Raw genomic sequence first — 144,179 nt, 5'->3', positions numbered from 1 at the left:
AAGGTGAAAAACATATCGGCATATGAGACCTCGTCCCATTTTCCTTCCCTTCTCAAAAACAGCATTAGCTGTAACAGAGTGTCGTAGTCCAGGGTCCCATTCTCAGGCCACTTTTCCTCATCCTCCAACTTGTACAGCGGCCACCACTGATTACAATACTTCACTAGCGTCCTTTTATTCACGCTGCCTCCTGGGGGTCCCCCAATTTCTTTCCAATGGTACAAAATACAGCCCAAAGGGCTCTTCTTCAGTATCTCTCTGCTCTGTGAAGTCCCCATCGTTTACCACATCCACCTCCCTTGGCCCTCAGCCAACGTGCAACAAACCAACCCTGCACTTAAACAAATCCTTAGAACGCCGGCAGCACCAGCTCTTACCCTGCTTACTTCTACTAAATTAAATCTAACTGAACTTCTGTACTTTAAGCACTGAGAAATAGTTATCGGACCGCAATTTTACAGCTTCACAAGGGAGTATATGCTGTCACCCTTAAACCATCCCATATATTATAACTCTTCCCCAATTAGATTATATAATCTGGAACATTTTACAACACGTAACAAATACAACGTACTATTGTGATTATCACCAGTAGTGTTCCGCCAATAGCAACAATTACATTCACTCCTTTCTTATGCTTTGTTCGTCTCTGGCCGCTTCCCTCGCGGGAGAGCAGAACCGCGGATCAGAACTCCACACTCACTTCGTATTTATTCATACGTCTCACTCACACAGAGGCCTCACACACCGTCATACAACATTAACTTGGAGTTATCACAATCCGAATCATTTACCAGAATCATGGTCAGTTTCCAGAATAATGGTCCATATATCAGCCAAGACCGCGTCCAGTGGGGACTCGAACCCCGTGTATACCTTTAAGGCGCTAGCAGCCCCGTATACTCTCCCTGTGTAATCAGATTACAATCTGTGGGATTCCCTGGTGGGGATTCGAACCCCGTTGGTAGTAAAAAGTAGTAAAAGAATACCTTTACTCACAGATGGTCCTTGTCTGTTCCCGCAGTGATCCAGATAAGGCGAGGAGCCCCTTCGGGAGAAGCTCCTGAGGGCAGCCAGGGGGGTCCTGTTCTTACTGGGTCCCGCAGCCGAACAGAGAGGGTCCCATCCAGGGTGCCAATTGATTCGAAGATCCGGTAATAACCTAACAGTACAATGTATACTGTTAAGCAGGTATCCTTTATTACGGCGCCAGGCACACGGGGGATCTCTCCTCCAAACGTGCGCGCCAAACACCCTGTCATTTCAGGTTAAATACAATCACAATATACATATTCATTCTATTTCTGAGAAATGCTTAGCATATTAATGGATTTTTCAGGAAGCAATTAGCATATGCTAATATCTTTCACGCATGTCTGTTAGCTTCCTTGGGTGGTCTTTGGGGGTTGTAAGATGAAGGCTTATACTCCTCATCACAGTGTCCTCTGGTTGACCTTTGTTTCTGCTCAAACTCAGTTTTAACATCACGTACATCGTGTCCTTCCATGTTGTTTTGCTCTGGTCTTGTTGCCCTCTTGGTGCCTCTTTATCTCTGTAGCTTGGTGCATCTGCCCTCCCAAGGCCGAGCTGCCTGGAGCAGAATTATTTAGGAGTCTCTTTTATCCCACAGTTATGCCAATTATTCGCTGAGGACCAAGACTGCTTTTGTTTGGATTATTTTGTCTAACAACTTAAAGTGATAACTTGTGTCTACATTCTTACACTATGTTTCTTAACAGAGACAGGGATTAGTGTAACAGTTAGATCATTAGATGACTATGTATGCAGGAATACAAACTGTAACAATAAAAACTACTAACAACTAGAAAATACTAAAACTTCTTTGTTATAGTTTCATGTTTTTTGTGATCCCTTCTATCAGTGGTTTCCCTGGTAGGTTCAGTTTCCTGCCTTCAGAGGAGCTCAGCTGGGCTGGAAGGCTGAGCAGCATGCCTGAGTGCCCCAACCTATTTCAGAAGCCAGTCTAATGCACTCCACACGCAGCTCACCAGGACTAACTGGGGTGAGGTATGTCTCCAGCCTGAGGACACCCGGCAGGTGACGGGAGTGGTTTTGCACCCTGTTGTTCAGCTGCTCTTGTATTGCCTGGCTCCGATAAACCATCACGGTGTTGTGGAAGTAACAAACACTGCCCTTGCAGGTGCTTTCTCATCACGGTGTTGTGGAAATAACAGACACTGCCATTTGCAGGTGCTTTCTCATTTTGCCACCCCCAAGCTACGCGGCATTTTAATCTGACTGTGTGGTTCCCAGTTAGGATTGTGGAAGGCAATGCAGAGCTCTGGATGCTTGAGTTTCCCTGATCTGTCTGCACCTCTGTCGTCCTAACTGTGAGCTACAGTGGGGTGAAGGAAAAGATCCAGAGAATGGTTGGCTTTGGATATTTAGAAATTTAGGGGTTTTGGTGGCGCTGAAGGGAACAAGTTTAGTGGCTGTCCCCAGGATGCCCACAGTCCTGCACGTACAGACCTGGGAGTGTGCTCTTGATTTTTGTAGCAGCACCTAAAGCTGTCTGCCCCACCCTGATCTAGATGGTGACGTTTCTGTAGGTAATAAATACAGTCACCAGGATCCCAGTAAGCTTTTTCTCTCCTTCTCCAAACAAATCTAAATTTCCGTGTAATGCTGAATCCATCACGGTAATTACAGCTGTGGGGAAAGGTTAGGCTGCTCTGCCAGCAACTCATCTGCATTGCTGAGGCACAGGTCAGACCCAGGAAGAACTTCTTTCTGCTGCAGTTCTGTATCTAATCACGGTACCAGTTCTAGGCTTAATATTAAAACAGCAGAGACACCCTCTGTTAATTCATGTTGTATTGCTCTATGTCACATGTGGGCTTGAGGCTTCAGTGCTCAGCGGCTTCTCAGGCCGCGTGAGGCTGCTTGTGGGTGGGTGGTTTGGGGAGCGGGCGCAGGGCAGAGGGAAGAAAAGAATGCTTAAACCAAATGAAAAAGAATGAAGGTCTTCTGAGGTTTGGGGCATCTTATTAATACTTAAAAATAGAGCTCCTAGCTCCAAAAATTACAGGATCATGCTGTGTATGAAGTCATTTTGCTGCAGGCTTATCTTTGCCCTAAGTGGGACAGAAGAGAATGATTGGGGCTGCATTGTGTCATTTCATTTGTAAATAAAAATAGGTAGACTAGCAGGCACTTCGCTATAAGCAGTATAATAAAATATTTAACAATAATAATAAAAAGATACTTCACCCCTGAGGGCTGCATTTCTAAGAAATTAGGGCAAGGTCAGAAAGGTCTTGCAGCTCGCACTGTGATGTTTGTGCGATAGCTGCAGAACACTGTGTCGATGCTCTAGAGGTGATGGAGACACTTCCCTTCATCTTACCCCTTCCCTGGCTTACTGCCAGGGCTCTTGCAGGGCTTGAGTTATCAGAAGGTCAAATGTGGGTGGATGGAGGGAGGGAGATGCCCCAGGAGAGGTTCCAGCTCTGCGCTGCCTCTGTACTGGGCTGTGTCTAAAAAGCACCGAACCCTGAACGAATGAATTTACCATAGATCTGCAAACTTGACTGAACTTACAACTTTAATTGCCCAGAAAGCTACTGGAAGGTTGTTCTGCATCCTGCATAGCAGGGATGGCCTCATCTTTGCTGTGAAGAGCTCTATGCAACGTTGCCTGCTGCTGCGGAGACCTGGGAGTCTGACGGGTAATTTTGCATGAAGCTGGTAAGGCAGTGGCATACGGATCTGTGAAAAGCACATATATAATGCCACTTACATGTTCTTTTTTTCTATACCCTCTTTCCTGGCTCCGACATGTGTCCCCTGTCAAACGCCTCTGGTGGACATGCTCTCAGACTGGTGAGTCTCCACGTGTGAAACACAGAAAAGCCTCCTACCTTATCACCCTGTCAGAGACCCACGTCGGGGGATCCACATCATCCGTTTCTATCGGGTACTTTTAAGAGCCAGAACTTAAATACATAAATTCATAGCAAAAACTCATCTTTGTCCCACTGATAAGTTCATTAAAACTCCTATAGTGAAATACTAAAGAACAAAGAAGAAACCGGAGGTGTTCATGAATAGCTTGGAGCTAATTAAAATTAAATCTGGTACTCATGTGAAAAGAGCTTAACGTTCTGTGCTAGGTGCTGCCTTATTTCAAGGCAGATGATACCCAATTCTCATGAAGAGACTAAAATGGGCCAAAGCAGTCATTGTTCCATGTGCTGCTGGAGATTCAGCATTCAAGTGTCCAACCAGCGTGAGTCTTCACAACCTAAAAAAACCTGCAGAGGTCCTTTCCAACCCCTGCTATTCTGTGACTCTGTAATATGGGACTGAGGATGCCAGATTCATGAACTGTGTTTTGTCATTGTAATTTGAAAGTTTGCTATAGTCTCTTCAGACTTCAGCTGAGCTTCATGGCATTTTGCTGTTATACTTAATACTTGAGAGTTTTTTTACTGTAGATATTTAACTTCCCAGTGTCATTTTGTGAACTGTCTGCCCTGGACTCAAGTTGATATTTTAATCAGAAAATTCTGATGGCAAACTAATGGGAATTAAAACCCAAAACAAATATAAGGTGCGTTGTCATGCTATATAATTTATACTTTTAAAACCTATTAGGCTGTTGTAGACAGAGGGTTTTAGTATGGTTTTTATGTTGATTTTATGCACAGGAACATTAACTGGTACTGTCTGTGTTAGCAGCTTCTGGATGGACTTGCACTTCTGAGAATGGGAACAATCATGCAGAAAGGATTGGAGGGTTTAGTATTTGCCTGCAAAAAGAGTAATATTTAAGTGACTGCCTTCCCCATGGTGTTTAATCCCTGCGTAACCCCTGGTGTCCATAAAGCTTTGGCTCTGGTGCTGGTGCCATAGTTCTCTACAAAGTATTCGAGAGCTGTACAGGGTGCTGGTGTTTCTGTAAATGGATTTTAGTTATCTGCTCAGAAGAGATTGAAAAGTCACTGAATTAGACTCTGGAAGAGCTGCTTCTAGTTTTACAGATCATTTGAGCGTGACACTAGCTTTTTTCCAAAAAGACAACAACCTGAAATGAAAATTTTAAGAATAACACGGTTTTTGTATTTTGAACAACAACAACAAAACCCCCAAATAATGGTTTAATTTAGACACAAGACTTTTCAGCTTTTAGAGACTTACTGAGTTGCAGTTACAAATAGAGCTGGCAGCTGTCCTATGTAGTTGAAGAAGATAATCAGCCCTGAAAACATGGAAATGTGTTTGGGAACCCGAGTTACAGTCGAAGGTCTGTTGGCAATAGTGATACTCTTATATTTGCTCCCACTGAGCGCTGAGGTGGGAAAGGCTGTTTCCAGCACAGAGGTTTTCCGAAGTGTATTTACCTACCGGAATGTCACGTCTCGAGTGATGATACGGGAAAGAAAAGCCGGTGTGACAGCTGTGTTTGTTAGACCCTGCTCACAGCGTGGGCTGAGCTCCGGCAGTGCTGGGCTCTCGCCCACTGGGACGTCAGTCCTGGGAAATGGTGATTAAAACACCCCCACGCAGATCTGTCTGTCTAATGTAGGATATTTTGGGTCCAGCGTTTTCATGGACGGAGAAGAAAGCACACAGCCCTGTTGGCGTCCTGGATTTCACATGCAGGCAGAAGAGAGGTGTGGGGGTTGGCGGGGCATCTGGCAGGGGATGGAGACGGCAGCTGGCAGGGCTTCTAGCAGGGAAGGGACTGTTCTTTCACTTGCCCAGTACAGGCAAGGACTGAGATTGCTCCTCTGTAAGAAATAATATTCTGTGTTTTGTATTCCTGCCATTCGGATGTTGTGTGCTGTTCCCCGACTCTCACTTTGAGCACAATTCCAGCCTGCGTGCACTGCAAACCGCAGCGTAATCTGCAGTGAGCCTGGGCTGCTGCCTCCCTTGGGCAAAACCGAGGAGAAACCAACTGTTCTGGTGGGTTTTGGAGCAAAACACACTGAAGTTGTATTGGCCAAGACGTGCATGGCCTCTTGCTGGTGTTACATGTTAGACACCCTTTGTGTGTTTTTAGTGTCCTCATGTGAGAAAGAAGCCGTGGATGAGACAGCATCATGTACGTGAATTTTCTAGTCTGTGTTTTAATTCTGCTTCTTCCCTTCACAATTCCTTGCTATGGGAATTATGGCTGAAAAGTCATTGTAGGAGAAATGCGGTCGAGACGGTTTGTGCCTAGGAGTGTCAGATGTTTCATTTCAGGGTGCCATGAGCCCTTCTTCAGAAACAAAAATCATTTGAAGCTCGTCCTTTGATCATATTTTATTTATCCTGAAATAGGCAGAATTTCTCTCCCGCAGCCTGTCATCTCAAACTCTGAAAAATGGAATAGTTTTTACATCTGCGTGGCTGGCTACAGAGGAGGAGATTCAGTTGCCGTGCCCTGCACGTCTTCTGCTGCGCCGCGTACCTCTCCAGGTGTGCTCCACGGGCTCTACTTTTGTCAGCTCTTCCTTGGGATGAACGCTGACAGCAGAAAAAATGAATTGTCTGTGCTCTGCTGCTCAGATTTATCTAGAGATTTCACCCTCACTTGATTAAAGAATTTGCAAACCAATCTGCAGTCCTGTGCAAGGAGTAGGATGGAAAAAAGATTCATGCCTGCACCAAGCTCTGATTTGTTTTTATCACTCACTTCAAAGTATACAGATAAGTGGTATTTTCTAGAGAAATGGAGTTAATCTTTTTCAACCGAAGGCATAAAACAAAATTAAAACAGAAAATTGTTGAGGCAATTTTATCTAAGAAAGGAAAAAAAGTGCTCAGACTAATAGCAAAGTGCTTACAGAGGTATGTTATGGTTTACGATTGTACCTGAAAGAATCATCATCATATTTTTTGAAAACGCAGGCTGAAACATCACCCAGCAGAGTGCTAAAGTGAGATTGTAACCATCTATGTCAATTGCTTTTTCTGTTGGAGAGATGTAAAGGGCGAAAAGGTTTTAACTCTAGGTAATCACTCTGTTTTCTTGACTTGCTGAGCAGTAGTGCTGCATCTAGGTATCATCTGGCTGACAGCTGGAACAATGATACTTTGGAATAAGGAGTAAAGACTCGGATGAAAATAGAAGGACAGAAGCGAAGGGACTTCCTAATTACAGTGGTCCCTCTCAGCCTCTTAGGACTGACTCATTCATCACATCAGTTTCATATATAGCATTGTGGTGGCCAAATAATTCCCTTTGTTTTAGTGGAAGCAGACATCCAGATCATCCCACTGAAATTGTGCTGAACGCAAGATTGCAGAAACGCTCCAAAGCCAGTATGGCAACCGCAATAGAGAGTTCACCAGGAGCAACCCAGGTAAAGTGATCTGTAACAATAAAAGAGGAAAAACATGTTTCAATGCACCAGGTTAGTTCCCAAAATAGCTTGTAAATTCCTGTGTCTGGTAGTTTCAAACGCAGCTGTGTTTGCATAGCTTGAAAAGGTTCTTTGGCAGAGGGTAAGTGTGTTTCTAAACAGACACACAAAATGCACTGTGGCCTGCCTTTCTGGCAAATATTTGGTTAAATGGATGTTGTGGGAGTGTGCCCTGCTCTGCTGTTGTCCACACTAAGGATTTGGCATTGGAAGTCAGAGGACAAAATGCTTTGATGTTTCCAAAGATGGAGGGGGGGACACATGGACGGACGGAATTCCACAGGTTTCCCTGAATGCTGGTTGCAGGAGAGTTTTATCCCACTGTCAGCCACAATGGGGATTTTATTCCTGCTGTATACTCAAATCAGGTTGAAAAGACCGCGAGCGTTATTTAACTCGATGCTGCAGTCACTGCAGTATAATGGGGCAGAGAGCAAATACAAGGGTTGGCTTCAGCTGCTCTGACCTCTGTCTACAAGGACCCTTGCAGGCCTGAGTTATTCAGGCAGCTGCTGGCAAGATTCAAGGCTGAATCTACCTCAATAACAAAAAGCCACCGGAGCTTTTAAAAACTACAAGAGACATGTCACCTCTGCTCTGCCAAGGAGATCGCGAACTGGTCTTTCTGTTTATGGAAGTAGGGAGGCTGCAGTCATTCTGGAAAGAGAGATGTGGGCAGGCAAAGGTTCAAGGTTTCCAAAGCCATGGATTTGCTTTACAGGAACAGCCTGCAGTTAAATAAATCTGGAGAATTGTGCTGGTGAAGGTGCGCTTAACCAGCCCAAGAGGGAATGAAGTGCAATGGGAAAGCTCCAGCACCCTGGGAATTGCCATGAGGAAAAATAAAGATGATTGACTCTTTCTTGCAGGAAAACTGGTTTTGGAAGTAGCTGACCTAGAAATAAAATAGAAAACACTGACACCACCCCTCAAAGTCTTCCCGGGTGCATTTGCTCTGCATTCAGCACCTGACTGCCTTCCTGGGTGATCCGTGCCATGGCAACCTAGCACCCGAGGGACTGGGCTGGAAGAGACCCAGGATCTTTTTCTTTTTTATTTTGTTCTATTTGGAGAACGTGTTTGTCTGCCGGCTCCGACACCCAGCCCGGAGTCAGCCCAGCCGAGAGCAGCGAGCCTGCGGCTGTTGGACCTCAGGCTGTACAGTGCGTGGGCTGGTTCAGGGACCCCCTCCCTGGCTGCCCCGTGAATATGCTGTTATTTAGACAAAGCAGAAGAACAAGTTCAGGAGAGACCAAGATTCATGTTTTCTTTCTCTTTTCTTTTTCCCTAAATTCATAGCGTCATGATCAGCGCATCCAGGCAGGCTGCAGAAGGGTCACCTCCCTGTCGGGTTTCTGTCAGACAACAACTTGACCTGGCATTTCCCACATTTTTAGAAAAACAACTTAGCAGGAGTTGAGTGTCGAGACGCTATCATGGAAAGCTTCAATTGCTCTACAGGGACTTTAGGGGAATTGCCTAGATTTTTTTTTTAAATAAATGTCATTTTAGATTAGTAACTGGCTTTATCGAGCCTCTGATAAGCAGATATCGGGCTCCTGAATATGTATATTATTCTCCAAAAGACAGCATTATTTGCAGCATGTGGTCAGAGCCGGTGTGCGTTCCTGATGCTGCTGCGGAGTTTCCGTAGCTGTGGTGGAAATGGATCTCTAGGAAGTGGGACAGGGGCTCTGCTGCTGCGGCTCTTGGGGGGAAAGGGAAAGAGCGGGTGGTCTCTGGGCTCTGCTTGAAAATCCTTTTTACTCAGAATGAAAGCAGTTAAGTGACAAAAGATTTTGGCTGTCCTTCACGAAAAAGCATTAAGCTTTCCTCCCTCCGATTCTGTTCTGTGTTTTTGTGAAAACATAACGATAGTTAAATGAGCTTTGTTAAATCTTTGATAAAACACGTTAGCTGTGGAGAAGGCAGAGGAGTTAAAACAAAGTCTAGCATTTCCCCTGCAGCCTTTCTTGCAGACACTCCTACAAATACCAAGGTCTGCAAATCTGTGATTCCTACATGCAGTTGCTCATTTTTGCACACAGAAACGAGTGGCTGTTTTGAGAGATAAATCTCACAGATCCTGAATTTTCTTCTATTCCATCTGAAGTAATTTTGCTCCCATTTCCAAACGGGAGAAAAATTTTGTGTAAATGTGACAGTGTTTTTAAGTCCACTGCTTTTTCTCGAAGGATCAGCTAATTATTTTTAAAGGATCTACGCAGGGAAGAGAAGAAGCAGGATTTTGGGGACAGCTCTAAATTTCTTCGATCATCCCATTTCCTGGATATAAGTGGTTTGATAAACTACCCCTGTCTGCATTTTACAGATATTTTGGAAAAAGCAAAGGCTGTACGTGCTCCAATGCTGATATAAGTTATATCACAGTTGACTGACAGCTGCATTTCCAATTTCAATGATTATCACAGTGCTGCTTAGGTTTGTTTTGTACTAAGTTTTAGAACATCTCAAATTTGTGTTAGTAACTAAATTCAAATTGAAAGCATGACTAGCAGCCTACACAGTACCTTTCACAGAACTAATCTAAATATCTTGAGAGAAAGATTTTAATTCACATCTATTGAGATAACTGACACAAAAATTCTGTCCTCTTTCTCTTTTTTTCTGATTTATATTCCTAGATGCCTATTTTATCTGGCTTGCAAGTCCCCAGTGGAGTGGATTTTTGCTGCTTAAAATAAAGTAATTCCTTTGCAGGCCAACAAATGTGCTTCTACTTCAGGAAGACAAGTATTTGGCTCCTGTGCTTCACTGACCTGTGCTGATGCTCTGAGGAGGCAGTGGACGACAAGTTGGCCATGAGCCAGCAGTGTGCCCTTGCTGCCAAGAAGGCCAATGGTCTGCTGGGGTGCGTTAAGAGGAGTGTGGCAAGCAGGTCGAGGGATGTTCTTCTCCCCTTCTACTCTGCCCTAGTGAGGCCCCATCTGGAGTACGGTGTCCAGTTCTGGGCTCCCCAGTTCAAGAAAGACAGAGAACCACTGGGGAGAGTCCAGAGCAGGTCTGTGAAGATGATGAGGGGACTGGAGCATCTCTCCAGATGATCCCCAGAGGTCCCTTCCAACCCTTACCAGTCTGTGATTCTGTTGTTTCTGTGTTCATCCTGGCAGAGTTGATGTGTTCAATAACTAGACATCTCCACTGTGACTTATGGCAGTTTGTAATAGCAAATATTACTGCTAACTTCATTTTGTGCAGAATAACTGACAGGAAACAATGGAGATTTTTGTGCACCTCCTTGTTTAACAAGACTATAATTTGTGCAGCATGTGTTTGGTGTGGGAAGACAATTTAATGGAGGCATATTTCCTCCCATTTACAAATCAAACTCTCCTAATAAACAGTGAGTCAAAGCACAGGGAGCTTAGGGAGATGCTTCAGCTCTCATATGCTCCTTTCTTTCCTGGGTGCTGTGAGTTAGCAGCTATATTTTCCTGTCTCTCTGTGACAGTCTGGACAAAGCTCGATGAACTGTTGGCTTTAACATCTCACGGAGTATTAGCAAAGGAGCATAGGAGTGGCTTGTGTAAAAAGAATCATCTCCTCTTCTCTTACCTTTGCCTTTTGTGGTCACTGCATTTTTAGTATAGTTTGAGGCAGTGATCAGAATGCAGATGTCAAACTCACACTGTGAAACCAATTCATCCTGCAACCAGGCTGCATATTTGGTGTTTGGAGAGGGATGGAGTAGTGTATGCCATGTATAAGTTCCTTTTGTCACCGGAAAATCCGGGAATAAAACCTCGTAACACCAATGTAGTGTTAAAAGGCAGGCATTCTTTATTGCAGTGCTGGATGCACGGGGGATAATTCCACCAAACGTGCATACCTCATACTTTTTCCATGCAGTTTATATAGACCAAAAATATACATATTTATTTTATTCATGCATATTCAAAATTATTCTCTTTGGCAATTGGTGTAAACTTTCTTGCTTCCCATGTAAATTATTGCGCAGACTCAACCACCCTCTTCCATTGCTCCTGTTTGAGTAGGTGGTATTACTCAAGTAGGGGGTCAGTGACTCGGTGGTCGCGGTCTCCCCCTGCCGGAATTATCTTTTACCTACTTGGCTCGCAATCCTGGCAATCCTGGTCCGTTTCTTCAGTCCGCTTCACAGAACCACACTCCATCATTTCTCTTGACAAAAACACAATTACCTACTATGGTTAGCATTAATGGTTACCTAGAGACTGGACCTTCTGTTCCCAGACCTAATGTCCAGGTGGGTCGAGCTGTACAAGGGACATAGCAGCATTGTTCATGTTTATGGTTAACTGATTCTATCATCCTGGTTACACTTTCAGCCCTTGGTTTTGGCTTAAAACTCTGGATTAAAGTCCTGGGGCCAAAATGCTCTTGTCCCTTCTTTGAACTCTCAGCAGGGAAAAGATGCTGCCACAGAGAGAGCTCGGACCTGCGTTTCAGCAGCTCTGTGCAGGCTGTTAGATGTCACTACCACCGACTGAGAGAACAAAATCTTGCTGAGTGAGAGTGACCAGGATTCTGGTCATCATAATTATCGCTGTTAAGGGTCAGGGTGTTGGGGGCAGGGTCCCTTGGGGCAGGTTTTGGGTACAGCAAAGCAAAGGGGCACTCTCTGTCCTACCTTTGTCCCGCTGTTTGTGGACGACAGCTTGGGTTGGCTGTTCCTTGCTGGCATCTCCAAGGGCTTCAGCAGTGACCTGCTGTGGGGCCACACTGGTGCTTCTGGTATCTTCATTTTGCACTGCTGTCTTCTATGACCCAGTATGGAACTGAGTTGCCTGGGTTCAATCTGCTTGACCTTACTAAGCTCCTGTTTTCTTGAGCTAATTATTTTAGTAAAATAGAGTTCTATTTTCTACCTTCTCAGTTTGTAAAACAATTTTATACGTGAGTGATATGAAAGTGACATGAAAAGTGAAGCCAATGAAGAGAAGGCCATGCCACAGGGTCTGTTTATAGGGCAGAGCACTTACTGAAGCACACCCTGTTTGCTCAGGCTTTGATGCTTTATGGGCAGGAACGATCCCTCTCCATAGGCCTGAATGAGTCCTAAGAGGGTGGCACCCAATTTTGAGTGGGGCCCTTATGGAGTGATCACTCTTCCCAAAACAGAAACCCTCACAAGCACTTAGCAGTTGCTGAGGCCGTTCAAGGAGATGTAAAATATTTGTGTTTGGGCGAGGGCAGCACCATCTTTGTGAGGAAGAGACTTGAGTGACCGGGGAAAAAGATGTGAAGTGCCAACATGGAGCCAGGAGGTACCCACTGGCACAAGGCTGGTGAGGTCCACAAAGATGACTCTGATGGGTGATGTTTGCCAGCCTCACCGTCTCCTCCGTGCCCTGATAAGGGAAGTGAGTCCACTAAGCTAGAGAAATCACCGTCCTGGCTTTGCGTATTCTGATCTGAAGTTGCACCTGAAATCATGACTGTGTCAATAAACATTTGCCAAAAGTACAAGGAAAATTCTCACTGCTGCGCACTGAAATAACAAGATACTTCCTCAAAATTAACTGCATGTTTGATATCGACTCAAACTGGTGTGAACACATGGTGTACAGAGGTGTTGACACACCAGCCTTCTTGGCAGAAACTCCATGTTCTAGTCCAATTTTATATTTGTACCTGGCTTACCATTTGACACGTGTGGTAAAAGCTGCACCACATAACGATCTCAATGGGCTGACAGTCAAAAGGAAGGCAAGAACTGAAAAATAGCCACTGCAAGGGGAAAACCTGAGTCCTGTTGGCAGAACTGTAGACAGGAGTTTGCACTGCATCTCCTTCTCCTTCTCCATACCATGCCTGAATAATCTGCAATAATTATGACAAATGATCTGATCCCTTAGAACTGATTTGTGTGATACTGGGAACATTAAAAACTGCAAACCACCCAGACGTTGAATGGCCCAACAGGTGAGACTCTGAGTTGTTCCTTGATTTCTCAGCCTGTAGATGGTTTTTCTGCATGTGTGGATAGGTTTTTCTCTGCAGCCAAAGCAGAAATGGAGAGGAGTATTTACAGAAAAGCTCAGGTGATATTGTTCCAACAGCTCAGACTATTTAAAAAAAACCACAACAACACACTTATAAGGAGACTATGATATCTTGCAAAAACTCTAATAAAATCAAGATAAACCTGATCATGGAAATACCTGTGAAACATTTCTAACATTGATCCTGTCAGAGTAACGACCTTGTATCCTACCCACTAGGAAAAATCTCTTCGGTATCAGCAAGTGCAACATTAGTCGACCATTTTCTGTAACTGAATTGAGCTACTACTGACTGAGTGGTTTGCAAGAGCTGATGAGAGCTGAACACCATCTGGGATGCCTGAATCTGGGCCAAGTTATCAGATGTTCGAAAGTGCTGGTGTGGCTATTGTTGAAGATGTTTGCCATGCCCAAAAGATAATGTAATCACTTGGAAAGTTTGCTGGGTTAAAAATTCATTCCTGAACCAGCTGAATCAAAGGTTGCCAATTCAGAGGCAGGGCCAGTGTTTTCTAGCCCAGGTCAGCTGCACAGTCAGCGTGTGGAGTAGAGAGCTGCTCACGGGGGAGCCTTTGCCTCCCTGTAAAATCAAGTGAGCGGGAGAGTGGTACCTCGTACTGGTAAGAGGGACCATGCCTGAGAAGTCTCTATCAACCATATTGGAAGTTATTTTAGGGGCTCTGAATTACAGAGTTTGGGGGACTGTGCATGTTAGGGACGGTCATACCTGTGCTGGAGGCTGAAGAGGCTGTGGCACCTGGCCCTCTGCTGTGTTTTGGTTTCTGGAGCTCGTCTGCAGTGATGTCAGGGCATCAGGAAGAGAGACTGCTACCGGTTACTGCTGTAATCTCCTGTTTAAGAGCTGCATGCAGCTTTGAAGCAGAGCCATATGAAGACATCACCATTCTGGTCTCATCCTGGCTTGAAACATCACAGCAGAAAATAAAGTAAGGAGATAATATAAAAACTGCTTTGCAAATTATCCCTCAGGTATTATGTAGGTGAAGCGGTGCAGGTAAAATACAGGACGCGATTCCAAATCCATTAGCAGCGGATGTGCTTAGAAGCCCTGCGTCTGTTACAGAAATTTGTGGGCAGGTATCCATAAATTGATAAAAATGCACACTCCAAGAAATGCTCACGAAGCTGAGGCTGGAACAGCAACAGAGAGGCTGTGCAAGGCACTGACACTAAGTATTGTCCATAACTATACACACAGAGCAACAAAGATGAGGCTGGGAAAATCAGAATTAACGACAATCTAATTTAACAAGAAGTGATTGTTTCACAAGTGCTTATAGAAGGAGTTAAGTCAGTTTAATGCAGAAATTAAGCAAAAGGAGAAAAATGATTTGGTTTAATCAGAGACTCATTCTGACTCACACCAAAATCAAAAGCATTACAAAAGCATAGCTGTCCTTGCCTTGTCAGGCCTATACTATGGAATAAGGTCGAAACAGATGCAGAAGCACGTGGTGTTGTAGATGCAATAACTACCTGGTCATGAAAAGGGGAGAGGATGTACAAATAATTCTATGGGCAATGTTAACTTTAAAGCAACTTGTTTGTAGAAAACTCGGTTCAGGGGCAACAGAGGTGGGTGATGAGTTTTGGGAGGGAGAACGAAAGATTACCGTGGGCAATGTTATGTGGGCTTTTAAAGCACAAAACACTCTCTCATGCATATGACCAAGCAGCTGAGGCTTGGAAGCTTGCTTAGCGGTGGGATTTGTATTATGGACACTGCTGAGAAAATTCTGTATAAACTTGTTTCTGTTGAAGTAAAAAAAGCAAAATAGGCATCTGCTGACATATGAGCATAAAAATGTCACCCACAGGATTTCAGATTCAATTTAAGTGAATAAACTTGTTGTGGATTAAATAAACCAACAGAGCATATCTATATGGGATACCAAGAAGTGCAGCTACTTAAAAAAATTCTCTTACCCTTTTCTAATGCGACACAGCTGAGGAAGAAAGCAAACGAACTTTATCATGTTTTTAACTACAGTTTGTGCAGACACAACTGTTTGAATGGTTTATACAGAATTTTATCACAGAGGGAAACTAAAACATCTATATCTGAGCTGCATGATAAGCTGTAAGAATGCAAGTGAGGAGAAGAAGTTTATTTTATTCACATGGGAGAAATGTGGCCGTGTAAATTCCAGTCTCTCTATACTGTGAGTAAAAGTGAGAAAGAGATTCATGTGAAGCAAACATCTCTGTGTGATACCTTCAAACCATTGGGCAGTGCTCATGTAACAGCACTAGGCGATCCATTTACCAGCCTTTGTAAGCTACATTTGCTTTTGTAAGTAAAACTCGGTGAAGGACGTGGTTGAAGCTTTGCCTGTGGAGCAGATAAATAAGGTGACAGTGATCACATTGCAGAGCAGGTCAGTCTGGTGCGTATTCATATGATGTCCTTTCAGCTTGATGCCAAAATCAAATGTTATGGAACTGTTGGCTGGTATCAGCTAATACGTTATGGGAAGACTGAATCTGTAGCGAGACTACGGTGCTCTGATGTTTTGAGCTTGATGTGAGTATGTGAACAGGAGGTACTCCCTTCATGCTGTTAGTTATTAGATGTGTCTTCTTGTTACTTCAGTAAGTGTAATCTTACTACCACAAGCCTGGGAAGGACTATTGGACCTTTCATTTCACCCTCTTTCTTGGGCCATGGCTGCAAATGTTAAACCCGACCCTGCTGGATAAGCTCCCCTGGTAGAGGTTCACACCCGCATGAGCTCTCTGGAAGTGTGTTAGGTCAGCCAAGCTCTCAAAATGCTGCTTTACCTCCATTTACCTCCATTAGGCTCCAGATGACTAATTCACATGTGGACACTTAGTCTGCAGACTTCCGGAGTCAGGAGGGGTGAATCTTACCTCTGCCATCCACACTGACTGGATCACAACCTAGCAAATTGTGTGACTTGCAACACAACTCCCTTCTCAGAGGAAAGAGAGGAGAAAATGGCAGAAGAAAAACCGGAAATTTGGCAGCAGGTTCGAGTTCCTCCTTTTATGTCAGAGTTGGCCTATGTGTGGCTGTCTTCATTTTGCACCTTTTTTGTTAGGTTTAAGGGTAAGAGGGGGAATGGATTGTTTTAAGATGGAGGTAAGCTGATAAGTGAAGTAAAATGAAAGAGACCCTCTGTGTCTGCGAAAATGACAGTATTCTGGAGAGTAATACTGTGTGTGCTTTCAGCAGAATTACAAATATTCCTGCTGTAAAGGCAATCGTGTAGTAGGTGGGTTTGAGTGAGAGAGGATGCCAGTGTTGTAGAAATCACAGCATGGGCTACAGAGATAACAGATCTTCGCCTTGTTTTTTTCTTGGTGCTTAAGAAAAGCAAGTCAGTGGGGAAACAACCCAGAGCATTTAAGGCTGTCATGTCAGGGAGTCAGAAATGTGTCCAAAGTAGCATCATGACTACACAGCGCCCATGTCCATGGGTGCTCAGCGTCCAGGACTGCAAGGTGCCGAGCACCCACGGTCCCACTGCAGCCACTGGGAGCAGAATTTGCCAAGCTGTCCCACGTGCTCCAGCCCATAGATTTCGCAGTGGTACAGCCCCTCTCCTTGGCCCTGTTATAACTTGTGCTGGAGTGTGGTGCTCAGAGTTTCCCGGGGTGGACAAGAGGCTTTCATGCTGCTGAGATGGGTAAGGTGCCACAGTGCACATGGGTACATCACTTGCTCTCATAGGTGCCTGTGGATGGAGGCACCAAGCATCCAGATGGCCACGTGGCAGCTGTGGGGCTTGGGACAGCTACTGCTGTGGGTGCTGGAGAGTGGGGCCATACAGGAGGACAGGACTGTGGTGGTGTCTCTGACTACGGTCATCTTCCACACCAGCTGTGACTCACATCCTGCAGTTGTGTGACAGACGCCTGGTTCTCTCTTTGCGGTGCATTTGGAAAGGAGATGTCTTCCCTTGTGGTCAGGCTGTGCTGGTACTAGTGAAGAGGGGTCAAAAGTGGCCCCTCCTAAAACCCTTGTGGTGGTGGAAGCTGAAGTTTTCCCTTTTAGAAAGGCTGTAGGAGAGGCAGGAAGGGTTCAGAGAGAACTGCTTTGGTAATCCAAAGGATAGAAAACAGCTGAGAACAACATAGTTTTGTGGCTTTTTGAAGAGAAAAAGAGATGAGGGAGGGCATGGTAGAAGTCTATAAAAGCCAGAGTGGCCTGGGGAGGGGGTGGACACTCTGCTCATTGCCACTTCCAACACAAGAACTCCAGGCTAATCAATTGCACTAAAAGACAGTGTCAAAACAAAAAATGTTTGATTTAAGCATCAGGTTTAGGCAAGCTGTGGAGCAGGTGGCACTGAGGAGCTGTGGTTGCTAGAGGTGCCGAAGTGCTTTGCTCTTGCTTCACTCCCGTCCCAATTCAGCTGCTACAGACCAAGAAAATCCAACTCTTCTGGGGCCTGGCCCCCTTAGCACAGTTTGTCAGAAGTGTGTGCTGCCAGCTTTTCCCAGCAAGTATTTCTCTTGCCATAACTGCTGCTTTCTCTACTAAGTCAGAGAAAAGAAGCAGGGCGGCTCCTTACCTCCCTTTCTCAGGAAGGTTAGGACCTCCAGGAGAGCTCTTGCCTGAACAACTTCTAGCAGAAGCTTTTCCTGGAGAGGGTGGCCCAGGCTTGCGCTTTGCCCAGGCTGTGGCAGGGCAGAGGTGGGCTGCAGCCTCCCTGCAGTGCTCCAGACTCCACACCAGCTTCAGTCAGGCAGTGTAAGCTGTTATCTGTGTGCCTCAGGGCTTCCTGTTCGGAAAGCAGAGAGAAAGAGGCCATCAAACTTTTATGGCAGGTTGTAGTTAATTTACATGAGAACTCTTCTTCCATTTCAGTGCATGGAAAATATTTTTATAGTAGCTGTGCATGATGTCTATTCCAACCCTTTTATATCAATAACCGTCTTTTCAGGACTCAATTTATTCATGAAAACACAGCGACTTCTTGTATGAAGTCTGAACTGCTAGAGAAGCCAAAGATGATGATCTGTTAATCATGAATTTAAAAAGCCTTTGCTTTAAAAACTTAGTGTATTTGAGAATCTTGTCCTCTGTGCTCTAAACAGAGTAGTTTTACCCTAAATTTGTTCTGATATATCCACATTACATGGTCCTGTGCTAAGTAGCAACAGATGAACTGCTTCATCTGTTCAACACTGTAGTTATGTATTTTATGCAAAATGCTTCTACAGCGACAAGCTGTGAACAAGTGTTTCCTACCCATCTTTGCCATTCCACTAATGGTTTTAGAGACCCTAATGTATCCCATCCATTTGTCTTTTCCAGGTGTCAGTGTCCTAATTTTTGTAGCTTTAACTTGTCTGGAAGCTACTCCATGCCCTTGGTCACCTCGGCTACTCTCCCGTCTCCTGTCAGTTTCTACTGTCTTTTGGGAGGATTGGACAGAATATTAGACTGTACAGAATATTAAAAATAGGCGTATAGAGAGGCATAATCCTTTTTGTCATAAAACGAAGAAATGATGGATGCTTTGTCCACAAAAGGGACTCTTAGACATAACCACTGCATAAATAAGATGTCCTTGTACTGAACTCTCCAAGTGAATTTTGACAATAAACCTCTCCATTTGTCTCTCTTTCTCCTTTCCTTCTGAGGTGTATGAGAACCTCTGCCAGCTTTTCATCTGCCTGGGTGGAGCCCTTTTCCTCATTGTTTGTTTTGCCATTTCTGTCCAGCAATGTGCTTTACCCTGACCGTCCTCCTCAGCATTTCAATGCACTACATTACGTTACTCAGGCCCTCCCTTGCAAGCATAAAGGCACTGTTCAAACTAATAATGATAAGCATATCATGAAAGCTAGCCACACCTTTTGACTACTGTCATCTAAACTGTCTAATCAACTTGCCTTGTCAGGGGTTGAGGAAATATTAGTGGGTAAACATTTATGAGTCACAGCAGTTTCTGGAAGTCCCCAGGCTCACGTAACGCCTCAGCCAGGGAGCTCTCTCCAGTCAGCATTGCATTGCTGGATGTGGGTCCAGACAGACCTGGTTTTGCTTTTTTCCCCTTATTGAAACACAACAGAACTTTCGATGTTTAATCATTGGGTAGCTGTTTTGAAAAAAATGTTCTTGTGTTGTTCCTGAGTTATTAGTGTCAGTTAATACCAACCCAAATCTCACTACCGGAGGACAGCAGAAACCCCATTGTGGATTTCCAATAGGGTCAATCATTATCTCTCTGCAAAGTCTTTTTCTGCTACAAGAATACGCTGGCATTTACAGGAGTACGTACTAAACCTAAGGTATCGGCAGAGTGAAAGCCCAATATCAACACACGTTTCCTCTTCCTTTCCCCCCTACAGACAGCAGACCATCACCACAGTCACTGCTTCTCAGCTCACAGTTAGTATTTTGCAGGCTCCTCTGCCCCCAGGGTGTTCAAGCGGATCAGGCAGACTTGGCTGAACTCCTGGGTGACCTCCTCCAGGGCGCTGAAGTGTCCCGCATTTCACTTTCATTTATTTCACTTCCAAACTTAAGCAAACCAAATCAAATTACAGTCACAGTAATTCTGAGCGTGTGTCTCTACATGGAGATTAATGCAGATGAATCTGTCCACTTTAAAAGTTAATTCAGTTTAACTCCCCTGCATCCTCTGTGCAGCAAAGCCTTCAGTGGTCTCCCACAGAGCCAGGAGACTGGCATCTTCCAGGGAACTAGAGAAATAAAAATACCTAGGGTGAGATTAATGTCACTTAATATCGTAAATCCCCTTTCTAGTCCATGCAGGGCAGTGAGGCACCTCTGGGCAGGTATATTAGGAAGGGCCCTGGAGCAGTGAATCGAGGGCAGCTGGACCCTGATGGATGTCTGGCATCATGTGGGATGATTCTCCCTCATTACAGTGGGTCAGTATCCTAAATGTGAAGGAAACTATATCAGTTCTGTAATGTAATGATCAGTGATGACTATACTATCTACTGAGCTAACTGCACTCCAGATAACACCCCAAATAATTACAAAGTGAAAAAGCTCGGTGCTGTGAAAGGCAAGCTCCCTTGAATGTGGGAACAGGGCTGACTGAGATTCACCCAGAATGGATTGGAATGACTTTCCAAAAACTGAATTTCAATCTTTTGTTTTATTTAAACCAGTTTTCAGAACTCAGCCCTGCAGCATTACCTACTAAAAATCAGTGTGTCGTGCTTAATTCCCCTGATCTGCTGTATCAAGTGCAAAAAGTGGGAGCTGTGTAAACACAGGCATCCAGTGCCATCAGAGATGCCAGGGAGCTCAGCCACCCAAAGGGCTGGCAGGTATAGCACAGCATCCATAGGGCACCCATGCAATTCTGGAGCAGTGAAGAGAGACCAAGCAGAATGTCCTGAGGCATCATAGATGGCACTGTTTGCCCCTGTTGAGGCAGAATTTCTCCCTTTTCATTCTTATTTCTGAACCTAGGTCCTCTCCTGTCTCCAGCTGTCCTGATGAGTATGCACACAGAAGTACCTAGAGACCTACCTCAGACAGCTGCTAGAACTATTTTGTCAGGATAAACTTATCTTTGGGTGAAGGAAGAAATAGCTCTCCATGTACCTTCATGGGCCACACAGGGAACGTGTGAATCTAGGCCAAGTACTCAAGATTGTGGTTTCATCAGCATCTGAGCCAACCTGTTAGCTCTGTCTTCCCTCCTGTCCTTCCTCCTGCTCCCTGCCATGTGATGGCCCTTGCTCCTTTCCTCCTGGCTCCATACTCTCTGATTTCTTCTGCAAGACAGTTCCAAACTGTCCACTTGTTTCTGGTGGATTAGTGAGTTAAACTGTCTCATAGCAGTGTTGCCATAGTTGGTGTCATCATCAGGAACATGGCTGAGAGCAGAAGAAGGATTGACTGGTAAGGGGGATTGATGCCCCCATCCCTTCACAGCAGCAGTGAGCTGTTAATTTGGCTCAGGTTGCTGCATGAAACCCCAACAGTGATAAATGTCTAAACCATGTGGTATGAACGTGTCCCTGTTTTTGTTTTTCTTAGCACCTAGAACATCTGAGCTGACTAGCCAAGTGTTAAAACAGCCATAAACCCTAAAAAATCAAATTGAAAAATCCTAACAAACTTTGATGCCCTTTATTGTGTCCCTCTGACACAATAAACCTGTTTTTAACCAAGTGGGAGAACAGTTTCTTTTTTGGAAAGACCCAAATTAACCTTCATGACGTAAGACATTCCTTTTGTCAAGAGATCAGGCTTTTCTTTTCCTCCCCATTTGCTCCTCAACACAACTCTTCAGCCACACCTGAATGTGAACTGCAAAACTACCGAACTGAGTAGCAAAATGACTGCCTATGCAATGTACTGCACAGTGAGCCAGGTCACCTCTTTTTGTGCTAATTGTATTAATTGCAGCAGTTCATTTATCCTCATGTGAATGGCCATTTTAATGCATGAAACAGGTTTACTTATGCAGAACTGTGCAGCACAGTGAAGGATGTGTGTATTTTTTCTATGAGAGATGAAATGATCAGCTTGTTAACACCCTCTGTATTTGGTCAGTGGGCTGATGTTCAGTCAGTTTAATTAGGTTAAGCAAGACATTGTCTAAAATATGCCTGTGGTTTGTCCTGAAGTTTACATCTGTGTAGCTCCAAGGACTAATGGAAATGTTGCATTTGCTGTATTGCTGTGACACTGTAGATCATCATTTGGTGTATGAATTATTTGAAAATTTTATACTGTGTTTGCAAATGCCCCAGGGAAATAAGGAACTAGAAACATCCCGATATTGCAGCTGTGTAAGCTGTAGTTCAGAGAGGATGTGTGACTTATGCAGTCACAGTAATATCAGCATTGCTATAGGGAGAAGATTTCACCCTCAACCCATGCTGTAAATCCTGATATACCTGCACACACCATGACCAGTATCAGGATACAGGACTGTAGGACAGGATCACAGGAGACATGAGGCTGGAAGGGCCCTCGGGTGGTCTCTGGTCCAACCTCCTGCTCCAAGCAGGGTCAGCCGTGAGCATAGACCAGGTTGCTCAGGGCCTTGTCCACCAAAGTACTGAAAACCTGCAAGGGCAGAGACTGTACAACCTCATTGAGCAGCTTGTTCTAGTGCTGGACTGTCCTCATCATGAAAATGTTTTTTCTTCTATGCAGGACACGTAGGGAGCAGTATCTCTGAACTAAAGTTCTGAGCTTTTTCTTCTGCCTATTTACTCCACCAGTCTCTAATTAATCGTAGCCAAACTTTCATTGACCCCACTGGGATGTGTGTACACTGGGGAGAGTAGCCTGGACTGGCAAGTCTGGAGAAAGGGTCTGGGCATGTGGAGAAAATTGTATTAGTTCAGCAAATACCTGAATAGGATGAAGCCTTATGAAAGCAGATGCATACCCCATTTTGGCATCGTCGCACCCCACAAGATCAGGCTATTGTGCTGCTGGAGCTGTTTTATGAGCCAAAAAGCTGGCTGAGTCGTAAGCTGGTTCCACCTGACCGCAGCAGTGGAGAGAACCCACTCGTGACAGGAGGAGGAAAAAATGTCTCTATAAAGGAGCACTATGAGCCAAAACCACAGAGTTTTGCAAGGCTTCACTAAGCAGGTAACAGCACTCGTACATTTCAGTGCTTTGGGAAACCTTATCTAGATTAAGAGTCAAGAATATGATGAAGTGTTTAAACAGCCTCACCCTACTGTGGCGGATATCTCGGTGGGTTAATCATAAACACAGGCAGAATCCCTATGGCAGGCAAGTGAAGAAGAGTGGTGTGTCTTGCAGGTGCGGGATGAGTTGCTGAAGGCCATTTTGACAGCAGACAATAGGAAAGCGTAGGAGATGGAAGAAAAAAAGCCAAGGTAATGTCTTTTCTATATTTCCATTATTTTTGGCAAAGCAAATGTAGGACATTCTGTAGCAAGAAAAATGAGGTTCATAAATACCTAAAGACTTAGAATTTAAACACTGAGGTGCTCACGTGAAAGTTTCATTTACGTTTTGTATTGGTATAGGTTTATCCTTTATAAGTCTTTAAGGAAAGAGCATTAATTTGAATGGGCTGCAAATGGCAGGAGATGAATGTTATGTCTTTAGGGTTTTCTTTTTCTGTCCACTGTTTTTAAGAAGTGTAGCATCTTCGGGATTACCCTGGTTCACACTTCTGCATCAAACCAGCAGTGCAAGTAGGAGAACAGAAATCACCCAGACCTCCCTGGTCTGGAGCTTTGGGGCTCAAATGTTCGAGAGTGGTTTCTACAGCTGCATCAATAGTTCTAACATAAATGGTGTCTTTCCCTGTATTTTTCTGATTCTGCCTTGAACAAGTATGTACAAACAGCACGCCATGTTTCTTAGGTAGAAGCAGTATGCTTGACTTTACCCAGTGAGAACTTCTCTTGATTTCAATAGGATGCGTCTAAGGGCAAAATTTGACACTTCTAGTCCTTAGGTGCAGCACCTATGAACAATATTAGTTTCCTGAAATCAATCCAGTTCATGAGCTGATGATTAGCTCTAATTTGTGAAGTGCTTGTTTTTCATAAGGAGAGGATACTGCGTTTTTTGCTGAAAGAGAACAGAGGAATGTGTGGATGTATGTGCCTGTGAGTGCATATATATGCATATATCCATGTTTATTTGTATGTTTCTATATTTCTGTTCACAAAAAGGTGATTTAAATAAGATGTACTGCTTATAGTGTATTCTCTCATTTCCACCTCCTTTTGCGGTAGAGCTGAATGTGGTACTAGCGAACAAATTTTACCTGGCTGTAGTCAACCAAACACAGAATGTTTTCATGGATTTTGTAGAGTCTTTACGGACCCAGATATGTGGAACTGAGATCAAATTTTGGCTAAAGTGCTTAGAGAATTTGCCTGAGAACTTACCATAAATTAATTTATATAAGTAGTAAATAAATGGTAGTGGTTAAATAAATTTAAGGTAGTGACAAATTTTAATTTGCGCCTGCCTTAAATTCTAGGACAACTGCACAAGATTTTGTGTGTGATGAGAAAGACATGTTTTGTTTTACTAGTTGCTTCCTTCATTGAAACATTCTAAGAAAATGTACATAAAACTAATCTAGCATTAGCTCTGGCAAGATTTAAATCAACTTTTCTATTTCTTCTGTTGAAATGGACTTATTTTGCTGAGAGCGCTACATGGTTCTAGAGCCTGAGTCATTTACTGTTCTTCACCAAATGCCTGTGGTATTGGATTAGTCTCTGCACTAGAGATTTCCTAGGCTCAGGGTTTAAAAAATTGGTTCTAAACAGCTTATTAACTTTGGAAAGTGGTAATGGTTTGTTTTTCATGGATTAGCTACATCTCAGTTCAGTTTTGTAGTTAATTTTTAAGAAACCATAGTCTCAGCAATGCGAAGCATTGCTAAGGCACTTTGGAATTTGACTTGTTTGAAGGAAAATGTGAAATACCACAGTGATATGAATCCAATCTAAAGAATAGTAATAACAAATTTTCATAGGTCTTTTTCTTAGATTGCTTTTTCTGACATCAATAGATTTTTATTTTGAGAATGCTGAAGTATTTGGTATTTCATTCAGTTCATGTTCTCATTTTCTTGTGTACTGCTATTGTACCTTCAGAAGAGAACCTAGTTTCTATGGGTAGTAGGGAAATATGTTTACTATGAGAGCTGACATTCTACTTACTGATTCTGGTTTTATCTCAGATACAGTTCTGGGATAGCTCTAGAGAAATACGTAATTGTTTTAGAGTTTACATCAGCATACCTGACAGCAGGATTTGATCCACTAAAAATACGTTATGTGACTTCAGCTATTTATTAAGGTGTAAATGTGACTGATTAAAAAAAAAAGTTATTATAAATGAGACCAAAAATCATTTTACAACTGAAAACAAAGCACAGTTGGTCCCACTTGTGTATGTCTCTTTGCCACCCCATAGTCTGAACACATTGAGGCAGCTGGCTTGCAGCTGTGGTGTGCGCAGCACTGGGAAGAATCCCACGTCACAAGGCAGCTTTGGGCTGAGACAGGCACAGCGAGCTTGTCACAAAAATCACACAACAAGCAGCAAGGAAGGAGCTGGGCCACCCCTTGGCAAGTTCTGGGTGGCTGAGAGAAGCAGCTGACTATGCTGACTCTGCTTTGGAGGAGGGTTTGGATTTCTCCGTAAGCACTCAGGGAATTGTAATCCCTCCTTTTTCTGCCCTGTGCTATGGATTTTCATCTGTACAGCTGCTGAGGGAAAGGCAGGGGGAGAATCTCCTCACAAACTCCCTGGGGAGCATTTTGCTCTCTAAGCCCTATGCCTAATGGCACAATCTAGTCCTTGTGTGTGAGCACAAAACAAACATCTTCCAGGGCTCTGGAGCACTGGTTTGTGCAGGTGGGTCATGATGGCATTTGGCATCTTGGGGGTCCGTTCCTCAGTGCCGCAGGTTGACCTCTGCTGACTTGGTTGGCCATGTCTGAGCATGGGATTTGGGTGCACCTTGCCTGGGGTTTGGCCCAAGCCAGCACATCCCCAGCTCATGTGTGGAAGTCCTGTGTGTGTAAAAGTCCTGGCACATGAAAAACTTGAGAGTTCAGAATTAGAGCTCTGAGTATTGGGCCATTGCTCAAGAAGCCCTTAATCCATAGTGAGCCATGAGCTATGGACGCAAGGCTTGCTTGCTAAGAAAGGCAAAATCCAACTTGAGGGTTGTGTGACCTGTCTGTGTAGAAGTAACTCCTGATGTTAAGCCTGTAAACACATCAGGAAACCTCCTGCTACTGGTCTTGTACCTAGGTAAAATATGGTGGCTTTTAAGGCCCAGAAGGTGCTCTCCACTGAGAAACAAACAAAAAAATCAATGGTACATTGAAGTATTTTGAGCAAGTACCTCTAGAGCACTTTTTGGCTCAAGGATGCATAAAATGCAACCTTCTTCGTTTTTCCTCGTTACATGCCTTGAATCCTTTTTCCTGGCATTTTCATGGTCCCGGGTGATGCAGAGGCACTGGAGAGCAAGCCTGTGCCTCCAGCAAGTGACCATGAAATCCAGGCAGCAAGGTCCTGGTTTCACTCTCTGCAGATGAAGAAAGCTGCCCTGGGAGAAGGGGATCTCCTCCAATCCCCTTTTCCCTGGGGAATGTAGGAAAGCACCTGTGATCTGCTGTGACAACCAGCAACTAGCTATGACAATGGAGCACGGGGACATCCCCGGCCAATGGTGAAACCGCTGCTCTTCAAATCAAGTCATTCCTCTTTTCTTGACTCCTTGTTACTTCTTTATTGATATATTTTTTTCATTTTATTGGTTTTTTACTGTTTATTATGAAGCTACTGTAAAAGCTCTGGGAGGCTGGCATTCAGGTCTCACTCATAAAGCAGCTAATGCTATTATCTAGTGACTTCACCTGACTAAAATGAACTGCATAGATAGAAACGGTGACTGAAGGTGAGGTCTTTGTATGGGACTTGGAAAACATGCATTGACTCCCGTGTGTAACACCAGCCTTGGGTCCTGGCTGCAATGCACACACCTCAGGGAAGTTATGCTGAATTTCTTCTGATGAAGCTTTTCCCGGTCGTCCCTTTCGTCCTTCCTTCCTTCCATAAACATATTTTTTGTTACTTGTACCAATGTTTACTTCTGCCTTAAATTCTTTATTACAAGCCCATCAAATAGATACGTTCAATGGGGACCAGACCTGTAGGCAGCTCCATTCCTGCAGAAAGCTTGCTACTCACAGGGCACAACTCATCCCTTTTTATCCGCAAAGGAAGAGGCACCACCAGGTGGCATGTGAGGACCAAAGCACTGGTGGCACAGAGAGGCTTTGCGATGTCACTTACTCCTCCATCAGGACAGGGTGATGGATAATCTCACTTTGGAGTGGGGAGATTTGCTGACTCCAACCACGAGCAGGCAAGAACTTGCACCACTGTGTCCCCTTCACCGACCCAGAGAAATGCTGACATCAAGTTACTTGTGTAGAGCCCTGAGGTAGAGCTGAACTGATCACGTTCATAAAAAGATGAGCTGTTCTCCATATGGAGTTCAGAGATAGGGCAGGGAAACCCTTACATTTCGGCTTCGCAAGTGAAATCCCCCAAATGCCTCAAAGCAGTCTACATGATCTCTGTGTGTTTGAAATATCTGCATCACGTTAAGAAAATTTGATATATAGTTTATTGTTGTTTTCACACCCTCTTGCACAGGCTTGCCACAGCGGGGTGGGATTAATCTGGACAAATGTAGGTGCCTCAAGTGTCTAGACTCCCTTCCCAGTTGATGGGGAGAAATGAACTCTTCTGGTGCCTGATTCGTATGGATGCATTTCTAATGTCTAACTCATACGGATTACCTGGGCTGACTGGCTGGGATGTGGCAGCCTACATTTAGATGACGTCTGAAGTTAGGTAAGATGAATCTGTCACTAGTGTCTAGATGTGTGGCCACAGATCATGCTCAGATAAGCCCCATATTGTGACTTTGATGGGGTACTTACATCTTTTTCCTCTCATGCATTCTGGTGGAAGTGCTGGCCAGGTGGCTGAGCTGGATACAGCTGGTATCAGTGTGGAAACTGTCAGAGTGACAGCCAGCTGAGCATCTGGCCTAAATTTCTTTGTCAATGTTGATCCATATTTCCTAGTTTATTTATGTGTAAATCACTCTGGAGATCTTGTTTCCTGGGATTGTTTTCTTTTTTTAAGCTGTACCTTTGCAAATGTCAAAATCGAAACGAAGTGTATTTTTTCTGCTAGCTCTTTACTCTTGCTGCCTTCCAAGGTGGATTTTCTGGGTGTTTTACAGATTTTCTGAAATACACAATATTTTCAGTGATGATAGATTTCTCAGATTTTTTTTGTTTCTGGCTGGGCATGCTGGAGCCATGCAAAAAGCCTGGAAGAACCATTATCCAACCCACACATGCAGACCAACGCTGAGACATGAATGCTCTGGCTGATCAGCAATAACTCTGGGCTTCCATACTCTCAGAAGATAGGAGAAAATTTGATTTAATTTAGCCTGCAACAACAGACATTTATGTTAAGTGAAATTACTTGGCGTTTCCCTCAGTTAACGGTCTGTAGTGATACAAAGCAAGTCCAATGCGTCTGAACCCTGTTGTCGTCGGCTGAGTCTCTTCCAAGCTGCAGCTCGGGCCTTTGGCTAGCTCTGAAATGAAGGTTTAAGTCAGCACCATCAGAAATGCTGCCCTGGTAGAACTGGCTGAAAAAGGCAACTCCCTTACCATGGACTCCACAGATGGAAAACTGCCAGGCCTTGGTGTGTCGCTGCTGAAGGCAAAGGAGTCAAAAAGTCGGCTGTGCATTGTGGCTTCCTCCAGGATGGAGACGTAGGGTGGGCTCTCCACTGAGAGAAAATGGCTGTGTTGCCTCTTCCAGAGTGTCTCATATCGCTCCAGCCAGCATTTGTTCTTACTGGGGATTTGTCGGTAGCAGGGAGTTGTAGAAGATGAAAAATGAGACTTGCTGTAGTGCGCTGCTTGTGACAAACATAAGCAATCCTTTCCAAAGCCAAAATCAGCTTGCACTTCTCACCTTTTTTTACATGCTTTAACTATGTCGCAAATAATCCTGCCTTTTGGGCAAGCAGATAGGAACTATGAGCTATGACTTATAGGCTGGCCTCTGTAGGACCATTAACTTTTCTGTTCCTTGATTTTGCCATCTTTAAAAATGAGTCTACACTTGCCCTTGCAAAGGTCTCTGAAATCTTCAGAAGAAAGCATTTCTAGTTATTAGCAAATAGATATTTCTGCTGCATTGCTGATGAATAAATTTAAAATAAACAAAAAGAAGTGTCCTCTGAAAAGGGCTTATCACAGTAGAAAGGCAATAGGAGGCTGGGCAGGTTTATTCTGATTTTAGGTATTATATAGGATCCAGGCTGCTTGTTGTCATTGAGGGAAGTATTCCTCCTGAAAACAATTCACATAATACCGGAGAAGTCTTTGCTAAGAAGTGCTGTCTGGAAGAGCCTGTCTGTCTCCACCGGTCAGCTGAGGGTACCCTGCCTGCTAATGTGAAGTGGGACATTCCCTTTCTTGACCCCAGCAATGGTGAACATAGTATGTGACTTTTATTTCAAGTTTGGGGCAATAGTCCTATTCACTACCGCTCAGCAGCTCTGTTAGGGACTGCAGCACAAGGAAAAGCAAATCAATTGTGCCAGGGAAGAAATGTTTTTGAAACAGTGGATATGGAAAATTACCTCAGTGATGTATTGCTTTCCTCCTTCAGTAGTATGAACACCCTCAGCAAGTTTGCAGAAGCATGGAGTGCTGCAGCTGATTCACTTGAGGGAAGGGATACCGTCCAGAGGGACCTTGACAGGCTTGAGGAATGCGTCCATGCAAACCTCATGAAGTTCAACAAGGCCAAATGCAAGGTCCTGCAGGTGGGTCGGGGCAATCCCCAGTATCAGTACAGAAGGGGGAATGAATGGATTGAGAGCAGCCCTACAGAGAAAGACTTAAGGATACTGGGGGATGAAAAGCTGGACATGAGCCAGCAGTGTGCGCTTGCAGCCCAGAAGGCCAACCATATCCTGGGCTGCATCAAGAGAAGAGCGGCCAGCAGGTCGAGGGAGGGGACTCTGACACTCTGCTCCTCTCTGGTGAGACCTCACCTGGAGTCCTGGGTCCAGTTCTGGAGCCCTCAGCACAGGAAAGACATGGACCTGCTGGAGTGGGTCCAAAGGAGGCCACAGAAATGATCAGAGAGGTGGAACACCTCTGCTGTGAGGAAAGGCTGAGCGAGTTGGGGCTGTACAGCCTGGAGAAGAGAAGGCAGCAGAGAGACCTTACTGTGGCCTTTCAATATACAAAGGGCATTTATAAGAAAGATGGAGGCAGACTTTTTACCAGGGCTTGTAGTGACAGGACAAGGGACAGTGGTTTTAAACTAAAAGTGATTGGACGTAAGGAAGAAATTTTTTATGATGAAAATGGTGAGACACTGAAACAGGTTTCCCAGAGAAGTTGTGGAAGTTCTATCATTTGAAGTATTCAAGGTCAGGTTGGATGGGACTTTGAGCAACTTGATCTAGTGAAAGATGTCCGTACAAATGGCAGGAGCTTGGGCTAGTTGATTTTCAAAGGTCCCATCCAACACAAACTAATCTATGATTCTGTGATTCTATGAATAAAAGATTAATTATTTCTCTGTATGTTTATACAGAGGGGGCATATTAGTCATTCCTCCAACAATCTTTCCTCATGTAATAATCTGTTTCTTCTTTCATGTTTACTTTTCTTCTTTATTAAATAATCCTAGTAAAATATGAATGAAATTTGAAGCACAAGGGCTGCAGATCTGATCCTTCACAAGGAGGTACATTCAAAATTTTCATTTGGAGACAGGTTCCTTGCCAGACTATGCAGACAGCTGGTTTTGACCAGCCATTTCCATCTCTGATACTAACAATGCTGGTGGCAGTTGCTGAAGCTTGGCTGCTTCCAAACACCTTGAGAAATACTGCAGTAACTGAAAGTGCTTGGTTCAACCAAATGTGTTTGGTGTTGACAAAGTGTGACTCATGGCTCAGAACAACAAACTCCTTTGAGTTACACCCTGTGGAGGCAGGGTGCTCTCAAGGACGTTAATGGGAAGCAAATATTGAGAGATGAAGATGTTTATTTCAGGCACTAATAGTGCCCTAGTCATTTTACACAGCCTTCGTTTGAACAGCTTCCCTCCAACTCCACTAAAATAAAGAGGCAATATTGACAAATGAGGTTGTATTGATGGCTATGACAAAAGGGCAGAGAGATGTTCGTCTGGAAAACTTTCAGCCTCGCCCATCTGAAAGATACAGCTGACTTTGAGTGAAAGGGTGATTTTATGGAAAGTCTGGGCTGGTTTCACACTTTCTTTTTACAAGTTTGGATTTTCTGGTAGCAAATAGAAACTGCATTGCTGCAGCACCAGTGGAGATCAATTCCCAGTCTGGTTTAGAGACGTTTGGCAGCATCAACATGAAGCACGTGTACTTGCGGCTGGTCATTGCTACCTCCCTGAGCAGCACCTCCAGCAGGTCACCTGGCATGGAGTAGCAGCAGCCTGGTGTCCTGCTGGTAGCCCTTGGAAGGTTGCTGGGATTTGGTTTGGCCAATAACTTAATGCTTTATAAATAATTGTTTAAGGTGATATTATTTTTTTCTCTCTCTCATGACTAGTTCAGGACCAGAGAAGGAAGGAGTTTGTTTGGCCTGGCAGGGTATAGGCTAACCAGAGCGAAAATCAAATCACCCTGCAATGATTGTGTCTGAGCTTGGACACATTTACTGTACCAGCTGTTTCAGAAAATGCTCAGTTTAAACTTGATATCTACAGAAAGAATGAAGGCAGCATCTGCTCTTCTGGTTTTAAAAAGATGTAAGTATGTTATGAAGATAATCCTCTAAAATCATACTGAAGATTAATTTGAAAGTTTTGCAGATCAGGAGGTTATTGTGGAATATATGACTATTAAACTCTAGCATTTCACAGCCCCACTGAGCCAGAAATATATTAATTCTTAGTACTTTAAGAGAAATGGGATATTCATCCTGTTTCAAGAAACATCAGAAACACCTGCTACTAGTCTAGTCTTCTAGGACCATCTTTTACATTGGTCAACGGCTGTCTTGTTTCTTATTCGGACGGGGACTGAAGTAGGCACGATAAGAACAGGTCGATGATGGAAGGATAGATTCAAAAAGGAAAGAGATACAATGTTGATGATGCAGGATCACAGGGACATAGGAAGTGAAAAAGTGTTGTCAGCACACGGGCAACGCAAAAATCATTACTTGAATCTCCTACATAGGCTGCTGTAAATACAGAACTGTATTATGTATTCAAGAACTGGCAGTAGCTTTTGGTAAAACTCTGGGCGTGCCACCTACATCCCTCATCCTCCACATCTACCCATCAGGATCCTTGTGTGTGCCCAACAGGTGCTTGTCTTGGTAAGGTGAGCTACAACCCTTCTGAGGCTGGAATAAAAAAAAGGCGCTTTGCCAGCTGGAGTGACTTCTGAGCTGCTTTGTGCTCAGATATCTTTTTGTTTATGGAAACCAACATGCTTGGCCTCCCGACCAGTGTTTAAACTTCATGTCTACTTGTTGGAGAATCTCACTGTGTGTGTGATGATCTCAGACGCAGAGCACTTCCTGAAGTAAACAGTCTGGGTTTGCTTCTGTGCCAGAAAGGAGTCAATACTTCCCTGCTGGACAGCCAACGGTTATGTTCCAGTGCAAAGAAAGTGCTGATGAAACAGAAGCATCTTTGCAAATGTCACTGCTTAATTGGCATTCACAGAATATTTTACGTCATCACTGGAGAACAGAATCACAGAATCACAGAATGTTAGGGGTAGGAAGGGACCTCTGTGGGTCATCTAGTCCACCCCCCCTACCAAAGCAGGGTCACCTACAGCAGGCTGCACAGGACCGCATCCAGGAGGGTTTTGAATATTTCCAGAGAGGGAGACTTCACAACCTCCCTGGGCAGCCTGTTCCAGTGCTCCATCACCCTCAAAGTGAAGTCCTTCCTCATGTTCAGACGGAACTTCCTCTGCTTCAGTTTGTGCCCATTGCCCCTTGTCCTGTCACTGAGAACCACTGAAAAGAGTCTGGCCCCATCCTCCTGACACCCACCCTTGAGATATTTATAAGCATCTATGAGGTCCCCTCTCAGCCTTCTCTTCTTCAGGCTGAACAAGCCCAGCTCCCTCAGCCTTTCCTCATAGGACAGATGCTCCAGTCCCCTCATCATCCTTGTAGCCCTCCACTGGACTCTCTCCAGTAGCTCCTCAGACCAGAACAATGAACTGGTCAGCAGTTTGGGGGTCATATTGGTGGGCTGTAGTTTTGGGCCGTGAGTCCTGACAGCTGGATGCAGGACCTTGCACTGAGCGGAAGGCAGAGCATCATTTCCCATCAAAGCACAGGAAAGCTCATAGCTCTGCCTTTGGGATCTACAGGGTTCGGTAAAAAAATAGGGCAGCCCTAAGGATGTTTCATATCCACAGCCCAGGCAGGCTTTAATGACTGGGAACAAGTGTATGGAGAAAGGAGGGAGAGGAGTTAAACCCTGTGGCTTGATTCGTACCTTGACAAGAGAGTAACGTCTGGCTCGGGACTGATCCTACAGCCATGTCCAAACCTTACACTTATTGTGCTCTGAGTCCACCCAGATGAGACTTATTATTCCTCTCCCCTTCGAGCTCCACAGTAATTTGCTGACAAATCTTCCCAGCGGTCTTAAGAAAGTCGAAGATTAAGTAAGTATGTTGGGAGTACTGTAAAATAACAAGCCCCTTAGGGAGAAGTGGGATGCACAGCTGAACTGCAAAACACAGGCTTGAATGCTGTGACCCAGCATTGTCTGTGAAGGGTTGAATCACCACCTGTGAGAAATGGCTTGGAAAAGGATCCTTGTCTGCCTGACTTCATGGGAACAAAGCTTGGTCAGTAACAGTTCCTGTCCAGGATGGAGACCCAGGATTATTTTTATGCCCACAGGGCACCGAGTGAGGTATCAGCACTGATTATAGGCTAATTATAGACCCCTCCTGGCTGACCTGGCAATGAGACTTCTCCCTGCCTTGCTGGCTGAGTGGGTTTCTTTGCAGACCAGCAGGGACCCAAGCTTATCATGGATGCTATGTTACTTCTGCAGATGCAGTAGGTGTGTATGATGCTGCAAAAGTAGAACCGAAGGCATCAGCAGGGGTCTGAGCACTTTGTGCTGCCTGAGCCACGCTGCAGCACGTGCAGTACAAGCAGGTAGGTGGAAGGGAAGCAGGGCTCAGAGACCTGCCAGCAGCTCTCGGCTGCCTTAAGGCACAGTTGGGGTTACGATTCAGGGCTCACAGGTACCACCCCCTCTGCACCTCAGTATGTTTTTCTCTTCCTGAGATAAAAATATCTAGTAAAGAAAGTGCAAAAAGATGGAGTTAGAGGTGTTGTCACAAAGCCATGGTCCCCCTCGGTAGGGCACTGAATGTAATGCTTCACTTCCACAAAGCATTTATTTTATTTTTCGAAATCGCAATCTTTTCCTTTGTATCAAAGCATCCATCAGTTCAATATTTGGTAAGAAATGCACTCACTGAGGGTAACCCAACATCACTTCCCTGCACCAGCCAGGACTTGCCGCAGTTGGCAGGTCCTGGCTTTCCATCCCTGGCTGGCAGCCCTGCAACACGCTCACTGAAGCTGCAGGAAGCATCGGGAAACTGCTCCTGCTACGGTCCTGTGAGGATGCTTCCACATCTGCACTCCTCTTGGCTCACAATCAGCTCGCAGCATCACTTACAAAAGTCCAATGCTGCTTTTTATACTAGGGTCCATCCAGTGTCTTTACTTTTTTTTAGCTGTATCATTAGCTGGATGCCTCTGCCTAGTTTTTGACACATGGATTCCTCCCTCAAAAAATTACAGTAATCCCATTTCTAGGACCACCTAGTCACTGAGATGATATGCCAATTTACACCTGCTGAGGAGGTGGCCTATTTCATCTTCTCAGTTTTTCTAAACAAGTATGTTATTCTAACGCTTTGAGGACTCCCCAGCAGCAGACAATTTGTAGTTCAGGTTCTCTGACATACAACAACAAGAATTAACTCTTCCTTGTAGCTGCTTGCATTTGGCAGCAATGTGCCCAGTTTGGGATCATTTGGCTTAGTCCAGATCCCACAGAGCAAAAGGCACTAGCCCCCGTGGGCTTTCTAAGGTGACTGAGAACAATATTCTGCACCCATTAGAGAAACTCAAAACAAAACATGTGCATTGCTAACTGCCTACAGTAGTTGCCAGGAACCATTTTGTTCAAGACAGTCTTTCCTTAGATGCACCAGCCCATCTCTATAAATACTGTGGTTTTGATCAGAGCACTTCTCAAACAGCGCCGAAGTCTCCTGATGCTCTTCCCTTGGGACAGACAAATGTTTTAAACCTGTTAACTGAACAGGCCACCCAAAGCTACGTAACTTTATGGACATGGCAAAAGTAGACCTGGAAATAGACTCCATATCCTGACTTTCTTCTTATCCCTTCCCTTCCACTGGAGACCTGGCTTAGCCCAGAACTGGCCTGCTTTTTTATAAGAAGAGGGGCTGAGTCATTTTTTTAACATATTGACTATTGAAAACCTCCCCTTATGTAAGCTTTCTGTTTCTTTACGCTCCTAAATGTCCTATAACATGGTGCTGGGCACAGCCCGCACCTCGCTTTATCGGGCAGCTCAGAGAAACACACCCTTTGTAAATACAAGGGAGTTTTCTGTTCGGCCTCAGATTCACAAAACGAAACCCTGGCATGCTCTGTTCTGCTGTCCCGGTGGCACTGAGCAGTTCGTCGGGCGGAGGCAGTGCTGCCCTGTGCTGCCTTGCACAGCTGGCACCAAGGCATTGGTGCTTTGCCCGGCGGGTGATGCTCACAGCCCGGCGTGGGGGTGTTTCTGCAAGATGGCAATGGGGGATGCAGAGCACAGCTGGCCTTGGAGCATGGCGGGGAAAAATGTGTTCAACAAATATTACCGGGAATGGATTTACTAGGGGAGGGGAGAAAAGAGGCAAGGCTGAGGGAAAGGCAGCCACCAGGCAGCGCTTTGTGATGTGTTTTGTGATCTGTGATGGATGGTTGGTGAAGGCAGGGTGCCCATGGGGCTGTTTGCTGCCACTTTCCTGTGTTAACACCACAGCTAGAACCAGCCTCCTTTATTTCACGCCAATTTCAATAGGATGCTGTCAACTACCTGCTGAAGAAAGCTGAAGTTTTGGCTACCGCCTCCCTGAAGGCTGTTGTCCTGACCCTGGACACCTTGCCCCTCAGCCAGCATTTACTGTGTGCCACAGCAATAGCCAGAATTATTCTGGTGCATTGTTCACTGCTGTTGATGTGATGGCAGCTAGAGGCCAGGACCCTGCTGTGTTATGGCCAGGGTACGGGCACAGACAGGCAGTCTCTGTCCCAGAGAGATTTCAGTTTCACTAGTAAAGACAGGAAAAAGTGAGGGGAAAGGAATTATCGGTACAATGGTTGTACGGGTAGGAAACATCACATAGCCTGATTTCAGTAATTCAGCACTTATCTTCTATATAGCAGCCATGATTTCTTAGTGATTAATTATAAAAGGAAAGGGTAGTTGCCGGGACAAGAATCTCCATTGCACCAGATTCTCTGCAAACATGGATTGAATGCAGTGTATGTATGGGTACATATATGGAGTCTGCTTCTGCACTGCTTGTTGCACTGCAGCTCTGGAAACATAAACATCGGGAAACATGAGCAGAAGTTGCTGCTGGCAGCATAGCAACGTCGTCCTTCCTGGCAAATGGGAACAGGAGATACCACCCTAGCAGCCTTTCCTTGCTGTTACTACACTAAGTTATAAAACAGTCCGTGGGACTTCTCCTCCATGCCAGCTCTTGCCAACCTGGAAGCACATGGGCTGAGGAGCAGTGGACATGTTTACATCCATGTCTTTCAGCATTAGACTTCCTCTTGTGGGCAGCTCAAGGCAGGTATGCCACGTAGCCTGGGGGCTGATTTACACCTCTTTGTACATCGAACTGTTAAAGTCTGTAAGTCTGAAAACATTTCCTATACAAAATGAAACAGTCAAGCCACATACACTCTCTATTTTCTCCTTCTTCCCAACAAAATGTCTCCTCTTTAGACCCTTCAATCAAGAGCTGTTTTTGTTAGCATCTTGAAAAAAAAAAAGAAAGGAAAAAGAAGAAAAAAGTCCTGATTAGGACAGAGCAGCTGCTAAAATGTTGCCTCAGCTTTTGCTACTCATGTACTAATTGGGTGTTCATTATGGAGCCGCTATTTCCACCTGAGCAAAGGGGATGCTTGCTGGCTGGTTTCAGGTCTTATAGGAAGTTTTGTGCACTTCGGAGAGAAGCTGTTTGGGATCCAGATGGTGTAGGTGGCTCACAGCCTGGCAGGGAGGCTCTCAGTCTTCCCAAGGAGAGTTTGGTTGCCTGCCAGGATGCTGGTGAGCAAAACTGAGCAGCCACTGGTGGGTACTCAGGGTGCTAAGGACTGTCTCCAGCCTTTGTCCTGCAGAGCTGCCATTTCAACTTGTTTACTTTTTTTTTTTTTTGGGTGTTACCAGGCTGTGAACAAGCCTCCACAGAGAGAGCTGATGGGTTGCTCACGGTATTTAGGATTTAATCTGGAAACAGTGCTTTAAAACCTGGCTTTGGTGAATGTGCTTTGAAGTGGCAGTGTTTGTGGCATGTCCCAGAGACCACACTGCTCTGTTGTCAGCCAAGTCTGCCTGGAATAGATGTGCTATTATACATGTTGCTGTACCCTTTCTTAGTATAGTTCCTGCTTTTCACTGAAAAAGTAATTAATCTTTTTAAGGAATTAGAAAGCTAAAGTAACACTAACTGCCTGGCGCATGGGCACATTACCACCCAAATATAAGGCATGTGCTGCTGGTGATTTCTGTTATTGTTATTATTTTTTATGGTGGCTTGCTTGTGGTACAAACAAAAAGATGAGAGAAAGTAAGAAAGGAAATTGAAGAAAAGCAACCCCATAAAAAGCCAGAATAAGAACTTGGGGCTAACTGTAAACTTCAAAAGGTGAATGAGAAAAAAGCAATTCATTTTCTGCTTCACCAGAGACATACAGATTTTGCACAGGCTTTTTAAAGATATAGGATTGTATGAGATCTCTGATTTAATTACCATTTCCCCTCCTAGCAGAGCTTTGCCCAACCGCTCTAGTCAAGCAGAAGTACAGCTGGTGCAGGTGAGGGGCAGGGCATCTTCTGGACAGCTAGCCTGGAAGCTCGTCTCTCGTTAAACCAAGGCAGAGGAAATAGCCCTGACCTGCAGAGGCAGCTGTCTCCCCAAAGTTGCCCAGAAGAAACAAAAGGATGCAGGATTTTGAATCTGGCTGATCAGTTGGGCTAAGCTGCATAATGTTGTTTCATTTTTCTGCTGCACTTCTCACTCCAGTTAAATTACTGCTGCCTCACATGCTATGGATACTTCATCGCAGCAGAGAATTTAGTTGTGTATTGTGGGAAGAATGAATCCCCCCCCCCATGCACCTTTTCCTGCTGGGATTCAAATACTTAATTCCAAAGGTGTCCTCAAAGAGGTGTTCAGCCTCATGACAATAGACTATCCTTTCTATGGGTCAGTTCCCTCTTACTTGCATCAGACATGGTTAAGAACAGTGTGAAAATGGTCTTGTGGGAAGTGTAGAACAGAAGAGGTCTTGTGCCTCTGTAACCTGTTCTCAGCAAGGACTGGAGTCTGCCCAAGAGGAAATGTCAAGGAAGTAGCTGTAGATACAAGACTGGAGGCAAGAGTTGTGAATAATTTGAAAGTTTGCTAAAAATAACATGTATTAAGCCCTTTAACTGGGAGGAGAAGTGGTAACCACAAACCAGAGCCCTGTATGTTGAATTGCAATAGAGAAGAGTCAGACAAGCTATAGGTGGAAAAAGTGAGAAAACAAAGAAAATTAAATTGTGTTCTTATTAGATAATAACTGGTCGTACATACACAAATACCTGAAACAGACTTATTTTTCCAGAGAGTGGTTGTTCAGTCTATCTAAGATCTAAACCCTGCCCAGGTGTCTTTATGGCTGTGAAGATCTGTGTGTCCTTTTAGCTCAGAGCTGTTGCTGGAGGGCAGCGTGTGGCTCTCTGGCTTGCTCCCGCACGTGTCTGCAGAGCAAGAGGAGTTAATGTTTGCACAGGGATAAATCTTTGTTCTCATTCGGTGTTTACCAGCTTGACTAACCAGGCACCATGCTTGCTACCTGCAAGTAGATGAGTCTTGAACGCAAATGTGAGCTTGGAGAGTCTGTTCCCAGTGTAAAAGGTAGCGACTGGAAGAAAAACAACAGGATGGAGCCCTCAGCAGTGGCATCTCAGGCCCACAGGTATGTCTAATACCCTCAGGGAATTCTTCCAAGGTTTGAGTTAAATTCAGCTAAATATATTTAAAGACTTTTTGAAAGAAAAGAAAATAAACAAGTCCTTTAATGCTGGTTTAAATGTTCCTGGAAGAATTGATTATTACTGCTTGTGTTTTTCTATTCCATACTGCCTTGGGCTTTCTTGAATGATTTTTACTTGCCCAAAGTCAAGGTGGGACTCTTTGAGACAAGCAGGTGATGGCTCCAGCTTCCTGTGGAGGCAGTAAAAGACTAAGAGGTTCGGGAACAGGGGAAATGAACTGTCTCTGCATAATAACTGCATTCTTTATTTTGTGAGCATGTATTAGTATGTAGCAGATCTGTTACCCAGCTCTGGCGCATTGACATATGAAAAGTTGCTGAATGTGACAATCTGCACCTGTTCAGGATGTGACTTCTTTGTTGTCATGACTCATGAGGTATAAGGATGTTAAATGTGTCGATAAAAAGTCATTGCTTTTCTGCAGAAGGGATAGGATTTGAAAGAACTAGGGCTGTATGTGCCTGGGTAAATGGCCAGTGTTTGCAGAGGTCCCATGCTGTGGCACTGCTGCCTCTGAAGCCTTCTCAGAGCTTTGAAGTTTAGGATCATTTCTGGCAGAAATGTGCAAAATTCAAAAGTTCCAATTGTAGGTTGTTCAGAGTGTGTTTGAATATAACCGATATTTCTTCTTACAGATTATCTTTTAGTCATTCTGCAAATATTAGGCAAACATTATTTTTTTAAATTATAATGCTAAAAACATGGAAGCAACTGGGTCAAACCATAAGGTCCCTTTCACCCCTGTTTCTGCCTCCCAAGAAGGGCCAATGGTGGATACTCAGGGGAAAAAAAGTCTGTGAAACGGGAATGAGCAAGTGATCCTGTCCTCAGCAGTTTCATGCAGTTAGGAATCTTATGAGCTGGATGGATATCAAACCCTCTGATGTCATACTCCATAAATTTACCTGAAATCTCTTTGAATTCTTTGGTCTCAACAACCTTCCTTGCAACAGATGATTTATCTGTCTCACTGAAGAGCGCTTTTGTTCATTTGTTTTAAACTTTTTCCATGATAATGTCATTGAGTGGTCCTGTTTTGTGGTCCAGGGACTGAAACTGAGAAAATCCTCTCTATTCATCTCTCCATGTCACTCATTATTTTGTAGCTCACACAATACAGTAAATCCGGGTACCTCTCAAGAACATGGTGACCGCATGAGGCTGTGTTAATTGGGGATGAACTCACCTTCCTGTTCCAGTGTGTTCCAAGAACAGATTAGTTTTTTCACTATCAGGCTGTGTGCTGGATTAGGTATAACTCTGATAGAAGCTTGTGTTGTGTGCTTTGATCATTCTGACAGAAATGTGATAAGGAACTTGTACCCGATTCAAATTCAGCATGACTGCCAGGTGACCCAGCCATGCACTGATCTGGTATTTATGATCTGGGAACCTACCTGGACATGAGAAATACCCTATGAGGTCAGACCCAGTATCCCTCTGGCATGGTACTCTATCTCCAGCAGCGGCAAAAGGAGGTTATGTTTAGGGAGAGCATGTGAACCCAGTAACTTTCTGTGGTCCATTCCCCCGGCATCCAGAACATTTTTATCATAGGTGTTAATGAATATGAGCCTGTCTGGTCCTTTTAGTGTTTTCAGACCTGTTTCATCAAGTGCATACTCATTCTGGTTTTGTATGTTCCACTGAGTAACAAGCAGCTCTGCTTTCACCTTTTTCACCAGCTTAACTTTATAAACTTTGATCCTATTCCCATTTAGTCGTCCCTCTCCAAAGGCAGAGTCACAGCTGTTTCAGTCTCTCACAAGGCAGCTTCTCCCAGACTTTTCTTGTGCCTCCTCTAGCCCTGTTACCTTTCTGGAGATGTGGAGACTGGAGGTGCACACAGTATCTGAGATGTCAGCCTGAATTATTCGGTGACCTTGTGTTACAATCCCGTGTGGGTTCACCAATGCTGTAGAGGCAAAATAACACCCTCTGACTTCTTCCCAATATCCATCCTGATGATACCCAGGGCTGCATTGGCGTTTTTGGCCGATGCTGCACACTGAGCTGTTGACTTCAGAGACCACCAGAGACCACCAGTGATCACTCCAGGACCATCTACTTGAGTTTGATTGCCCGTTCCACGTTCAGTGCTTCTCAGGCGTGCTTGATTATTTTTACCTCACTGCACCACCTTAAAAACACAGGCTAGCATCTCTTTTCCAGGCTGAATCGGCTCTGCCAGGAGCCATTAGCCTCCTCTGATCACATTTAACACTGTTTTCTGCCCATTGCTGAGTTTTGTGCTCTTTTCAAGAGGAGGCAATTGGAGCAGCAAGCAGTAGCCGAAACGCAGTAATTTTGCGTCATATGATGTTCCCTATCATGATTTTATCCAATTTCTTACACTTCCTGAAGGCTGATTTCAGTTTTTGACTGCTGCAGTGCAATAAACTGAAGTTTTACAGATAATTAGCCACAAAGACAGAAGAATTTCTTCCCTGAGTTGTAACAGCTAATTTAGAGCCTATTATTGACCATACAGGGTTAGGGTATAACTAACATTGACCCCCATTGCAATTTTATTTTCCTGTTGCTGATGAGATATTAATAGTTGAGACAAGACATATAATGTCACAGTGTCACGTAGATGTGGAGAAAACCAAGCTTCAGAACTGATGGCTGTGTATGTGCCACAGCTGGTTTTTAAATAGAATCTTGTCATACAAGGTTGTGTATTCACCTTCCTGAGGAGCTGGAGCTTTTCCATTGCAAATCCTTGGACCTGTCAAAACAGAGGAACTAGTGGGAAATCAGGAAAAAAGGAAACAAGTTGAGACAGGTAGTGAGAGCTGTGGGCTGTGAAAGAACCACAGCAGAAATAATGGATTTTGGGATAAAGGGAGTTTCATTACTGAATCAGGATGAAGAATCTGACAATATACTGTATGAAGCAACCTTGCACCGGCAAAAGAAATAGATTAAGTGAATAAACAGGCAAAATCTTCCCTTAAATTCTGTAATCCTGTAATGGATGAAATGAGTACACCATTAACCATTCATTAAGATGTTTTTTGCTTTACATAGTTCTAAGTACTTAGAAGCTATTTTAATCACCCCTCTGACAATTAAATGTAATGCAGTAAATTTCTTCCATGGGATGTCATTTATTATCACAAATGACATACTAGCTTAATAAAAAATGTTTCTGAATTAACCAGTTAAGCTTGCGTTGTATTTTTAGATTGATTAGGCTTTTTATTTTGAAGCTCCATCTTCGTATTGTAATTGCTTTACTCTTTGAATTTAGTGGTTTAAATTATGAGATAATTTAAATTTCCTTTCAATTTCCTTGACTAGTACATATTGTGTAAGTGATAAAATGAGCCAAGAGTCTTTCTTAGGTTTTTGCATTTAAAAAGGAAAGAAAAACCATTTTTATAACCTAAAGAATTTGGTTCTTTTTGCTTGTGTTTATTTGGTGAAAACTAGACCTATTCGTGTGGAGATAATAATTCACCTAGTGCAGTACTGTTTGATCTACTGCAAAACTCTTGGGAAAATTAAGTTTTGTTGAAAGAGGCAGAAGTTTAAGGAGCTGCAAAAAAAAATGAACCACTTCACAAAATGCAAATAATAGATGCAAAGATACAGACCCACCTAACAAATTTTACATTCATGTATGAGAAGGCTGAAGGCTGTTTTTCCTCTTTTTTCAGTTTCTAACACTTTCTCAGTCAAGGCAGTCACCGTAGCCATAGCTTTACAGTCCTAAGGCACTGGAGCTGGCTCAGATCTGAGCTAGACAAACCTTTGATCATCCCTATACTAAATTATTTTGACGGTGCCAAAAAGTTTGCTAAGACTGCTGCTTCCAGGGAGGAAGGGACTTGTGAGGAAAAGTGGGGCAGCTGCTCCAGTAAGGATTTTCTGTTGCCAGGAGTGCACTCACCCGACCCCCATGAGGGCTCCTCGATGGTCCTGGGAGACGTACTGGATAAAACACAGTTTATTTCTGTGTCTGCCCTCCATGTTTCCAAGGATGCCCAGCTCTCACCTCCCTGGTTTAATTTCTCTGTGCCCACCATGAGCGGTTCACATCCAGGCACTAGGTAAGGGCATCCCAAGGCTCAAGGCTACAAAATGGGCCTTGACAGGGATCTCAGTCTTGTGCAGGCTAAACAGAAGACTGAGTTTTTCTTGAACAGGAGGTAAAAATCTGCACTGAGAGGAGGCCTTGTGGAAGGGACAGAAGGTCCCTCCTCAAGATACACATCCCTATGTTTAGATGACTCAGGTTCTGACTTTATAACCAATGGAGAAGTGATTTCTGCCATCCTACTGTAAATGTTTAGAGTGAGTCAGATAACCTGCACCCTAGAAGTATCCGTTTGTCTGCGGATGATGAGTGACTATTCCTCAGCAAGAAGATTTTCTCCTCATACCTCAATTCTCTGAGCACACGGACTTCTGGAAGGATTTTGCTGGAAGAAGAAACGAAGATTAAATAATGTGGAAAAACTCCAAGGAGATTCAGTATTTTGTAAGGTCACTTGTACTCTCTTGTTGACAACTCTGAAGTGCTTTTTTTGCCAGCTTTCCTTTAAATTAAACTGCAGGTTGCAGTTATCAGGTATCTTGGAGAACACTCATTGCAAGAAGTGATCATGAAGCCTCTGTGAAGACGGAGCAGCTTAAATGAAAAAGAAAGGGCATGAAAGGATTTTTTTGAGAGCTAACAAAGCTGGAATGCTGGAAGCTGCCATGGATAAATCTTAGTGGGAGTAGAATACAGCTTGTGAATCTTTCTCAAAGAGTGTGAAAATTAATTCAGAGAACCAGTGGACCAGTGGCACAAACAATGGGAAAAGAAGCCTTGTATTTACAGATTTCTGGTGTAAATCTGACACAGTCTGAGTATAATCAAATGCTGTAGTATGGTTGGTGTCCCACTCATTTACTATTTGTATCAGGGAAACCTCTATGAATCATAGTAATAAACTAGGACCCACGTTGTCACTGTACCTATGCAGAAGGAAAAAGGTTGTCCTTACTCCAGATGTTTTTAACAATCTGCATGTGGAAGGAGCTGGGAGATTCAATCCTCTTTGCACTAAGCAATGGTCTTGATTAAATGAGATGGCTGATTTTTAACTGCTTCCAGTCAAGGCATTTACAACGGGAAACCTCCAAGATAAGCAAGTTGGTAGCCTGTAGGAACTCTTTTCTCCACCTTCTCTTTGGACATGAATTTGTTTTGTTGTATCTTAAAATAGCTTTTTGGCTCCAAGAGGGAACAAAATATTTATTTGTTTATGTGTATCAAGTAGCATATGGGGAATAAATCTTCACTGAAGTTTGTTAGGACTACCACAATACTAACAATCTCCAACCTCACCATGGGTCACAGACGAAAGACGTTTTCTCCACCCTAAGTCTCTCCTGATTTCTCAGATTCTTGCAGTGCCGTGTTTGTGCCATGCTGACAGCCAGGAGATTCTGTAAGGAACATGGGAGACACATCCTCACGACATCTTTGGAGTCTATCCAGAGGTCATAAACACAGTTTTATGCCTGGCTCGGGGATAACAGATGGGTGTGAATAACTTAGGGGACAATAAAATTTGGTGAAACTGCATGGAAGTCTGCCTGAAACTCCCTTCTTGGCACCGTATGCCTGTGAACATTTTCGTAGTCTTGGGCAGAGGGAAAGGAGTAATTTTCAGCAGTTTATTGAGTTTGTGTCTTGAAGCTGAGGTAAAAGAAACATTATTTGTGGAAATTTGAAGAAAGCTTACTTATATTTTTTCTTCCCAAGACAACAGTCTTTCTGTCACAAAAAGAGTATCCACAGAACATTTTTAAGAAGGCTAAATGATTTTATTAGGCATTGTGGATGTTATCCATGTGCACAATATTTGGAGCACATCCACTGTCACTGGATGACAAGCAGTTTACACATAAAAGTGATGGAGCCTCTCTGTTGTGAGGGATTGATACCTTCAGTTCTCTGAAAGATTCATTTACCTAGTTTAGACCTTTACAGAGAAGATTCTCTATGGCAAATCCTATGTACAATGAACACTGCCCTGCCATCTTGACAAACAACCTCGTGTTCTTTTTGCTCATAACTGAGCCTTGCAAATGGCTTGTGCTTGTTGCCTCTGGGCTACTTTTGAGGGACACTTCTCCGCGTCCCCGCTGAGGTAACTGGTGGGGCAGCGGTGCAGGAGAACTCAGGTGCAGCCTGATGCCTCTCTGTGCCCGAACCTCCGGCAGACCAAAAAGCTGAGACTGAAATCTAGTTTGCTTCAAAGATGAATTTTGCTATTGGCACCTGTGGAGTGATCTCAAGCTTGGCTGTTTCTCTTTCTGTCACTCCATGGCACTGTCTGCAGTTCTGACTTTAAGCAGTTTTGGTGTTAGGTAAACATAAAAATCGTGGAAGATGTCCCAATTTACACATCAGGCTTTACTAATGGCTATTCCCTCCAGTTACCATCTGACTCTTGCTTTGGTTGAGATATTTTTTTGTGTTGGGACTACATTTCCACTTGTACTGGCCAGGTTTTGGTGTTCTTTGGCACACAGAGTTGTGCACTTTCTGTGACCGCTCCCAGCACTGCCAACATTCCTTTTGCACCTGGCTAGTAAACTTAATTTGCTTGCTCTGAATACAACTTTCAAACATTATCAGCTTCCTTTCCCAGTGTTCAGTAACTTTTCCTCCATAGCTAAATGCACCTTGAGTTTGCAGGTGATTTCGCATGTTTGACCATTGATTGCTATCAGGTTTGCTCAGCTTGTAGGTGCCTGTTTGTTTGGATTTGTTGGACCGTGCATTTCTCCAGGTAAGTTTTAATTCCTACAGCAATTTAGGCAAACAAGTCCTCTGATGATAGGGGAAAAAAATGTGCTGATTGTTGGCCACAAGCATGCAGTGATAAACAGAGAACCTGAAAAATGTTGCCATTATATTAAATCCTTTATGTTTCCACTCTCACCACCTCATTTGTTTGTCAGTAGAGTGAATAGCACAAAATTCACGAGCAGCATAGGTTGTTTCTCCCTCTGAAACATGCTGCATATTTTTTTCCTTGGAAAAACTGTAGTATGAAATCATGCCCACAGAAAGTTCCTCTTGAACTAATGTGACGAATAATTGGGAAAATAGTACAGAGCAATATCCTAATAAAAGTGAAGTTCTAGGTGGATTGAAATCCACCACTGCTCACAAATTTGTGTGGCATTTAGTGAATATTTTAGCTTTCAAAATGAGGTGTAAAGCAGTATCTTTTCAAAATGTAAAAACATATAATTTCAACATTTCAAAATGAAATGTTTCAGATATGTTGAAATGCTTTTCTTGACATTCCAAGTTGAAAAAGACCAAATTTCCTGCAAACAGAACGACATGTTTCACTACTATATAATATGAAATCTGAACAATGTTGATTTTAGCAGGCAGGTAAGATCTGCAACAATGGGATTTATATTTTCACCATCAAATAAAACCAAGTATATCATATGCGATGTCTTTGGGTTCTGAGTGTAAGTCATGTTTGTCTGGTTAATTCAAAATGATGAGTCCACAGGCTTTTTTTAATGCAAATAGCTTCTCAAGCCTGGTTTGCTTCTACTGATTTCTTTTCCTGATTTTTCTTTTTTGTTTTAGTTCAGGCACTCAAAGCCAAGAGCCCATTATTACAGAATCACAGAATCACAGAATAGTAGGGGTTGGAAGGGACCTCTGTGGGTCATCTAGTCCAACCCCCCTGCCGAAGCAGGGTCATCTACAGTAGGCTGCACAGGATCTTGTCCAGGCGGGTCTTGAATATCTCCACAGAAGGAGACTCCACAACCTCCCTGGGCAGCCTGTTCCAGTGCTCCGTCACCCTCAGAGGGAAGAAGTTCTTCCTCATGTTCAGACGGAACTTCCTGTGCCTCAGTTTGTGCCCATTGCCCCTTGTCCTGTCACTGGGCACCACTGAAAAGAGCTTGGCCCCATCCTCCTGACACCCACCCTTCAGATATTTGTAGGCATTTATAAGGTCCCCTCTCAGCCTTCTCTTCTTCAGGCTGAACAAGCCCAGTTCCCTCAACCTCTCCTCGTAGGGGAGATGCTCCAGTCCCCTCACCATCCTTGTAGCCCTCCGCTGGACTCTCTCCAGTAGCTCTTCATCTTTCTTGAACTGGGGAACCCAGGACTGGACACAGTACTCCAGATGAGGCCTCACCAGGGCAGTGTAGAGGGGAAGGAGAACCTCCCTCGTCCTGCTGGCCACACTCTTCTTGATGCACCCCAGGATCCCATTGGCTTTCTTTATTGCCCACTTCTATTCCAAGTCTGCCCAGTTTACCATTAAGGAAGAGCATTTGTGTATGTTTCCTACCCTATTGTGACTGTTTTACCAGACCTTGATTGGCAGTATGAGAAGACAGGTGTAGACTTTAAGGGTCATTATTAAACACTGGTTAAAGCCGCCAGAAACCTTCAGAAACCTGGAAAAATTAAACTGCACGCTCCGGTGCTCAGACATTTGATTTCCACTCCCTAACTCCCTCTTGAATCATGCTGCTTAAAACACACACATTTTAAAAGGAAGAAAAGATAAGAAAACCATCAAGATAAACAAAAATCAGTCAGTCCTTTCCCAAAGTCTAAGAATAGCTGTTCTAAACGCCCCACTTTGATCTCTCAGGGAGGCAACTGCAGGACAGCTGGCTGCTTCCCATTCCTCAAAAACCTTGGTTTGAAAGGGGCTCCCAGAGCACAGCTTTAATGTGGAAAATGGCATTTCTCTTCCACATTGCTGAGAAGGGATGCTGTGCTGAGCCCTGCTCAGGGACAAGGAGAAGTCCCATTTTCTTCCCATAGCTTTCCTTCTCTGCAGTGTATCAGCTCCTGCCTCAGCTCTAGGGTATAGCAGAGAAGAAGCTGGAGCAGTAGGTCAGGTGTGGAGACTGTTGAAGCGATTAGTCTTGTAGTCATACTTTGATCTGCACTTGCAAAATGTCAGAACAGCATCAGTGTCCCATTGCAGGACCAATGCTCCTGGACCACAACATAGGGGAAATAAAGAGTTTGTTGAGATGAGACTGACTGGCAACCAAGAAGGAGGGACTGGTGGCTATGGAAGGAAAAAGGAGACCATTTTTTGAGGAGAAAATAGTGTATGACATTTGTAGAGATATTTCATTTCAACCCCTGCTTTAAAACCAACTCTACAAAACACAGCTGCTCTTTCTCTCTTCTTTTTCTACTTACTGAAGAGCTGAAGGACCAATGGAACAGTAAAATAGTAATAGGAAAAGTGTTTTATCTGTGATGGCAATCAGGACAGGGCCATGCTTCCCTGCCTGAGTCTCACCCCAGGAACACACCTCGTTCCTGAATGACTGTGGTAGGCTCCTGGCAAGCAGTAGTGGCTAAAACTGAGTGGAACACAAGCAACAAGGAAGCCCTAGCAAGACTATAGAGCCACTTTAGTCAGATCTGAAAAATGACCTCACCAAGCTTTAACTGGGTTGGTTAGTTTTAACCTGGATCAATTCCCTAATCCAGTATACGAAGATGTGGGAGGCAGGAAAGCCCCACATAGTAGTAGCTGGGGTTGATGCTGGGCTGGAGCATCTCTGTAACAAAGCTTGAGAACAAACCCTTGTCCAGTCCTGTTCATGTCTTTGCTGCTGGAAGGGAGTGAGAACTATCTAAATAAATTGCAAAAGCTGTTGTGGTGTGTGTGCTGCTGATACAGTGGGTGTCCTCACCAAGGAAATTTACACAAAAGCTTTTATATTTATCTTCATTCACTGGAAAACTGCTTTTGATCTGGAACCTGTAATCTGTGAGAAGCTTTTATTTTGGGTCTTGTCACAGGTATAAGAATTACATACATGGGAAGTCAGTAGATTGGAAACTTATCTTGGATTTCCTTTCTTTGCCTTTTCTTGCAGTCTTCATTTGGAAAGAAGTTTTGGCTCTTCTCTCAGTATGTTTGCCTGTACATGGCCAAATTTAAAAAATAAGCAAAATGAGATGAAGCATAAAACCAGAGTTTTCTCTTGTTTGCTTTCAATAAAAGGAAAATCAAAATGTAATGATCTCACTTGGAATTCAAAACTCCTGCTTAAAAGCTCCTTATTAGAGTCCAGCACAGAAAAGGTCTTGAAGCTACTATACTGATGTCTTTTCTTTACATTTTCAGAAAGGGGCTGTTTGCTGGCATGAAACTGAAGAAGAAGAAGAAAGGAGAGAAAGGGTTGACTATTGCAAACAAAGATGCACTGGGTAAGGCCTCATAAATCAATATTGCAACTGGGAAGAGCAGATGGGGGGTAAAATTATACCTAATTTCATGTGAGCTCATTTGAATTGTGTCTTAGGGCTTAGTATTGATAAAACAAGCAGTAAACTCCTTACCACTCCCAAGTAAACAGAGAGCTTATTCTTTTTGCATTAACTGCTTCGTTAAGTCCACCTTCAGATTCTGTGAGTTCAGACTGCTGTATCCGGTAGAGTAAAACAAAAATGTCAGCCTAATTCTTACCATAGAGAGACAACACATTTTTGAAAGTTTTTTTCTACTGTAGAGATAGATAGTTTATTACAGATGTGTAGTTCCTGCAGAAGTTCTGCTTCTTCTAGAAACTGTAAGAACACAACCGGAGTAGGCTCTGATAGGAGGACAGGCTGGCTAGATAAAGCTGGGAGCTTTGCTTAGTAGTAGTTATCCTCTTACATGCACATTCTTAAATGAACCTGTAGTTCAGCTACAACGGGTTTTTTTTTGCCTCCTTCTAGTTTTATTTTGCAGTCTCATGCCTCAAGTTGCATAGAAACTTTGAAATATGGACTATTATGTGTTTAGTGCAGCCCTTGAATTACAATGCTGTGATAAACCATGTATGTGTGTCTTGACTCACAGAAACAAGAAAACTTATCTTGTACCATAAACATTGTTTAGCTGAAGGGCACTACTTTTGAAAAGGTTCTCCTCAGTCCTTACAGCAAGGGATTTGGACTTTTGGAGCAGAGGAAACCAAACGCCATTAAACTTCTTACTAATGACAGATACGTTAGAGTTTGTTTATCTTTTGCTCCATAAAATATAGCATGCTTTGTAAGATATACTATACTGTAATTTACTTCAGTCTTTCACGTGAGGATCTGAATCTCTGTAACTGTTTGTTTCAAATTATTGTCTTTGAATCATTGGAGAGATTGGAGTCGTTTTGCTGCATCTTCATCTATTTCATTACTGTCTTTGTTGCTGAAGAGTCTGAACTAGCAAAGATACAGCAGTCACTGGTTTTCTCTTTTCTTGAGTGGGATTTAGGCTTGGGAGATCTGTTGGGGAAGTGTGCAGTGGGGGAACATGGTTACCCACTGATCAATTTGCGTTTTCTGTCATTGGATCCATACAGGGGAATAATGCCTGCTGGTTGATTATGTACAACATACATATCGTTACTGAGGGGAAAAAAAGATAATGATTCAGATATTAAAATGTCAGGAAAATGGAGTTGTAAAGGGAAAGACACATTGCAAACAGTTTAAATCTCAATAGAAACAACATGGAACTCACAAAACCTGGTCCAGACAGGGCATCATGCTGCCACACACCTGACCCCAGCTGGGGGAAGGTTCTATCTGCTTTAGCCTCAAAGCAAACAATAAAGAGTACTACAAGCTCATAGTCAAACATCATGCTCCAGAGTAAATAGCACATGGAGGGTAGTCATGGGAACTTGGTGCTACAGATACAAAACTTTGGACAGATACCTTTGCCTCAAGAAGTGAAAATCAGGCTATGCCTACATGAATACAGAGACAAGATGACCTTCCCTGTGTTCTGAGGAGGTTGGACAAGTGGTTGGCTTCAGAGCTGGACACAGTACTCCAGGTGAGGTCTCACCAGAGCCACTCTACTCCGCTCTGTTGAGACCCCACTTGCAGTCCTACGTCCAGCTCTGGAGCCCTCAGCACAGGAAAGACATGGACCTGCTGGAAGGGGTCCAGAGGAGGGCCACAAAAATGATCCGAGGGATGAAACACCTCTCCTGTGAGGAAAAGCTGAGAGAGCTGGGGTTGTTCAGTCTGAAGAAGAGAAGGCTGCGGGGAGACCTTACTGTGGCCTTTCAGTACTTAAAGGAGGCCTATAGGAAAGATGGGGAAAATTTTTTTGGCAAGGCCTGTTGTGACAGGACAAGGAGTAATGTTTTCAAACTAAGAGAGAGTAGATTTAGACCAGATATAAGGAAGAAATTTTTTACAGTGAGGGTGGTGAAACACTGGAATGTGTTGCCCAGGGAGGTAGTGGAGGCCCCATCCCTGGAAACATTCAAGGTCAGGTTGGATGGGGCTCTGAGCAGCCTGGTCTAGTTGAAGATGTCCCTGCTCACTGCAGGGGTGTTGGGCTAGGTGGCCTCTAAAGGTCCCTTCCAACCCAAAGCATTCTATGACTCTAAGAGCCAGAGGGGCAGTCGGGGAGCTTATAGGGTGTGTGAGATTGCTGGTGGAGGAACCTGCATCAGGAGGCTGGGTAGGTCAGCTTGGGCACAGAGCCACACTAATGAGGCAGCAGGGCCACCGGGCTGGAGCTGGCTTGCACCTGGCTGCCTTGCAGCACAAGCAAAAGCTGTGTCTGTCTGTGCCTGTCTGGTGGTTTGCCTCAGAGTAGGAGCTTGTGGAAGCCAGATGAAAAATAAACAGATTCATTCAGATGTGATGACAGCTGTAATTAGAAATCCAAGTGAGATTTACTGTACAATGGATGGTCCTTTGCTACCATCACCAGTTTCCAAGCACCCCTCAAGTGACCATACCTTTGCAAAGAGACAAGGAAACACTATTACAACCCTTTGTCTACTTTTGTAGTGGGAGCACAGTGCCACAGAGTAGTTGCAGAAAATTCCTTTGATTTGATGCAGGGATGTCTCCACGAGGTCACCTAACCCCCTGGGTATTGCTGGGCAAGTCATCTTTACTGCTGCAGGTATGACCTGACAGCTTCCAGACCAGAAATAAGTCACATCGACTGAACATTTCTTGTTTATAAAAGTAATTATTGGAATGAACTACAGACACCCAAATTTTAAACTTTCACCTAGAACACATGGCTCCCTTCCCAAGGCAGGTATTCAACACAGACATGCTCAGCAAGGGTCAGAGATGCTGGCAGGACTTCTGTCAGACCCATGTGGGAAGGGTTTATCTGGCCAAATGTAGATGTGTACCTCTGAGTTAGTTGCTGAGATTCTCTTAATGGTCAGGAAGAAAAATAAGCACTTCTGGAAACAGTTTGTCTCATCTGAGTATAACTCTGTACAAGACTTCTCACGAATCATGCTCTTCAACTATCTTTTTCTGTCTTTGATCTTCCAGTTCATCATCTCTGCAAAGAGGAAAGGTGAGAAATTATTTCTAAGCTAGGCTATGCTTTGGTCCTTTGGAAGGGACTGGAGCATGTCAGACTGTTACGACAAAGCATGGATGGCAGACTCACTGCTGCAAAGTAATATGTGTGAAACCCAAGGATAATCTGTCCCACTGTCCTTCTAGCAGATGAGAGACGGGGCAGTTGGATGCAACCAGTATTCATGTGCCTGCTGTGGGTGCACGTGGGGTGAAGAGCAGCTACAGCCACCATTTCTATGGTATATGATTTTGCACAGGAGACGAGCTTCTGCTGTAGTCAATGCTGCTCCATACAAACCACTGCAGTACCTCTAACTGTGACACACAAATAAATATATTCAGTTCATGCTGATGGATTTGCTGCTCTGCTCCAAGTTAGCTTTGTGCTAGTAGAAATCAGAGGTGGATTTTACTTTCCTGATTGTTTTCTTCATCAGGTGATCATGACGAAAGAGCAAATCTTCACCATGACACTCTCGGAAGACAAGAACAGGAAGAGGAAGACCTAATGAGTACTGATGCACTGTCCAATGTTTTTGGATGCTTAAGCCCAAAGAGCAAAAGGTGCTTCTTGGCATACTTTACCTAACATCCCCCAAAATACCTTTTCCATCATACGTGGGATTAGCATTACCCTAGGACAATACACCTGCTGACAGAAAATCCATTTGCTGACAGCAGTGATCCCTTCACTCCTGCTGCCCCACATGACAGAGTGGGTTGTACTTGTCAGCAAAATATTATCAGCTCAAGACGAATTGTCACCAGATCCTGTCCAGTGAGGGAGAGATTGAAATGGATGCTGAGAGGGCCTCAACTCTGCTGCTAATGAAAAGGAGACAAAGGGGACAGCGATGTCTATAGCCAAGTGTTTGTGTAGTTGTTTTTTTCATACAGGGGAGGAATGGAGCCAGGTTTGATGGGATCAACAAGTGAAATAAGAAAACTGTCCGTGCGGGTGAAATACATTTCCCTGTTACCAAATATATAAAAGAGACAGAGATCTAAGTGGTGTGTCATTAAAATCCAGGTATGAAATCCCGTAGTACCCAAGGAGTGATTATACCAAAATCTTGCATGCAAACTGGAAAGGAACCTCCCGTCCTCTTTTCATGGTCCATGAGAAGAGATAGGAAAAGATAACAGACACCCTGGGCAGTGCTCTCTGTCAAAGCCGAAATTACCCTGTTACATGCTGTGGTGCTGACCAAGTTGGCTGGTACAGTGCTCAGCTGCAGTAAGTGCCCTTGTGTGTGCTCTGAGCTCCTGAGAAATACAAGCAGACCAATGTTTGTCGCTAGCTTCAAATGGAAGAGAAGGGACCTATTTTGGCTTCCATGTGTATGGACCTTGTCCGTGGACAGTTACTGTGGTTTGTCTTGCTACACAGATCTCATCTGATCACAGGTCTGAGCCCTCGGACTATCTGTTGTCCACCACTCATGTCCCTGGTGGCGTTTAAGTGACTACTGGTGAAATCAAGCCTAACAGTTCACAACAAAGCTACCTGTTATAAACAATGCTGTCTTAGTGATAAGAAGTCTTTCCAACATGTGTCCGTGTACCAGCTGTTGTTTAGAGGTGCCTAATGACCTGTTTTGTCATTTAAACAGGGCAAAGCTGGTGAGGAGAATTCACGAAGAGGAGATGAAATCCCAGAACTACCAGGTGAGCAGAGGATGACAGCCCTTACGTGCCTGGTGAATCCCCAGGCAGGACAGACCTGAGCCCAGGAGGGTGCATGGTGTCCTTGTGCTCCACAGATTGCCATCACCATCATCGAGGCCAAGCAGTTGGTGGGTGAGAACATTGACCCTGTGGTGATCATCGAGATAGGTGATGAGAAGAAGCAAACGACAGTAAAGGAAGGCACAAATGCCCCTTTCTATCATGAGGTAGGTGCTTTGTCTTCAAGAATGTGCTTTCTTCCATGGCTCTGGGTGGCCTCCACCACTTAGTAGCTCGAAAAAGGATAAACTAAGTTTGTAGCACCTGCATCTCTGAGCAGGGAGGTCTGTCCAGGAGCTGTTTTGAGTTTCAAGCTTGGCCAATCACCAGCAATAGCTCCCTTGGTTTTAGCTCTGTTTGCTGTTTCTTATCTCAAGCTCCATCCGTCCTGTCCCCCACCCCTTCCACTGCATCCTGCCCCGCTACCACTGCCTCTGCATTTTTTTCAAACAATCGCTTTGGGATCTTTGTCTAAACTGACACCCAACCTGTCTTTTCTACCATTTCACTGCAACAGCCTTTCCTTGACATATGTTTGTTCCAGCTGGTGACAAATGAGACCAAAACAACTCCCCAAACCAACCAGTCCTTTGGGTTACCTTGTGCCTCCTCGTCCCTTTTGACAACACCCTCTGATGTGGAGTGAGTGCCATGGGCATGTGCAAAGGACAGTGCTGTGCAGCCATACAAGGAGGAGAGCAGCAAACCAGCCTGATCCACAAGCCAGGGAACAAGGAAAGGGTTTTGCTGTGTCCACCACCAACTCCCCAGCACCCCCAGCGTCACACCGGAACTCTGTGCAGTAGCTCAAAAAGCTAAACCATGCGCTGGCTATCAGCACAAGGATGATTCTCATCTGCTGTCCCCTTTTCCCACAGTACTTTGTGTTTGATTTCGTTGGACCGCAGGTGTTCCTGTTTGACAAAATAATCAACATCTCTGTAAGTACCTAGGAAAGCTTAGCACAGTAAGTAAAGGTCATTGTTGTTTGTGTAACTCTGGCTCTAAATGATTCTTCTTAATGTAATTTAAAAGAGAAATAATTTTAGTTAACAAGACTGCTATAAAGTCAGCATGAAGTATAAGAAAAAGAAACGATGGGGGGACAAAAAGGAGGAAAGGCAGCTGGCAAAGATTTAGAGGAACGTAACCCTACGGGAAGATGAAGTGTGCATTTTCAGGCACACTCATTGCTGGCTTGGCAACCTGCGAGGCAGAATGATAAAATTCAGCTTAGTTAACTCTTGTCAGAATTGTCTTCATCCCTCTAATAATCAATATGCCACTTGTTTCAATGACTGAGTTGAAACTTCTGGCTTATCTCAGTTCCTCAAACACAACTGTTTCTAACTAAAATACCCAGGTACCTTATCCTTTCAGGCTGTCTGGGAGTGTCAGCATGTAGTTGCTATTCACATGGGAGTGGGCTCCAAGCGTTCAGTGCTGCTCCCACTGTTCGCTGCAAAGAAGTCCTGGTGAAACTATGTGACATCTCAGAACAGCCCTGAGGGAAGACACACATGGTCTCAGACTGGGGGCATTAGGTAATGATTTGCGGTTTGGAAGGCCAAGTCTATGGAGCCATGCTAGTCACCTTACCTGAGTCTCCTGAGGTTCATCACCACATTTAGCAAAGCTGCTAAGGAATTAAGGAAGATCTCATGAAACTGTGGACAGTGCTGTATTTGTATTATTTAGAAATGCCACAAGCTGTGCCCTGCATGAGCTGTTCTTTGCATTTCTACTGCCAAAGGTCCCACCACTGTGTGGAGGAAGCAAGGTGATAAGCAGGATCAAAACCTTGGACCTCAGGAGGGCTAACTTTGGCCTCTTCAAGGAGCTACTGGGAGGAATCCCGTGGGCCAGAGCTCTCGAAGGCAGGGGGGTCCAAGAGTGCTGGTCGCTCTTTAAATGTCACTTCCTCCATGCTCAGGAGCAGTGCATCCCTCTGAGAAAGAAATCGAGCAAAGGAGGCAGGAGACCTGCAGGGTTGAACAAGGAGCTTCTAGCAGAGATCAGGTGGAAGAGAAAGGTCCATGGAATGTGGAAAGAGGGGCAGGCCACTTGGCAAGAGTACAGGAATGTGGTCAGAGCGTGCAGGGATGCGACGAGGAAGGCCAAAGCCCACCTGGAATTGAAGCTGGCAAGGGATGTCAAAAACAACGAGAAGGGCTTCTTCAACTACATCTGCAGCAAAAGGAAGGCTAGGGACAATGTGGGGCTGCTGCTGAATGAGGCGGGTGTCCTGGTGATGGAGGATGCGGAGAAGACAGAACAACTGAATGCCTTCTTTACTTCAGTCTTCAGTGCTAAGACTGGCCCTCAGGAATCCCAGGCCCCGGAGGTAAGAGAAGAAGCCCACAGAGAGGACGACTTCCCTTGGTCAAGGAGGACTCTGTGAGGGATCGCTTAAGTGATCTGGACGTCCACAAATCCATGGGCCCCAATGGGATGCACCCATGAGTGCTGAGGGAGCTGGCGGATGTCATTGCTGAGCCACTCTCCATCATCTTTGAGAGGTCCTGGAGGACAGGAGAGGTGCCCGAGGACTGGAGAAAGGCCAATGTCACTCCAATCTTCAAAAAGGGCAAGAAGGAGGACCCAGGGAGCTACAGGCCGGTCAGCCTCACCTCCGTCCTGGGAAAGGTGATGGAGCAGCTTATCCTGGAGGTCATCATCAAGCAAGTGGAAGAAAAGAAGTTTATCAGGAGTAGTCAGCATGGATTCACCAAGGGGAAATCATGCCTGACCAATCTGATAGCTTTCTACGATGACATGACTGGCTGGGTAGACGAAGGGAGAGCCATGGATGTTGTCTACCTCGACTTCAGCAAGGCTTTCGACACAGTCTCCCATGATATCCTCCTAGGGAAGCTCAGGAAGTATGGGCTAGATGAGTGGTCGGTGAAGTGGATAGAGAACTGGCTGAATGGCAGAACTCAGAGGGTTGTCATCAGCGGCACTGAGTCTTGTTGGAGGCTGGTGACAAGTGGTGTCCCCCAGGGGTCAGTACTGGGCCCAGTCTTTTTTAACTTCATCAACCACCTGGATGAAGAGTTAGAATGTACCCTCAGCAAGTTTGCTGATGACACCAAACTGGGAGGTGTGGTGGATACACCAGAAGGCTGTGCTGCCATTCAGCGTGACCTGGATAGGCTGGAAAGTTGGGCAGAGAGGAACCTGATGAGGTTCAACAAGGGCAAATGCAGGGTCCTGCACCTGGGGAGGAACAACCCCAGGCATCAGTACAGGCTTGGGGTGGACCTGCTGGAGAGCAGCTCTGCGGAGAGGGACCTGGGTGTCCTGGTGGACGACAGGTTGACCATGAGCCAGCAGTGTGCCCTGGCTGCCAAGAAAGCCAATGGGATCCTGGGGTGCATTAAGAAGAGTGTGGCCAGCAGGTCGAGGGAGGTTCTCCTTCCCCTCTACACTGCCCTGGTGAGGCCTCATCTGGAGTACTGTGTCCAGTCCTGGGTTCCCCAGTTCAAGAAAGATGAAGAGCTACTGGAGAGAGTCCAACGGAGGGCTACGAGGATGGTGAAGGGACTGGAGCATCTCTCCTACGAGGAGAGGCTGAGGGAGCTGGGCTTGTTCAGCCTGAAGAAGAGAAGGCTGAGAGGGGATCTTATAAATGCTTACAAATATCTGAAGGGTGGGTGTCAGGAGGATGGGGCCAAGCTCTTTTCAGTGATGTCCAGCGACAGGACAAGGGTCAAAGGGCACAAACTGAAGCACAGGAAGTTCCGTCTGAACATGAGGAAGAACTTCTTCCCTCTGAGGGTGACAGAGCACTGGAACAGGCTGCCCAGGGAGGTTGTGGAGTCTCCTTCTCTGGAGATATTCAAGACCTGCCTGCACAAGGTCCTCTACAGCCTACTGTTGGTGACCCTGCGACGGCAGGGGGGTTGGACTAGATGACCGACAGAGGTCCCTTCCAAACCCTACCATTCTGTGATTCTGTGAATCCTTGAGGGTTGGAAAGTTTCAGAGTACTTGCTTAGCATCACTCTCACTTAAGGACAAACAAAGAATGGCAGCCTCCATTACTAGCACTCATTTGTGCGCTGGATTTTCTTAATCTGTGAAAACAAACTCATCTGTATCTGGAAGCTCAAGTAAAACAGACAGGATCAGTGCCGTTGCTCACCAGTTAGTTCAGCAGTTAGCCTAGCTGCATTCAAACTCTGCGTTTGAGAGGAAAATAAGATTTTCAGTTTCTCAGCATCTGCTAATGAATAGATTTTTTTGTCTTAATATCTTCTCGTGCATTCCAGCAACCTTGTAATAATGCCGTAGTAGAACTGAGATGCTCCTTCCACGCTAAACCTATATCTTCAGTACTGAAATACTCCTCAGTTTAACACTGTTCATGTTTGTCCTCATTTGGGAAATCTGAAGAAAGTCATTCAGTTATCTATAGAGTCATTCAGGTGTGGAAAGACACAAACCTTTAATTAGATATGATGTCAATGTGATGCTTCCTGTCAGAGAAGATAAAAGGTGTTTCCTACAAGCATCATAGTCACCTGCTTTGTTATTTTAGAAAAAATATGCTTGAGAAAAAGTACCAGGAAAAATGCAGGGCATTTAACAGAAGCAGCAAGTTATTTCCTCAGCAGTTAAAAGCACCATGTCTACTACAGGGAGTGGAAACGCCCATCATTTCAGTGGGTACAGGGGGCATTTACCCAAGGGCACCACATTTCACACAGCAAATCTCCTGAAGGACGAAGAAGGGAGTTTTACACATTTAATGCTCTCTGGACAAGCTGTCATGCCCTGGAGAGAAAAATGCAAAGAGCAATGAGACAACACCACCTCGGACTCACCACATATCCTCCTCTTGTTTCTGGTTCTTAAAGAAACTCTTTTTTTTTTTTTTTTTTGCTACAGAAAGGCTACAGCCTTCTTTCCCCTTCAGTCCATCCCGTGTTGCATCGGCTGATTTGGGCAGGCTCCTATTTCCATGTAGTTCCTTCAAAACTGTAGTTTTGCCTGGCTTTGGGACGAAACCCACCAGTTTTCACGAGTTCTTCCCCAACCCTGCGTGCTCTAGTCATAGGAGCAAGGGTCTGGTGCTATGATGGGAACCAGCAGCATCAGGAATTGAGGAAAAACAGTACCGGTGCATGGAGTGTTGGCTTCACACTGGCTCCTCTCCCACATGAAGGTTGCTTAATGTATAAGCTTTAATAGTACAATAAAACTGCTCCTTTGTCTGCTCTTGATTTTTCAGCCCTAGAAACCCCTTCCATGTTGAAGTGAGGAATTACCATGGACAACTGAGTGTGATCCTAAAATCACTGGGGCACAGTGGCCCCAGGCCTTAATGGGGAAGGACGTTATGTTGCAGCTAGCAACCTCCTGGATTTTCTGGTAGATCTTGATGAAAGAGCAGGGATCTTTACTTTGGAATATATTTCTCCTGGTCTTCATTCAAATTGCAAAAAATGAAGTTATGTGACAAATCCAATGCAAAATTGCAGAAGTCTTTTAACCCTGTCTAGAATGTGTAGGTCCACAGCCAGGGTATGATGTCTTCCAGATTTCTAAAATGCTCTCAGAGGCTTGGTTGTTTAGGTCCAACATTTCGATTTAGCTTCTGTGGACTTGAATCCCAGAGGCTTAGTTTTATTTCACAGTTTGGCCAAGGTTTTCTAGACATTTCAACCTGCTTTCTGAAACTTTTCCACAGCCAAAGAGTGGGTTTCAACTTTTTGAGCTATTCTGAAAATAGGTGACATATCTATTTTTTGAAAAATACAGTTCTAGAGCCAGTCTTCCCTTAGAATACATCTCTAGCCTCTGCCTTGTCTGTAAAGTAAAGCACATGCATGTATTTGAAAACCACACACAGAAGTACATAGATTCAGGAATTACGACAAAAGAAAATTATTAATTAAATCAAATTTAAATTAAATTAATTACTTGTCAGGAAGGATAAAGAGATAGACACACTGGGGCCTGCTTGCCATCTCATTTACATCTATATCACTTCTCTAATTTCATTAGTATTGTGGGGAGTAAATCGGAATCAAGCTGCTTGGTTTATGTGCACATTGAAATGTTGCAAAGAAACACTTTATTTTTTTCTCCTCTGGGTGTACTCGGTTCTTATGACAATTCAGCTATTGCACAGAAAGTGATATGATTTCTGCAGCCTACTGTGAAGCAAGTTATGCCCCATGTGTTTATACTCATGGTGATTCATTTAAAACTGCCAGGATAAGTAACATAACTGCATCTGCTCTGAAAACACATCCATCTGATTCCTGCTTTATATAATCCTGGGACCTGGGATGAACCTGTGTGATTCCACTTGGATACAAATGTATTGGTTTCCAAATTGACACAATATTGGTTAAAGAACAGATTTCGAATGCTTGCTGTATCTGCTGAGGCTATGTATACCCAGTTTTGGGTGGTACTGGATGTTGCTGCCTGTTACCTCTGAACCAAATATGATCTTTGTTTGGATTACTCTTTCTTATGTTGACTGGGAAAAGAGATAGTGATATTCTTTAACCGGCCTTTTTCTAACAGGTTATGCACAATAAACTGATTGGGAGTGTGCTGATAGGCTCCTTTAAAGTAGACCTGGGAACGGTGTATGGTCAGCCAGGTAAGTGGTGCATTTTCTGCCCTTTTTGTCTGTTAAATGAGATGTGAGGCAGGGGAGGAAAGGAGAGGGAGGTGTACTGCTTTTCCACTCAGATGCTTGTGGTTTATGCCAAGGGATAAACTTCACAACGTTTTTGGAAGGGTTATTTTCCTATTTGGATACCAGAACACCAGCCAAATCTTTGGAAAAATGTTCAACACTGAAAACACCTTGACAATCTGTTCATTGGTGGGCAGCACTTATCAAGGACAACTTTTCTTTAGGGAGTCAGAGTGGGCAGCTGAATACTCTACAAAACCCAACTCCACTCATCGTTACAGAGCATCCAAAGCTCTGCTGCATGTGTTGAGGTAGAAGGCGTGGAAGGAGTGAGAGCGGGATTTAACATGGAAGGAATGGTGAGAAGAGCACAAGACACGAGGAGGAGCAGACCACAATGGGAGGGAGAAGAGGTGACCATAGGTCTACTTGACCTGCCATCTTCACAGCTGTCCAGTGCTTTCTGAAATTTAAAGCTAAGAAAAGATCACCTACCCTTTTTTTGGCCTGTCTTTACAACCGTCCACAAAATATGTATCTTTTGCTCTTCCATAATTACTTAAGGATCTGATCTTTTATCAGTCTTCAGGAATGAACATATTTAGGCCACTTGCTATAGAAGTCACCCAGTTACGGCAAAAGTGTAGAGTCATTCAGGCCACCCTCTCTTCAGGGCTTCTTCAAAAGCCAGTAGAGAGAAATGGCCTGACTGAACAGTCTGCGTCCATACTCCGACTGCGTTCATCTCTGAATTCTGCCCTGTGTTTCCTGCTCACACCTTTACAGGAGGGTTGTGTCTGAGGGTTGATCTCGAGCTTATATCCCTCATGCACTCTAGTGCCTCCCTCCCACTCCGTTACACACCCAAGGTGATGGCAAAGGACTTAATGTAAAGTTTAAGGACCTTGCTCAAAGAGGGCTTGCAAAGCAGGGCTGCAGCAAGGGCTGTTGTGGGTGAATTGTCTTGTGCATTTTTACCACTGGAAAGATGGAGCTCAACCTGCTTTTGGCTTCTTCTTACTGTGATGGCTCCTTCCTTCCCTTCTCAGCTGGCTGCCAGTGTTACACATGGCCACAGCTCCCAGAGAGGGTTTTGTTGCCAGAGAGTACCGAAATCTTCAAAGAGCTCTCATCAAAACAGGTGGCCTTTCCTCATAAAGCAGCAGCCTGAATTCAGTTGCCGAATCTCACTCGGCTTTCCACTGGTCTTTAGTCATTGACCTCAGTAACCATTGATGAAAATGAGCTTGTACCTGACGAGCTCTAGATCAATCCTCTTGCTTGCCTTTTCAGTCATACAACATTTTGGACCCTCCAAGCGTGTCTGGTAAACAAGTGTGCTTCAGCACGATCCTCCTGAAAGCACGAATGTTGTTAGCAGTGATTTTTTGGGGAGTGAAGAGGAGAAATATATGCATTTTTTGCATACTTGATCTGAGTTTTTAAGTTTGTCTGTCTTACAGGTCACCAGTTTTGTGACAAGTGGGCCCTTCTCACAGACCCTGCTGACATTAGGACAGGAGCCAAGGGATACCTGAAGTGTGACATCAGTGTGACCGGGAAAGGTGACGCAATACAAACCACACAAAAAACAGCTGATACTGAGGAGCAGATTGAGAAGTATTCCAACATTTTCTTTTTTATTGCTTCCTTTTTTACTAAGTACCTCAAAAGTCCTCTGTACTCCTTTCAGTCCTTTCCTTGCTAACTCAGGGTTAATAGCAGGTTAGCATTGTACACTTGGCTGTTCTGTTGTGCTCAAAGAGAGCTTGTACAATCCTCTCAACTAAATTGAAGGGCATGTTAGGGTTACTTCTCTGCAGCTGACAGAATTGGCCATGCCCTGTGGCAAAGAGTCAGATTATTCCTCACTGAAGGTTTATTGGTCTGAAACCAGTTAAGTATTTCTGAAATCAGTGAAGTAAGAAGAAAAATATGAGGAAAAGCTATTCCTTCTCCTCTATCAGATGTGTGAGCATGGATATTTTCCATATCCTTAAATATACTCAAGTGTATTAGCATTCTCCTTGTAAAACACGGAAGTTCAAGATGGTAAAGTGTGCTGCCAGCATGCTTTAAATTTTACAGGAGCGATATTTCTGGTCAGTACTGACATACTGCACCAAGTCCATGGAGAGCCACCGAGATGATGGTGGGCTGGAGCACATGGTCTACAGGGAAAGGTGTGTGTGTTGAGGAGTTGGTTTCTTGGGTGTTAAGAAGACCGGGTTAAGTGGGGATCCTATTGCTATCTTCAACTGCCTAACAGCCTACTGTGCACCTCTAAATAGAGCCAGACTCTTTTCAGAGGTGCACAGCAGAAGGATGAGTGGCTTTGGACACAGGTTAGAACAAGGGAATTTCAGAACAGATACAAGAAATTTTTTACCATGAAAGTGGTCAAATCTAACACAGGCGTAGGGACAGAGGGGAATCTCTATCTTTGGAGATATTCAGAACTTACTGGACAAGGTCCTGAGCAACCTAATGTAACTGGACCTGCTTTGAGCAGGGGGTTGGAGCAGATGACCTCCAGAGGTCACCTCCAACTTAGGTGTTCTGTGCTTTTGTGGTTCTGTATCACATTGACATGTCTGCTGAGTAATGCTATATCACTTTCTCATGGTAACCAGAAAATGTTTTGCTCTAGATGCAGAAGCAAATTCGAACAACTTTTTGTGTCTTCTCAGGACACAAGCTAACTTACCATGACAATTTTGTTGGAAAAAATATCACTTAATTGACTGAGATTTTAATTTTAAGGAAATGGCTTCTATTTTCTTTTAGGAACCTCTTGATCCCCAAAGGCTTTCCATCTGAAAGACCATGGGCCAGATTTTATGTGAGAATTTACAAAGCAGAAGGACTTCCGAAGATGAACTCTAGCATCATGGCCAATGTCACCAAAGCATTCATAGGCGACAGTAAGGACCTTGTGGATCCCTATGTGGTGGTGATGTTTGCAGGCCAAATGGTAATTGAGATCCTTTTGATCACAAATGTAGGCTTTCTTTCCTACTAGCTGTGCTACGGGCAGGTGATTATGCTGATATCCTTATAGTTAAATAAATCAAGTAAAACACATATTTCTTTCATCAGAAAGAAAATGTTCAGTTGCTAAATTATGCAGGAATAAAGTGATGGAAACACTTAATTTCAGCAGATCTAATATCACCCTCACAGCAGTAGGTTAAAGTTAGGCAGCAGGAGGGGAGAGGGAAGTCTGTGTATTTGTTACTAGAACATCAAGTTACAAGACAGTGAATTACTCGGTGTTGTACTAGTTAAGTGCCATGTTCTGGTCTCCCTAGAGTGAAGAAAGGAAGCAGGATTGAAATCAGTAAAGATGGTTCAATCTGGATTTTAGGGCTGTGTATTGACTTCTGAATTACTCTGCTGTAATTCAGGACCCTTGCAGCTTTTCTGTGAGTAGCAGAAGGGGAAGCATTTGAGTAGACCCTACTTCAGTGTTGCCTGGCTTCATTGCTTCCGGAGCTCCTTCAACATCAAACATGGTGCTACAGTGAGCTGCTGAGAGGGACCTTCTGACTTTGGTGGAAGAGAAGTGCAGAGGAGGTCCAGGGGCCTCCTTCCTCTGGGGTACACCCATGGCACGCCATGTCAGGGAGCTTGCCTTGATAATTGGTGTAAATAAGGAAAGAATCAAAGTGGAAATAATTTTAAGTCAGCAATGCTTTCTATGTGCAAATAAGCCTTGGGGACAGCTCCAGTTAGTCCTTTACAGATGTTCCAGGCATGAGAATGAGGCCCTTGGTGCTGATATCATGTTTTGTTGTGAATCCAAGTTGTGAAGTATTACGTCTCAAACTAGTATGGGTTAAAATGGTCAAATGCATGCAGCTACTTCAGGTTTAATAGAAGGCTGAAGAAGACATACAAATGAGTCACTGCCATGAGTTTGCATGCTGGTGTGTAAAATATGGCTTAAAAGGTATTGTTGGAGGGTTTCCTGACTCGGTTCTCCCCATCAAACCTGAAGGTAGAAGGCCTGACACAGCCTGCGGCTGAAGGGACTGTGATACAATCCTGCTGTCTCCTTCAGGCTAGGAGGAATAGCTCCAGTCCCTACATCCCTACCACACAGGCATATGCCCAGAACGCAAGCCACAGTAATCATATTTTATGCTAGATAAATTGCCTCATTTAAGGTAATTCCATTGGTACATACAGCCTGGCAGCTGTAATGAATTTCATCTTCTGTGAGACAAACTGCACTGCATTTCCACTACCCAGGTATTTCAACAGCCACTTGAAGATGTGCAGTTTGTAGCAGAAATGCCAAAGTCTGCCTTCACAGATATGTTTTGTGCATAAGGGCCCTGAAGAATTAAATCTTACTGCAGGCTCTGCTGTGTGCAGGTGAGAATTCTTTAGCTGTAATGGGGTCTTTTATTAGATATGGAGAGGAAAAAAAAAAGCTAATAGAAAAGCCGAAGTACTTTCAAGATAGGAGATTTGTGTTTTAAAAACTACCAGAGAGATGTTGCTAAGTGCAATTTGTGCTTTACTCCTTGCCATTCTCCAGAGTCTGACCTTTCTTGGATTAGATTTGCTGGACTTTCTTTTCAGGGACGGACAACAGTGCAAAAGAACTGTGCAGATCCCATATGGCATGAACAGATTATCTTCAAGGAAATGTTCCCTCCACTCTGCCGAAGAGTCAAAATCCAGGTCTGGGATGAAGGCAGCATGAATGACGTGGCCTTAGCCACCCACTTTATTGACTTGAAGAAAATATCAAATGAACAAGATGGTGACAAAGGTAAAGGGGGGAATGTTTGTTCCAGAATATGCCCCTAAAGTAAAATCTGCTTGCTTGGGACCTGGCCACTGGCTAATCTCATTTTAGGAATGCCCAGAGCTCAGGTGAATAGCCATAATTTTTATTGGTTCCAAGAGAGCTTTCCTTGCTTCAGATGAAGTTATATTACATTGTGCTCGGTGCATGGTGGTCTGCCACTGCCTTTCTTGTTACAGAGATACTACATAATATGGCAACTTCTCTGTGACTTTGGCAATAGTCTGCTCTAGTCCATTACAGATGGCTGATGTAAGTTTATAGTTCGTGTGAGTTTCTGTTGGGCAACAAAAGCACAAAGTGCAAATCACAGACAGAGCAAGCTTGTGCTTTTGATCTGCCCCGTAACAGCAATGTTGTTAGGCTCAGCTGGGTGCTGTCACAGTTATCGTAGCTCAAGCAGGTACCATGGACTAGTGTGCTTGTCCTCATGTATTTATATCTGGAGCCTTTTCACTGATGTTGGAGTCTCCACGTATAGCCTTATTTATGTTGTGTCATCTACATATGGAACACGGTCAGTTATCACAGCTCAGCAAAGGCACAGTAACTCCTTAAACTTGGAAATTCAAACGTGTACCCGAGTCACAGAATCACAGAATGGTAAGGGTTGGAAGGGACTTCTGTGGGTCATCTAGTCCAACCCTCCTGCCGAAGAAGGGTCACCTACAGCAGGCTGTAGAGGGCCTTGTTCAGGCGGGTCTTGAATATCTCCAGGGAAGGAGACTCCACAACCTCCCCGGGCAACCTGTTCCAATGCTCCGTCACCCTCAGAGTGAAGAAGTTCTTCCTCATGTTCAGACGGAACTTCCTGTGCTTCAGTTTGTGCCCATTGCCCCTTGTCCTATCACTGGGCACCACTGAAAGGAGTTTGGCCCCATCTCCTGACACCCACCCTTCAGATATTTGTAAGTATATATTAGGTCCCCTCGCAGCCTTCAGGCTGAACAAGCCCAGCTCCCTCAGCCTCTCCTCGCAGGAGAGATGCTCCAGTCCCTTCACCATCCTCTTAGCCCTCCGCTGGACTCTGTCCAGTAGCTCTCACTAGGGCAGTGTAGAGGGGAAGGAGAACAAGTGGTCGGTGAGGTGGATTGAGAACTGGCTGAATGCCAGAACTCAGAGCAGAGGGTTGTCATCAGCGGCGCTGAGTCTAGTTGGAGGCCGGTAACTAGTGGTGTCACAGGTGTAACAGGGGTCAGTACTGGGCCCAGTCTTTTTTAACTTCATCAACCACCTGGATGAAGAGTTAGAATGTACCCTCAGCAAGTTTGTTGATGACACCAAATTGGGATGAGTGGTAGATACACCAGAAGGCTGTGCTGCCATTCAGCATGACCTGGATAGGCTGGAAAGTTGGGCAGAGAGGAACCTGATGAGGTTCAACAAGGGCAAGTGCAGGGTCCTGCACCTGGGGAGGAACAACCCCAGGCATCAGTACAGGCTTGGGGTGGACCTGCTGGAGAGCAGCTCTGCGGAGAGGGACCTGGGTGTCCTGGTGGACGACAGGTTGACCATGAGCCAGCAGTGTGCCCTGGCTGCCAAGAAAGCCAATGGGATCCTGGGGTGCATCAAGAGGAGTGTGGCCAGCAGGTCGAGGGAGGTTCTCCTTCCCCTCTACGCTGCCCTGGTGAGGCCTCATCTGGAGTACTGTGTCCAGTCCTGGGTTCCCCAGTTCAAGAAAGATGAAGAGCTACTGGAGAGAGTCCAGCGGAGGGCTACGAGGATGGTGAAGGGACTGGAGCATCTCTCCTACGAGGAGAGGCTGCGGGAGCTGGGTTTGTTCAGCCTGAAGAAGAGAAGGCTGAGAGGGGATCTTATAAATGCTTACAAATATCTGAAGGGTGGGTGTCAGGAGGATGGGGCCAAGCTCTTTTCAGTAGTGCCCAGTGGTAGGACAAGGGGCAATGGGCACAAACTGAAGCATAGGAAGTTCCGTCTGAACATGAGGAAGAATTCTTCCCTCTGAGGGTGACGGAGCACTGGAACAGGCTGCCCAGGGAGGTTGTGGAGTCTCCTTCTCTGGAGATATTCAAGACCCGCCTGGACAAGGCCCTCTGCAGCCTGCTGTAGGTGACCCTTCTTCGGCAGGAGGGTTGGACTAGATGACCGACAGAGGTCCCTTCCAACCCCTACCATTCTGTGATTCTGTGACCACTCATCCAGCCCACACTTTCCGAGCTTCCCTAGGAGGATGTTATGGGAGAACGTGTCGAAAGCCTTGCTGAAGTCGAGGTAGAGAACATCCACGGCTCTCCCCTCATCTACCCAGCCAGTCATGCCATCGTAGAAAGCTATCAGATTGGTCAGGCATGATTTCCCCTTGGTGAATCCATGCTGACTACTCCTGATAACCTGCTTTTCCTCCACTGAGTCCTTAATCAGAAAATAAAAGATAAATTGTATAAAGTAGTGACATGGTCTTGGGAACAGTTTGGACAAGGTGAGACAGCCTTCATTCCTCTCCCACTATGTCCCAGTCCTCAGTCTATGGGAGAAAGCTCTTTTTTTCAAGAGGTGCAGTAGGTGTCATGCCCTAGCACTTGTGTTACAAACACCTTCTGAGAAACAGCTCCATACTGGCAGTCCCTGGCTGAGTATTGGTAGAGGCTCCTTGGTGCCTAAGAATTGCCCTGCAAAACAGTGCTTTATATGAGGTGGTCCCCACATGCATAGGAATGGGTCCAGGTTTGGTTTTTGGCGTGCAAGAGGGAAGATTTCTTGGAGCAGACATGAGGAGAGCACTCCAACACCAAAAGGAAATGCCATAAAAGGTGCTTTATCTCCAGGGTTTTTGCCTACATTTGGGCCTGCCTGGATCAATCTCTATGGCTCACCCAGGAACCACAGCCTCATGGATGACTACCAGGAGCTTAATGAAGGTTTTGGCGAAGGGGTTTCCTTCAGAGGACGTCTCTTTATTGAGATTGCTGTGGAGATACTTTCAGGAGGAGCCCGTGAGTCTAAGTTTTCAAGTATTCTCAAGGATATTAAACTGCCATCTAAAGATAAAGACTTCAAAGCATCGAAAGGAAAAGAGAAAACTGAGAAAGCAGGGGAGGATCGAAAGTCAGCTTCTCCTTCAGATAAGATGAACTCAACTGAAGTGGAAGTCGAGCTATTCGATGTGCCTTCAGAGGTCAGTATGATATTAAGAGACTGACTGACAAGTGTCCCTAAACCTCCAAGGACTGCACTGACTTGTGTATTTGGGTTCAGGCCATGTAGGCTGTTTTTATGTGCTCCCTACAGCTTCTTCATGCCTCCATAGTCTTTGGATCTTCCCATAATAATGCAGCACAAATGCAGCATTAATGTGTACTTGTAACTCATAAAAAAGATCTCAAGTAGGACTTGGATTCTGTAAAATTTAGTCTCTTGTCCTTTTGTCACTTGCGCACTAGCTGCATCCGTGTGTTCCTACTAGAAACTTATATGATGCAATATCTGCTAAATGACAGAGAACCGATGGGGGCAGCTGGTAATTTCAAGTCTGATATCCTGCATTCGTTTCAGAAAATCGGTAGTTGTCAACTGAAGTCAGTAGGGAATCACTGACAAAGAATTTGTGCAAATGCAGAGATACAGCCTAGCCTGTTTTACTCTCCTTTTTTAACATTGCATTGTCAACGCAGTTTTAGATTGCTAATCATCTCCTCAGGAGAGAGGCTGCAAATTGTGCTCAGCACGTGGTGTTAATTGATGTTACTTGATGTTACTTTCCTAACTTAATTGTACTGGGTTACATCACGGGAAGACCTGTGCTATGATGCTTTAGGAAGGTTGTGCAGTTGTGGCAGGGCATGTGGGCCCAGGTGCTGAGCCAATACTTCAGCTTTGATCCTCTGCTCCATCACATCACTGCCTGGGAGCAACGGCACATTTGTGCATATGCAAGCTCTACTTTTGTTTTTTTACCTACTAAATAGGAAGAAAAATATTCCCACAACCAATTTTGTTCCCACTTCAGTCTGTGATTGACGAAAATTTTGGATTTTTGTAGTGTGAGTCCCACTTCAGTCCTTAAGGCACTCATGTCCTTTATCAGATCTGATTCCTGGTCTTTTGACTCCTTCTCTACAAGCAATTAGGAGAGGAGGAATTGTTCTTTGGTCTTGAGGCCTAGCCTTGACAAATGCTCTTCCTTGGCCTGTGCCCTGGCACTGCTGGCACGAGAGCTAGCTGGAGCAGACCAGGGAGCGTGTCAGCAGAGAAATGGTATGGGGAATTGCAAGCCAGTGTGCAAATGTGCAAACCTGTGCCCTGGTCTTGCTTTGTATACTCGCATATTTGTAAATTGTCTCTGTCCCTCAGTTATTCTCTGATGATTATAACAGAGGTGACATCAGAAGAAATTTATTTCTGTAAAGATTTTCCTTTGTATGGAAGAAATCCATTATTGTGAAAGGCTCAAAAACTGTGGTCTTAGGTGCTAGCTAAATACTCCAGGTAAAGAAACAAACCCTGCTGTAACATCAATAAATATTAATATTAGTCATAAGGATTTGTTTCTGGCTACTGTGCCTCAGCTGCAAATACAGAATGAGTAAAAGGCAACAACATGTGATGCTTGATATTCTTTTGGTTTTGACATTCAGCAATATTTCATGCTACAGTAGACACAGTAATTGTATTACAACTCTCTGAAAGGACAAGCAGGAACTGAAGACATCACAAATAATGTGAAAAATGTCTCATAGAGCCTCTGAGACAACAGAGGCAAATTACCCAGCCCCACAGCCCAAATATATTGACCTATTCCGACAGCAAGAAGACATCAAACATCTGCAATTTACTTTCTTTGTAATTGAAGGTAGATGTGTGTGTCAGTCTCTGAGCTTCAGCTTTTCTAGGCACCCTATGCTCTGGTTTCATGCTGAAAATAATCAAGACCCAGGGAAGCTAAAGCTACACCAGAGCTGCAGTCTGTGGTGTTAGCTTTGGTATGAGATGCTGCTAATCCCTTCACTGCAGACCTATGCCCTTTTACTGTGTATAGCAGAGGTTTTTCAAAATGAAGAGATCACGGGTTGTGTCGAAAGCTGTTTCTGCTTTGCAAAAGTCAGGGAAAAAATATTCATATACAGCTGATGTTTTATTCATTGTCTCACTCTGTTTCAAAAGAAGCTAATTCTGATCTTGCCTAATGGGCTTCAGCACGCTGGTGTCCATTCTGCGAAATGAGTAGAGATTGCACTGGATAGATTGTGGCAGTCAGGGTCTCAGTTTGGGGAGAACTCAAACCATAAAATATGTCCTCTGAGCTTAGTCTTGGTTTGGGGCTTACAGCTTGTTTTGTTAATGACCCAAGAGTGCTAGAGGTGTTAGCTAGCCTTCACCGAGTGAGAGCGTGTGTCAGGGACAAGCAAATTCTGGGTCTCCAATAGGTTTTAAAAGAGCCAAATAGAGCCTTAAAACTCCACAAAAGATCGCTATACTTTTCAGGGTGTGCTGCTGCACAGAGACCCTTTGGTTCCTGTGCTTCCAAATTATGCGAGAAGATGAAAACAGGGCTCCTGGGTTACTTGTTTCAGTGCTGTGATGCCAGAGAAAGCAAAGAGTGGAGGACTGCAACCCCCACACTGAGACCCCACCTTTGGGCCTGTGGTTTAAAACATAGCAGGATCAAAAAAAAAAAAAAAAAAAAAGGACTGCTTGGTTTTAATAGGCTTTTGCACAGGGCTGCCATCTAATAAAATGTGGATGTCAGAAATCTTTGTGTCTTGCTGTTGTCAGTGGAAGCTGAGTGTCCTTGAGCAAGGTCAAAGCCCTGATAGCACAAACACATGGGCAGTAAGTTAAAGTCATCTTGGGGAAAGCATAGCTGGGCAAGTGCTCCCCTGCCTGGATGTGTTCGGATGGCAGCAGTTACTATCGCAATGTAAAGGAAGACTGCTGCCACACTCACTGCTAAATGACTTATGTCAGGATGGCAATATTTTGTTGCTGTTGCACCAAAAGAGTGCCCTTGAACTGCCATAGGCATATAGTTTGAATTATGGTATAAGAGTGTGTGATGATACTGGAACCATTTAATAGCGACTACTGGTAAAGCAGAGCATAAAGTGAGGGTTAATAATGACTTTTGTGTAACAATTATGATATAATTGGACACTAGTGACAAGACCAAAGTCACACAGGTTTGTCTTTTTTTCCAATCGTATCAATTTCTCAGAGCAGATGTATTACTTCTTCCTACAAATTATGCCTTACCACCTCAGACCAATAGATCTTCAACGCAGTAACGCAGCTGCTGGAGACTTATAAAGATCCCTCTGTGCTGTGAAAAAGAGTAGAAGGTAAAAGTAAATGTTGCTTTTCTGCCTCCTTCTTCTCCACTAGATCTGTGCAGAGAAATTTGAGGAATTCCTCCTCTTTGGGACATTTTTTGAAGCCACAATGATTGATAGGAAAGTTGGAGACAAGCCAATAACATTTGAGGTTTCTGTTGGTAAGTGTGTTAAACTCTTCTCCAAAGCAATGAAGCACTCTCAGGAGCAAGGGGATGCTATGTGCTATTGGCAGATGTGTCTCAGGGCTCAGGAGTCAGATTCAGAGCAGGGTTTACACATCTGAATAAAACCCTGATCATAATTTCTCTGGGTAGCATCATGCTTCCTTCAGTCAAGCTGGACATAACGATGCTTAGCTGTCTCTGCTCCCAGATGCCTTGTATTAATACAAATCCTCTCACCCACTATAAACAGTGACTTACCTAGTATTTAGGCTCCTAATCTCTGGGGAGACCCAATTCAATTATCTCAGGGCATAGCTCATTTCTCTGGTGCTCATTGCGATTAGTCCCTAGCTGTGAGTGAGCCCCTTTGCAGAGGGGATCCATGTGGACCATCTTGGCCAACCCCATTGAGCTACATGTGGGTCTGTGCGAGTGCTGTGGGGGTGATGTATGTACAGCCACACCTCAAAATGCATGCACCAGCTTGTCCTCTAAGATCCTCCTGGTAAGTCTTGTCCTCTTTCTGAGTAAACAGGACTGTACTGTGTCAGGGACCTCTTCCTGGTGGAGCTGAACTGTCCCCAGGAGCACACTAAAGAGAAAATGAAGATATTTTCACGAACATTAAGTGGATATTTTCAAAGATGAAATTTCCCCGAAGAGAGAAGCTTGAATTGGTCTCATTGGCCTTGCAGGGGTTTGCTTAACTCTGTACTATCCCCACTTACAGTCCAAGTACACAGTAGACCCTGACACTTCCCGTCTTTGTGCTTCTATACCTGAGCATGCTCAGCTGTAAGGCTACGTGTGCAGGGAGAGATGTCTATGACAAACAGGGAAATCAATGCGTGATATTGATTCCTGCTGAAACTTGGCAAGAAGCAGAGCTGAGAATGACAAGAAACTCATTTATATAGTAGGGCAAGAAGTTATACTGATTCTTGTCAGAATTAACACTAAAGATGAATCTGGCTCTGAATTCTGGACCTGGGCATTTACCAGCTACATGTGCAGTTGAAATTTGGATCCAAATTTGGCAAATGGCCATCACTTACATGAAAGGCTGACTCAAAAGTCCAGATCAGTATGTTATATGGGGTGATTCAGCACATCCTTCTCCTACAGGGAATGTTTTCTGCCTGTCTCTAATAAAATCTGTAATTACCAGTCTGATGGATGCACCTCTTTCCCAGAGCAGATAATTGCCCTTTAAGGCAAAATCCTATCAAAGAAGATGTCTGTATTATTAGCAGAGCTGTCTGGCATTAGGCTTGAAGCTGGGCCCTCCAAGCATTGTTATTACTAACTCTGCAACCCTACTACGAAAAATTCACTCATCTGAAAATAAGATTTAGCACCTCTGAGATCAGCCTTGGAAATCATAATCCATATGTTGTAAAGAAGACATATATTTGCTGTGTAAATCAGACACACATCAGGGCTTCTGGGTCTAGAAATATCAACAGCAGTATTGGTTTTGATTCTGAATTTATTTAGCAAAAGCAGAAGGTCCTGGGGGCCAGCAGCTGGAGGATCACATCACCTAGTGATGGGGGTGATATACTGGGTGTACATGACATAGGGCAGGTAAGGAAGCACGGCCTTGGAGTCTGAAAAGTCATTGGCTCTGGCATACCCTATCAGGACCTTTACAAACTGTGATATGGCCAGAACAGCTAACGATCAGGAAGGGACAAAGGTTTGCCACTGGTATGACTGGTCTTTCTCTATTTTTTTAAACCTCATTCAGGTTTACCACCTTCAAGCTAGTCATCTCTTCACTTGTAACCTTGTGTTTCTAGGTAACTTCGGAAATATTGCTGATGGGGTGTCAGCAGGAGCTGGAGGGAAGAAGAAGGCACGTGATGGAGAACCTGAAGAAACTCTGCTGGATGAGGGGGAAGACGAATTTTCTCATGACCTTGGAGTACCCCTGATATCCACTACACCCCCCGAGAAGCCAAGGGTCACAGGTGGGAACAGGTGAGGATCTGTGCTTCAAAACCTTATCATGCAGGACCCTGGTTCCTGTTTTATAATTCTGTGGGACTCATTAATGAATCCTGGCTGCATTAAACAGGTTGTGTGGAATTGAGGCTTTCAAATCCTCAATTGCATCTTTCACAACAGTAAATTTTCCAAGCTCCACTGAAGTGAATGGGCTGTGAGCTATTTTATACTCACCTACTGATCTTGGCCTTGTGGGCTCTTGAACTTCTGGTGTTTCTGAAACGGCTGCTTTATACCAGCTGTACATTGGAAAGCTACAGGAAAGCGCAAGTCCTTAAGGTTGGCTTAGGGTCCCACACTCTGATCACAAGTAACGTCCACCGAGTGACCAGCTCCAGAAGCAGAATAACACATCAAAAATATTGAAATGGGCTGTGTCAAAAGCAACATGGCCAGCTGGCCGAGGGAGGGGATTCTGCCCCTCTGTTCTGCTCTGGTGAGACCCCACCTGGAGTCCTGCATCCAACTCTGGAGACCTCAGCACAGGAAAGACATGGACCTGTTGGAGGGGGTCCAGAGGAGGCCACAAAGGTGATCAGAGGGCTGGAGCACCTCTCCTGTGAGCAAAGGCTGAGAGAGTTGGGGCTGTTCAGCCTGGACAACAGAAGGCTGTGGAATGACCTTATTGCAGCCTTCCAATACCTGAAGGGGGCCTGCAAGAAGACTGGAGAGGGACTTTTAATGAGGGCATGTAGTGAAAGGATAGGGGGCAATGGCTTTAAACTAAAAGAAGATAGATTTAGACTGGATATAAGGAAGAAACTTTTTATAGTGACGGTAGTCCTGCTGGCCACACTATTCCTGATACAAGCCAGGATGCCGTTGCCGTTCTTGGCCACCTGGGCACTCTGCTGCCTCATGTTCAGCCAGCTGTTGACCAGCACCCCAACGTCCTTTTCCGCTGGGCAGCTGTCCAGTCACTCTTCCCCAAGCCTGTAGCATTGCAGAAGAGTTGCTGGAGTGTGTCCAGAGAAGAGCAACGAGGCTGGTGAAGGGTTTAGAGCACAAGTCTTATGAGGAGTGGCTGAGGGAACTGGGACTGTTTAGTCTGGAGAGGAGGAGGCTGAGGGGAGACCTTATCACTCTCTATGACTACCTGAAAGGAGATTGCAGGGAGGTGGGTGTTGGTCTCTTCTCCCAGGTAACTAGCGATAGGATGAGAAGAAAGGGCATCAAGCTGCGTCAGGGGAGGTTTATATTGGATATCAGGAAAAGTTTCTCTACTGAAAGAGTAGTCAGGCATTGGAACAGGCTGCCCAGGGAGGTGGTTGAGTCACTATCCCCGGAGGTGTTCAAAAAATGTGTAGTCATGGCACTTCTGGACATGGTTTAGCAGGCATAGTGGTGTCGGGTGGATGGCTGGACTTGATGATCTTAGAGGTCTTTTCAACATTTTCTATGATTCTATGGCTAGATGGTAACTTCTCTTTAGAAGTCCAGGCACAGTCAAGCAGTTTATATAGATAAGAACATTTTATATAGTGGTCAGTGGCTCAATGTCTGGATGGAGACCAGTGACAAGTGGAGGCCCTCAGGGGTCCGTACTGGGACCGGTGCTGTTCAATATATTTATCAATGACATGGACAGTGACATCGAGTGTACCCTCAGCAAGTTTGCAGATGACACCAAGCTGAGTGGTACGGTTGAGACACCAGAAGGATGGGATGCCATCCAGAGGGACCTGGACAAGCTGGAGAGGTGGGCCTGTGTGAACCTCATGAGGTTCAACAAGGCCAAGTGCAAGGTCCTACACCTGGGTCGGGGTAATCCCTGGTATCAATACAGGCTGGGGAATGAAAGGATCGAGAGCAGCCCTGCTGAGAGGGACTTGGGGGTACTGATAGACAAAAGGCTGGACATGAGCCGGCAATGTGCGCTGGCAGCCCAGAGGGCCAACCGTGTCCTGGGCTGTATCAAGAGAAGTGTGGCCAGCAGGTCAAGAGAGGTGATTCTGTCCCTCTACTCTGCTCTGGTGAGACCTCACCTGGAGTACTGCATTCAGCTCTGGAGCCCCCAGCACAATAAGGACATGGAACTGTTGGAGCAGGTCCAAAGGAGGGCTACAAAAATGATCCGAGGGCTGGAGCACCTCTCCTATGAGGACAGGCTGAGACACTTGGGCTTGTTCAGCCTGGAGAAGAGAAGGCTGCGGGGAGACCTGATTGCAGCATTTCAGTACTTAAAGGGAGCCTGTAGGAAAGATGGGGACAATCTTTTTAGTAGAGACAGCAGTGACAGGACGAGGGGTAATGGTTTTAAACTAAAACAGGGTAGGTTTAGGCTAGGTATAAGGAAGAAATTCTTTACAATGAGGGTGGTGAAACACTGGAATGGATTGCCCAGAGAGGTAGTGGAGGCCCCATCCCTGGAAACATTCAAGACCAGGTTGGACAGGGATCTGAGCAACCTGATCTAGGTAGCAGTGTCCCTGCTCGCTGCAGGGGGCTTGGACTAGATGACCTCTAGGGGTCCCTTCCGACCCAAAACTTTCTATGATTCTATAAGGACCAGGTGGGAAATATCAACCTGGATCTATTTGGTTTCTGGACCTCCCTAAAGTTAAAAAAGTACTTTCATCCTTTCTTGCAATCAAGGACTCACTCAGATTAAATAAGAGACAGTGGAAGAAAACAAGAATGAAAATACCATGGTAGAAATTTTTGTTTCTGCAGCAAATAAAGCAACAGAGGAAAAAAATAATGTTTGACAGAAAGATAGTTGCCTTTTCTCATTAACTGGAGTGCAGATTTGGGTACATGCTGGGCTATTATACTCCCTGAGAAACTGTGGAATTTTTAATTTTTCCCTTAACAAGAATTTAGATTTAAAGAACTGTTATAAAAGAATGAATTGTTATTCAAATCTGCTATTTCCTTTTTGGCTCACTCCAATATTAACAAAGTTTTCTCTCATGAAGAATCCCCCTTCCTCAAATTTATGTAAAATACTGCATCTTTTTTTTCCTCCTGTGGTATCTAAAACTGTTTGCCAGCCACAGATACCAACTTTATGACTGTCATCTCATATTCACATCTTACTCATCTCATCACTGGATTTTTTTAGTAATAACCAGTACTGAATGGGATATCCAATAGTTTAGATAAACTCTGCATTTTAAAATCATAACAGAATAATAGAAAACAATAACAAGAGTCCATTTTGGAGATAAAAACCACTAACTAATTAAAGAAGCAGGCAGAGCAATATGACTTCTAAAGCAGATATCATGAAATTTTCCACATTTATGTCAAAATGTGTAGCAAGGATAAGCTAACACAGAAAAAGTGAAATAAAGGGAATAATAGACATGAAACTTCAGTCTTCCATGTAAGTTATTTCATGCCTTTGTACTTTTCCTAGTAAATCCCATGAAAAGACTCATAAACTCCCTGAATTTCATGTTAAGACATTCTGACATTGGAAGATAGTTGAATTGTTTTTCCGCCTTATGAAACCACCAAAATTAGTGATTGCCCAAGACCTGTGCAGCTTTGCTATACACCAAATTCAAAGGGTGATGCTCACCTCACTGTAGGTTATTGAGGACAATATAAATGGGAAATTCTGTTTCTCTTTTGATATCCCATAGGGCAGTAAAATGTAGTTGTAGAGAAGATGTTCAACTGTGCAAACAGAAAAATTCTCACATAAACCTACTAGGGATGTGTAGAAGCTAGGAGTTATGGACAGGATGCTCAAGAGTGACAAGTGATTTGATTTCTGTGGGCTTGGCTTAGTGGTTAAACACGTGCCCAGTTCTATATGAAATGACTTAGGGTACCTGAGCCACCCTTACAAGCAAACTTGAGAGACCCAGCCCCTTCTGGGCCCACAGGTGAATGCCCATGCTTAAGTAACTCAGCCTATTGGGGCTCTTGATTTTAGGAGCGGATGTTCAGGACTTTCTAAAAATTTGCTGTGCTCGGATAGAGAGACCTTGAAATGAAAGAAGTCAAGTCTTCTCTCCATACCAAGCGCACTCTCCTTTTTTGGATACCACAGCCTCTCCCAGAGGAAAGGAAATGGAAAATGCTACCATTTTTTTGCTGCCGGTAGTTGAACATCACGAAGAGTGGGAGGATCAAGTAGTTTTATTCTTTATTATTTGTGGAACCAGTTTCTGTGGAGAAGTACTGAAGGGTCACAAGGCAATTATGCACCAGAAAATAGATCTCCAGTACAGCCTCTTCTCAGCTGCAGAGCACATATTGGTGGCATTGGTTTGGAGCCGTTCCCAGAAGAACATAAAGCAGTTTATAGCATTCCATATCCATTAAAAGGCTCTCCACTGTCCCACCATTAGTAAGGAAAATGACGAGGCCTCTAGAGTGAAATCCAACATGACTGAGCATGGTGTTTCATAGGCCTGTATTATTTATATAAAGGGAGGACAACATGTTTATTATGTACATGGTTTTGACAGAGTGCCTACCACAACTTTAATCAAAAATCAGGCTTTGTGGCAGGTGTGCGTTAAAGCCTGCAGAGCCTCTGGTTATGCTCTTTTTTTTTTCAGTACAAGACACTCATATTGCTAAACACCCAAAGAAAGCAGCATTTCAAAAATAGTGAATACGGCAGTGTGGAGCGAAGGTGAAAAGAGAGAAAAGAGAGAGTAGCAGATGCATTTTTTCACTGAGTTGTTATGAGCTTGGTATCACTTTTACTAAGCAGCATCATGCAGATCAGCCTTTGCCAAGAAATGTCAATCTCCACTAGCTGTTGCTCCTGAAAAAAAGCATCTTGCGAGAGTAATGTGGTGGTGAGACTCTGCTATGCCTCTCCCGCTGTGCAGTGTGCATTGCTCATGAAGAGGTGATCTGATTTTAATCTTTGCTCCTTTTTCCCTTGTTGCTTCCTACCATTAACAGTGTTTCAGAGCTTCTCTGCATGCCTCTTTGTCTGTTTTTTCTCCTACCCTGGAAAGTACTGAAATTAGATCCATTGACTTCAAGATTTTTCTCTTCAGGGGTCTCACAGGTAGCGCAAGTGATGTTTGTGTTTGTTCTTCCCAGTATTTACTGGGTAGCACATGTGAACACATCCTGTCACGTCTTTGTTTTCTGTACTGTGAGAGAGCACCAAACACTTTTTTCCTTCCCACACCTACCCCTGAACTCCTCTCTCACTTTTATGATGTGCTCCACACTTTGCTTTTGCAGGAACTACCAGTACCTGCCTTATGGTGACAGGAAGCCCTGTATCTGCGTCAAGAGCTACTGGGGCAACCAGACCTTTCGCCTGTACTCTTCTAACACTCTTGAGAAAATGGCGGATCACCTGGCAAGTGGCAACCATCCTCCCAGGCTCATGTGTTCAGCAGAGTATGGCAGCGAGAGGCCATGCTCCCCAAAACAGCCTTCAAAATTTCCCCCAACCGCATTCCTTGCTGTTTATTTCATGAGAGTAGCTGACATCAGCCCCTTCTCTTTTATATTTTTTTCCCGAATTACTTTGATCTGTTAAAGCTAGTCAAGTATTCCTGTCCACACTTTATTATCTTGTTTTGGCCATAGGGTTGTCTTCTTTCCTCAGAAACATTTTATTCTTTGTAAGAACAGTCAAACAATTAAAATATGGGATACAGAGTAATTCCATCTCCTACAGCTTCTCCTCTAACAGCTTATTGCCATCCTACATGGTTTAACCTGTGCTTATGCTGAGACTGTTTAAAGAACACTTTTTGGTTTTAGTTTTCCTGAAAATATTGAGAGCAACAAGATGATTCTTATGGGCACTGAGTGTGATGCCCTAATCAGTGTTTTCCCATAATGATGTTTTTTCTACACTTTTTTAACACTGACACTATCAACAGTCTCAATAAAGTAGTAATTTTTACTTTTTTAAAGTGACTTCTAATGTTGAATATTTCAAAATGGGGCACTCAAATTCAAAGAGTCTGATTCACCCCTTGTTTATGCTTACATACTCATAAGCAGCAACACTGAAGTCAGGTTGATGCAAGGCTGTATCACGAGAAGACAGTGGCTTATAGGCCAACATTTTTGAGCTCAGAAATTTCAAAAATAAGCATCTGAATATATGTATGTAAAAATATGTTTGTCAGTGTACCTGAACACCCACAGGACTTGCTGGAAACCCAGCCATTTACTTTAGTTTGTGAGGACAGACTCTGTTTCTCAGTGATAATAGTAGGTATTGCAGTAGACCTTGCATATGGATTCAGATCCCCACCAAAGTCTGAGAAGTTAACTCCAGCAGCTTGCTAAATTAAAGCAGCAAGGCTGGAAACAGAACCAAGAAGAACTACAGTCTTTCCTCCTACCCAGTGGAGAATGTTTCCCACTGACAGATCTTCACAAAACAAGTAACAAAATAAAGTGTCTCCAAGCAGTAGTAGCTTGGACTAGTAGTTGAAGAGACTGCGGAAAGGTCAAAATAAATCACACTGATGGAGTCTGCGTACTTCAAGCATGGTGATATAGCACAGGTCCCGTTCTGTCAAGTTACAAAATTGCCTTCCTCATTCTTGCTAGTTATACAGTGAATAATGGTGCTATAACACTGGCAGAATGACAAAGTGCCCTCCTTCACATAACGGCTTTTTCATGTGTTTTTCATAGGAAGAATCATTAGAGCAAGTAAAGGATTTGATCAAGTTTTCAGACACTGCATCTGAGGAGAAAATGAGGATGACCCTAAATGATTTTGTCAATCAAAGCAGGTAACAACATTTACTAGAGCCATACGGGAAATCAACTTTATATGTTGGCTACAAATTCAAGGCTAGACAAGGAAACTGATGATAATAAAAAAAGTACAGTAAACTTACTGCGATATATATTTTATTTATTCTGCGATAAAAGCAAAGGCCTTCACAAACTGCAGTTTCTATTTATATGGAGAAAATATTTTATTACTATTTTCAATATTTGGTATTGACAGTAGATAACTGCCAATCATTGTCCTATTATTTTGGCTTTCTGGACTTTAAGAATAAAACATTCATGGGATAAGTAGGTTTTAATAAAGTAGGTGATAGACATACTGTAAAAAAGGACAAAGTTAAGATATAAACAAAGGATTCCACATGCATTGCGGTTGGAACTAGATGGTCTTCAAGGTCCCTTCCAACCCAAACCATTCTATGATTTATTGCTGGGATAAATCACCCAGTGGGCTCTGTGTCAGATGACATGATTGGGCTCAAAAGAGATATAAACCCTAATGTCTGGATATTAACCCTGTTTCAGTGAAATGTGGTGCAGGGTTTTTGGACTCTGTTCTTTAATCTTATAGGTGCTTAATCATTATTTTAGAGAATTCAGCATCTCTGTCTTCTGGTTCTTGTACTGCAGCAGACAGAACATTTCATTCCACAGTATTTTAGCAGCTCGCACTAAAAAAATAACACATTTGAAGAACCTGTTATTCTTGTGTCCTAGGGCCTTCATTAGCGTTGCTGAAAAGAAGCCCAAAGGGTTGAACTACACTGCTTTGGACAAAAACAGACTCCTGCTGTTCAAGCAAGAGCTGGTATGTGTGTTTTTTCCTTTAAGCATTGATGCAATGATGTTAATAGAAACATGTTGATTGTATGCATTTTAATTTCTGTTTGGTTTCACCATACTGGAATGCTTTATAATGAATATGAATATAGTAGCCAATAACCTCTTTTTTAATGAAACCTGCTATGCTTAATGAAGAGTTGTAAGAGACCCTAAAATAATTCAGAATATGATGTTTTTAGATTCAAATAAGACATTATAATAATGACCTGATTTTTCTTTTCCCTGCGTCTTAAAATGGGATGATGCCAAGTTCAGTGGAAAAACACCAAATTAACACTGCTGTTAGGCATTAAATTATTGTGGCGGGGCTGAACTTCAAGACTAGTAAAGTCTGGCATTTGGTACTTCTGGACCTAGTAACCTCCTCCAGGTAACCAGTGAGAAGAAATCAAACTGGGTGGAGGTCGTCTGAATGTTTATTAGCTTTATTTACTGTTTGTAGCACAGAATTTGGTTGTGACTTCTGTCAGGACCGAGGCCCGGTAATTCTAGGTGGTAATCACATGCCTCTTGGGACTTACATACATGCAGTAAATATACAAACAAAGAGAAATGGGGGCACGTTCACTTTTTATGTTATTCCACTCCTAAGAGTTGATCGCTTTCTGTTGTGACAAAGAAGGTTGTTGTTAACCTGAACAAAGTGTCTCCATCATCTCTTTTCAATTAGAATCAAAGACTGTTTTCTCCTTCTGCATCCAGTTCAAACTACTTGTTAATGCATAAAAAGTACATATTGTTTTTCCTGACTGCAGGAAGCAATGTCCAGTGATGCCAAGGGAATTGTTCAGCAGCAGAAAAAGAAGATGCCACTGGATGAAATGATGCGTGAGACTCAGAGCTTTATAGATAAAATTCGATTCTTGGTTGATGAGGTAATCCACACAGAAATTCAAATAAATTTAAAATCCAGGGATTGACTTTGATTTTTATAATCCCATGTGAGCAATAACTCCTGGTCTGGTAATCCAAAGGGTTGTCCTTTGGATATCTGGACCCACTCCTGGTTTGCATTAAATGGAGCTCTTAACAGACTGGGGTAGGAAACATTGTGGTAGATGGTATGGAGAGGATGCAGTTAGAAGAGTTTTTCTTCTTTTTTTTTTTTTTTTTTTGTTTAACTAAGGTCATCCCAAATGTGCCCTAGTAATTTGGAGGCAGCCTGCTTTCTGACCTGAATTCGTGTCTCCGCTTGTATGGACGCAGTGATTTGGACTAGTATGAGCTCAGGGGTCAGTGTGCAGACGCTGCTTAGACATACAATTAAGCCTGAGAATAACAGAAGAATGGACATATTCAGTCAGGCGAAAATCCATCCAGTCAAGTGCTGTCTTTCTGAGAGTGATCTTTGCTAGAAAACTAAACAGGCCCATCACTATTCCCTGGCTCAGAGAGCAAGTGGCACAGCCTGGCATGTTTTGTATCATTTGCCCAAACTCTGTTCCTTCCAAAAATGGAGTGATTTGCTCATGGTGCCTCCTAGGAACAGCCCCTGGGCTGGTCTTTGCTTCTAACCACATTCAGGCTTTGCTTGGGGGAAATGCTATTTGGGGCAGGGCAAGGCCGTGCCGTGGAGCATCCCCACAAGCAGAATAGATGAGTGCATGCCAGTGCTTGAGTTTGGCCCTAGTCTTTTTTGGTTTGCTGGTATAGAAGTAGTTGATGGTATTTCCAGGGTAGGTACTTTTAGCTTATGCGGTCTGTGGGTAAGTTATTTCCTGAGACAGAGTCATACCCAGATTTTTAGTTCTAGTTTCTCCTGAATTGATTTACAGAACAGGTGCTCCTTAATCACTCTACAAAGTTCTTTATCTTCAATAGTGCTTAGGAATAGAGCTTTCAACTGCAAAGCACAAAGTGACAGTCTTTTTTATTCTGGGTGCACATCTGCTGCTCCACAGGAGCCATGAGGGAATCAGAATCACAGAATCACAGAATGGTAGGGGTTGGAAGGGACCACTGTGTGTCATCTAGTCCAACCCCTCTGCTGAAGCAGGGTCACCTAGAGTAGGCTGCACAGGACCTTGTCCTGGTGGGTTTTGAATATCTCCAGAGAAGGAGACTCCACAACCTCCCTGGGCAACCTGTTCCAGTGCTCCATCACCCTCAAAGTGAAGAAGTTCTTCCTCATGTTCAGCTGGAACTTCCTGTGCTTCAGTTTGTGCCCATTGCCCCTTGTCCTGTCGCTGTGCACCACTGAAAAGAGTTTGGTCCCATCCTCCTGACACCCACCCTTAAGATATTTATAAGCATTTATTCTCAGCCTTCTCTTCTTCAGGCTAAAGAATATCAGCTCTTGATAGAGAGTGTTTTAACAAAATATAATGGTGGTGGCTCTTAGAAACAATCCAGTTTTAGTGCAATATTCCTCATTATTTAACAGCCACAGAATACGGTGCCTGATGTGTTCATCTGGATGCTCAGCAGCAATAAGAGGGTTGCATATGCAAGAATCCCAGCGAAAAACATACTCTATTCCCCAGCGAAAGAACAGAGAGGCAAGGACTGTGGGAAGATTAAAACCCATTTCCTGAAAGTAAGTCTGGGGCACACTGCAAACACAGGTAATGCCTGGGGAGCATTCTGTATTCACATTTCTTCCAGGGACTGTATTTTACAGGCTCATCTATGCGATATACTAAAAAAGTGTACACATTTATATCTGTCGTCTGTCAATGTTTACTTCTTATATTTATGCTTATCCTTCTTCAAGCACTGTACCATTACCAGGCTTTTGGTGTCTCAGTAATTAATTGTCTCGCTATTTGCTATGGAAAGTTTATAGCATTGTTTATCTATAGCTATATACATGAACAGATAAAAGAGGTATAGCCTTTTTGCTGGCAAAGACATCTGAATGTAGCACATGAAAGTCCGGGAGGAGATAGGTAAGAGATTAGCACGCAGCAACACACATAGTAAGGAATTCTATGTATTCAGAGGTAATACAGTGTTTATTTATGCTTGTTATTTAAACTAGGCTTGTGCAATACATGTCCAAAATATTGTTATGGGATTATTCATCTTCAAGGAGAGTCCTAGTTGATGTACTCCTATAAAGGCAGTGTGACCAGTACTACCCAGCAGTGGAATATTATGCAATGTGATTGTTACTGTGGCCAGAAGGAAAAGCCCAAATACATGAGACAAGAGTAACTTTCTATAATGACTTTTTAGTATTTTTTCACCTGGAGCTGCTGTGAACACTCCCATAAAGCACAGCTAAAGGGCAGATAGAAATATCTAAGCTTCTGATAGTTGCCATAGGTACTTGTTAAGCACAGTACTTTTGCTTGCATGAACAAAAAAATACCATAATTAACTCCCCAGCCCCTTTGATATCAAGAATTACCTTAAGAACAGATAATAAACACTGAGCTTAGCAGAATTAGATGAAGTGGGAGGGAAGAGGAAGGAAATAATAGTATTGTTTGTCAAGACTAATAATGTTTCATACTGGAATATGTTTTCTGACTTACCCAGTGCGGTAATATTTTTAGTAATAGACAGGACTAACTATCAGAGACCAGCAAAACTGCGTGAAATGTAAAGTAGGCTGAAGTCTAGGAAAAGTAAGGTACCAGCTAGCACTGATATGCATGCAGCTATTGGCTAGTCTGCACATACCTCTGCATATCAGCCAGTGTGCTGTCTGTGTTGACTTTCAGCTGAGCAAACTAATTATTTCTTCCCTAAGAATCACAGAATTTCCTTGTGCTAAATGGGTCTCAGGACCACTTACTGTGGAGAAATGCCATTTTTAGGTATATCAACTCAGTGATTACTCCTTTATTTCACTCTGGCTTGGTGGGACTCAGTATCCAGCCATCTCTCTTTCTTGAGTTTGTTGGTGATGGGTGGATTTTTTTTCTTCAGTTACCAGGCAAGCGCCCACTGGGCTGGACTGTGCAGGCAAAGGTGGACGTCTACCTATGGCTTGGACCTGCCAGCTTTGCCCATAACATCATGGAGAATTTACCTGTAGGATATGAGACCGAAACACCATCCAACACCAGTGAGGTGCACAGCGAGGTGCCCTCACCTGCCTGCCTGCTGTATAAAAGTAAGACACTTTCTTCTCCGTATCAGCAATTAAGAGGGCTTGTAAGAAACATATGGCCCCAAAAGCCCTAATTCAGAGGGCTGCAAAACCTCTGCTTACAGTAACTGTTCTAAGATGATCATGGCTTAGCACCTTTTGATCAAAAAAGACTGATTTCATTGCCAAGTCATCAGTCCTGCCACTGACCCTTTGCAGATGTCAGGGAATAAAGGGCCTGTTCTCTTGCCGTTTCCGTTCCCTGTCCCATGGGTCTGTCCCCTCATAATGAGGAAGCATCCTTCAGTTGTCCTGATGAAGCTACCCTGTTGAACACCTGGTTGATAAACAAGTGATGGGAGATAAAAACTGGACATTAACAACCTCGCAGTACAGACTTGCAGCAGACTTTGATTTTAAGTGAATAAAGTAGTCTTACATGACTTCTGAGTGTCTCAGGTGTTTCATTCGTGAGGCAGCGCTAGCAACAGGTCCCCTTGTCAGATCCTGGTTGAACAGCGGGTGGTGAATATTCCCTTCCTACCTGTGTGCTGCATCGTTTCCGTGAAGCTGACATTACTGTTTTCTTTGCAATGATGTAGCCCCGCACTGCTTCCAGATGAGAGCGCACATGTATCAGGCCAGGGGGCTCATCGCAGCTGACAGCACTGGACTTTCTGATCCTTTTGCAAAAGTTACCTTCACATCACACTGCCAGACCACAAAGGTAAGTTCCAAAGTCTCTTTCAGTGAAAGAAAACACAATTTTTTTTTTCTATTTAAGCCACGAAAAGGAAAATTCTTGGTTTTGCAAGGAGGTAGGTAGCAGGAAAAGTTAGATGCCTGCTGTTAAAGGGCAACTCCTGACAGTCCACTGTGAGCAAGTCAAATGTCTACGTGTAACCCACTACTCTAACATGAGGTGCAGTAGTACTAGTTTATTTTAGCTCCTTCAGATGTCAGATTCTCTGGGGCTGCTGGACCTTTGCAGCCAGTGAATTATTTTTCTCTACATCTTTTTCTATATGTTTTAAGTTTGGGCACTTTCATTGTTTAGTATGATGATGAACCCTCATGGTTCTCTTTTCCTATTGTCTATGCATGTAAAGATTGAGCAAAGAATGAAGACCTTTATATTGCTTCTGTAGCTGTGTGAGCCAACACAGCTCTTTGCGATGGAATTTGTCAAAAAGTACACTGGTGGTTTTAGAGTGGCAAAGTTGAAATGAGCGGAAAACAGAGACATGTGAGACTTTCTGAATCACTTAAATGCTGCAAAAATGTCCCCATAGGGAGTAGCCTCACAGCTCTCTCGGGTATCTCCAGGAGGCAAATGGTCTCCTGTGGACATTTGATGGAGCTTCTAAAGAGAAGAAGGAACTTCTGCAGAACTCCAGCAAGAAGGGCTGAAGTACAGCCCTGGCAAATGAGTTAGAGGGTTGTCCCTCACAGAACATGAGGACTGACTTCCAGAGGTCCTGAGATCTCTACAACTGCCCTGCTGTTAGAATGGGACTGGGAGTTCTGAAACCCATGCCACGAGTAGAATTTGCTGGGCCAAACATGGTCTTGCTTCAGAAAAAGTGTTTAATCCCCCCATCCAACCCCTCCCCCAAAATACTCCATAGAAGACTGTTTTAATTTAATTAATTCTAAAATTCCTCTGACACCATCTTTTGTTAGGAAGCAAGTTCTGTAGCACCGCCACTAAGGGAGTGAAAAGCAAAATCCTTTCTGTGCTCTAAGTCATAGTTGACATTGCTGTTTTTGCCTCAAGGATACAAAATGATTTTTTCCTGTAATGTGATTGTAACTTCTAATAAAAGTTGGTGAATGAAGCCAATGCAGTTAGTGTTTAGATGCACCAGATTCAGGTAAGTAGAATTTGGCCCAGGAAAAATGCAATTTTATAGCCACAGAAGTGTTAAGTTTATTCACTGCCTGAATAAAATATTGCAGCAAATAACTTGCGTGTTTTTAGAAGGCTGTCAGCCAAGTGCCAATAAACTGTAGTCAAGAGTCTTATTTCCATTTGAAAGAACGATAGGAAATTATGAGTCATTTTGTAGTTGGCATATTTTTCCTCTTTAAATGTTATCTTTGTTAAATGTATTTCCTGCTAAGACAGTTAAAACCTTGTCTATAATGAAATGCCATAAGCATCCACATAAGCCAAGTTACAACAAATTTAAAACTATTGATTTAATGTGACTGATTCATTAAAATATCTTTTTTTTTTTTTGTAAATGTTATGTGTCATTACACCGAAGTAAAAACAAGACTGAAAATATGTACCCTGGAGAAGTGAAAACTGGCCTTGGTTTAGGGCAAAGGCTTTATTTTAATAGCATTGGGAATGTGCCTGTTTTTCTAAACCAACACTTTTGCTCTAAATTTAATACTGATATTTGTCTACACAGACTGGTGGCCATGTATTGATGTGCTTGTGAGGGGTCTGTGAGGCAAACAGGGAAATAAAGACACCGGAGATACCGGCCTCCAAGTGAAAGAATCACACTCTTCTGGCTGGGAACAGCTGCTGAAAAATGCTGTGTCTCAGACAAGGAATTGTTTAGGCTGCGGGAAAAGATGTCACCAGCAGATCAGCACATCCTGCTGAAGGACTCCCCGCCAACCAGTTCATATCTCATTAAACATTTCCTCTCTTTCATTAGATCATTTCTCAGACGTTATCCCCCACCTGGAACCAGATGCTGCTTTTCAACAGCATTGTGCTTCATGGCGACAGAGAGGAGATTGCTCAGTTCCCACCAGAGATCGTCATCGAGCTGTATGATGACGATGCAGTGGTAAACTCAAAATCTTTTTTAGTAAAAATCCTGCATTCTTACATCTTCCTGCTAGTGTGAAAGCAAAGCTGTGTCACCGAATGGGCATTAAATGGAGAACCTTGATGAATGGAACTCACTGTTACAGTGGTTTTGCAGTTTAACATCTGAAAACAGCCCTGAGACTCACTATATGTCCTTGTTTTTATGGCCTTGTTTTTTGCCCAAGTGAAACTTGATCCCAAAGACTGGCTTAGAGAAACCAGAAGCATCTTGCCCCTGTTTTCCTTGCGCACAACTGTAAATATTGTGTTTAAGTCTGGAGAGATATGGATTTATCTCTGACCATGCAAACTCTGACAGGGTCTCACTTGTTGAATGTAGAGCTCAAGCACTTTGAATGCTTTGAAGAAGTACTAAACACTCAGCTCCTCCATTTTCATAGCTGCGTTGCATTTTACTTTGCTGTTTACTTCAGGAGAAGTTTTTTCCAGAAATACTAAACTCTACATCATCTTGGGTCCTATGACAGTTGTGAAATCTAACACCTATATTCTCCTACATTTAGGGTAAAGCAGAATACATTGGGTCTACAGTGGCTGCCCCTGTGGTAAGACTTGCTGATCAAGGCTACGAACCACCTAAACTTTCTTACCATCCAGTGTATTGTGGAAATCTTTCTGGAGGAGACCTTCTTGCTACATTTGAGCTTCTGGAGGTAAACAAGACTTTCTGGACTGTTACACTTTTCCACCCTGGGCTCACAGAAGCAGCTGTGGCATCAAGGCCCGTTGCCCTCTTGAATTAGTGGGAATTGGAACAGGAGCAGGATCATTCTGCTGTTGGACCTCATAGTCCCCGTGCAGCCTCTGCCACTGCCTCCACCCTACCAGGGGACGAGAGGCCACTGTCCATGCACACCCCTCCACCAGCCTGTCGTGTGCTCTGAGCCTCGTTTGCCTGTCGCTTGCTCTGCCCTGAATTAGTCTCTGGCCTGAGAAACTACCGTGAAAATCTCACCACCATTGCAATGAGCTGCTCTCTGGAGCAGCACATGGCCCTGACTTTAGCAGCCTCAAAGCTCTCAGTACTGCTTTCCCTCTTTGGAAACGGGAGCAGTTAATAATAATTGGATTAGCAAGACTGAGTTTTCAGATACCCCTAACACTGGTTTCCAACTGTACGACAAAAGGCAAACTCAGCGTACCTCTAGGGCTAGCCCAGTAGATGCATCAGTGGGGTGTATCGTGCCTGGGATTTCAGAAAATATCAGTGGAATTTGCAGAGCCACCGTTTAGACGAAACCTCTCTGCTGAAAACCAACAGCGGTTTATACTGAAATCTGAAATGGGAAAAATGTGGAACTCGGTGACACATTTTGGAGATATTCTCAGGATAAAACAGGCTTTTAAGCATGATGGGCTAATTGTGTTCTCGGTGAAAGCCTGAAATACGACACCATGGGCAGCATATCCTCATTAAGGTGGGTACCTAGGGATACGAGTCTAGTTTCTTAGACATTATTTTACCACTTTTTTCTTGCAATCCACTTTTTGGTGAACTAAAAGAGCATTGTATTTTGTTTTGCCATCTTTTGGGACAAAGGAAGCAGCACTGCTTCTGGGATATATCCAAATATACCTCTAAGACTGCTCTAGAGACTTGACAAGAACTGTAAGTAAAGACCCTGCAGTCCATATTTTCATGCTGTATTATTTTTCTGAGTGACAACACTCTAGAATATCTAACACAGCAGATAATAGCAACATGGACATTAAAGAAATTTTGTGGGAAAAGATGTACATAAACAGCTGCCAGGCTTCAAGGCACTCCCAGAGCTGATGTGCTGGTGGCTCCTTCCATTATCAGAGGATTCCTAATAATGCTCTGTGTGAGGAGGGAAACGAAAATCTCTCATCACTAATTCACTCTCATTCTGAGGCCATAACCTTTCCCACAACATACCGTGCTCAATAATTCTCATCTGCAGATACCGTTTGGTTCAGCTGAAGAAACGTTGTATAAGAAGTGAATGCTCCTTTCTCAAAATGAATGCTGTTATGCTGGGTCTTACTGGAGGGATAAAATTATTCTGATAGCAAAGCATCCTGGCATTTAGAAAAACAGTAGATTAAAAAGATACAAACTAATGAATACTAGGAGCCTTAATTTTGCTCAAAGTGGGCTTGGCATTTACTGATTTATTTTTTTTTAAACCAAAAAAAGAAAAATCCCCTTGTTAACACACCTTGTGGGTATTTTCATTTACTGTCGTTTGAGTGCTAAATCATTCTTCACCTCATGTTTTGTGCAGTTGCACTGTGGCCATGAAACGAGGTCTTCTCTGAGTTATACCAAACTAATTTCACTGAAATTAACAGTTTCACTGCGTAATACAGAAACACTCTCAACTCCAGTAGTGGTTGACAGATCTTGGAAAAGTGAGGACCTTATAATGTATTGGAGAACTGCTAACTGCAATACTTAAAAAGAACAAAAGTGAAGATCCAGGGAATCTTGATTTAGTATCAGTCTTAGGTTTTGCAGCTCCTTATGAGGCAGTTCTGTCCTCAAATGTGAAATCTTGACGGCCTTCGTCTCCTAAACTATGTCCTTGGGAACTAATCCCTTCTCACAGCTATAAGAGGAGCCACAAATAGCTATGCATGTTCTAGTTAAAAAAACAAAAAAAAAGGTGCAATTTAGGAATTACATATGCATAAATCACTGTACCATGCAGATTAATATATTTCTTTTGATCATCTATCATCAGTGCCCAAGGCAGATGATAATGCAATGAAAGTGGGTACCTTGAGATGAGAATTGTGTGCAGGGACATGACATCTGGTATGTTGTCTGGTTCAGGTGGTCTTTGCATCCCATCCTGTTTTATTTAAAGTACAAATTAATCTATTATGGGGCAAATTTTTGGAGCAGTTAATGTCAGTTGATATAGAGTTAGAAGCTCTGAATATAATCAAAACTAAACAGGTGGATTACCAGACAGGCAGGTGTTGTTCACGAAGTTGTGTGTTTCTGTTTGGCTTTTTAAACAGCACCACAGAGGTGGCTGATAGAAACCAAACACACTGGGGAAAAACAAAATTAGACCTACATCTATGGCCTCAAGTTCCTTGAAATCTATTAAATGAATTGCTTTAAATTTTTACTGATAAAAGGCAGTAAACATGTGCATGTGAATTATTGCTGTTAATTATGTGACTGCGCACATATGCTGCAGGTGCTATGCTAGAAGATATGTTTTCCACCCATCTCCTCCTTCACCTACAAGGTACTAGGGTATCCTTTCTCCCTTATGCTAATTAAACTCCCACACAACTGTACATAGCTGCAGATAACAGGCAGATGGCCTAGTTAAATGAAGCAGAAGACTTCAACTTTACAGGTCCTTTGAGAGCTGTATCTCAGCTCGCCTTTCAACAGTGACAAGTTAGCTTAGCAATACCGAAGGACTATGGAAGTTGTGGGTTTTTTTCCCACAAGTCCTATGTGCAGTATGTGTTATGTACCGTAATTCATGAGAAAGCCAAGGAGAGCTCCATCTACAGGTTGTTATCTGTGAAATCCATGTTCCTACTGTTCTCTGCTATCACAGCCTGACGTTCTGGTGGGACTGATCATCAGGTCCTAGCTTCAACTGTTATATGTAGAAATTCGCTAGCACAGGCCAGGCTACAGATCTGCCCTGCATGGACAGAGAAGGTCTTAAATACACTGTTGAAAATTAGGAAGGGTTTGGGAAGTGAAGCTAGGGAGCTTTCACACAGAAGGTGTGATGTCAAACAGGCAGCAGAGCCTGGAGCGTGGCAGGAGGCAAAGGGATGGTCAGGCCTCAGAGCTGCGGTGGGGCATCCTCTCCGTCAACCCACCCGGCACAGGGCTGTCATGCATGCCCTAATAAGATCCCGAACATGGGACAGGCTTATGTGCAATCACGTGCAAAGAATATAAGTGCTGTCTGCTGTAGGATTTGAGTAGTTGCACAGAGAAGACCCAGACCTGTCGCTAGAGATGCGATTTGCAAATTCTCAAATGCTGAAAGCATACAATAATGCAGGACCACTATTGCACAGTGGTTGAAGAGCATTCTGGCTGGCAAACGTGCTTTTTAACTGATGTGTGCTGTCTGTTCACTAGCCATTTTTAACTAGATCTAGAATTTTCCTGTGAAAGTCTTGTAAGCAGTTTTGCTCAGGATTTTTGTTAAATAGAATTACCATGCTTTCCATTTTTAGTAAGTGGAATTACCATGCTTCAGTACATACATGTCTTTAGGGCAGACTATGTCCTGCTAGGACAAAGGAGACTGTTTTTTTCAGAAAAGTGCATAAATCCAATCTATTGAATACTCTTCCTGCCAAGTGTCTTAGCATCACAGCGTGACAGGTAGCAATCCAGGTCATATGCCTCTCACAGCACAACCTGTCTACTCTGCAACGAGTCTTGCAAAACTGCATTAAACTGGCATGTTCTATGAACCATTCACAGATACTTCTTACACTGGTTTTATTCTTCAAAAAAACAGCCTGATTAATAACTGCTTAATTTTTTAGATTCCTGAGTCAGATCCAGACAGACTTCCCCCACTGGATCCACCAGATGTTGGCCAGATTTACCCAGTCCCAGCCAACATCCGACCTGTTTTAAGCAAGTATAGAGTAGAGGTGAGTTACTTAGAACATTTCCAAATCTCATCTCCTTTTGTTCTCTTACTGAACTGTAACAGTAAGGGATGATGATTTTAAAATCCTGATCAATAGGAATGATGTAAAAAGAGCATATGGATACCAAAATGTATGTGGTAAGCTCAGCACAGATTGATTCTCAGCAACCAGGCATGCGAGGCAGTGCTTCCAGCTGAGGCCAGCAAAGGCTGTGTCTCAGTCCTGACCTCCTGGGAAGGGACTGCTTCTGTGGCAAAGCGTGGCTGGTGGACCTGCGCTCTGTGCAGCCCAAGAAAGTGTCTGCAGGAGATGGAGAGCTTGCCCTTGCAGCTGACCTCACTGGGGGTGGAGTTCAGAATCAACCACCAGGCTATTTTCTGGGTCCCAAACTTCCGCCAAGTGATGGCTTCTGCCTGTGTACAGATGTTTGCACCTTCTCTCCCCTCATCTTTTACACCATTTGGGCCCAAGTCCCATTACATTAGAAAGCAGGGAAATGTGGCAGCTTTTCATGTTAGTGTAACGCCTGGATGCTGCCCAGCCTCACCACTCACTGTCACTCATCCTGCAGCCTTCACACCAGCTGCTTGTTTGCTCGCTTCACTGTGCCAAGTCAGACCCTGCTTGTGTAACCTGTTGGCCCTTGCCCAGAAATACTCTTTCGGGAGCCCAGAAGCATTTCCAGCCTTACCTTCAAAGATCAAACAATTGAGCTGCTGAAAAGGAGAGAACAATTGTTAGCTCTGCTGTATCATTTATTTAAAACTCCTCTTTTCTGTACATAGGAAAGAGTTTTTGTTAGCAGTTTCTTTGGTTTGGTTTTTGTTTTTTTTTACCCCAAACCTTGCAATGTGAATAAGCCCATGAACTACTCTGCTGATGCTAGAGGGACAACTTAAATCCTGAAACTTTGATGTTCCTTCAAGTAATGCACTATGAAGGCCTTCCCATTGCCCCTGAAGTAGGATTGCTTTGGGTGACTTGTATATTTTCTGTTTTACACTGCTGTGACGTTCATCCCAGCTACCTCTAAGGCACCCTGCTTAGAAGCATCCTCACTGTATGCTTCTTGTTTGGACAGCTGAGAAGAGCAGCCACCCTCCCAGAGTGATCCAGATCTTAAATAGGTTAAATTATACTTTGGAAGTGCATCTCTGTCTCCCTTGGTTCTGGAGGGAGCCCAGGACAACTCTGCTCCTCAGTCTGATACCTTGGGGACCTTAAAATCAGGGAAATTGCATCCAGACCCAGACCGCTAAATTGATAGGAGAACAGATCTACAATTGAAGTGCATGTACATGAAGCGAAACATACATATTTCCCAAATATACCCTCTCTGGAGGGTATGCAACAAGGAAGTAAGACAGGATGAAGACAACACAGCTGTTTGGGTCAAGATATAATAAATTAATACCCCATGCTGGTGGAAATGGCTGTGGAGCCATTGTAACTATGGAAGTGAACCCTGATTTTAGCTGGGAACCTCCAGTAACAGAGCAGGATCTTACTGACCCTCACTCTGCTCTAGTGCTTCTTGCTACTCTGACTCATGCAAATACTCAGTCCTGCCAGCTTTCAGGCTGTCCATCAGGTTCCCCACACTCCCTTTTGGTTTCAGTCTTCATTTCAGGTTCACAAGACTCATGGTTTCTCTCACCAACCATAACATAACCATCTCTTGCTGTCCCAGCTCTCTCCTTCAGGGCCCCCCAGCATGTGCTGGATAAAGTCTTGTTTTTCCTGCAGACTCCTGTTTTACAGACCCAGTCTCATTCTTGTCGTCCAGACCAGGAGCATGGTCCTCCAGCTTTGATGGAAAGCTGCTTGGAGACCTCCTGCCATCCATTGCAGACCTGAGGGCTAGCTCAGCTGGCAAACCTCTGTTAATAACCTCTGCTCCTGCGGGATTTGTTTGCTCCTTCAACAGCTTGGACACTTAAAGCAAACCAAGCCTCTGCTATTCAGATGAATAGTCCCCTTGCGCTGCTGAAAAGACGGGTTTTGCAAATGTGGTTATTATGGCTTGCTGTTGGCAATAACTCCTTTATAACAGTTGAATGTTATTAATTCCTTAAACTTCCACAAGAATCCTGACTGTTATTGTAGCTCATATTTAAGTTGCTTGCTTTTTTCTGGTAGTCCTGCATTCCCAAAGGGATACAAGGTGAAGGGATCCCAGCAGTAGCTTCCTCCAGACGGAGGGGTCTCTGTAGACTGCCAATATTTCTCTCTGCCCGTCACAGGTCCTGTTCTGGGGTGTTCGAGAGCTGAAGAAAGTCCAGCTCCTCTCTGTAGATCGCCCCCAGGTTCTCATTGAATGTGCGGGGAAAGGAGTGAAATCCTCTGTCATTCAGAGCTACAAGAGAAATCCCAATTTCAGTGGCCTTGCAGACTGGTTTGAAGTGGTGCGTACAGCATGCTGTTCCTTGACTGTCTGTTCTCTTGTTAGGCAAGGTGTTAATCACTAATTTCCTTCCTTTCTTGTCAAATAATTTCCCTTGTGTCTTGATTAAATACTAAGGGACATCAGTTCTTATGCAAAAGTACTGATTTGAAGAAAGACTTCCACTACAAATGTATGACAAAAGAAGATGATGTTCCTCATATTATGTCCCAAGTGGGCAAGGAAATACTTTGCAATCAGACTTTTACTGATAGGTTGGAACTTGTTGGGAGGTAACAGGGATATTTTAAGTACTTTTTCTGCCTCCTTACCTATTAAGCAGGCTAGAGCTCAGTTTCCTTTATTTTCTTTCAATTCTTTTAATTTTCCTTCATGTGTTACTGGGCTATTAAAGGGATTGATCATTTCTGGCTCATGAGCTCTGGACCTTTTAATATCGTAACACTTGCTGTTATGGACTGGAAATGTAGTTATTGCCTGTTGGTTGGGTTATAAGAGCCGGTACTTTCAGTGGATGAACGTTAGCATCAGAAAAAAATAATCTGTTTGATTTTCTCTAGTTGCTCGCATCAAGAGAGAAGTTTATTTATAAGATGAAAGGATATCAAAACACTAACCTGGATACTGAAGTATGATTGCTACAGTATTTTTAGCTTCCCTTGTACATCACATGTCCAAAAAGCTTTTTTTAATTCATCCTATAAAGCATGTAACCACCCAATGTCCACATCTCACGGTTGGGCACACAGAGGCAGACAGGGTTAATAGCCTTCCACAAAGCAGCAACAGCATTAAGACTCACAACCTCCAACACAACGTTCATTCCTTCTGTATGTTCCTGATTCTCCCAGTTTATTCTAACAAGAGATGTTTGTATATGACTGCATGGGACTCATCTCTGTAGCACAGTCCATATAGTCCACTCCGTATTCTTAAGCACAAGGCTTTCTCCAGACTTTGCAGAAAACTGTGGACAGAACTACATTGCCTATGCCATATGCATTTTGAGTTTTAAGTATGTTAATAGCTGGGAGAAGAAGGGAGGGAAGAGTAACAGTCTTACTGCTGTGCATGACAAATATTCTATGTGTGTTCTATATTCTCTAGTAATTCTCATGCTGCTGTCTGTGCTCCTCCTTTAGGAGTTGCCTGAAGACGAACTCTTGCATCCACCACTAAGCATCTGTGTGGTCGACTGGAGAGCATTTGGAAGGAGTACCCTCGTTGGAACGCACGCCATCAATTGCCTTAAGCAATTCCTATGTAAGACCCAGATGGGTCCTCAAGCTACACCAAACAGACTAGACATTGTAGAAATTGAGCAAGGTAAACCTTCAGTCCTGACCTAAATAAAAAGACACAGGCTTGACACTAGGCATGTACTTGGAAGATATGCTTTAGTGTGTTGAGCGTAGGGTCAAACCCTGAATGATATGATCATTTGATGATCACCAAATATGATTATAGCATTTCCGGCAAAATCATGCCTAACTTTCCAAGTTTCAATTTCAGCTTCGTCTGAGTCATCCCAGCCTGCTCAGTTATCCCAAGAAGAACAGTTTTCAGCTGATCACATCTATGCCGAGGTGGAGCAGGGTAAATGTAGAGTAGTAGAGCCAGACCCATCTCTCACAACACTGCCTGCCACTGAGGCAGAGCACTCTGCCTCTGAACCAATGAAAGAGAGAAAAAAGAAGGTGGGTATAGCTGAAGCTGCTAGCTAACTTTCTGTTGCAGTCTTGTAGACTTTAGCCCTTCCTTATGGAATGTTAATCTCTTACTTAGCTCAGGTTTAGAGATTCTGGGTACTGATGTTAACACTATCTTGCTGGCCCTTGAGAGAATTAGTTAGCAATGCTGCTTTGGTCCCACGTAATCTCACTGCTTCCATTAATAGATACTGCCTTTCTTTCCTTTTGTGCTGGATGTTCATCTCACGGGGAAGCACTACTGGAGAGTTTTTGGGTTTTCTGGCCTTGAATGATCTACTTCATTGCAAAACTCTCACTGTGAATGACTGTTTCTGTGTCCATGGTGCTTAGGTAGGGTTGAAAGCCCCGTTTAGTTAGATGCTGTACAAACATGGAGCTGGTGTCAGTCTGTGGGTAGAAGCAGAAAGGAAAGTACAGGATAACAAGGCAATTCTGGTCAGCATGGTATTTACAGTACAGTATACGCTCTAGATTTTGCACATTATTTTTTGTTCAGAGGTACATGCTCCTTCTTTCTCCATCCCATCACAATCACTCTACATCACTCCCATCACAATAAAAGCAGAGACGCAGGACTAAGTTTCATTTCAGAAACTGTTTCTGCAGCTACATAAAGCATGTTTCTTTAACCTTTGATATTTCAGTGGTCAGATGTTTCCAGATGTTTCATTCCCACATATCTATCATTCCCAATTATCTCTCTTTGCTCTTGCCTCCTCAGCCAAGTGGACAACTCTCTGTAAGGGTGTAGGATGAAACACTCTATTTAACAAGGGCCATTCTTTGGGCAAGAATGAAGTTAGTAAGATTTGCGGCATGAGAAGGTGGTCCTCAGGATCTAAAGTTAACTTTTTGTAGGAAGGGAACAGATGAATTGCAGCAACTATTGGGACATTTTCTCCTTCCAAAAGGCAGCAAAGAAAGAATGGAAGTGCTTATAATACTTGCAAACTTGAGCTGAAGAAACTTATTTGTACCTGAACGTTTAGATCCCTTAAAAGTTTATCTATGTAGATATGTATTATTATCTGTGTAGATTATCTGTTTCTCTATGTAGCCTGTTGCCTGAGTTGCTCCTGTGGCAATGTCTCAAATGTTCAAAGTTTTGGCACCATCAATATGTAATACAGAGACAGCTTTAATAATATGATGATCATGAAGTATCTTGGAATGAAAGACAGAGACATTAATTCATACTGCACTTTATTTGGCTCTTGGAGGCTGAAATTTCTTCATGCACGTCTGTTCATGCTTGATGTCATGAGTCAGGTCATTAGTTTTAATCAGTTCTAGAGTTCAACAGTGTTTCCTCCATGCTGTGGTAGGACACAAAAAAATCCATTCGACGGTCAACAAAGAGGAGAAAAAGAACGATTGCAGATGAATCAGCTGAAAATGCTATTGACTGGTGGTCAAAATACTATGCCTCTGTGCTCAAAATGCAAAAGGTAAGTCACCCAGCATGCCCAGAACTCTCATGGATGAGCAATGTTGTAAAAGTAGATTTACTGCTAAATCATTCCTTTTCGATATTACATTCATAATGAGGAGTTTGTCCATCGTCTTTTTCTTTTGAAAGGTAAAAGGAATTTTTTCCAGTGAGGGAAAACCTCAAGACAGTAAGTAAATTATTTGCATTTTTCTGTTATTTTGTACTACTAATGCTTTGCTTCTCTACTATTTTACTATGTACGATTAATATCTGATGACAGAGTTCTGCCAGTATAAGAGGTTCTTTCCTCTACAGCTGATCAGATGGTGGGTAGGTTAAAACTTCACAGGCAATGTTGGGTTAACATGAGTTTGCAGTCATTCAAATCTCTTGCACAAAGGTTTGTGAAGTCCTAGATGATAGAAGGTGGAGGTTGTCCTGATCTTAGGTGCATTTGTAACAGGTTCAGAAAAAGAAGCTTCTCTCAGTTTTGAATTCAATTCAGGATAAGTGGTATAAGAACAGATTCCGCTAGGAAACTCCATAGTCATGTGTGTTACTTCCATAGCTGCAAAGCTTTGTGTCTAGCTCAGGTTGAAGTGGAAAATATTTTGCACACTAATCTAAAGGAATTGGCCAGAAATAAGCTGTATGTGTTTGTGTGTGTGTATATATGTGTATATACATATATGTCCCCATATATGCGTACTCCATGGCTTAACAGGTTCCCCCAAAAGTAGAGCTCTAGATTTTTATTTTTTTTTTACAAATGTGGCTGCTTGAGCAGACTAGGAAAGAAAACAAATGTTCACTGTTTACACAGAGCTGATACTCAGAATTAAAATATAGCATCTTCCCATGCTAGGGCTGACTGAACTTCATCAGTGATTGAGGTGATTTCTATTTTAAAGGCGGTGTTAAGATTGCTCTGGATGGAACACATGACCTAAATGTCAGATGATATCGTTCTGGAAATGGCAGCTGACAGTGTTTCAGTGATCATCAGAGGTGCTGAGGGCTGAGGCGGAGATCAGTTTCTAAGTGGAACTCACCTGTCCACATGGAAAAAATATTTAGATAGAAAATGTCCTACAGAGGTGTGGTGTTCACTTACAATTAGATATTTACTTGATATTGTGTCATCCACCCACATGCTGCTCAGGCAGTTGTGACATATTGTTTTTGACTGATGACTTCAGACCTTGTAAATTCTCTTCTGATAGTTTTTGTTACATATTTTAGCCTATGATGATAAGCATTATACACACAGAATAGCACTGATATAATATATACATATATATATTTCCAAATATTTAGTGATATCAAACACACATGAGCTACTCAAAAAATGAAAGTGAACTCAAAATCCAAACTTCAACCAAGGAACTGAATGATCTCAGTGCCATTTTTGAGGGCTCACCCTCTGTTTGTTGGGAAGTCTCCTCTCAGTGTTCAGAGTCTGGCTTGAGGCTGGGCAGATACCTACTCTCATTTCTCATACTTCCGAGCTTTCCCAAGGTGAGATACACTCTGTTTTGTGATGTCTTTGATTAGAGAAGGACTCTAGGTCTTCTATCAGGTGATCCAAGCTGATGTCTCAAGTACCAATCAGCCTAAATAGCAGCTTTGAGTTTTAAATAAGCCTTAAATTTTATGTGAAAGCTGTTAAGATCTCTTAGTTTGTGTCTAGGAGGAGCCAGAGAGGGGGGAAAAGGGTGTTCTGGGAGATGGCTAGCATGGAAGGAGTGATACAGGACACCATTGCACTTGGTCCACCAAGCTCATCATGAAGGCTCATAGCTACCGAGAGGATGAAATTCCACCTCTCTGCCTGGGAGGAGTGGTGGGAAAAGAGAGGACCCTATGCTTGTCAGTAGAAGAACGGATGGAGAAGGAGTGAGGGGGAATTGTTAATATGTATTTTACTTCATTATCCGAAGCATTTGATGTGCTTTGCTCACTAAAACCTACATGATGTCATGAAATCTCTGCAGATAAACAGGCTTCTGACCACATTGCATTGATCATAGAAGAGGAGCCAGACAAAAAGAAGAAAGATAAGACATTGCAAAGGAAACAGAATGAAACTCCAAACCTAGCAACCCTGCAGGTAAGAGAGCAGTAAGGCAGAGGAGGAAGGCTGTTATTCACTGTCTCCCCAAAATTTGACATCAGCAGCTGAGTTTAGAAATACTCTCCTTACATATATTTCAGACACTTTGAAATGAAGAAACCACACAAAATCATAGTGACAATGCACGTGAGCACATGGACCCCAGAGGCAACCAGGGTCTCATAGGGTGGATGTGGCCTGCTTGGCCTCAGACCTTCAGTTTGCTGAGGTAGACACACTCAGGGAGACTTAAATGAAAATTCAGTTTTGATGTTCACCTGCAAAACACTGAATTTGGAAATTCCAAATTTCATGTTGGAAATACTACAGCCTATGAAAAATGGCTTAAAAAAATAGTATGGAAAGCATCATAGTACGAAAAGCATCACTGTGCATCCTCCCTGGTGGGGAGGGAATATTCAGCTCACATTAGATTTGGCTGGGTAACAATAGAAGGAATTCAAAGAAAACTAGATGGGTCATGCAAAATGACTGGAGAGGTGAGGAGGTTTGAAAAGATTAGGACTGCTTGGATTAAATTCTAGCTGAGCAGAGGGGAATTTGAAACTGCTGTTTACATTTTTTTAAGAGATGGCACTAGTCTAGGCTCTGCTATTTCACACTGAATAATGCTTCATAAATTAGAGGCAGAGAGTGTTGAAAGAAAAAAACCTCCTTTTAAAAATTGTTTGGTCTTTTTACCTGTCCTAAAACTCTGTCCCCACAGCTCTTTATTAGTGCCTTTTTTGCTCTCATGTTCTGACACTTTAACACAACAGAATGGATCAGTACATCAAAGGCACACTGCAGAGAGGAAACAGAAGCAAAGAGCAGCACATCCATACTGTTTTTTTCCCCATACCAGTGCTTATAAATGTTTATTCTGGCCCTTCTAGAACAACTTCTACCTGCTGCATTAATGTGCTGCTCCCATAGTTGGGAAGGAATCTGGTTAAGGACAAAACTGCTCCTGTTTTAAGTGGGAAATTAACTTATTTCACTCAAGGACTTTTGCAAAATCTTTGTGTTATTAAAATCTGTATTTTAAGTCAAAATGGATTTCTAGTCATCCTGTAATAAGAAAGTTGCTATAAATATATTCACTGCACCACAAAAAAAATAAGCATTCTCTTATTTTCAAAGATTTATGAAGGAGACTTGGAAAGTGAATTTAATAACTTTGAGGACTGGGTGAAAACTTTCCAGCTCGTAAGAGGAAAATCTAATGATGAAATTCATACTGACTCTGAAGACAGAATAATAGGAAAATTTAAGGTGAGCTTTAATATTGATTAAACGGGTAGTAATATAGAGACTTTATGTTTTCATGCATATTTCAGGTATACCAAAGACGAAGGAAAAAGGCATTGACAGTCTGTTGTAAACAAAGTTATCTCTTTTATTGCATCTGGAATCATACTTCTCTTTTCCCATTTTTTGATAGATGAAAGCAGCATCCACCATGAGGTGTTTTGAAACAAGGAATTACAAAAGAATTACAAAAAAGTTTCAGATCACAGAAGGGGAAGAAGAGATGTATTATGTCATCCAGATTCCAATAATGCAACTTGATTAATGCTGTATCAGTTACAGCACCTTACATGTAATTTTCAGTAATCTAAATGGAGGCAGTTATAGCTACTCCAGTTGGAAAAATTGTACTGCCTGATCCAGGGCACCATTAGGCAATCTCAGAACAGTAGTTCAAAGCATGAATAATGTTAGTAGGATTTCGAGCACTTTGTAGTTTAGAGGAGCTGATTAAACTCACTGGTACCTCAATGAATTTGCAATGCAAATTTCTGTTCAAATGACTTGCTAGTTGCTTTCAGGCAGTATGAGCTACTCAGCAGCATGAGTCAATATTGATTTATATGAGTTGCATAGTGGCTACAAAAATACAGCTGGATTCCAGTCACACTGTTGTAAAACTAACTCAGTGGAATTATCAATTTGCAAATGTAGAGTTCAGGGCAAAATATTATTTTTAGAATATTAGTACTAAAAAAACTAGATTTAGAACACCTGCAGGTGTTAGTCCTTTAAATAATAAAATAGAGAGCTAAGAGCATGCAAGTGCTTCTTGCAACCATCTAGATGTGATCATAGCACCATGTTACAGGGCAAAGACATTTTACAAGATGATGTTTAGTGCACTGAAGTCTGTGTTCCCTTTGAGTGGTACCACAAAATGTGTTGTGTATATGTATGTGCTGCAGCATAGGTTGCATGAGTGATGTTTTATTTGCATTCAAATGGTTGGTTTTATATTATACTTGATCTGTTATCGAGGGAGATAAAAGACAATATATTACCAGGGCTCCTTCTGCATATACCCAAGTCCTGAGGATGGCAGCTCGCTGGATGGAGGGCAGCCCCACATCCTGCAAGGGATACCACCAAACCACTCCGTCACAGTCCTCATCAGGGTTTATGTTGTGGCAGTAAGTAGACAGATGTTGTTTTAACCTTGAAATAACTTGGACCTTCCTCCTCAACTCAGTTTACCTCCAGTGTCTTTGAGGTGAAGCTTCTGAAAATCCTTGTCCATGTTGTAGAATTTTTTTTGGTCGTATTTCAGACAATGTTTCATATTGTAGAAAGGGGTGTTGAGAGTAGAAAATGTTACATATTTCTCTTGATAAAATCACAAGACTGGAGAATCACCTTACTTGTTCGAAGTGAAAGGTCTAGAGACATAACCAACACAGAATGGACAACCTCTTCCAGCCACATTATGCAAATACAGCCGGTTTTACTCAGTAGAGTTATTTCAAAATGACACACATTTAAATAAAACCTTCTTAGTAAGGGTGAAATGGGAGAATATTTTCTGAGGGCTGTACATGACGTAATCATGGTGGTAGATGTTGTGAATAACCTATGGGTCGGAGAAAGAGGTAGAAATATAAAGGACAAGATGATGAGGGAGCATGATGTGAGAAGTGAAAGGGGTAGAAGGAGCTGGTATTTCAGAGAGTTGCAGGTGATCTAAGAGGGGAAGAATGGCATGCAAAGAGACAATGGCAAACCAAGCGGAAGAGAAGAATAGGAAGAGGTTGCTCCGTTCCCTGAATAGAAAGACTTCCAAGCCATCTCATAAATACAGTCTGAAGAGTTGTTTTGCACTGTTCAAGGATCTGGACCAATATTTTTGGGAAGTCTTTCCTGAATCCTACATGCACTTGCACAGCCAGCCTCTTCCTCAGCATTGTCTCTCCTGCCCATTTCTTTTTCCATCTTAGTGCTGGGACAGCACTCACACCTGCTCCACCTTTGAAACCCTCTTCTCTTGCAGATCTCCTTTTCCCAGTAGCCTGCAAAGCTAAATGCCATATTTTATCTTACACAAGGCAAGTAAAGCCCCTGCACTTCCAGAACACCCAGGGCTGGGCAGGAAACCCACAGTCCTGTGTCATGACTGTGCTGCATTTAAGCAAGCTTCTTGGGACACGGTCTTTCTTCCTAACAGGCTTTTAACCTCAGCCCAGCTGATCCAGATGGCAAGTCAGATCCCTACATTGTGCTGAGACTGGGCAACACAGAAATTAAAGACAGGGAAAACTACATCCCCAAGCAGCTAAACCCAGTATTCGGAAGGTCAGTGATGGCTTATTTTGTTATTCAGGGGTGATTTCTGCTTTATTGCTTTCCACCACTATTGCTGTTACTATTACAAAGTGTTTGTTATATGTTGACTTCTGCCTGTTCGGATGTTTTGTAATTCTGCTGGTTAACATGTTGACAAATGGTGTTGTATGATTATAAATTATTTCCTTTTCACAAGAGTCAAAACACATCACGGAATGCAGTTTGTGAGAGGTTTAGCAAAATGATGCATGAGAGGAAATGAGGCAACAAATGATCTTGCCTGTGCAAATTAATGCAATGGTTAACTTCAAAATGAAATAAATATCAGCACAGTAAAGTGTGATTCCACAGGCTTTGTTGCTTTTTCAGGTTGAATACAGTGCCAAATAAATCTCATAATTTTAGGACTAGGACAAAAAAACTATTTTTTGGAACCATCTTCTGAATGGGGGAGCCAGGGACAAGCTGTTACTAAATATCAACCTTGTATTATTAATACTTTATACTTATTTATATATATAGCTCAGATTTTTTGCCAGTAAGTTTCCCTGTTTTAAGAAGGTTAAAATGTTTTGAATTGGGATGGAGTTATTCTGTAAGAATGTTAAAACAGAGAAACTATAATATGTTCAACTAAAAGCCTCCTAGGCCAGGGTCCTGTCTGCAAATGCAGAGACATCAAGAAAAAAGTGCGAGGATAAAAGACAAGAACAGAGTGGTCCCTCCATATCATGCCATCTCAGTTTCTGTGATTTAAGCTCTTCCTCAGTAGACGTTGCAACTGAAGCATTGTTATGATAACCCATAAAGCACAGCCACTGTGTTTGTTTTAGAGAAGGTTAGGAAAGGGCTATTCATTTAGAAAGTCCTTGCTACTGCTGCCAGTGGCCACACTGATGTGACTGGACCAGCAACTCCTTCACAGCAGTAGCATCAGTCAATGTAACCACCTCACACCGTCCTAGACATCCTGGTTATCATGGCACCACCAACCTCTAGCAATCCCAGACTGTTTCTCCTCCAAAAACTGCTCTCCTGTTGCTGCAAAATTTAATTTGACCACTTTGAGAAACAGGACAAAACTTGTCCTTCAGGAGGCAAAGCTCAGTTTTGCCTGTGCTTTGGAGAAATCTGGCACCAGTGTTGTGCTGATGAGGATGTCCTGTCTTCCACTAGCTCATAAAATCCCTTTTAAAATCACTTTTGTATTTTCAGCTTCCCTGAACATCTCAAGAACAATGATTCCTATCCCTGAAAAATGCACTGTGTGTAAAGAGATTTCTGATCTTTGCTTTTTTGAAACTTGTTATAAAGCTTTTGCCTGATCATTTTGTTGGGTGCCCCTAGTTTCTTTTATTCAGTATTTAATCTGGAGCTGTTGGAAGAAAACAGAAAAGACTCTGATGTCCTTTTTGCAGGTTCTGAAAAGCATGTGGGAACTCATACGCTTACAGTCTCTTTAGCCTTGTAATTTCCATACTTCTACCTCTGTTGGATTCAGGATAAATCATTGCAGCTGACCAGGTCTGTCATATTGCTCTGTCTACTATAGGTAGGCACAATCCTGTACTGGGGGTGGTAAGGAAGCGGAAGAAGGAAAATACTTTAGCACTGTGTGTTTCCAGCATCTTCAGATATTTCATTAAAACAAAAAACACTAACAAAAACCCCCACTGCTTATTAGAAGAGACATTGTCCACATGTTGTTTGCACAGTATTCATTAACCTAGTCTGTTAGGCTTCAAAATTGACTTGACTGCATGTGGTTCTCATTTTTTGCTGTAGATCATTTGAAATCCAAGCTACATTCCCCAAGGATTCCTTGCTTACTGTTCTGATCTACGACCATGACTTTGTGGGAACAGATGATCTCATTGGACAGACTAAAATTGATTTGGAAAATCGTTTTTATAGCAGGCATCGAGCTACCTGTGGGTTACAAAGTCAATATGAAATGTAAGTACCTCTTCAGACAGCAACAGAGAGCAGCACAGGGTGAATGACTTCAGGGAGAAATTCCAGATGTGGCTAAATATCACACTTTCTCCAGCACAAATGTGTCACAGGAGGTATTTTAATTAAATTTCACTAAAGAGCTTAAGAGTGGCTTTGGGTAGCTGCCAGCTTTGGTGGGAAGTAGATATTTTAAAATTAACACCACTGTTTGTTCACCAAGTATTTTAGGCAGTAAACAACCTATGTACAACATACCTACTTGATAAACTGCCTTTGGACAGGTAGGGCTCTACTCTGCTCTCCATTATTCAGCTGCAACTGCAGGGGTTGCAGCAAGGCCAGAGGGACTGGTGTGGCACTGGGGAGAGTGGAAGAAGAGACGGACTTCTGGCATGGCCTCCATAGCAGAGGTTAGTCACAGAAGGGTGGTGCTGAGCTCCTGGTCCCTGTCATATGGCTGTACACCCAAGGATGTTGTGCACAAAGATTAATTAATGCAGAGAAAGTCAAACTAAAATATCTCCATTGCCCTGGAGTGGGGCACTAACCTGAGAGATACGGGTTTGTGGTTCTTCTGCTATGATTGTTTCTCTATTTTATATACAAAGGGTGGACAATGTAAAAAAGCAATCCAGGAGTACAGACCAAACCATAAGACTTCCCTTGCCAGCTCAGTCTCCAGTGTGAGGTATTTCTTTATGTGCTTGTTCCAGTTCCCAGATAATCTCAGCTTCTCCTCTGCAGGTGGGAGCCGCAGAACATGTCTCCGTAAATGGAGGTAGAACGTGTAGACTTGAATTCTTTAGGTAGAACAGGGAATGAGCTCTGGTCCTTTTCCTCTTGGGGAGCATTCCAATGCCTGGGATACTTTATCTAAGCTGTGGGTGAAGCTGCCTCAACTTCTCCCGTGTTTTAAGAGAAAAGAGTGGTTGGCCCTAGGACCTGAGTAGACAGAGGGGATGTCCAATTAAGAAGTAGTGCTGGACAATTCAAAGGAAAATTTTGGCTGAGCAAATGTCGGGGCCATTGACCACAAAACTAATCCCTACATGGGAAGTCCAGACTTGCCAGTGCACATTGCTGAAAGAAAACCTCACCCATTTCTTTTCACTTTGTTCCCTCCTTGCAGAGAAGGGTACAATGCATGGCGAGATGCAACCAAGCCAAGCGAGATCCTCACTAAGCTGTGTAAGGACTATGGAATAAGTGGACCCTTCATGCGGCCAGGGGAGATACAAGTAGGAACAAAAGTCTTTAAGGGACAGACAGTCTTCACAGAAGATGAGAATGGTAATGAAGTAGTTCATCATTTTTCAACTGCGTTGTAGCAGTATCAAGATATTGCCAAAGCTGCAGCTGGGGCCCTGTCGTGCTATACACTCTAGAGTCGGATTACTGCAACCTGCCTCTGCTTTGAAATATTAGTGTAACTGTGGTGATGAAAGTTGTGTCTATATTAGCTATTACAGTAGCTTAATTACAGAGACTTTGTAGAGTGAGACAGCTATTGCTGATGACCTGACATTCCCATGGTAGGTGCTGGGGGAGAATCTGGACTAGCTCCAGCCTGATCCCAAGGACGGGATGCCCAGGACTGGTTAGAGTGCAGGCAACCCTCTTGGAACATGTGTTCTGGCTTAGTTTCTTCTGAAAGGACTGCAGTTTGCATGCTCTGAGATCTTTCCACACAGCAAATCAAAGCATGGCAGGTCAGGGAGAGTCTTTTAAAAAATACTTTCCCTGTCTAAATTAAAACACTAGTGTAGACAGACCCAAGAAGTGAGAAGAAGGGGGAAGGGAAATACAGATGTGAAGTGAGTTACTCAAGGTCAGAGAAGCCCTCTGTTTGATCACAGTCAGGTTCCAGGCTACTTATCTGCCAGTCCTACCTTACCTGCTTGGCTTTCCTCTCTGTTGTTTCTTTCCTCCTCTAGATCACTACCACTCTGATGGCTCTTCTGAAGCACTAACACAGCGCTGTGTAAATCCAGGTATCTGTGTGGTCCATGAATCCAGAGGGCAGGACAGAACTTTCTTTCAGAACTCCCAGATTAAAAAGAGGGCAAAGCTACCAGAAGTTGAGTGTCCATCTCACATAGGAGTGGAGTGGGACAGACCTATCAGTGACAGACGTCTCTGTCCATGGCAGCGGGTTTGGATGAGATGATCTTTGCAGGTCCCTTCCAACCCAAACCATTCTGTGATTCAGTTTTATACTTCGGGTAAGGAAATGAGGTGTGAGGATGGAGACTTTCAAGGGGGAACAAAAGGAGCTGGTTTGGAGACTGTAGTGGACACTGTGGCAGTGTAGGGAAAATTCTAAGTTTATTCATCTTTGAGCAAATTGCCCGTGGCAGCTACAAAATATAGCTCACACCTCAAGTGGAAGGCTGCTTATGTAGCACTGTTGAAGGAGAAGAGTCAATCCATTTTTGGTTTCTTGGCCTGAGAGAGATTTATGACTCCAGTATTGCTGTTTGTTTTACTCACTAGCAGATGACTGAGTGCAACTGCCAGCAACAGGATCTCTCAGAATTCTGGTTTACTAAAATAAGCTTCCAACAAACCAACATCAGATAAGATGATGGAAACCAAAAGCAATGAAATACAGAACCAGATGGCAAAATCCAAAGTACTTATGTACATAAGTTTTTCAGCATGTTATAAAGAAACAGTTTACAGCATACAGTCTTCTGCATGATACTTATCCAGACCGCTGTTCTGACAAGTACATCTGGGTCCTTATTTCCTGCTGGGTTCCTGTGCTGGTCATCATTCGGGTCTACAAAACTAACAAAAACTGCAGATTTGAGCTATAGAGGAGTACCAAAACAGGTGGACAGTACCTTTTCCACTTTACTGGTGGAAAAAGTTAAAAAGTTATATTTGCGGGCCTTACATCCACTTTTAATCTACAAGGGAGAGACTAATTTAACTTTGCTCTAGAAGCATAGAAGTTAGAATAGGATAGAGTAGAGCAGAATGGAATGGAATGGAATGGAATGGAATGGAATGGAATGGAATGGAATGGAATGGAATAGTTCAGTTGAAAGAAAATTAGATGAAATACATCACATCTCAAACACATCAGTGCACAAGAGGGAACTAAGTCTCATAACAGTCATCCTTCCTCTCTCTTTGAGCCATTAGGAAATGTTTAATACCTACTGTTTAAATCCCAAACAAAAGTTTTGTGTCCTACCAGCAACTCAGAGATAGCAACACTGTAGGAAAACTGATAACTATTTGCTTACACAAAGAAGTCTTAACTTTCTTCTCAGCTGGGTACTACCCTCCTAATCTAGGAGACATCCTTCAAAAGTTTGCATTCTTTTTGTGTGGAGCCCACAGTCAAAGAGAGGAAAGAAAATCTCAAGAGTCAGATGGCTTTCTCTGTTTTCCAATATCCACCCTACCTTCAATATCAGCACTGGTCCTTCCTTGACGTGCCATTATCCGGGGTCTCCCATCCTTGCAGTGGCCAAGCTGAGCTGGTCAGGAGGAGACACGTTCTTGCCCATGGACTTCAGCTCTCTTCCTCTGAGGCGTGATTCAGTTCTCCAGGGGCTGTCGTTACTGCTGCCATCACAAGGCAAAATGAGGTGTAGATATAACTCCTAGTGCCTGTATACTGTCAGCTCTATCAACATGCAAGTGTCCTTGTTTTTCACGAAACGTAAAAAAACCTCACATTTGTGATTTTCTGTAAAAAGAGTAGTTCACAGGTTTCTTCCATCTTCCTGTTAGAAACTGCTGCTGTAATAGTGAAATAATTCACTGTGTTTTATAGATAAGCTACTGCCTAAGTGCTAATCTTCTTGTTACCCCCCTGAGTACCCTTATTTACAAGAATTAAATGCTTTTCAAGACCCTTCTTTACTTAGCTGGGATACATAAAGCTTTCCTTTTAACTGAAGCAGATTTTTAATGATCATCTTTAATACTTAATGGAACTTGTTACCAAGGGGTTCAACATTATAATTCAGCTCTCTTTGTTCTTTTGGTTTTACTCTTTCCTATAGAGGAGCCAGTTGAATCGTATGAACATCTCTCCTTAAAGGTTTTACGTGCTTGGGAAGAAATCCCTGGAGCTGGATACAAGCTGGTCCCAGAGCACATTGAGACTCGGCCTCTTTATCATAAGGATAAGCCAGGCATGGAACAGGTAGAGCAGCTTGGAGATGGCGGTGATGGTAGACCCTGTCAGTTTTCCTTTCCTCCAGTTACTGTGGTTTCTGTGTGTACCAGCAAAGTTACAGAGACAGCATCCAAATGTTGTACTGTACATGAGACTTTGTACAGTAGCAGCCTGGAAATTGTCACACTTATATGTATACAGCCGGTTACCTAATTACACAGCAATCGCACAAGGTGTGACTGCATATTTTCATTCTTTTGAATGCTTTAGTTTATGAAGTTAACATAAACTCTACTTGTATTTGGGCTTTCATTATTTTTTTTCTTTTCATCACGTACTATTTTTATATGGATTTTACCTTGCAGTTGCCAACTTCATCATATTTCTGAGAGATTAATAGAATATGTGTATGAAAAAAATATTGTATAGTAAGTTTACAGATGAAATGTTTGTTACAGGTTAGCTAGCTGGCTGGTGCTTATAGAGGGAGCAGTAGTTTTAGATGTCAGAACTGCCTTTTAAGCATTTTAAAGTCTCTCTAAAATAGGGTTAAAGAGATGTTTATCACTTTGTTTTCAAGGGTCGTGTACAGATGTGGGTCGACATGTTTCCTAAAGATATGCCTCTGCCAGGACCCCCAGTGGACATTTCACCAAGAAAACCCAAAGGGTAATACTTTATGCTTTCCTCCCAGCACAGTGGCAAAAGTCTTCAAAAACCGAGTCTTTCTTAAGTGTCTGGGAAGAACTACAAAAAGATCTATCACAACAAACTTCTGTTGTCCCGAGAAAAGTTTTCTTGGGTTCACATGACATCAAGTCAAAAGAGAGCATCTAGTTTGGTCTTCTCCATTAAACAACTGAAAAAACTGCTGATGATTTTTGCATCAAAGGTTACCACACACCTCTTCTAGAAAGATATCCCTTTTTCATATACAGATTGCACGTTGCTAGAACCAAGAGTCCCTTAATAATTCTGATGTTGTCATCCACTTGTTGAGCTGAAAGAAGTAATGCTGGTTTTACTACCTCTTACAGCTAGGTAACATACTTGATCCAGGTTGACATCTCTAAGCTGATGCAATAATATTATACCTATTCGATTTCCAGCACCTGCTTCAAAGATAGGAACAAGAAACACATAAAGCAGCAACAGCCAGAAGAGAAAGGTTAGGAATAATCGTCTCTCAAATTCCAGATGGATACTTCTGCTGCTTTATATCTAACATTATACATAGGTCTTCAGGCTAGCTGAACGTTTGTAAATGAAACACAAAAATGACCAACAGAGCTCTCAGCCCATCGTGTCTCAGCGTTATTCCAATATTTTAGCAAGGCCTTTCCCAAGAATTTTATGTCTCAGCACAGCATTGGGTACTATTCTTGTATTGTTCATGTTTGAACAAGAAACAATACAGCAAAAACTTGTTTCTTTTCCCTTCCTTTTGCAACAGCCAAGATTTGACAAAAATAAGAGTCTGTGTAACAATTACTTTCTTCAGACCAGAACTTCCTATAAAGCTCCTTAACAACAAGCATTTTCCAATCCAAAAAGATCTAAAACTAATCATACCCAAAAAAACAAATTGTTGCTGCCATTTTTCTAGTCTACAAAAGCAGGGGAAAATATTATCAAATCATTAGTTATGAGAAAGGAAGTAAACATGCAAACATGAGTTACACTTTGTACTGAGAAATGCATATTTGCTGCAGCAAAACAGGCTTCAGGCTCCATAAGACTTCAATGACTTTGTGAAAACATTTCTTGTTGACTATCTTTGACTGAACAAGGACCTGATGGAGCACTGCAGATGAAAGTTTCTTTGGCTAGTGCAGAGGCTTAGTTTTCATGGTCAACATCTCCTTAAGAGCTCCGTGACCTAAGCTATCTGGTAACTTCTGGGGCGAACTGTTTCGCACCTGAGATTGGGGCTATTTCCAAGACAACACATATCATACCAGAAAAATCACGTTGGTTCACTCAAACATAGTTCTTTAAATTTATTTTGCAATTCGTACAATGACTCAAGGCATACCTAAATTTTTGAGTATCAATTGTTTAAGTCACCCGCAACATCTGGATTTCAGTTCAAGCTTCCAGAGCTTTGGATGGCCACCATAAATGTCTGTGTATAAGGAGTGGAAAGGATGGGAAAGCTTTGATTCTTTTACTCTTGTTTCTAAAGATGATTGCACGTGCTTAAATGAAAATGTCTCTAAAGAGTGCTTTTCTTCCCCTTTAATGCACTGGATTGCACCAAGTATAATGTTTTTATGCATTTCTTCTGAAAAGTACATCCCAGGGAGCTCTGTTTTTTATTAGCAAGCTGCTCACTGTTTTGGAGACTGCTCTGATGATCTTGTTTAGGTCAAATTTACCTTGTTTCACTGCAGCATTTTTGTGAAAAGAATTCAAAAGGATGAGGCACATAAAAAGCAAGGAATTTTCCATCCCTCCCAAGCTAGCAGCAACCCACTGTCGGCCGACATGCTCTTAGATCTGAGAGGAGCCACCATCCCCATTCTATCGCTAGATGCTTGTAAACAGAAGAGGCCTGAGGCTGATGCTATTTTTAAGGTTTTGCACAAATACAACATTACTCAGTTTATAAAAGCATGATTTGGTAAAGGTTTACATTAGTGTCTGACCAGAGCTTGAGTGTACACAGGCCTTCTTTCTTTTCTTTTTCAGCTATGAATTGAGGGTAATAATCTGGAATACAGAGGATGTCATTCTAGAAGATGAAAATATCTTTACGGGTCAAAAATCAAGTGATATCTATGTAAAAGGGTAAGTTCTCCAGGACATGTCTTCAAAAGAACATGTAATATTTCATTCAAAAATCAGACAAAATATTAATATTATTAAAATATTATCCTGAGAGGAGCTACCCTGAAATCACTGGTTTCACACAGATACATCCAACTTAGCACTAAACTAACGTGTTCAGAGTAGTAGCAGGGTAGGTCTGAGTGCAGAAAATTCAGTGCAGGTTAGAAGCTGAGGAAATAAATAGAGAGCCAGCCTTTGTGCTGAGCTGTGTGATAACATGAGGACATCACTATCAATGCTAGAGCTGTCTGACAGGGAAAGCCAGGAGTGGATATCTTTTTGCTTCTGTGCTTTAATGATGAAGACACAAATCTCATTATGTTCAGACAGTGCACATGGCACTGAACCTGCCACCAGGCATGGGTTTGCACTGGGGGCAGTGCCGTGCTTGGGATCGTTACTGTTTTACCCAAATCCATTTTGAAATAACAGAGTTTGCATGGGAAAAGCCACTATGTGGATGCAATGTAAAAATGCTAGTCTTTACTCAAGCTGTGATAAATTATCTTCAAAACCAAAACATACCTAGCTGGATCATTACCTCAGTGGAGCTCTTCAGAAGAGAAGATTATGTTTAGGAAAGTGTTGTCCTTTTGTAACATAGCATTGCCCATCAGATGTTGTGGACGCTAGCAGAAACTGAGACGAAGTCACAAGAAAAAATAGGGAAAGTGGTTTGTTTATTTATTTATGGCATGTTTATACCTCCTGAGCCACAACTTCAAATGTTTTAGACTCTAATACCGAGCACTTTAATCCATCTTGGGACATTGACACAGAATTTATTAGCAGGGCACAACATCAATATAGGGTGATTAATAGTGGATAAATGAATGATGCTGTTTTTGCTGGTCTCAAAGCAGACAGATGTCATGGCCAATAGTAAATAGCCAACTGGTATTTTGGGTTCTGATCTAAATAAATATCATTTTCTCTCAGCTGTTGATCATCACTGGCCATTGCTGCAGCCTGTGGCTTGGCTGGCAGGTGGCTGAGATCCCCGAGCCAGGTCTGTCACTGCATGTTGCAGTTCACAACGGTATGTTACCTCCTACTAATTAGGGATTAATTAGTAAATGATCATGCCTGTAACCGAATAACAACCACCACAACTCCAGCTCCCTTGGTGATGGCTATGTATTCCACTATGTTCTTGCCATAGGTGGATAAAGGGCCTGGAAGAGGACAAGCAGGAGACAGATGTACATTACAACTCCTTGACAGGAGAGGGCAACTTCAACTGGCGCTTTGTGTTCCCATTCCACTACCTCCCAGCAGAGAAACAAATGGTGGTTAGTAAAAGAGAAAACATCTTTTCCTTGGAAAAGACAGAGAGCAAAATACCTGCTGAGCTGGTACTTCAAGTATGGGACTTTGAAAGACTCTCTTCAGATGATTTCTTGGGTAAGTATGGAATGGATCTGTCTGAACTTCACCTGAGTTCTTGCCAGACCTGTATTTTATAGAGGTACGTACAAAGAGGTGTGTCTGAGACCCAGTATTTGCTTGTCTTTCTCTGAGGCACCACGTTGTGAACATGTACATTTCTTGGAGAAGGAATAATTAGGAACTTGGATAAGATGATGCCAGGGCAATATAAATGAGTGCCTGATGGTACAGAGAGATCCCCAGCTCTGAAGCTTTGGTCCAAGCTGCTGCATTGCTCCATGTATCTCATCTGGAAGCTGCTGTTTGAATGTGTTCATTTCTGTCCGATCTCTGAGTGTTGTCACATTACTTCTCCCTCCAGGCACTCTTGAACTGAACCTGAATGGGTTCCCTCGAGCAGCAAAGACAGCCAAGAGCTGTGACCTAGGCATGGTTGTGGCAGCAAGCGCAGAAAACAGGATCTCCATATTTCAGCAGAAGCGCGTCAGAGGCTGGTGGCCTTTCATCAAGTCTGGGGAGCTCACGGTAGGCAGCTCACTACAGATGAACAGCTTTTCTCTGGGGGTGATATGCTCTGCTGAGATCCTGAGACAGACAGAGGCTAATTTTGGATATGGTGTTTGAAGAACAGTCACCGCTGGCAATCCATAAGACTCCTCCAAATGCTTCGGTGGTCCCCCACAGATTTGGTTCAGATAATCCCAGGCAGCCAGAGCTATTTGTACTTTTTCTTTGCTTTCTTCTACTGTTCATCTCCCAGCACACTGGATGGGTAGAGTGGAAAACCAGGTGTTTCCAGTGAACATTATGTCAGCTGAGGAAGTCCTGGGAGGAATCTCACCTGCTTATTTATTTATTTTCTATTTATTTCTCACTTCAACTAGGGCAAAGGAACAGATTTTGGAGTCAATCATTCTTCTGCTTGTTAGTGACACATCTTGAGTAGAAAGAGCGCAGTCCCCTCTGCATGTTGAAGCGTGCTCACTAAGCCAATATTTTTTTTATTTTAGTGGCAAGATACAATTGATATAAAGGAATGCAAATGACAACGACAGCTTCCTCCAAACTCTACAAGACTTCTTATGTTAGAAGCATCATCCTAAGAAGAACATAAATGCTGCCACACCGCTTTCTATTTACCTGAAGCCTCTAATATAACAAGGCTTGCAGCAGGGTGTAAATCTCACTCAGTGTATACCTAGCCATTTATCTCAGGGTTTTCTGCTGCAGCCTCTCTTCATAATGTTGTAGTGCTTTCTGTGTATAATTTGGAGTTACACTGAAATTAAATCTATAGTGGAGATAGTGCTGAATAATGCATTAACACAGAAAAGAGAGAAGGTCTCTGTAACCAGAAACAGACAGATTATAACTGATTTGATGCTGTAAATACAAGGGAAAAACAAATATCTAACCCATATTTAAGAAGCTCTAACTTCTGTAGCAGAAGTTACAGTTACTTCTAAGAGTTCAAATAACTCAGATTACATATTTCTACTGCAAGGTGTAGCAGACATATCTTTTAAAAGTCCTAATATTTTATTGGTCACTTAACAAGTGTAATGGCTTGTCACAATGAAAACAAGTAGTAAACCGGCAGTTATATTCCATCATGGCTTTTCTGAATTCTAGAAATTATCAGTAAGTTGTTGCTGAACAAAGCTGTCCTTTTGTCACAGCTCTGAATATCATCTTCTGGCCATCCATGAAGAAAACTGACTCCGAATCCACCTGCCAGACCCCTATTCTTTTAGCCTGAACAGAGCTCTAAGACTACCTGCTATTTTCTGCACGCAGATCTCGTTTCTAGCCATCTTTCTTTTGCAAGCTGAGACCGCACAGCTCAACTGCTTCAGCATTTGTGACTGGCTGAATTTCCCCCCATTGATGGACTGCACCTTGTCCAAACCACAGCACAGCTTCCAGCTTGGCTGTACAGCTCTGCTGGGATGCATGTTAGGTAGAAGACCCTCGTCTGCTCAGACAAATTATGTTGTAATTTAGGAAGCAGAAATGACATTTATGGGCCTGGCAGAAAATATACGACCTCTCTTTCCTCATGGTCCTTGAGCACAATTCAGGAATTTGGTGCTTGGGTTTTCCTTTGTGCTTTCCCTTTATCTGCAAAGACTTTATCCTATTTTCTTTAATCAAATTCCTTCACCCTCAGCTGGTTTCATAATTTCCCCACAAGATGAATCCCACTGTGATTTAGTTATAGTAACCCAGGATTGGATGCTTATGTATGATGTCTCTAATCCAGGGCAAAGTGGAAGCTGAGTTTCACTTAGTCACAGCAGAAGAAGCTGAGAAGAATCCAGTAGGCAAAGCTCGAAAGGAGCCCGAGCCCTTGGAGAAACCCAAGTGAGTAGGAGTATACTCATTAAATAAGCTGGGGCAGGGGCATTCAGTAGGAGATGGAGCAGAACAGGTCTGCTTGCTCCTCTCCTGGCTTTTCTCCTCTTTCCTGCTGTAACCTTGAGCAAGCCATTTGGCCAACTTGTGCATTGCTGGGCTCCCTCATGATGGGGCTGACTGCCAGCATCAGTAGCTGGCAGCACCTTCCAGGTTAGCTGAAATGTCTTTCTCTGGAAGCTGAAATAAATCTGCCTATTTGTCCTCAACTATAGTTCACACCTGGGCTTATTCCATAGCTCACCTGGCACGTGATTACCTCTTAAACCATCATAACTTCTGCACAGATGGATGATATTTATTCTATTAAGAGGATAACTATAACAGAGGATAATTATAAGGATAAATATAATTAACTCATGTTTAAGTGCTATAAAACGACTGTATGAAATATTTCCACTGTCCATTTTTTTTTTAATATGACCATTGGGATGCAGAGTCTTAGCATTAGGAAACAAGATTTTTTGATATTAGGAAAATTTTCTTCACCAGAAGGATTATCAAACACTGGAAGAGGCTGCCCAGGGAAGTGGTTGAGTCACCATCCGTGGAGGTATTTAAAAGACGTGTAGATGTGGTACTTAGGGACATGGTTTAGTTGTGGACTCTGCAGTGTTAGGTTTACGGTTGGACTCAATGATCATAAGGGTCTTTTCCAACCTAAATTATTCTGTGATTTTGTGATTCTATGATTCTAAGAATTATCTACACACATTTAAAGGTGCCTTAGTTGCTACGTAGTCATGGAAAACTGACCTCTGCATACATCTAGTTATTTTTGCACAAATCAATCACTTTCAGATAAAGGCATATAGAACATGAAAATCAGGTCATACAGGAATGACAGAACTTCAAGAAATCTAGCTCTAAATTTTTTGTACTTCATACTCGAAGAATGAAGATGTTTATTTTTCATCATAAGACTTTTTAATGAGGATGTTTAAAGTAGTTTTACAAAGGGAGATGATCTAGAAGGAACACTTTATCTTTCAGTATTTGTCACATTAAAAAATATTATCAGCTGATACTTTTGTACTCAGAAAAAATGTACTTCTAATCTATTTTGGCTCAAGTACTTTGCTCTACAAAAGTAATGAGCTAGATTTGAAAAAAAGAGAGAGAAATTGATGATATAATTTCTGCTACCAAATCTTCTAAAAATCAATTGCTAATCATAATGGTAATTATTGCAAATTCTGTTTAATTTTGTTGGTTTGATGTATATCTCAGGATAAACATGAAAAAGAAGAAAGCAGCATAAAGGTTGAATTGCCAATACCCCTACAAAGGGTATAAATTTAGCCTGAAATTTAGAGGTATCAGAGACTTGTTGAAAATTACCCTTGGAAAGGCTTTAAAAAATAATTTCACTCAACTACTTTACCCAAAGGCAAAATGATGTATGCCTGACAGACGTCTGTCTGAAAGATGCCCAGTGGTGAAAACTAAAGCACTGTCTTACAGAGAAGAGAGGACTGGGATAGCTCTGAAATATGCCTGGTAGGAAGAAATCAGCCTAGGCAGTTTTAAGAGGGAGTGTAGCCTGTAATAGAAAGAATACATGTCCAGAAGCTTAACAATAGGATGCACAAAGGTATTCTCTCACTTTCCTCTCACTTTTTCAGGCCCAGCCCATGCACCCCTGCCAGCCTGGGGCTCCAGGGCTCCAGAGCTCCCTGCATTTTCAGCTCAAGGGCATTTTATCCGTAAATATGCTGTTGGGCCAAAAGGTTACCACAAGCTTAGTGGCCCCTGCTCTGCTGCACAGCCAGCCTGGAGGTGTTTTGATCCAGAAGCCACAAAACCACCGTCTTCCTCCAGACCTTGAACTCAGTAATGAGAGAAGCTCCACATCAGGTTTTTATGAATACACAGCCAACACATGGCTCAGCCCAGTGTTACTCTTAATTGAGACATATGCCTCAATTAAATTAAAATTAGGGTGAGGCTAGTCTCACTTGATGTTACCCATCTCAGAAGCAAGTCATTCAGGCTCCTTTTGCAGCTGCTCATGCAGAAATGGCTGAGTCATCCCATTTACCTAACACACATATCTTAGGATGGCAGCTGGGGAGGGAGATGAAATGTCTGTCAGCAGGTTCTTCATCTCCACGTGCAGACAGCCCACATGACTGACCAGGCTGGGCACCTACGTTTTAAAGTTAGGCAAAATAAATCCTAAGGTTACTAAAGCACTATCAGCATGCGGATAAGAAATACTATTTTAGCTAGACACTCACTTACTGTAAAGAAAATAAATTCATAGCTGAAGACATTGCATGCCTCAATTCTGTAAAGCTGGAATTAAACTTTACCAGCTCATTGCTCCCGAGTGATGGAATATGTGGTTCATACATGCAGAGTAGTCAAAATCAACTCGGAGATAACAGATAACTGTTTCTGCACTTCAAATGAGTTTTCCTCAGGAAGAAGTGGATCTCATGGAGCTTTGTGTCAGGACCTCCATATCTCTATGCCAGTACTGTAGGTTCATATTTTTTTTGCTGATTGAGTAGGCTTACACAGAGAAGCAGAAATATTTTCCAGATTGTTTTGTGTCATTAAGTTTTTAAATTAAGAAACAGAATAGTTTCAAAACCAAAATTATCATCTATGAGCTACTAGACAGTAACAGACTCTTTAATGTACCAGAGCAAAGGTGGACAAATATTAAATGTCTGGGAACTAAAGAGAAACATGCAAATGAGAAATACGGTGTAGTGAGTGTAATTTCCTGCTGGCCAAAGCACCATGAGGTTATGCATCTCTTCATCTCTGCTGATCAAGACAGGAGACTTTTCCAGATGCACTCTATTACAACAAATATGCTGCTATAACCAATACTGAATTCCACTGCGTACATTGCAAAGAAAACAAATTAAATGAGCAAGAGTCTGGCTTTTTTACCCTGTCTTTAAAGGTTATGAAAAGCCCTTAAGTAGTTGGAACATGCCGACTAACGGTTTTGTTATTCAAGTCTGAGATTCAGTAAGTTGTATTTAGAGTATCCGTTTTTTACTAATTCCTTTCAACCTGGAGGTCTTATACGTTGATCTATTTCTGAGTCGTTTCCATCTCAGTATAAAACACATGCCTTAATTAAAAGATGTTCAGCTGTCCTTTTAGATTTACAGACTTTCTGCCACATTGGCATTCACTTCCATGTGCTGAATGCTGAATTCGCCAGATGACTAAGACATTGCTTAAATTCCTTAAACAGCTTTCTAAAGTGAGACACGCCATTGCTTTTTGTGACCCTCAGTCTTAACTTCATTCTCCTTACTGCTGCACTATCTGCACAATTACAGTGATATCAGAGAAGAAACGCAACCTGCACCAGATCTTGCTGGTGTTAATATTGCTCCACACCACTGTACTTGTCAGGTCATCCCATGGTACAAACTTGACAGACGTTGCCTCAGCTCATTGCAGGGGCAGGGCTGTTGAAGTCAGAGGCATAGCGACCACCCAAGCTGGGCAGTATGCCAGAGGAGAGGCTATGCCAAAATTTTTCCTAAGGAGAATATTATTTTCTTCTCTGTATGCAGCCAACTTTGCTGTACAGTGTGAAGAAATTTCTGGTTGTAGAGGAGAATACGACATGGGGCAACATTTAGAAAAACCTTAGGACTGTGGAGTGCAGATAATCTCCACCAGAAAACGGTGGCTCGTCTTTACTTACCCAGGCAAACTACCTAGGTTTTGGGTTTCATCTCATCTCCTGTTTTCAGGAGGTCTGTTTTAAATTTCCTTCTGAAAATATGCCACTTTGGGCTGTAAATCAGGCCTGAGCTGGCTCTGCCTGTTATGGCGCTGTGACTATCATGGAGCAATCAGATTTTTTTGTGGTGGCTTGTTATTCCTTTTCAATGCTAAACTCCTTGCAATGAATAGAAAGCTTTGGTAGTCAGGATCAAGATGTCTGCATTTCTTCTTTGGGATTTAGCATGATCTTGTCTGTAATTTTGAATCCCGTATCTTGCCTTAAATTGGAGTAGTCATGAAGCGTGAAGTGGAATTGCATTCTGAGTGGTGTGTAGAGCTTGGGCTTGGGGATAGATGGAAGAAGAGTGACCCAATAACATGTGAAATTCTTGGAAGTTCCCTCTAAACTCTTTAGTGGGTTCCCAGGATTTAAAGGTACTTTTTAGACTCAAATGTATGTTTTGCAGTGGGGTAGCTTTGAAAATAGCTGGATCTGCCTTTACAAAAGTTTTTCTCTTTTTTTCTTCCCCTTTAGCCGACCAGACACATCCTTCTCTTGGTTTGTAAATCCTTTCAAGTGTTTGTATCACCTGATCTGGAGAAATTACAAGAAGTATATCATCATTGGCATAATTCTGCTTATTCTCGTTGTCTTCCTGGTGCTCTTCATCTATACGTTACCAGGTGCAATCAGTCATAGGATAGTTGTAGGATGAGCATAGGTTATGGCTCTCATTGTAACCAATCATACAAAACACTTCAGTTAAAAATAGAAGCCAGGCATACAGAATTAATCAACCTGATGCCTTGTAAAAAGAAAACAACTATTCGCATCAGAAAGTGAAGCTTTCTTAGAATATTTTAACGTCTTCTTTAGCTGCTCATTCAGACCCAGCCTTAACGTACATTAGCATACTGCTGTAGTTTTATTGACAACGAAAGTTTGATTCTGCACCTAAAACTGAGTTTGAAAGTAAATTCCTTAATGCTATGCAGAAACTGATTTGTCAGTCAGGTATTTATTATTACAGACAAATGATTAAATATTAAGAGCAAAATCTGTAAACAAAGATAAACACATAGCACAGTCTTTGCATAGTTTTGTAATTAATTATTTGAAATATTTTTCAATGACCTCATATTTGTATGATTATTTTGAGATAAAACATTTATTAAAAAAAAATTTAAGGTTAAATTGTCTCCATTGTTGTCATGTGCAGAATTCATCCTGCACTTCTCAGTAGGAGTTCTGTGCTCTGTAAAGACAACTCACACGCTTATAAATGAGGTAAGTGTCGGTGACAGGGGGAGGCAGAAGCAGAGATGGAGAGAACTTTTTTCAGCTGCAGTTTGAAAGTGCTGGAGGTCACTGGAGAAGAGGAATCAGGAAGATGCAGACACAGCCACAGGCACTGCAGTAGCAAATGATCCTTGTAAAGGAGAGGGAACAGGTAGAATCCTGCTGCTTGATGGGCAGAGGGAAAGAGGAATGGAAAAGAGAAAGGCTGCAGAGTGGAACAAACCATGGAGGATTACAGAAAACAAGGAATTAACCTTATACGATGTCAATGTGAAAATCCTCACCTTGCTTAATAATACAGAAAGTGCTGCAGCCTGTGTCATGCACAAGGCAAGGCTTGATAACTTAATGACCCCACTTCGTCTTAAAATGAGTGAATATGAATTTGAAGTAGCTGTGGAAATCTTCTCTAGTCTCATCCGTGGTTAGGCATTTGTAAAGGTGACCTTTGAGAAAATACCTTCCATCATTTGACATTAGGAAGCATTTCTGTACAGAGAGGGTGGTCAAACACCGGAACAGGCTTTCTAGAGAGGTGGTTGATGCCCCAAGCCTGTCAGTGTTTAAGAGGCATTTGGAGAATGCCCTTAATAACATACTTTAACTTGGTAAGCCTTGAAGTGGGCAGTTTGTTGGACTAGAGGATTGTTGTAGGTCCCTTCCAACTGAAATATTCTATTCTATTCTATTCTATTCTATTCTATTCTATTCTATTCTATTCTATTCTATTCTATTCTATTCTATTCTATTCTATTCCATTCTACTCTGTTCTGTTCTATCATGCTCCGTTCATACAAAAATTGAGCACTATTTCCAAATTCTAAAATATTAAAAGGTAAGAAAACGAAATCCTAGGAACGCTAATAATTCTGCCAAGCTCAGGGTGCAGTGAACCTCTGTGCTCCCCTCTGGCATAAAACATACATCAATACATTATTCTGAAAAATGAATGTCAGTGAAACTTCCACCGAGAAAACATTTTACATTTAAAAAGCATCTTAGAGTCTTAATTTGGATGGGATGAATTGCTCTAAAAGTAGCTCTTCCTCTTTCCACTGATGGTAGAGGCAGATGGGTAAAGGCAGGCTGAAAGCGTCCCATCCCCACTACATCCAGCAGACTGTGACTCTTACCATTTCTTCTAAATATCATGATCTAAATATACAATAAATATAACTGAATTATTTAGGTATGTGAGCAATTACCTTACAATTCACACGTGAGTTTTATTGTTGGGCTATTTTCCTTTAGAAACGTATTTAATATGACCAAGAAATGAGAACTGTTACATGGTTGAATCTGCACTAGTAAAGCCTAGCAATACAAGACAGCAATGTGGAAAGGTGCTGAGCACACTTGAGTCCCTCTTCATCTCATATCCCTCTGCACTGGGCCCTCGTCTGGTGCAGTCTCTGCTTACACAGCAAGTGTGACACATTCCTCCGAAACTGCTTGTTTTTCACTTTTGTGCTACTTTGCAACTGAGCCTGTATGAAGCAGAAAAGGAAATGTTATTTCTCCTAATAAGTGTCACCACACCATGAATTTTGGAAGTGCAATTTAATAACTCCAATAAGAGCAACTAAAATTATTTTGGTGAAAAAGGTAGGAGATGAATCATGACAAAAGTAGTACGTTACAACCGTCTAAAGATGATGGTTCTGGTTTTTTTCCAATGTGTCAAGGCGGTAGCCCTGATCCTGCATGGTAGCTGCTGTGTCCATCTGTCCTTACGCTGCTTGTTTGCCCTTGCTGCCATGGACTGTGTGAAGCACTGGACTGTGGCTTGAGCACCCTGCCCTTGCTGACGGGTCCATCTGCATGGCTCCAGGACAAAGCCTTGTCTCTGGACCCCAGCAGTAAGCACACAGTGGTAGCACTGCTAGGAGAAGACAAATGAAATGACATCGCTCTCCAAGTCCTGTTCTGAGTCTGGATGAGCAGGGACCTTGCAAAGATCCTGTCCCCTTTTGTCCCTGCAGCCCAGTGCAAATAGCCACCTCCTTCACCTTTGCTGCCCCTTGGCTCTTCAGTCTCTTACAGCATGACCATTCCTGAGCCCCTTGTATTGCTGAACACCAAGATGCCCTTGCCCCTGTGTAGCCTTGCAGTCTAGGCTAAAAAAGGGCATTATGCAGACAAAAAGCAAGCAAGCTAACTCTTCCACATCTCTTAAACTGGCTATCACTACACTCAACAAATGTAGGCTGATCTGGATAGCTTTGTCTCTGTGGAATTATTAGTAAAATTAAGGCTTTACATCTGAAAATTAAGGTTTATATGAAAAACGTAGCAGTGTTCACCCATTGAGGAAAAGCATGAAATCAAAAGGAGCTCTGAGGATGGGACACAGCTGCAGCAGGCATGCGAGGAATCCACTAACACAGCAACTCCCTGCAATGTACCACAGAGGATGGAGCGGTGTGGAGACTCCGTGGCCCGGCTCCGTGACGATAAAGCGGGAAGAAATGGTCCTCTAGAACTGATAAGCAGCTCATCTGGCCCCCTGAGCTAACAGGTTTTCGAAACCTTGCCAAAGTGCTACCCTCTCGTGAACTTTGCTTGTTTTAATATCATTTCAATACCAAAACACACTTCCATCCCAAAGGCTACCCGCCTCCGAGGTGCGACCACCCCTCTTTGAGTCTGTGCTCTCAATTTTTCATAAACTATACCTTTAAACGTGAAGCGAGAGAATTTTACACCAATCATGATAAAAGGTATGTATGACTACAGTCACTCAAACTCCACCTTAAATGTAGAAAGGATATAAAAATAGCCAGGGAAATGGGGGATTTTCGGAGAAGAAGATAACACCACAGATTTTCGGAGAAGATCTTTGGAGGAAAAGAAGATAACACCGTGAGCAAGTCAAGGGAAACTCCACCTCAGACTGCCTTCGACAGCCGGGACTGGCCGACGGGCTGAGCCTTGCTTCTCCCCCTCTTGGGATGCCTTGGGTGAGACTTAAACTAAGAGCATTTTTTCTTAGGAATAGTTACTCCCTAATGTTTATAGCCAGGCTGTATTATTTACAACCTTTTCACACGTTTTGTATTTGCACGTGCTTTCTTGCAGACAGTCACTATCACCGACAATTCAAAAAACCTATATACCTGTTGCACAAATAAAACTGCACTGTTTCAGTAGCCAGTTGTCACAGTTTCTCACTGAATGCCGCCCAATGCGGCCATGCTAGTTCATGAGCACGACTGGACTGAAGGTGCAGACTGCTATTAGTGTATCCAGAATCGTGATAATTTAATATAAGTATTAAACGCGACTGGACTGGTAGTGGCAAATTGGATAGCACTCAGAATTTAAACCTAGCCGCCCCTAGCCTCTCACATCGGTGAAGAGCATTAGAAAGCAAGGGGGTTTATTTTCTGCCAAATTAATGCGACAGTCTCATGGGACAAAGCTAAATCAAATACCTCTTCATGATCTTCCAGATGACTACAAAGTAGCTGGAGAGGTAGAGCTGCGAGTAAGAATTAAAGAGACAAAATATAACAGCACTCCATGCTGGACCACTCATACAGATACCAGATGTTACAATTTTGCATCTTAAGTGAGTTTATGGTGACATGGGCTTTGTGGTTAATAGGGAGTGAGGTTTATACCAAGGATTGTTATTATTGTCAAGGGTTCCTATGTATTTCATATAAAAAGAAGAGGTCCTGGTGCTGAGCAGTTATCTCAACATTGATCTGCAATTATGCTGGCTCAGTTTTGAGGCCAGCTGGTATGACGTGGAGTTTCTGACCACAAATAGCTCATTAAATAGTTCAGTGCTACCATTGGCAATACAAGATCTGGGGATATAAGATTGTACTCTGGGAAAGCTAGCCAGGAATCCCAAAAGTATTTGGAAATAACAGCCTACTGCTGATAATCTAAAAAGGCCCGTCCTGCTTCGAGACATTTGGCTTGCAACAATAAACACTGCTTTTTGCATACAAGAATCTTGTCGGGTGGGAGCAGATGTTATCCTTCTGGGGGACAAACCTGAAAGATAGGGAGACCTATGCCTGAACTGTTGAAGAACAGACTCAGGTTTGGGGTGTAATAATTTCTGATTGCCCAATTTCAGGTACCTTGGGTCTGATTTTTAGACACAAACTCACCTCCCACTGGCATTTAACAAGCAGAGTGGGAACAAAGTACCATGATTTATTATTGTGGGGCAAGTTGGTCATTGATCAGCTCTTCCTGCTCTGGGCTCCGATTGTAGATGATTTCACCTATGGGCACATCAAGATGGGTGACTGCAGACAGACATGTCAGAGGGTTGTGCTGACCATATCGAAGCCAGCTCTAGCCTGGAAACATGTATCGGTGCCAAAGCCTTGCTGCTTTCAACAGAACATATCAGAACACAGAGCAAATGGTGGCCTGTTACCACCCACACATGTGGCCATTGTTTTAGGTAGATGTACTGCATTTTCAATCACTAGGCAAAACTTTGCATCAAAAGAAATTGCACAGGTTTATAAATGCTACCAGCTGATGTCCAACAGCACAGCAGTAGAGATCAGGCAACAGCAGAAGATGCACCTTGTTCTGCTGATATAGCTGAAGAACATCCAAGGAAAGGAAATGGAAAGTCTACTTTTAAGGAGGAAAAACAAAGCAGAACCTACTCAAGATACAACGTAAACGACGAGAAGAGGAATGGTTGTCTGTAGAAAAAAAATCTCAGCTCTGGGCATATTCACGGCCACACTAAAATTCAATCGTTATAAAACATTATTACGTGAGTCAGAAGGAAGAAACATTACTGTCATTGCAAAGCAGAGATGTGAAACCATTCCCTTCAACAGAGCAGGAGGAAAGTGATAGAAAATCACTATCAGATCTTTGCTGTCAGGTCCTCCCATAAAAGGGAACAATACTGAAAAAAACCCCAACAGATTACTGACTTGCGAAGCCTCATGTGAAATATCTATTTATTTATAACTCTGTCATTTCTGTTGGCTCGCTTCAGGAACATACAGTGGCACAGTAATACTACAGACAAACAAGAGTATAAAATGCTTAAGAAGCAGGAGAAGTTTTGAGCTCAGCCAGTAAAAGCAGACATTTGTCAGCAATGTGACCACAGCAGGGTTTGCTGCAGTCTTGCCTGAATTCTTACTGTAAGAGCAGAAATGAGCTGTCATCACTGATCTGGATACATAATGACCAGGTAGGTGATGGTAAAGGGTGAGTCTTCTAGGTGTTGACCTTTTGCATTCCCATATATCTAATTAGGACAAAAATATGTTAAGTCTCACACGGCACAGTGTAGCAGCTCCCAAAGAATACATTTGCTGTTCCCGACTGTTGCTACGTAGGTCTGCAACAAAAAACATTTACCTGTGTAGGCAAAAGCTACTTCAGTCCAGCTGCTGAAGACCAGCTGTTCATGTGTGCTCGTCTGGAAAACACCGTAGTGTGAAATGACCACTGGACTCTCTGTGAGGTAAAGATGGGGTCACGTGTAGCACCCATTACCAGTTAGTTCTAATTCACAACTTCCCAGCCCGGCACAAAACCCTCAGGAAAACTCAAGCATAGGCTTCCCTCTGCTGCCGCCACAACTCAGGGCCTTAAACTACCACAGGATAAAAAGGGATCAGGGAAAAATTCTAATTTCTAATCCCCTTTCCCCGCCCATTGAGTGATCCAGAGAAGCACAGTGCTGGATCTCCCATTGATGCTGAGCTGGCCAGCAGAGCCAGGACAACCGCGGTGTCCCAGGCAGCTCTGGCCCCAGCAAGGTGCAGCCCTGAGGCTGTGCTGGAGGGCAAGGTTTCAAGCCCAGGCTCATGTTGGGCCAGCCAGGACACGCTCACTGTCATCTGTAAAGTCATTTCTGCAAAACTCACCAGGGCCCTGCCAATTTCTGCATGTTATACAGTCAGTCTGCGTTTCATATGGTGAGGTACCATCCCAGCAGTGCACAGGACCAGGCTGGTACATAGGCTGTCCAGATGGGCTACACTAGAATCTGCAGCTTAATACTCTCTCCAGAGACCTTCCCTGGAGATCTGTTTTCCTTTCTTTGCCATGTGGCCCCTTGGTGCTGGCATGGACCCCTTGGGAGCAGGTACATCTCTCTCCTGTCTCAATGTGACCTTGGCAAAGGGATGATTTGCTTCTACTGTGAATGATGCAGCACATCTACCTCCCTCCCAAAATAAATGGGCTTTGGGAAGGGGGTTTTTCTGACAACCTAGCTGATGGACAAATGTTTCCAGGTCCTGTGCTGAGAGCCATCATGCTCTGAGTATGGTGTGTTCTTGCCTCTACCCCCACACCAGTACAAGCCAGGAGACTCAGGAGAGCCTTTGCAGGCACCATGAGAAGTGCTTGCAGACTCTAAGGAGCTCTGACATCCCAGCCTGGCATCTTGGTCTTGCATTGCTCATACTCTGGAAGAGCAGGACATGGAAGGGAGGAGGAGATCAGAAGAACTCTTTCACACCTGAAAGAAACTCCAGCAACTCACACACTGTGCTTCTCATCAGAAATTTTCTAATTTGTTTCCACAGTGGAATGAAGCTTTAATGGCTATCTTTTATGAAGTTCTTCCCGTTTTCAAGGGAGCAATGGAAAAAAACATCATTTTGCTGACTGCCCCAACCCTTTAGCCACTCCATGGCAGCAGTTGGCATATCATTTGCTGCTGGACCCCTGGCTGCGCATGCTGAACAACAGCTCTCTCAAATGCATTAGTCAGCAGCCGTGGTTGCACAGCCATGGTTGCACGGATGTGTTTGCACAGCCACAACTGCACAGCCGTGGTTGCACAGCCATGGCTGCAGCGTACCACCTTGCACCTCGCACCTCCATACCGGCTGCAAAATGCCAGAAACGTCACAAAACAGAAGGCTCAGCCAGTCAGTCCATTGTTGCTGATTGAAAACAAACTACTCTGTTAACCTGTATCCCTGAAATGTTTCAGGGAGGCTAAAGCTTTCAGGATAAACCAGGCTTCACCCAAGAGGCAGAGCAGTCCTTTCCTACACAGGGACAAAACCACATGTCAGGCTGGGTGCTGGCGTTCAAATTCTCTGTGTAGAAAAGTACCATGAATAGAGTGATCTGACACCATTTCCTGGCTCTGCCTTTTGAGAGGGCACAGAGAGTCAGGTTTTCATGCAAACAATGAAAAACATCAACAAATTATTAAATCTGTAAAAATTCCCATGTAGAGACACCTAACTACATACCAGATTGCGATAAAGGTGAAAGGACAGCTTTCAAAATGATTTTCAGTCTGTAAGGCAGGGATACCTTCTTTTGAAAGCCTAATGGTTTGGGGGTTTTTTTTGCTTCTTGCAAACATTTTAAGGAATGAAGATAACAATGTGACTGGCAGAAATTGAGGATAGCATACTCAATTAGTTTTTTGTGGGATTACCATACTGAGAGGCCATTCATAGCCAGACTGCATTTAGGTTGTACTGGATATTGAATTTGTGGATTGGCAGAACAATTTATCCCAGAAAGCAAAGCAAGACGGAAAAGCTAAGCTCCAAAACAGACCGTATACATCTTTATCCTGCAGTTATCATTCTTCTGAGACAACAAACTCAACAACTCTGTGTCTCTTAGCAGACTTAATGCTTTGTGCCTTTTAAGTCCAATATGAAATAGCCTAGTTCTCCTGGATTTGGGCAGTTGGGTATTTTTTCTTTAGTTTGGGCGTTTGTTTTATTCTTTGGGGTTTTTTTGCCCAAGTTATTTTGAAAGTTAAGATTCTAGACAAATTGAAGAGATTTTGTCTGTAAAGAGGTGTCTGTCCCACTCACAAAAGATTTGAGGGCACTATGATTGATGTTCATCATAGCTACGGAAGCTAGTTTATCTGAAGGTTCAACACCTGTGGGTCTCCCTACCATTACACCTGCCCCCTGAAGTTCTCCCTTTTTACACTGCATGTATGAGACCATCTCAAGCCGGTCCTGGCACCTTGCAGTAAGTGCAAGGTGTCCTCCACTTCCACTCTGATTTCAACACAAAGAAGGGTGGTCACCACCGCCCAGGATATATCATAGAATCATAGAATCACACAATGGTTTGGCTTTGAAGGGACCTTATAGATCATCTAGTTCCAACCCCCCTGCTCTGGGCAGGGACACCTTCCACTAGACCAGGTTGCTCAAAGCCCCATCCAACCTGGCCTTGAACACTGCCAGGAAGGGGGCAGCCACAATTTCTCTGGGCAACCTGTTCTAGTGTCTCACTACACTCATAGTAAAGAATTTCTTCCTTATATCTAGTCTAAATCTACCCTTTTTCAACTTGAAGACATTACCCCTTGTCCTATAGCAGCAGGCCGTGCTGAAAAGTTTGTCCCCATCTTTCTTTTAGGCTCTTTTTGAGCACTGAAAGGCTGCAACAAGGTCTCCCCAGAGCTTTCTCTTCTTCACGCTGAACAGCCCCAACTCTCTCAGCCTTTCCTCACAGAAGAGCTATTCCAGCCCCCTGATCATTTTTGTGGCTTCCTCTGCACCCACTCCAATAGCCCCATGTCTTTCCTGTGCTGAGGGATCCAGTGCTGGACCTAGGACTGTAGGTGGGCTCTCACCAGAGCGGAGGGCCAGAATCCCCTGCCTCGACCTGCTGGCCACGCTGCTTTTGATGCAGCCCAGCATATGGTTGGCCTTCTGGGCTGAAGGATATATCAAGGACATATCAGAAAAAGACGGGTATTGTCCAGACAGTTGAATCTGATTCCTCACCTACAGATACCCTAGAGCCTTTCATGCTTAACTATCAGCACTCTGCTGTCCATACAGGTAAGAGGCAGCTGTATCTGTCCTACATGGGATGTTATAAAACAAATCTCCATCTCAGTGTACCAAATTGTTCCACAAAGCACAGAAATATATTGCAAGGTGGCAGTTGCTGTAGCTTCTGAAGTGTTTGTTGGGAAGGTGGTTTGGTCGGGGTCGTCAAGCCAGTGGTGGCGGGGGGCTCTGCAGGGGGTCTGCCCTGCCGTACTCTCTGCAGAATATTCTGTGCCTTGCTCCCACCGCAAGCTACACTGCACCTGGCAGATTTATCTCTTTGTGACTAATGACTACGTTAAAATGGCTTTTACATTTGGAATGAACAAATCCCTTGATGAGGTGATATAAGAATCTGTTTCCTCCACACATTAGTCACAGAAATGGCTTTTGATTGCCAGGAGGATCTCCTCGTTGCTCTGTGTGCCGGCTGTGAGCTCCAAAAGGGATATTTATGAGCTAGGCTGAATAGGCTGTTTGCCTTCAGCTCTGAAATGCAGAGTGCTGTTTCCTTCCAGATCAATTCATATATTTTCTATCAGTTACTTGTGACTGGGGAGAAGCTCAGCCCAAGATCTGATTCCAGGCTCTCAGACAATCACCTCTCCCTTCCACTTTCTAATTAAGTTCTCATCTCAAAAGCAAACAAATAACAACTCTTCATGTATTTCTGACAGCGAAAGAATGATTTATAAAAATTTTCCAGACTGCATCTCTTTTCATCACTTCTGCAAGCAGGTATGGAGACTAATCAGAGCTACATTAATTAGCAGAAACTACGCATCTTCTTCCTGGATGTATCTGTCATGGCTCCGGGACGGCAGTAGTGCAGACCACCTTCATTAAGAGCAAGCTGGAAAGATCTCTGGCTGTTCCGTCTCTCCCACTGACTGAAAAGTGGCCCTGGCTCCCTGATGACACTGACAGCTAATTAATGAGCTAATTCCAGCACCCTGCTCTTTCAGAGTTACCCGCTCATCACAGCAGAGAATTTTTTTCATATTGCAGCTCCTCGAAAGGGCTGTGCTTGGCCTGCCTGTGCAGGAGGATACCGGTACCAGCAATGCCTCCCCTTTTGCTGGGCTGATGGCTGCCACTCTTCCTGCAAGCAGCTGGTTCCTGCCAGTGAGCAAAGTGGAAAGCAGCAGATCCACTACACTGCACACCACTGCTGGCCCGGAAGCTGGAGTGAAGGAGGGGCCTGGCAGAGGGGAGGGAAACCATCTTTTATTTCCATGTCCAGCCCCAGCCTGCATTTGCCCTTGCCATTCAGGCACTGAAAACATGGCAGACTTGCAGGTGGTATCTGCGAGTGCTGTAAGATATCTTCCCCAAATATCTTTAGAGAAAGGCATCTACAGAAATTTGGCATCCATTAGTAGGCAAAATTGACAGTCATTGAAGATTGGGAAATACTTTAATATACATAAAATATATATTAAAAATAGGCACCAAGAACTCTTCAGATGGCTACATTGCTAGGTGGGATGGTTGAAAAATATAGTTGCATTGACATCCCCTTCCTCCAGTGATGTCCTTCTGCCGCAATTCTTTGTTACTCTCAGCAATTTGCTTTAATTTAAGCCCTTATCTGGAAAGGTCTCTTTTTGCCCTCACTCCTTGAACCAGAGCAGCTGACCACCCTGGAGTATTAGACCTCACAGAGAATCCTTCATTCACTTTTGCTGCCTGCAGCCTAAGTGGCTACAGCCAGTCCAGCTGCCTTGTTTGGAGGCCCTGCCTCTCAAATCTCCATCCTTCATCAAAGCACCTTGCACCCACAGAGCAGCAGTTCCACCTGCGAGCCCTCGCTGGGCTAAGGGACAGATCTCAGGCACAAGGAAATTCAGATAGGTTCATCATGCCCAGAGCAGGCCAGTCCACACCATTCAGCTCTGCACTGCAACTTACTTGCCAGATTTCAGGAAAATATTAGAAAACAGCCAAATGTAAAAGCAATTCCAAAGGCTGCTGTCATGTCATGAGAGACAAAGATTTATTTTTTTGTTTACTTATTTGTTAGTGATGCTTCTTTTTCCTGAGAAGTAGGCAATAGTTAATCCACTCTAGAAACAAGCACATCATTCTAATCTACTGAACAAAGCATCGGCGTGTCAATGTGATTGTGCAGCAAATAAACTTTGGCTGCGTTTGGTGCATGTGATGAACTTATAATTAGCCATTGCAATAAAACCTCACTGAAAGACTAAATAATGCACTTTTCAAAAGCCTGTGATCTCTTGACACCACCATTATGTTCTTGTTCGGTGTGTGAATATCTCCACCCAGGAGAGCAGCCTGGCCTTCAACCATCGGCTCTCCAGAGCTGGTACCCACAGGGCAGATGGATGTGCACAGCTTGCGTGGAAGTGCTGCCCTATAGCATCTTCAAAGACTATTTTAGAGCCTTGGAACACAACTGCAGTGAATATTATACAGTAAGGTCAATATATTAAGCAAAAAAAAAATTAATAAGAGCAATCTGCTAACCAGAGGATTAGTGACAATCAACATGTTCTGCTCACTTCACACTTTTCTCCTCCTTCAATATCTATCTGGAAATGGTTTGCATGTCCCAGGCTCTGCTTTGACTGATGTCTGATGGGGTGCAGCTCACACAGATGCCCCATCAGCAGTTATGACCACGAAGAGGACTCATACATGGCTCTGAGAGCATGGGTGGATTTTGTTGTACTGGAGTTAGTTCTTCCTGTTCTTGGCACAAGGAGCTGGAGTAGCTATCTGCGAGGAGCACTTATGGACTGGATGTGCAAAATGTGACAATATGGAGAATAAGTTTCAAAGCCATGCACTGTGATTTTCCCTCCAGGATCATGTTAGACCCTTGACAGAGTTGAATATCTGCCTTCTCCAGTGCTGTCCATGTGATCCTGGGTGACCATCTCTCACTAGTGATGCTCACTGCCCACCAGGACAGATCTTGGAGTGTGGGGCCAAAACATCTGCTCAGGAAATAGGAATTTATTAGCTCCTCCTGTTGTTTGAACTTTGGACATGAAAAGTTCCCAGCCTAAAAGTGAAGCTGGGATGTTTTGTCAGGATTTTATTTTCATTTCTGTAATGTCTGTGATGGAGAGGGGAAAGATGGAAAGGCCAGACCCTTTTTACTGACTCCACAGGCTTTGGTCTGAGCCTTTTTGGTTTGTAATACAAAAGATTGTACAGGCAGCTAACAAGGGATATGTCTTATCATGTTTGTAGTCTAAATCCCACTACAGCCCTCTAAAATTCCAGTGACTGTAGAACCCCTGTAGCCTCTGGAGTCAAGTCCCAAAACATCTTTTTTTCCAAGGACCTCACTTTCCTCCACATCATCTCTGATTTTGGGGCTGAAATTTTATAGATTGCCTTTAGTGTTTCTGTTCCTGTTCAGTGGTTTGAGAAGACAGCTGGATTTAGGGATGGGGAAGCATAGACTGGCAAAAACTTGGGGCTGCTGTATCCGGTCAGACTGTGAGCCATCGAATCTGGCTGTCCGCCCAGCAGCAGCTGGCAGGGATGGTGGCAGATCTGTGCACAAAGCCATATGAGGGGCATGGTCCAGGCTAAGTTCTTGAACATATCCTTGGGGGCCTGCGTCACAAACACGTTCCAGACTGTGAGATCTTGCACAACTCTGTCAAAGCCGTTTCTTACTACATCAGGCACACTGTTTCCCAGCAGATGTTAGTTTATCTGTTGGACCCAAAATGGGAATTTGCACCTGTAAATCACTTGCACCTGTAGTGATTGGGGTGCTGGCTGAATTCCCTGTGGCATCAGGCATGTGGGGCATCCTCAGACACTCAACCACTTATGCCAGAGACAAATCCTTTTTTAGGAACAGAATAAAACAGATCTGACATCTGCCTGAAAGGTTGTTGCACTTGGTTAGTATTCAAGTATGATAATTTATTCATGGCAAGAAAATTATCTTGCAGCACACAAAACTAAACACTGACTGTTGCCATCATTTATGTTTCAGTAGCTTCACAAGAAGCAATGGATTTGACTCTGAATTTACTCCCATTAATTTTGCTCCCACTGCAAGGAAGCTGCGAGCATCCCAAGGACCTTCTAGGCTGGCTGAGGGCCTGACACCTGGGGAGAGACATATCGATTCACTATTTCAGTCTGGTCTTGGAACAGGTATAATATTTAACAAGCTCTGCTGATCACACCTTGCTTTGTTAATTGATCCCTTCCAACAGGGCTGAAGGGTGAACAGAGTGTGTGATACGAATCCTACCTGTTAATCAACTTTGGGTCACTCCCTGCTTTCAGACCTCTCCTCTGCATGCTTCAAGGTCATAAGGCTTTCCTTGCAGTCCCCAATCACAAGACAACAAGGGTTCTAAATCAGATTTCACTCACTGCTAAAATTAAACATTCACCATTGGCAAGTCATCCGCTAAACCCCCTGTTTGTTTTCCCTTGTGCCACTCACTTCCAGTGCTGCAAGAGCAGACAAGTAATTCCCTCTCTGGAAGAAAGCAACCTCGCAGATTCTTCTTTCACTTTAAATACTGATGGAGCAAGCTGATCTTCGATCTTCCATCGGCAATAAAAAGTAGACGCACACCTGGTGTAACTAGGCTCATTGTTGCCTTGTGTGGTGGGAAGCACCTACAAGTTGCTGTTTACTGGGCCTGTATTATTGATTTTCCTCAGTTATTGACTCTAAATCAAAGGATAAAAGCTGATGGATCACATCTCTGCAGTCATTGGGACTGGGAAGCACGCAGCCTGCTTGGAAATTGGTGAAAACAAGCTATATAAAGTGCATTTTACAAGAAGGTTTGTACGCAAAAATCAGACCCAGCACTGGAACCCAGCTCCTGTGCATCCCAGCCCACAGCAGGAACACAGAGTAGGAACCAGCTTTCAATTTTGCAGCTGGTTCTGCTACTGCCAGGTTTCAGAATAGCTTGGGCATGGCAGGAGCAGACTTACCAGCTGGACTGAGGTGTCCTGTGGGATGCGTGACAGAGGATGGGCTCTGACGCTGCTGAGGATCCTCAGCGCTGATCAGGATCAGTGTTTGACAGCACTAGCCCATCCCTGCATGGCCTGGTCTTGTCTCAACTCTGTGGGTCCGATGGTATTTCAGTACTTTTGCAGGTCTTTATGTAAGTTTCTTACAGGCTAAAACTGATTCAAAACCACTGGCAGTTTCTCTTGAAATGGAGTTAAATAAATGATGATCCCTGTCTTAGAAAAACCGGCAATATTGTTTTGTCAGTGCTTTTGAGGGGGCAAGGCAAATTTGTCAGTGAAAAGTATTATTTTAACCTGGAACAACTTGTAAGTGCATCATATGCAAGAGGTCTTTGATTGAACTGCTTATAATTTCATGAACTCAGAGCTTTCACTAGGCCCTTGACTTATGCATATGCGTGACTGTCATCTATTTTTTTAATCCATCAAATTACCTTTCATCCCAGGGTTGTAAGGTCTTTTACACAGGAATATTTGTGAGGTGGTTTTACTTGCTACCACATAGCTCACTGAAAGGGAAGCAAACTGTGGCTTCAAGCGGCGTGTCTGCAGCTGTGAATCACCCACTGAGCTGCATGTAGCCAGCGCACCTCCTGCTCGCACCTTGCAAAGCTCTTACGGTGAGACCCGCCGTCAGAGCAGAGCTCCTGAAACACTGGTATGACAGAGCATTCATGCTCATCTAACTACCAAATGGACAATATGGTTTGTGTGGCCAGTCATTGCCAGCACAGCTTAAACATCAATCTGAAATGACCCTCTGCCTGTGTTCAGCCCCTGGCGTAGCAAAGCATCACACGGGGAAGCAATTCTGCTCTCGCTGAACACAGTGGGAGTGTTGTTTCTGATGTGTGCGGGGCCTGAGGTTGCTAGACTTCACACAGCCAACAGATTGAGAGTAACGTTGCTGCTGAAGGCTTTGGAAAAAACCTCTGTTGCCTCTCATCTAATATATGTGCTTCTGATAGTTTTGTATGTTGGAGGAAACTGAACACACAGTAAGGAAAGAGCCACTGTGATCAAATGCTCCATTGCAAATAAGTTGCTAGTAGCTTCAACATTTCACATTTTCTGTGCTGTTGTGCAGCATTCAAAATGAGGACTGGGTAAAAAACCCACAACAACTCTCTTAAAAAAAAAAGGGAAGCCTCACTAAACTCCTGCGGTATGATTGGAGCCCTGGAGATGAATTTCTCTCCTCCGAGATCACCATCTGCAGGTCTGAAGAAGTGAGCAGCCCTCAGAGACATGGAGGTGGGACTGACATCAGCTGCCCCGTTTGCACTGCTGTGGTAATGCAGGTGCTGTGGGGCAGAGCAGAAGCGGGACACTCCGCTGCTTGCCCTCACCCCAACACCCCTCATTGAAGCATCTGATGTGAGGGCCTCACCAGCGTGTCCTCACCAGGGGATCTACAAGTGCTGCTCCGAGCCTGGATATGAGCTGTTGCTGCAAACAACACCCTAAGTGACATATTGAGACGGGACAGTGGATGCCAAGCAGCATTCTTAGTGTTCAGTGGCAGCAGAATTGAACCTTCAATGCTGGGAAAAAGGAGCGTACAGGACACACTAGGGCAATTTGGAGTGACAGTGGAGAGAAATCTCCAGAGTTCCGATTGCTTTGCAGCAGAGACCCAGAGCAAGCTGTTTCAATGGACCTAGCAATTAAACCACCATGGTTATGAGATGGTGCTAGATTAACAACCAGATATTTCAGCAGAGCAAGGCTGCGCCCATAGACAAACCTACTGCCTTCCTATTTTGCTGATTTCGGCCCCTTTATTGCAAAAGCTGGGAATGAATACAAGGAAATTCTAATTGCCTCATGTCTCAGTAGTGGCAAAAGAATGAATAACATTTCAGTTTGAAAACAAGTAAAAGTGGAGAATATGACCAAATGAACAAAGTGGAGAAGATTCTATTCATTTGTGATTTTCAACCACACCTACCATTTTCACTGCATTTTTATTGCGATGTCAATTTTTATCCATACTCTGTGCTGTGCTTTCACTGATCACCTCTCATTGTCAGCTGAAGTGGTGCAGACTCATACCAGAAGTCTCTCATCTCATCACAGCTCCCTGAAAGTTTATATATTGGCTTGCCATGACCCAACAGGCAAAGCATAAAGTGACTGGTTTCATTAAAGGACAAAATTTGAGTTACCCACCCAGAGTATTACCACCTGTTCCTTTCCCCTCACTTCCTGTTTGTAGAGTAAGTAATTCATAGTTGTATGCAGTTGTATTTTTTGAGTAAGTCCTTTAGCAGAAAAGCTGTTAAGCCAGTGCATTTACCAGGCTGCAGGGACCTCTAAATCCACCCAGCCTAATGAGGATGTTGGTGATGCAAATGCGTTGCTCCCTAAGCCGCAGACAAACTGCAGCACTGAGCTCAGCCATTCTGGCATCCTAAAGCAAATCCTTATGTAAACATTTCTTTAAAATACAAATAATTTAGATATTATTAATTAAAGACAGGATATGTAAGTTAAGACATCATCTCTTTTTATATCAAGCAGCACAAAAGGGAAAATTAGGCAAGTCTTTGGGCAAACAAGATCTTCTTCAGATCTGCAATAGAAGCAGGAAGATTCACAGGCACGTAACAGCAGAGAAAAGTTCTCACAGTTTGATGAGCTGTGTATCAGACCATCTCTGAAGGAAACACGGTTGGTACCTCTGATACGGAAAGATATTAACAGGATGTAGAGGAAGGTGCTGAGGTAGATATTGCCTGAGGAAAGTGAAGGTAAGAGAGTGTAGAAAATGTGGAGCACAGAGAGGTTATCAGGAAGAAGAGAATCATGTGCCGTAAAAGCAATATTGCTACAGAGCCACTGATTTTTGTTATGCAATAAGATGTGAATTTTAATTCCCAGGCTCATATTTGGCAGAAGTTTTGTAAGTTTTCTCAATTTATTTTTTGAGAGATAACTAGGAAGAGTTTGGGTTTTAGGAAGATTTTTTTAAAGCTCTTATATAACAGTATACCTTATCAGGAATGCGTGTGTGTGTATGAATGCAGTGCAGTTTGCTACTGCTTGCGTATTGTGTGTATTCAAATAACATCTTCCCATAGCCCATCATATTGTCTTCAGGGAAGACTTACATGCACTCTGAAGATCTGAAGAAGGCGTAGCCAGGATGGTGGGCTGTGCTCAATGCCCCTGCGTGGCTACTGGGAATGGAAGTGACTGATTTAATGTTGGTGGAACCATATGAAAAAATATGTGAAGTCTGTATCATTACACTTATCCCTGTAAGATCATTGAAGGGCTGAGAAGTTGTAAGGCTGTGAAAGGCTAATCCCAGTGAGCTGCCTGCCTGAGATGGGCATACGGGAAGGAGATAGAATCTCTGGGTGGTCAGGAATTTCAGCGAGCATGCTTGCTGTGTGGAAATTAACTTTTTGTGAACTAATTTTTAAAGAAAAGGAGAAAATTGCTAGTGGGACACAGTTATTTTGAGAAGGAGCATTCTCCAACGCTGCACAGGGAAGGGTTGCTCCCAGGCACAGGAGGAACAGCCAAGAGTGGACAGACCTCAGCGTCCTTCCTGCTCACATCTCTCACTGTGTTCACAGTGGGCTCTATGTGCCCTCATCAAGCAGCTGTTGGTGGTCCCTTTGAAGCAGACTTTAAACTGTGATTAACGTCTCGATCACACTGAGTCTTTTCTTCACCTTGTGTTTTCTGAGCAGGTACACGGCCCTGGCTTTGAGTTGCCTTTGTCAGCATACTTCTCCTTATCATGATGCAGAAGCAAATAGTCCCTGTGATGTCTATGGAACTGGGAGACCAAGTAAAATGAAGAAATGATTCCTGTATTTCAAATTGTGCCCTTTGCGTCTTGTTCTGTCACTGGGTGCCGCTGAAAGTTCCCAGCTCTGTCTCCTTTATTCCCTCTCCATCAGGTATTTATACACATGAATAAAAACCCCAAAGTCTTGTCTTCTCAAAGCTTGACTGTCCCAGATCCATAGAGATGCTCCAGTCCCTTAATCAACTTTATGGCCCTTTGCTGGACTTGCTCCAGTATGTCAATGTCTCTCTTGTACTGGGAGCCTCGTGCTGTGTACAGCACCAGGTATGTCTCACCAGTGCTGAGCAGAGGCAAAGGACCACCTCTCTCTACCTGTTGCCATGCTCCTCCAATGCAGCTCAGGATGCCATTGGCCTCCTTATTACTTACACTTAAAATTTCTGTTTCCATCTGTAAAATCTGACATAGTATCAGGGAAGTGATAATACTCTTTAAAGAGTTTGAGGCACTCAGAAGTGTGCCAACAGAGCCCTTCATAGTTATTTAAATCAGGGAAAATATCTTGCTCTCAGGTAGTGACCAAAGTAATGTAAAACACTTCAGTTGCTTCCCCCAAACCCCACGTCACAATAAACAAACAAATAGTGACTTCCCAGCGAGCCCTCTGTGAGAGGTATGTGGGCAGGCACGGGAGTGAACAGTTTGGACAACTCCATCCTCGGCATTAGTGATGTAGCTCTTGGTCCCTGTGGAGAGATAAAGCTCAGGAGGACCGTGGGATGTCTTCAGGGCATGTACGATAATTGACTCTTACAACTTGTGATTCATTATAGCAGAAGGAAGGTCACAGCCAAAGAAGACTCTAGAACTGAGAGGCCACCTGGGAGGACAAGGGAGTTCCCGTTACATTTGTATGTTATGTCTCCAAGCCTGTCTCCAAAAGACCTGGCAGGGGAAGGGGTTAGAGCAGATAGTCCCACATAAAAAGTCTGAGCCACCGAGGCTGCTTTCCTACTATAGTGAAAAAAGCAGCAAGAAAAATTCAAATACAGCTGGGAACAGAGGTCCTTCACAGATAAAAGGAGCAAGAGAGAGCTCAGACATCGCTGCCCTTGGTGGGATGAGGAAGGTGTTTGGTCAGGACTAAGGCCTCAGGCTAGCTTTAGGGTAGGACACTGAACAGACATGTGCAGGGAGGTGAGGGGTGATGCCTGAACTGCTCTTTCTGCTCTCCAGCAGCTGAGAAAAGATTTAGGGCATCTCAGCGACTACGAGGGAGGAATGCTTCTGCACAGGTAGGATCTGAGGTTGGGTTCCTTTATTCTGCCTTTCTCTTCTGTAACCTTTCCCCCTACTTGAAGTGCAGCTACCGATCCTGAAATAAACCTGTCAAGTTGCCATCTCTGCCTTGCCTGGTGTTAGAAGTCTTGGGAAAGTGAGAAGACTCTTCAGCAGTAACAAGGTGAATTAGTGATGGGCACAGGCAGCACCACTGGGACCTGCCACCCAGGACGAGTGATGGCACACCTTCTGCAGAGCTTTGAAGGTGGTTTATAAGGTAGTTTTCCCTGGTGCGAGCTCGCAGACTGAAGTCCCTCTCCAGCAGCTGAGGGACAGCTTCCCACTCCAGGCACCCTTCTTTTTTCACCTGCTCTTGTTACACATCTCTCTTGTCTGGGGGAACGGGAAGTTTTATGCAAGGCAGTCTCCAAAAACACTCAGGTCTTTCCTGCCTCAGACTTTATTTCTTATGTTTTGATCCTGCAGACATCACAGCCCAGGCCCAGCACAACTGCCACAGCAGGCATCTCTGTCTCCTCACATGAACTGCATTGCCTCATCTCAGCCAATGTTGGGGCACGACCCTATCTGAGATAACCATGAGGAAAGGAGAGACTATCTCACCTCTACATTTGACCAATACCATTATCCTGTTATCATCACGGCATTTATCCATCAATCTCTTTTCGACCATATGAGATATTTGTTTATTTTTCTTCAGATACTGATATCATTGTTGCATGTTGATAGCTGTTCTGATGCAAATGTTTCTTGTACTCCTGCCTGGGGTTCAGGGCATTACTGTTCTTCACGTAATCAGCAGGAAAATCATTGCAGAGACTTCAGAAATCAAGTATGCTCTTCCACTCTGCTAATTACTATTATTAAAGCTAACTAGCTGAGGAATTAAACTGTGCTGCAAATAGGTGTCTGAAAAAAAGCCCACTTCATCTTGAAACCAGGCCCGAAGCTGGACACTGGTTCCATGAATGGAGGCAGCGAGCAGATCCTGTTCAGAAAGGCTAACAGGATTGGAACGGCCCTCCCCCCCTGAAACTATCAGCAGGATGCAGATGAAGGTGCGGGAGCTTTGTACAGCACTATGGCAACAACGGCAGCTGATCTAGTGACCCTGGCAGACTGACATCAAATAGGTGTCAAACGCTTGTCCTTCATCTCAATTGGCAAATTCAAGGATAGTGCTTAAAGTTAGCAGAGATAAGGGACTGAGATAGGTCCTATACCAATTCTTGGAGAGGTAGCCACACTTTCATCATTTTTTCCTTTATTTTAGAGGGGGAAAAAAGCTGTATGTGAGACATTAAAGGCATCTTATTGAGAATTCCACATATTGTGATAAGTATCAATAGAAGGAACTTCTTCAACACCTGGTCAAACATCACTTATTTCACGAACCATTAGGGGCTAGGCTCGATTCCCTGAACAGAGTCTTTCTGTTTGATAACCACAAAGTACAAATGTCTCTATTGCATATGTACAAACAGGGGCTTTGGGTTTTTTAAAGTAGCTCCTCCAGTTTAAACCAGTTGATTGAGAATAGCAAAGACTGCAGTTTTTCCAAAATCCTGTCCTTCCAAGTTCAAGTCAGCAGTGGAGCCAAGCGAAGTGGTGGAATCTGAAACTTTGTTGCTGCTTGGGTTAAAAGTTTCACTTAACCTCATGTCCAGGGAGATTTCCCAGGCTGGGAAATTTGAGCTCAAACAGTTACAACTGAGCAAAATTACAACTGGTGAGAGACATGCTTATAAGGCAAATTGTAGGGTTGAAGGGATCTTGCCTTCAGGGCAGGCAAGTAGGTCATTCCTCATCTACTGATCTCGCAGAAAGTGTTTTCTGTTCTGCAGTCTGTACCTTCTTCCATGTTTCTTTGATTACTTCTTATCCTGCCCATCACAAGATGGAAATGGGGATTACTCCTTTCTCCATCACAGTAACCTGATGTGTATTTCAAGACCTTTTTAATGTTTCTGCATCACTTCCTCTGACCAGACGCAAGTGCTCCAGCTGAGACCTCATCTGTGCTGAACAGGGCAGCAGGGAAACCTCAGGGGCCTTGTAGGCTAATTTCAAAAGTCACCTTAATAACTAGCCGAGCTGTATTGCTTGGGGAAGGGTGGGCGAGTCAGGCAGGTCCAGTCACTTACTCTGTTGTCTGTGTTTCGTAGTCTTATACTGAAGCCAGCCCAGGAGAGGGAAGAAAATCGTCGAAGAAAACTTCTTATTTTCCCTGTCATTAATCTCAGTGGATCTATAAAGCTGTTCTTAAAACTTTTCAGCTTAAAGGTGTTTGGGGAGCAAAAGACCATAAGGACAGATACGCACAACACATTGAATTGTGGAAGATGCCTTATTGTGTCAGGGCACTTCTAAACCTTTTTTTCCTCCAATGTATCATTACATGCAGACTGACCTTACAATTATATGCAGAATCTGAGCAGAAGAGATAGCAAGAGGAAAGCTCCTGTAAGGATTCAGAGAGAATATGGACACTTCAAAAACCAAGTAAAGGGCAGAACTGTGGCTGATTTGCATGTTATCTAAATGTCTTATCCTGACCTCAGATCAGATCACAATTATTAAGTGAACTTTGTCTATCAGACACAAAATGCGCCACATAACAGTATCCCCCAAAGACTGCCTCCAGCACAAACTCAGCCTCCCACTTCTGTTAATAGTGGATTACTTGTGACAAACTAGGCAGAAGATTGATTATTGCTATAAATTATTTTATAATCTCTCTTCTAGTTCAATAAAAGGCAGTGATTCAGCTATCCAAGGAGCAGTGAAGGAAAAGAAATGAAGGACTTTGTTAAGAGTAATTCTAGATCTGAAATCTGTAGCTAGAAGATTGCCAAATCAATTCAAAATTCCACTCAATTATTTTTATTTCTGTAACGTAACTC

At 43.4% G+C, this 144,179-nt stretch overlaps 1 protein-coding gene across 1 annotated transcript; it reads left to right on the top strand.

The window, feature by feature from the left end:
- The first annotated feature begins 39,167 nt into the window (after positions 1 to 39,167).
- On the top strand, positions 39,168 to 121,846 carry FER1L6 (fer-1 like family member 6). The gene is made up of 41 exons (XM_009935719.2): positions 39,168 to 39,280; positions 49,514 to 49,596; positions 53,163 to 53,289; positions 54,339 to 54,393; positions 54,489 to 54,620; positions 55,332 to 55,394; positions 60,997 to 61,075; positions 62,578 to 62,734; positions 63,902 to 64,088; positions 65,705 to 65,897; positions 68,720 to 69,069; positions 72,273 to 72,381; positions 74,190 to 74,370; positions 79,561 to 79,681; positions 80,983 to 81,083; positions 81,805 to 81,895; positions 82,686 to 82,805; positions 84,314 to 84,466; positions 85,807 to 85,993; positions 86,572 to 86,696; positions 88,645 to 88,779; positions 89,327 to 89,476; positions 93,333 to 93,443; positions 95,687 to 95,848; positions 96,990 to 97,173; positions 97,360 to 97,544; positions 98,885 to 99,007; positions 99,139 to 99,178; positions 100,986 to 101,101; positions 102,248 to 102,379; positions 103,423 to 103,548; positions 104,577 to 104,704; positions 106,481 to 106,651; positions 107,781 to 107,941; positions 110,674 to 110,816; positions 111,370 to 111,458; positions 113,481 to 113,579; positions 114,784 to 115,025; positions 115,372 to 115,535; positions 117,274 to 117,374; positions 121,666 to 121,846. The coding sequence occupies exons 1-41, from the start codon at positions 39,168 to 39,170 to the stop codon at positions 121,844 to 121,846; spliced, it is 5,670 nt and encodes a 1,889-aa protein (XP_009934021.2).
- Positions 121,847 to 144,179: the final 22,333 nt, after the last annotated feature.

Source organism: Opisthocomus hoazin, chromosome 3, assembly GCF_030867145.1.
Source record: "Opisthocomus hoazin isolate bOpiHoa1 chromosome 3, bOpiHoa1.hap1, whole genome shotgun sequence".
NCBI classification, from domain to species: domain Eukaryota; kingdom Metazoa; phylum Chordata; class Aves; order Opisthocomiformes; family Opisthocomidae; genus Opisthocomus; species Opisthocomus hoazin.
This window is presented reverse-complemented; position numbering and strand designations above follow the sequence as displayed.

Excerpts from the sequence above, each read along its gene's own strand:
- FER1L6 (XM_009935719.2), top strand. The coding sequence starts at position 39,168 with ATGAGTCTTGAACGCAAATGTGAGCTTGGAGAGTCTGTTCCCAGTGTA. Across the intron at positions 65,898-68,719 it reads TGAACAAGATGGTGACAAAG|GGTTTTTGCCTACATTTGGG; the intron begins GTAAAGGGGGGA and ends CTTTATCTCCAG. Across the intron at positions 99,179-100,985 it reads TGAGGGAAAACCTCAAGACA|ATAAACAGGCTTCTGACCAC; the intron begins GTAAGTAAATTA and ends AAATCTCTGCAG.